At 39.0% G+C, this 144,179-nt stretch overlaps 3 protein-coding genes across 5 annotated transcripts in view; all 3 read left to right on the plus strand.

The window, feature by feature from the left end:
- Positions 1-1,911, plus strand: part of LOC306801404 (hyaluronidase-1-like) — a gene marked incomplete at both ends in the record, with an annotated part of 7,069 nt that extends 5,158 nt beyond the window's left edge. The window contains 2 exons of the mRNA XM_079304472.1: positions 269-358; positions 1,483-1,911. Coding sequence (XP_079160598.1) covers positions 269-358; positions 1,483-1,911 — 519 coding nt within the window. The remainder of the gene's footprint in view (positions 1-268; positions 359-1,482) is intronic.
- A 27,681-nt stretch (positions 1,912-29,592) lies between these two features.
- LOC306800901 (hyaluronidase PH-20-like) lies at positions 29,593-65,717 on the plus strand. 3 transcript variants are annotated; one of them, XM_079303371.1, is made up of 6 exons: positions 29,593-29,701; positions 41,980-42,117; positions 57,080-58,261; positions 59,735-59,824; positions 61,488-61,926; positions 63,581-65,717. In XM_079303371.1, exons 3-6 carry the CDS (start codon positions 57,293-57,295, stop codon positions 63,592-63,594), a joined length of 1,512 nt encoding a protein of 503 aa, XP_079159497.1. In that variant the 5' UTR covers positions 29,593-29,701; positions 41,980-42,117; positions 57,080-57,292; the 3' UTR covers positions 63,595-65,717. The 3 variants fall into 3 exon arrangements, with proteins under 3 accessions (XP_079159497.1, XP_079159495.1, XP_079159496.1); XM_079303369.1 differs by lacking the exon at positions 63,581-65,717 and having other exon boundaries at positions 61,488-62,693; XM_079303370.1 differs by lacking the exons at positions 41,980-42,117; positions 63,581-65,717 and having other exon boundaries at positions 29,608-29,701; positions 61,488-62,693.
- Positions 65,718-68,654: 2,937 nt separating this feature from the next.
- LOC306801001 (ADP-ribosylation factor-like protein 8B) lies at positions 68,655-87,511 on the plus strand. Its single transcript, XM_079303589.1, has 7 exons — positions 68,655-69,015; positions 72,668-72,748; positions 80,702-80,775; positions 81,148-81,241; positions 83,224-83,291; positions 84,356-84,426; positions 87,114-87,511. Exons 1-7 carry the CDS (start codon positions 68,827-68,829, stop codon positions 87,161-87,163), a joined length of 627 nt encoding a protein of 208 aa, XP_079159715.1. The 5' UTR covers positions 68,655-68,826; the 3' UTR covers positions 87,164-87,511.
- Positions 87,512-144,179: the final 56,668 nt, after the last annotated feature.

The raw sequence follows: 144,179 nt of genomic DNA on the forward strand, positions 1-144,179 counted from the left end.
TGCTACCACCATACTGAGATAATTTGGCTTGTATTTTTGATTGTTCTCTAGCTAAAGAGTTGCAAAGACTGTATGAAAGTATCTTTCAAAAGGTATTTTCTCTTCGTCATATTGAGAAATATTCTAATATCTGTCATTACAAATACTGACTAGGAATTACTTTTCAATCAATTATTGTAGACAGAAATGGTTTTAGATGTAATTGATTATGTACTTTCAACTATGAATATTTGTTTTTCTCATGTGTGGATTTGGCATTCTTTTTCAGAGGGATTTGGTCAACACCATTGGGGAAAGTGCAGCTTTGGGAGCAGCTGGAGTTGTTCTCTGGGGCAGTATGCAATATGCCAGCTCAAAGGTTGGTCACATCAGTTTATCAGTTCTGAGGAATCACCTCAGTGCCTCTTGTCTGACACCACACCCTGCTCAGCACCTTCCTACCTCTATCAGTGTCATCAGCCAACAACTGGGGATGATGGCTCACTGCTTCTTCCAGGTCCCATTAATTTTGTTAGGCTGAGAATCTCATTGCTCCAGAGCAATGCTTTGGCAGGTCATTTGTAGCTCAGTGGAATCATGAGTCCAGGTGAGGAGAAAGGCATGTTTCAAAAAGGTGCCATACAAATATAAGCACAGCTTGTTTTACAGTGGCTGTGGCAGTTGTCCAGATCAACTGGGAAGGAATGGAGTCTGGAGGTGAAGTATTTTCTTCAGTTGCTAATGTTGACATGTTACATGGAAAAGAGTGTCACAAGACAAGCCCTAGTTTCCTCTCCCAGGTTCTTCAGACTTTCATAAATAAATCTTCTTGAGGAGATGGGAGGCAGCTGTGGAGTTTCCCTGGAGGCAAGGCAGGATAGCCCTCATTCCTAAACCTGGGCTTTGGTGCCCACTCTGCTCTTCATGCAGTCTGCTCTCCTACTGCTGAAGTCTCTGGCAAAGTACCAGTGCCTGGGTCAGAGGACCCAGGAAATCTGAACTGGCACTTTGTAGTTGCAATTGCAGCAACTTCTGTGCAGTAACTTCTGTGCCTAACATAACTATGAAAATTATGTGGCTCCTGGTAAACTGAAGGTGTTGGAGTGATCAGGGCCAGAATGTTGACTTAATTTACGCTTTAAAACCCATGCATGTCCCATGCAGTTCTCCTAGTCAGCAGTTACCAGAAATATTACTTAAGGAACCAGTTAGTCTCAGATATGAGCTATATGAATTCTCTCTCTGCTTCCTGGGACTCCTCCCTTGTCTCACACTAAATGCACTCAAATAGAAACTATAGTAAAGATCAACACTTTTCTAATCTCACATGGAAATAAACTCCTTTAAACCAAATAGATCCTCCAGTATGTAAGTCAAACAAGATTTATCTCAGTGGAATACGTTAGGCAAGAACATTTTGGTACTAGCATCTTTTCAGACATGATAAACTTGGACACAATGCTAGAAACTGAGAAATGTGTCATGGTGTTTTATTATTCACAGGAGAGCTGCTTAACGGTGAAGCAGTACATTGATGGACCTTTGGGACACTATGTCATTAATGTGACCTCAGCAGCCAAACTCTGCAGCAAAGTCCTGTGCAAGAAGAATGGAAGGTGTATCCGCAAACACAGCGACTCTTCTGCTTACCTGCATTTGTCACCCACGGATTTTAAGATCCACCACCTTCACTCAGAGAGGGGCCCCAGGTTCCAGGTGACTGGTAAACCCAGCCTGGAGACTATTGAAGCCATGAAGCAGAGATTTATTTGTCAGTGTTACCAGGGCTGGACAGGAATATTTTGTGAATTGCCTGACCAAAGGCTATGGGAACACTGGGTTCATGTAGTGTTAAGTAAATCAAGAAAACAAAGCCTTTTTATCTTCCTCTTAGGAGCCATGCAGATTCTTCTGCTTTCTTCTACACATTAGGGTTTTCTAAGGCAGTGCAAGGAAATAAAAAATGGTGTTTCTAAGAGTTGTGTTTCTTTAAAAAAAATTATTATAAAGAGAAAATGCATTTTTGATTAAATAATTATATCCCCTTTTAGTAATTTCCCAGGAACTTTTTTAGACAATAAAAATTATTAAAGCATTTTTTTACCGGCTTCTTTATTTCTACCATGTGTTTCACTTGTGTTTGGCAGAAGAAGATTCTGTTGTTGAAGCGGAAGTTTTACCTGAGGAGAAAAGTTGAATGAACTTGTGCAAAGTTAAAAAGAACACAGAACCTCTTTGTTTTGGGGCTGGGTGATTTAACATGGTGATGAGGAGAGTCTTGTGGACCAGGGTTGGTGCAGGGACTCTGCAGCTCCTGCTGAAATAAAGTGGCACATTGTGTGAGCAGCTGCACTGTGCCCAGAGCCACACCCACTGATCCTATTGCTTCTTCATAGCAATGTGAAGAGTATAGAGTCATACATCAGCACACTTTAAAAATTTATATTTCAGTATTCCGAGGCCTAATTTGATCCATGTTACTTCTAGAGGTATTGGTGCTTCCAGTGCTAGTGCTCTTCCATCAGTTTCAGAGTCACTGTCTGACTGAAATCTCTGCAATCACTTTTCAGTGAGGGGAATGTGGGCTGGGAGAGCAGTGCTGGCAGCTGGCACCCTGCAGTGCTTCTGCCTGGGCAGGAAACAGGGAAGAGCTTCTTGCTCACCCCAACCCCTTGGGAAGGAAGCATCCCTGCTGCCTTTGGAGCTGCTGCAGGCCTTTGCTTTCTGCTGGCTGGCCAGTGAGTGGGAAATGAGAACAGGCTGACAGATCCTACTGTCAGTGTGTGCTTCCCTCAGCAGGTCAGGAGAAAATGAAGAACTCTATTCATTGAAATATTTTGGCTTGCAGCCTTTGGCTTCAGATGGGCACCTCTCTGAAGGTGGTATAGCTTAATGAACTACTGATTACTGGTTAATTTAGTGTCCATAACACGCTGTTCTGTCAGGCTGTGCCATGTCCATTTGCAGTTATTCATTGATTCACATTCATGTGTGAACAAATGTATTCCATCAAAGACCTATCTGTCTTCCACATAGCCTTTCAACGCAACAAACAATGGATGCCCTCATTGAATTGAAGACAAGCTCAAGAAATTCCCTACATCACTCTGACTTACTAAAACAATTTTATTTGAGGTTTTTATATGATGTGTTGGACTGAGTGTTGTTCCAGATCATGAACTCAGATGTTAATAAGAAACCCACATGTGGGTCTTAGACATTTTTTTGTCCTTACTAGTATCTGTATTTATCATCTGTGGCCTGACTAGATTGCTCACATTACACAGTACCCTATTCCTGTAGCAGTTTGATTAAGATCAGCAAGGCTATATGAAGAAAATACTCAACTTTGTAAGGATGTCTGAATCTGGTACTTATCCAGGTCCCCTTCTTGAGACTGTCCTAAATTACTTTAAACACTAACATGTCTCTATGAATTATAATCCGCAGTATTCTCTGTAATCTCCTTATCTCTGAACATTTCTTCATGGTAACCCCACATAACAAAAACTATCTTTGCTTTGCCCAGACCAGCTGGTTTGAAAGATGATGTTCAGATTCACTTGAACCAAAGATCCAGCTCATTACAGACCTGCAGTTCATGTTAATGCCACCATTAAACCTTCAGGCACTGAAATTGAACACACTTCAGTTAAGTAGAAACTCAGTGACCTGGGGCCTACAGTGAGTCATTGTAATGTCATGTGCTGAGAAGCTCCATGAGAGCTTTGCCAGTGACCTTTTGCTTTGTAATGTATAAAAGCAATGGATGACAGCAAAAGTAAAGGTAAAAAACTTCCTTATTTTGGTGGGGGAAAGGAAGGATTGAAATTGAAATTTAGAAAAACTGACAGCTATTAAGAGCTAAGCCTTTAAATTGAAGTTATTGTGTTTACCTTATAAAAAATTTATATCTATAGATATATTTTGCTTTAGCTTCTTTATTCAGTTCAGATTTTGTCAAACTTCAAGGAACTTACACCTACTGTAGTATCTTGAGACCATAGAAGCTATTAGCCCAGTTTTGCTAAATACCTGTCACTAGTGTAGGTCTGTATGTAGACTGGATGCTCCTGATTTGCATAATGCTGTCTATAGAGCTGAAATGAAAATGTTGTAATGCTTATGCACTGTGCCAGTGAAATGTGTTTATAAAATGTTCTGTGTCACTTCATAATATGCTTTCATTATTTCTGTATGCTTATAAGAATAAATGATGTTGAGACTTAAATAGACGATTTATTTGGGTAACATAAATTCAAATAAATTCAATTGAACTGATATAAGGTCTTCATCAGCTAAAGTTCTGGTAATATGTAGGAAAATTATGCAAACTAAGCAAATGCTGTGGGTGAAATATCCATGTTCATGATTCAGTCTGTGGTGTACATCCTGTATGAGGAAATGCTGGTAGAGACCTGTACAAGTACATAAGGCTCTCTCAGTTTATGTCAAATCTGAATTTGTCCAGAGGTTCTTCCTTAGCCTAGGTTACAATTTCACACAGAGGAGTGTGTGAGAGTCTGTGGTAGTACATCTATTTGGACACAAAGGCTTTTGAATTTGGGTCATGTATTTCTGTGAAGAGCTGTGAGCCCAGTTCTGCATCTGCATCACTAGGTTGTCTTAGGTAGAAGAGCAAAATCAGAATTTAGTCTAGGCTTCTTAATTATTATTAGAGGAAACAAATATCTAAGTGAATGTAATTTTACAATTTCTTTTCTATTTCACCAATTTAGAGCACTTTCTTTTGTGAAGAAAACAAGATTTACCATATAACAATGTCCCTGGAAGATGCAGAGGTGCTGCATTAGTGCCCTTTACCACAAAGAATCCAGGGGGGATCATGCCAGGTTGGCTGGAAACTTGATGGGCAGGACCACAGAGCATGCACCACATGAGAAACATGAAATACAGTCAAAACATTGGTAAAAAGCAATTTTTTTCCTTCAGCTACCCTTAAATTAATACTACTCTTAAAATTAAACTACAAATTAATTGGTTCACTTAATACAGGTTGTACATTTCACTCTTTGGAGAGACACAATCCAGATCTGAATTTTATCTGAACCACTTCTGCTTTAAGATGATCATGGACACAGATCCCAGTTATTCCCAAATGCTGAGCTGTAGACTCCTCTGATTAACTGAGGATAAGCAACACATTGGCAGGCTTTCAGCTTTTATCAAGTCTTCTGATTTAGCACTCAAAAATTCTGAAATTTGAAGAAATATTATGCTTATTTTCTATTTCTCTCTCACCACAGCCGGGTGTTGTACTTAGTAAAATTTATTAATAAAATTTATTTATAAAATATAGAAACCCTGGGGCTCAATTTTGTTCCACTTCAGTCTGACTGGTAAATGTGTGGGATTGTGGTTCCAACTTGACCAGCTTTAGGTGCCACTGGCATCTTATTTCCACTCCCAACCTTTCCTCTCATTCCCATCCATCCATCCATCCATCCATCCATCCATCCATCCATCCATCCATCCATCCATCCATCCATCCATCATGGTGTGCTGTTCCCCGCTTGTGCTGGCACAGCTGCTCAGGGGCCCTTGACCTGATGTAGATTGGGAAATCCTCCAGGTCAAATATTCCCTTGTTAAAATACAGGTGCCTTCCCACAATGTGCTTTTTTTTTCCTGAAAGTCACATTAATTCCTCTATCTGACTCACATTGTTCTGCCCACAAGGTCGAGCCAGGGCTAAGGAAGTGGACAAAACCCACAAGGAAGTGGTGACAAAGCCATAAGCTGAGTATTGTCACCCAAGACAATGGCTTGTGAGTAAGCAGCCTTGGTATGCAGTTGGCAGCATCAGTCCTGGCTCACCCAGCCCTGCCTGGGTCTGAGGCAGGGGAAGGGCAGTGCCTGGCAGCCTCTGCCCTCCTCCCATGGGCAACAGCTGGCAGCACATCTGCACAAGGATGGGGGGACTGCCATGTCAGGCACCCCCAAACTGACAGCTCCTTGCAGTGATCAGCCCAGACCTTGGTGCTCCACAAAGTGCCAGAGTCAGGATAAATAAAATCCTGGTGTGGCCCAGCTCAGGAACATGGATATTTAATGTGCTTTCTGAAGTACCCTTTTGCCACCGAGTCTTAAGGTTGAATAAAGATGAGAAAGGCTTCCTGGCTAAACATGATAATGTGTCCTTTTTGTGTTTCATCAGCTTTTCCCAAATGCAGTGTTCTCAGCTAGGTCAATGGCTTTGTAAAAATGAGAATGAGAGGATTATTTAGAAAGGAGCTGACAGCTCTCACCAATGAAACAAACAGAATGAAATCTCAGATCAGTTTGGATTTGTAATGCTGCATGTAAATACATTTTTGTATACAAATCCTCTTTTAAAACTCCTTGTTAAGATTAAAAAATAGGCTCTGAAATGAAAAATTATATCAGTTTTGCACTGAAACCATTTGTTGTAGATAATGAATTAAAGTTGCACATCATGCACAACAAGGATGCATATGAAAGTTTTTTGCCAAAGAAACTTTCCTATGCTTAAGACAGTGTGGCAGCCACAACTTCTCTTTTTCTTACCTTTCAGAAAAACTAATTTCCTGACAATCTGTGCCAGACTCGGAGGGTGGGAATGTTTGCAAACACAGGTTACTCTAAAAAAAAGTTGGAAATTTTGGTTCTGTGCACTTCAAAGAACCATACTGCTTGGGAACTGTGCAGCTTCTCAGATACAAAAGTTCTATCCTTCTAAAAGCCTGAAGAAAAACAATGCTGTTGCATATTGCTCAATGAATTTAAAGCCCCTGAGTTGTTCTCACTCAGCCAAGGCACCGTGTGCTTTCCACATACCACAGCACCAGGCAGTAAAGAGCAGCTACAAGTCCCATTAGGAAAGAGGGGAGAATTCCTTCAGTGGCTTCCCAAATTAAGTTTGATTTAACTATGAGAGTTAACTTCACTGCTTTTAACAGTTACATCATATCAGATTATCCCTTGTTCAATGTCAGCAGAGTAATTCCACAGCGGCATTTTTCTGATTCAAGGAACACCTTGTTTAAGCTGTAGTAAGAAAAAAAGGGCATATGTTAATGTGTGTTGATACCCATACATATATATATATGCACATGTAAATGAGAGTATGCATGTTCATACTGGAATGCATGTGTCTGAAAGCTTGGCTCAGAAGCAACAGAACAGTTCTGAGGGGTGTGAGACTTTGTTTTCTGCCTGGCAGGAGCAAGCTTGGAGCAGTTGCATAACCTTACAGCCTGGCATGTATGGCCTGTGCTGCTGCACGGATTATGTCTATTATGTAACCCCTTTTATACAGGAAGCTAACAGCATCTAACTAAGCTAAAGATAAGCAGACTTCTATAATTTCAAATAACAGTATTTTACATTTCACTTATGTGGCTGCTCCTATTTCAACATTAAATTTGGCCTCTTAAAAATTTTTATTGATTTTTTGACTAGGGTGATATTTTAACACACTGGCAGCCTGTTTTCTCAGAGAAAGTCAGAGCTCCTTTGTCATTTTCCCATTACAGCAAGAACTTTCCTAGCTTTTATTTAAGGTGCTCTCCAATGTCTATGATAACAAAGCAGCCTAGAGCATCAGTCCTGCTTTTTTTCCTCAGACAGTCAAGAAATCTGATGTTTGTGGGCAATTTTTAGAAAAAAATGATGTCTGTTTTTGTGGTAGTAATAACCTTCTCAGTCAATTAGACAGCAGATTATTAAGAGCATTTCTTGTACTGCTCTTTCCAATGCTGAGTTTGCCTGGTAGAACTAAAGGCATTTATTTTTTCCCTCTGCTGAAGGTGCTGCTTACCTTGGCTTTGTGTCCACTTGCCCTGTGTGCTATGGAAACCCTGCAGGGCTGGTGCCTCTCTCCTGGACATCAGTAGGGTCAGTGACTCTTGTAGAGAGGACAGCTGGGTTTTTAGCTGACACTTGCATTCACCTTGTTGTTACCCTTGTCCTCCACGTGTAGCTGCTGTGCCTGTCCCCATCATGAGGAGAAGGAGCATTTTAATGCTCAGGGAATCTGCCTCTCCACTTCTGCACATGGCTCCAAAGGGAGTGTTAAAAGAGGCTCATGCCAGGTGTTGCCTCTCCCTTGCTGGGCTGTCTCAGCTCTGTGGGTACAGGGAATGCCCAGAACACTGGCAGGGCAGTTTGATACAGGATTTCCCTACAGGGGAAACCAAGAAGCTCTGCTGATGATTCTGATCTTCCTTCAGTGGAACCCAGGGATGGGGCAACATTGCTCTCAGGCAAGATGCAAGCTGGCCTGGGTGGGGACAGGACAGAGGCAGGGCCACTCACTGCTCTCACACTCACACTCAAAGGTGCCTCCTCAAGCTTCAAAAAATTGGGTCAGGCTCAAAGATCCCACAGAGTACCTACAGTGATGCTCTTGATGGGATTAGTTAATGCAAGCACTCACTGAAGTCCTTTGGAAGCTTTGGACCACTTCTTGGACAAATATTCTTTTCTTAAGTGGCAGCATCAAGCTTCATGGTGTGGAATTTGGGCGTTTTTTCTAAATCAAGAAGCATGGAGGAACAAGACAAACTCTCCCTGGGCCTCCACAGGAATTTAGGCACCAATACACCTTGATTTAGAAGGAGTAATGATCTGTAAGCACCACTGTTGTATTCATATCTCAGCAGCAGTTCTCAGGTCAGAGCATACTTGGACTAAAACCCAATAATAAGCCAACTTGATTTCACTGAAGATGCTAATTTGAGTGGTAGAGCTACCTCACTTTTCACATTAACCCCACCAGAAAGCAATCTCCTCTTTTAATTTTGTTTTGATTTCCCCACTCTTAAAGGGGCATAATCTCATCTGCTGTAAAATAGTTCATCATCAAAGACTTGGAGTAGCTGGAAAGCAGGCATGAAATATTCACGTTTGCTTTGTTCCCCCTTGGGATTTTCCTTTTAGACTGGCATTAGTCCATTTGTTCTCAGCACCCACCAGCTGCTATAAGGACTATAGCAGTTCCTCAAAATATCCCCTCTGTGCTCCTTGCAGTGAGGCAGCAGGTCCTGTGACAGCTGAGGAGAGCTAGATGAAAAGGCACTGCAGGGGCATGGCCACTGAAAGAGGCTCATTAGGTTTGTTCAAAGTCTCCATACACGAGGCTTACCAAGGTTTACATGACCCCCAGCTTAAAATAATTGCAATAATCCCTTAGACTGACAACACTGAATTGTTGTGTTTTCTGCAACACTAACATTTAGCTTTAATCTAATGCTCAGCTGGTGGGGATGAAAAAAAATCAAACTTTTTGTTGTTGATGTGTAACAGCTATTCTGTAGGAGTAGGAAGAGAGGAATGTCACCCATATCTGCTGGTGCTGGGTGCAAGATATAATTACTCCACTGCATGTGTGGGTGCTTGTTCTGCTCAGTTTGGGGGCTGATCTTACCCTAGTTCAAATACACAAATACTCTGCTGGACCCCAGGAACGGTGGTGGGAGGAGAGTCAGCTCCTTTGAGAAGAACATGCTCTGAACATTAAGCATCACTGGTTTAGTTTTCAGTTATGATTTGCCTTACAATTCCATCAGGAAAGCGGGCAGAGAGGAAATCTGCTTCTCTAAAGAACCAATTCAGCACAATTTAAAATGCTGTGAGTAGTAAGAGAGGCAGAGGGAGAACCCAAGCAGTTCTGATGCTTTTATATGGGCTCCTATATTTTTTTCTATATTTTTCCTATATTTTTTCTAAAGCAGCCTGAAGTCAGGTGCTGGCTATGCTGGATCATGGTCCCCTGAGCACATGTCCCATCTCCTGCCCTTTGCAGTGTGGGACTACAGGTAAATTTGAACTGGACTACAGGTATTTTGAACTGCAGGTAAATGAGCAGTGTGCATCCTGGCAGCCAGCTGAAGCCAACTCCTGAGCACAGTCTTTATGTCTTGAGGCTGATGTACCCTCAAAATATGTGAAACTTCTTGCTTGCACATGCTGTAGTCCATATAATTTTTAATATGCTGTACCCCTGAAGACAATTGAGTAGCAATGCAGCCCACCCAGGCTGTTTTAGAACTCAGGCCACTGTGCTGACTGCAGTGTAAGCATGCAAAATACAGTGTAAAATCCTAGTGTAAAGCTACCATCTTTGGACAAGGCAGGCTCTGGAAAACCTTTGGGCTTAAAACAGGTGGAAAACTGTGGTATTGACCACTGAGAACCTTGTAAGGCTGTGCATGGGCCCAAGAGGCTTTGTGATTAATTCAGGGTGTGCTAGAAAATGACCCAGTGACTGGCATCAAGAGCATGAGGGAAGGACAAGCTAAGATAAGGACTGCTTCTGTGGATGTTTCAGTGGCCATTAAATAAATCCATCAAACCATCTGCCTTTTGCTAGGACTGGGCATGAGTCTAATCTCCCAGGCTGGACCACTGTCAGGTGGAATTGTCTACAGATTAGAGACATTTGTGCACCAAGAAATGGGGGACATTTTTAGATTCAGAAGTCCAGGTGCCTAATAGGCCACCAGAGTGCATGTATTCTCATCTACATAATAAGAAAAATTCACTATACTAGCAAAAGGAGCTGAGATGACAGAGGCCAAATGATTCTCCTGAAGAGCACAACACACAGTTATAGCTCGTCTGCTAAAACGTGATCTCCTGTATCCAGAAGTCATAATAAGTTACATTTTACTACAAAATTGCCTTCCAATAATTCAACATTTTAACTTTTGATTTGTTATTCAACTTATTCCTTACAATGCTAGTGAAATAGCTCTATTATATCAGATTCATACTTTAATTTGTAGCATTTTGAGGAGTAAATCTGTCCCAATTTTGAAATGCCCCTCAGCAGTTAATGCTGTTCAGGTTTTCTAGCACCCCTGCATTTTCTAACATAGCAGAGATACTCAGCAGAATCTCAGTGAGGCAGATCTCCAAAGGTTGCCTTGATGTAATAAGCCCCCTCCATATGAGGAAAGGTAGAGACAGCAGCAATGCATCCTGCCATGCCCCCCTCCCTGAGGCTGCTGCAAGCTCTGTGCCTCTGGGGGTCGTTTCCTCTGTCACCAGCCCCCAAGCACATTGCCACCAAATCTGGCTCCAGCACAGAAAGCAAAATTCACAGCTGACAGCATGACTTCCATTGGAAAAAAAAAAAAAACCTCATTCCATCATCAGGCTTCTGAGTGTATCAACTTCAGCTTTGCTGATAAGAAGTCAAGAAAAGGATTATTTTGTAAAAATCCAGGGGTTTTATTGGATCTCTGCGGGTGTGAAAATTCTTCTTTCAAAAAACATTCCTGTCTCTGATAAGAGTATTTGGCAACTGGCTTGCCTGTTGAGACAGCCTGGTTTAAGCCCATCAAGGCTGTGCAGTGTCAATGCCATGCTCATGTAGAAAGGAGAAAACACCATTGTCTTTATTCATAATTTGTAATTTCTCTAATCTCTTGATATGAATAGTGTAACATTGCTGGAGTAGGTTTTCTGTTACAAAATAGATGACAAAGCTTGAAAATGCATTCCTGTGTTCTAGAGTAATTTTGGGAGAGAAATACTGGGTTCATATCAACTGATGAATGCTTAGTCATTTTCTTATAATTTTGCCAGCTATTTTTTTTTTCAGCAGTATCTTTTGTTTGGTTTCAAGTGCTTCTCTCTTCATTTCAGAACTGCCTTTTAAAGCTGATTTTGCTTAGTCTTAGCTAGAGCTGTTTGCTGCCTAGTAAAGACACACAGCCTCTGCTTTCTCTGTATTGGAAATTGCTGCCCATTTTGCATTTCCACTGTCAGCTGGACACCAAGATGGGCTGCCTCTGTGTTCTCCTTGCCAAAGGAAAATCTAGTTAGCAGAAATGGTATTCTGGGTTTTCTCAACTACAATAGATAAAAGTGAAAAAAATACCAAGCAAAAAGAAGAGGATAAATTTTTAGCAATCCTGCACAACTGGAAGCAAATTTGAAAAGTCTAGTCAAAGGGAAAAATCTTGAGCAGATCTTGGGAACATCTGCCTGTTGCAAACAAGTGACTTCAGAGACTGCTCTCAGACAGAGCATGTATGTGTGTTGTGGCTAAATGCATCAAATGGAATAAAAAAACATGTCAGAAGTCAATGATTTGCCATCACACTAAATAAAAAAGAGCAGCTGTTTCCCCTTAACCGTAGAGCTTATGCAAATATTTTTCTGTGCTAAGTTTCCCAGGAAAGGTTTCTCTCAGGGGCAAGGTCTGCCACTCCCTTGCAGTCTCCAGTAGCCCATAATGATATTATTGTGGTTGTTATTGTTGCTGCTGCTGTTGACTTTTATTATTACTATTATTATTTTCTTCATCTTGCTGGTACTTTGCCATGTGCCAGCTCAGAGGACTTTGGAGCAGCAACTCAGCATATTCAGCATGAAGTAAACCCAGGGCTGATTGCAGCCCAGCCCTGCCTGAGGGGAGATGCTTGGACCCACAGTGTGGGAGAGCTGAGCCTCCCCACTTCCCACTGCTCCCAGGAGCAGCCTCTGGTGAGCCCCTGGGTTTGGTGTGATGCTGTGAGGTGGCCTAGGGCATGGGTGCCTGCTGTGCACACCACTGCATGCTTGTGCCAGGTGCCAGAGGTCCTGCGTGGGCAGTGCTCCCTGGAACTGGAGTGAATCACCTGAGGATGTGCTCAGCACAGGCAGTGACACCTCCCTGGCCAGCCTCTGCAAGCCTGGGAGCAGAGGGGCAGCATGGCAGAGCAGCTCTCTTGGGGACAACTCAGCTTGCTGCAGCTTAGAATCACAGTGTGAAAAACAAACAATTGTAGGGATTTGCTGCCCTCTGGCAGGATTTTGTTACAGCTCAGATTTTCTGTGAACTGCTATTGCTCAGCAATAGCACCCCAGCACAGCACGGTCTGCATTTTCCTTCTGTTTTTTGCCAAAGCTGCTGGTCAGCAGTGCTGTAGCCTTCATGGAACCCTTCTGGAGAGCCAGAAGTACCTGCTGATCCCAGGCATGGGCTGGTGTAAGGAGCAGGGCTGCTGGGCTGGCAGGAGGTCCCTGTCCCTTTTCTCCATCTCTCTGCAGCTATGGGCAGCCTGACTCTCTAAAGGTGGTCCTTTGGTTGATTGTCTCCTCAAAACAGCAAGTTCATCATCTTCCAGCTTTGGCTGTGCAGCCTTTTGGTGGGAAATCCAGTTGGCCTCCCTCTAATGCTGGCAAGCCCTGAGTGGCTTTCCCAAGTTTGATTTCTAGTATATGTTTCCTGAGAGATGATCAGGCAAATCAGGCTAATTTTCTTTAACACCTAAAAGGCTCAGTAATGCTGGCATGGCACTTGTGGGTATGTGGGAACTGAGTTTGACAACCTGGGTGTGCTGTGTACTGTGAGTCTCATGGGCAAGGTTCTCTGACAAAACACTGAGTTCTGCCCTGCACTGGTCCTGTGTATGGCCTGCCTGGTCAGCAGGAGGAACAGGCACACCTTGTAAAACAATCTGGTGCCTCAGACTATCAGAAGAATAGATCCTAAAAGCATCAAAGGCTTATTAAAAATACTTACACTACCTTGGATGTTGATGGTTTTGATGAAACTAGGTTATGCTAGGCCTACCCTAAAATAACAGAAAAATGTGTGACTGGGGATGCCCATGAACAGACATCAGGTGTGCAGATATTCTTCACTGTTTCTCTGGTTTGAGAGAAAGGAAGGATAGCATAGCTACACTTTTCCCTGGAGTATATATATGTAACAGCCTGGCTGCCCATATGACACCTGTGATCCTCACCTCCAGTAGGTCACAAGCCCTAAATAAAAAAGAATAAATTACCTGATAAAAAAGTAGGCTAGGACTGAGAAGAAGAGCAACAATAAAACTCAAATACAAATCCATGATGGTTTATACATGGATTGTATCAGTGTATAAGATTTTTCCCAGTGTTTTAAATGCAGGGGATATCTTGCAGTTGGAAAATGATACTACTCTCTCTCTTACATATAAGTATGTAGGTTTTGCTGTAGGGGCCTTATGATTAATGATGCTGATTGTAGTGATTGTAGTACTGGCACAGGTCTTAGCTGCAAAGTCCACATTGCACACTGCAGTGCTGTGCAGAGATATCAGACATGGTCTGGAAGGCACTAGCTGCATATTGTAATGTAGCCAGGCTAATAAATATCTCAGAACAAGTGTTCATGTATCTGCTTTATTGCTATCAAGGGTTTGAACTTGGATCCCTTTATGGTACTGCACAATGACAATGAAATATGTGTGCTTGTTTAGAGCTATTTGGAGTATCTCTGGCTGGCATTGCATAGACAGGTCAGGGATGCTCATGAAATGTGAAGATGGTGATAAAAGCCAAGGTTTGATTTCAGAGTTACTCTGGGTGTTATTGAGAAAGCTTTAATGATAAGGAAACCATGTTTTCATCAGGCTTCCCATTGCACCAGCCACAGCCACTAAGATACCCTGGGATCCACTGAAGTGAGGGCAACACCCTTGGTGAATTGATCAGAAAAGTAACTGTGGTATGCTGGCTTCCAGACTTACACCAATTTACTTTGACCAGGAATTTCCCCCCTTTGAGTTAGATAGTTTGGGTTAGATTGTGCTAAGCTTGTTTCTTCAGTGTTAGCATGGTAGATGCCTTAGAACTGACTGATACCAATTAATATATTTATATTTGGAATAAATACTAATAGCTCTTCTGTTTTGTTCTACAGACAAACTGGGAGATCTGCCCGATGTCATCTCTGAAGTTATGGAAGTACTTCCTGGAAATGGAACACAGTTATGCATTGTTCACCTTTCAGCCCCTGGCATGGCTGCACACACCACTCATCTGGACTTCTCTTGCTTTGAAATCAGCCTGGCCACCAGTTTAGGAGAGTAAGCCTTTCAAGATTCCTGGGATGCCTGACAGAACTGTGCTTCCTGAGGTATGATGCACTGAACCTGAAAATGTTCTGTATGGTTTGAAGGCCCCTAGCTAAAGCAAGAGGGCAGACACATCATAGAAAATCCTTGTTAATGGTGGCATACCCTAAAACTTCAGTTTTCAAACTCATCCAGAAAAAAAAGGCATGGCATTAACTGTTGTATCCCAGCTGAGGTCTTCACTGGGGTAGGTGTCACATACTGGGCACACTGGAGACCTCAGTGAGGCTGCAACTGTGATGCAAAAGATGTCTACAGAGGAAAGTCCAGAGGAAGTTAAGAGGAAATTCATAACTGAAATGAAAAGGAATAGTTCAGCAAATGATGTTGAATGCTATAAATTTTCTTTGAAGAAAGTGCAGAAACTTTTATGAAGGAAACAATTGCTTTAGGAATGGAAAGCAAACCAAGGAGCCTGTGGGAATGCTACTTGTACCCTGACTGTCATGATTACAGTTTCCATGATTAGAGCTACACTGGATCCTTCCCAAAGAGTGAAGTTTTGAGGAACAATGACTTTTCCTGTCTCTGGAATAGCTTTGCAGCCCTGTACCTTTCCATTGATGCTTAGAAACCCCTTGGAAACAGTCAAAAACATTTTGTACTGTTCTCAGTTTAGATTGAACGAATCCATAGGGATTTCCTCCATGGCATCACCAGATTAGGCTTTGCCTGTATTTGTGTGTACCTGACTGGGCTATAGAGAGGAGTCTTTATTAGTTCTCTCTATTGGAAGTTTTTGCTGGAACAATGTAGGCTGCATTTATCCTTTAACCATTCTTGCAGATGGTGCACCAGGACGGAAAACCTCCTACTTGGGCCAGCTCTGCTGGTTCATGCTAATTATCCACATGCTTTAAAGAGCGCAATGTTCTGAACAAAAAACACAGCCTTGAATATATTTTTTTTTCTTTTTTTTTTTTTTTCTTTGATTCCTAACTAGGCTGTACTCAAGTGAGCATTTGAATGGATTAAAAGGATTTCAGAAATTTGATGTAGTACATAGGAGGCTGTTAATACATTAATCCTCCCTCATGTACTTTCTTCTGCTCAGGTATGCAATCACTAATCCCCAGACACCTGTCTGGTTTTTAGAAGGAAAACTGAGGCAGAAATGTTAGCAACCTGTTCTGTGTACATAAGAATGGAAAATTGGAGCCAGCAGTCTTTCTGCATGCCTCCACTCCAGACTATTTAATTTAGGCCCATAATACCTACGTGTGTCAGGCCAGTGGTGCCCCAGAAGAGAGGAGTACTGCTCACATCAGCTGAACACATACAAACACATATGTAACAGTATTTTTGAGATGAGTCCATTACCCTAGGCCTTTTTTAATGGGATTCTGGACATCCTCCCAGAACCTGGATGAGGGCAGTAGAGTTCCTGTGAAAAAGCAGCATGATTTGTCTGTCACTGGTTCTGTTCTCACCTGGTGACAGTGACTGCAGTACCAGCAGAGCCCAGTTTCTCTGTTTCAGGATGTAGCAAGTGATCCATATTTGCTTTTCAAGGCCATATTTGAATTTTCATCCCAGGTACTGAATACTGAGTCTGAGAAGGAACACTAGCTCCCTCTTCTATTGGGTCTCAGTACTCCCTTATCACTGTCATTACTCACCCCCTACACTTCCTAGCAATGGGTTTCACTACTCTTGGTCTTGAAGACATTAAAGGAGATGGAGACACCTGCCTTGGTGGTTTAACCCAGCTTGCTCTTCCTTACCTTTACAAGGAGAGGATAGACAGACATCAATAACTGCTGCATCCTCTTTGACATTTTATGTCCAATTCTTGCCTATTTTCCCCTTCAGGCACCATGTCTCTGTGAAGTTTTTTTTTTCACATCAAGTCATTTATTGATGTACTGCATCCCTCAAACTCCCCTAAACCAGTGATGTTGTCTAGGGACCCACTTGCTTATCAATGGCCTTTCAAATTCTGTGCTTATGGCATAGAAATTCACTTGTTGCTGATCCTTAGGCATGGATCAAATTAAGGATAAATATCCAAGCATCAAATACCTTCTCTTTACAGCCTGCTCTATGAGCAGGACAATGAAAGATGCCTCTCTGGAACAAAACTAGAAAGAATGTAACCTTGAAAAAATATTGTAACTGAAATTCTTAAAATTTGGCAAGTGTTGCATTTTCTCTTTCATTTAAGGTAGCACAAGGCTGGTATTTCCCTTCTATACCGTGAGCCCGTTTATGGCTCCTTTTTCTAGGTTTCTATAAGAATTTGAGTGAGTTCCTAGGGAAAGCAGCAAGAACAATGCATACCTTTAGAATCACAGCTTTCAAATTGAAAAGGGACTGGAAAACAACTGACTGACAGCAAAATGTCTCTCTCCTTCCTCTTATCAACAAAAAGAGAGCAGAGGTAATATTTTAGGAATTTCTTGTGTAAAAAAAAATCCATTTTAATGAAAGGATTTAAGTTGCTTCTAGTAATTGATGAGTTATCAAATAACTGTAATTAAATTTTTGCATTAAAGTGTATTGAAATGCTTTCCCCCCTCAGTTTATTCACTTCCTAATTACCAGCATCTCAGGCAGTACAGTTTAATACTAATTGTAATCTAGACAGCCAGAATAAAATAATGTTCATAGTGACCAGAATGAAGCCCTAGTCTGAGACACAGCTACATAACATATCCCTGGATTACTTTAGAAAGGCTGTGAGAGGCTGAATTAACCTGACAGTGATATCTTTACTCTTTTCACTGCAGCAAGATCTTTTTGACACTATTGGAGAGAATGCCCTGGGAGCTGCAGGCATTGTTATTTGGTGAGATATGAATTGAACTTCTTTAGAGGTGAACCTTAGCCTGACTTAAATGCATTGTGTGAGATCCTCATTTTATCCTGCTAGCAGAGAGCATCTGACTCTGTCCTGAGTGCTGGGCACCAGCAGAGCTGACAGCTTCACCAGCCTTGGCTGGCCTGCACTCAGGAGAACATGGAATGTGGCCAGTGCTTCCTGGCCTAACAAGCCTCTTGTGAGGCTCATAGGCAACCAGTTGTAGCAAGCCAATGGCTGATACAGGCTTTTTGGAGGACTGTTCCTCAGTAGTTATCATCCTGGTCAAATTCCTTTCCAGCTGGGTAAAACACAAGGAAATTACCTAGAGCATGATTAGCTCCCCAGAGAAGGTCTAGTGGTGGTGCTCAGCAGTTTGTCAGGTTACAGGAACTGTCCTTGTGTGTGGGCAGGAAGAATAAAGCAGGCTGTTAAGATCAGATGGAGAGGTTTTGTATCACATATCAGACCCAGCCACATTAAAATCAAAGATTGATTTTTGAGACTTGGCCACGTCCTGGAGTTTTCAGAAAGCCACATACCAAGCTTTGTCATAAGAAAAATTTTTTTTCTTAAAGCTGTGTGAAATGGGTGTTCTGGGAAGTTTTTCTCCTGGCAGATAGTATAGAAAACCCAGCCAACATGAGAATGAATGGCTGAAAATAAGTGTTCGGTTGTCCTCAGCAAATTCAATTACTTCAGCCAATTTTAAAAATATTTGGATGTGGTCTCTGTCAGAATCAATATGAATAGGAGGGTGAACTTCCTTCCACCCCATTCAAGTGACAAAGGCAAGCTTCAGGAGCTTCTCCATCAGCTCCAGGCATCACAGTCTTGCCACACAGCCACGCTGACATCACCTGCTTTTCCAGCATATATCATGGCTTCTTGAAAGATCTACACACTGGTGTTTCCTGGAATGCAAGCTGCTGAAGTCATTTGCACCTCAGTAGGATTATATTTTCTGTATAAAAATTCATATTAATCCTTTAAATTAGTGAAATTTGTGTTATCCTGGATGAATTAATTAATGCAGTTTCCTTCCATACTGCATATTTTTTAGAATGTAAAAGGAAAAAAAGTAAAGTGGGTAGTCTCATGTTAGCTAAAATTTCTACCATTCCCAGAGCAACTGCAGAGAAGTGCAAAAAGTCACTGATTCTGAATTTGAGCCCTACATTATCAAAGCCACAGCAGCAGCTGAAGTGTGAAGGAGGCATCTTTGTCAGGACAGTGTGTGCAAAAAGCCTGGAGACCCTCAACATATCTACACTTAAACTTTAAGACAGAAGACTGCTATTTCTAAATAAAACAGCATGACCTCACTTTTCTCCTTTGTAAAGAAAAGAAGAGTCTACCCATATCATCCTGGATGTTATAGTAGATAGACTGTCCTCCCAGAAAATGAATGCTGAAGGGAGACTCCTAGTTTCTTTTGCATTTGAGTGAATTTAAGTTCATGTTTTCCTCTTTCATGGTCAATGTGATAAAGGGGTCCATGCTTTGAGCCCTCCACAGAGGAGTGAAACAGTCAGCAGCTGAGGAAGAAAAAGTATTAGTATATTAGTACATATACTAAGAGAAGGATGCATATATTCTGGTCCAAAACAAATTGTCTCTCTGTGTTTTTTAAAATCCATGACTATTTAAAATAAAATTAATAAGTAGTGCTTGAGGCAGGAGTATTATATATGTCCTTGTATTAGAATATGTGCAGCTGGATAAAAAAATATACAGATAACTATAGGAATAATAGGGATCAGTGAGACCTGTGCTGAGTTCTCTGCTTTTTCTTCTATTTGATCCAGGAAAACATTTGCAACGTAGCATCTAACTCCCACCTGCTCCTATTAGCTCTTTTTGTTTTAGAACCTTAAAGATCCCATCAGGCTTTGACCTTTGTGAATTTGCACCTCTTAGCAGCTTTTCTTTCTTTAAACGTGTTATTATCCTCATATATCCTCAGTGAGTTATTGCCATAATAACTATGTTAGAAAAGCAATTGTGCATTGAACAAACATTATGTTAATAGAGCTCTTGAAGGCAAGTGAGAAGAACTTTCATTTTTTTTAGCAGAATTCCATTATAGAAAGAAATAGTTTAGATTCCATTTAGGTTAGGAGAGACTGTGACTAAACCACAGCAAATCAATAAGAAATTAATCAAATTTATAATGATCCTTCTTTAAAAGAAAAAAAAAAAACCAAAACAAATCTAAATTCAGGCTTTATTAAAATAGATGAAGGATATATACCAACTTTTTTTTTCTGAAGCATATTTTTACAGTGAAGAAAAACTAGAGATATTTTGCTTTTTTTTTTTTTTTTAATAGAACGACTTCCTCAAAAAATGCAGTTTTTGAAAATCAGAGTGTGATTGTGGTGGATTTTTCAAGGGAAGGATGTAAAAATGATTCATTTGACATTTTGCTGTAGGACTGAAGTACATGTTAGCAGGAAACAAAATGTTTCAATGTTTTCTGAGCAGCACTGAATTAGACCTTAGTTTGACTCTTCTTGCTGTCTCCATTAAGGTCACATCTTACAGAAAGTTAGTCTCACTCATAGTAACTGAAGAATGGTGTAGTGAAACAGTATTTTATAAAAGCTTCTGTAAATATATAAATTTGCAACTGTCTGTAATACATTAGTGCATCATGTAGAAATGTCCATCTGGGTATCCAGGCCCAGATTTTTCCCACTGAAAATATCCACTGAAGTGGGGCAACTAAACTAGAAATGCACCTGTGAGGTGGGAGGGCACCTCCAGTGGGCTTCAGCTGGTTTCTGTCTCACCAGCCTTGGCAGGCCAGGTGACTCTGTGAGGGTCAGGCAGCTGGGATCTGCAGTGCCAGAGGATGTGCAGGATGGCACAGAGAGGAGATGCTTCCCAAACCCCACAGACAGGGTCTGTTCCATGGGGAAAGCTCACCCAGGAGCTCCTTCTGACTCCCCTACCAGCATCCCTCTCCCTTTGAGGCTGGACACAGGCTATGGGGTATAATATTTACACACATTTTTATCAGCTGCACTGCTAACATCAAATCCTCTCTCTACTCCTGTGAAGATCACTTCTTATTTCTAATTCTAATAACTTTTTTAACTGCTGTTTTTTTCTCTTTGTGTTTCCTGTTGGCTAAATTTTGCTATCTTTAGCTGATGTGCTGGCAGTTGCACATTTCTTTTCTGGGATCTAACCATCAGGGCAGCCTGTGAAGAATCAGATGCCTTAAACTTTACATCATGGGTTTCCCTCAGTGCCTATATCCTTAAGATTTAGACATACCAAACATGACCATTACAGCGACTAAATCATTTTATAGTATGAGTTAGATACCTAAACAGGTCTGAAAGTCTGTCCCTGGGCTCTCAGCAGTTGTATGGTTAAAGCTGTTGCAATGTGGGATGTGGAGCATAATGCAATGTGTCATAATGAAATTGACAGTGGAAAAAAAATATTCTAGCTGTACAGTTTTTCCCTACAGTGGATTGAAGTTCAATTTGTATTATTATACCTACTGAGTGGTAATGATAAAATTAAGTAATCTTTGTACATCCATGAAAATGGATGATTTTAAATATAATAAACATACTTTCTCCTATTATAGTACAAATTGTGATTCTTTCTTTCATGTTTGTGAGACTTAACATTTCTTAGCAATATCAAGTGGAAATCATACATGAAACTAAGAGTCAGGCACAGATGACAAGCACAGGAAAAGCTTAGTGCCTTTGATGGTCTGATCCAAAGCCATGTGGAGTCAATGGTAACTCCCTTGGTTTCAGTGGGCTCAGCATCAAGCTGCAGTGCCTCCCTGGGAGTTACTCCACAAGGGTCTTATGATCTTGATAAGTCTCTCTTCCATGTTTGAATATTCCTAAAATAAATCAGATGGCATTGCAAGCAAAAACATGTTTTAGAAAAGCATGTATAGACACCTAAACACAGAAATACCTAAAAGTGCTTCTTATCCAAATTGGTAAAGATTTTGATTAGCTACTGAGCACTTAGATAACAAATAAACATCCTATGTGATTTGGATTTTAACAATACTTTTTGGTATAAGGTATGAAAATAACCTTATATGTTCTTTTGCCTAACCAAAAAATTAAGATACAAATCTGCTAGTATCTCACTAACAATTGAACCCACATACAGTTTTCAGCACATCTAATCTTTTAGCAGAGGCAACAAAGGTTATTGAAATTGTTTTGAGGATGGGAAGGAGAAAAGACCAGAAGGAAAGCTGCTCTGACATAGTTACCTGCTGATCACCCTTCCAGGCTTTTCTATGAGTCACTTTGAAGTGGGAAATCTGGTACTAATTCTGAATTTCAGGTTATTTGGAGCATTCATTTTTAGCAATTCTGTGGCATTGTGTACTGCATTTCCCACCAGTTTATGTTAACAAAGATATCTTCTTGTTTCTCTTCAGTTTCCTCTCATCCCAGAAAAGGACAGATGTTTGACACTGGCACCTGGTTGCTCTTATGCCATGAAGTGCCTGTAAAATTCATGGCCTTGTTGCTTCATCTAGATCCAATCAGGCAAACCCCATCTATCTGTATGTTCAGCCAGTTAGGAGGTGCAGATCCATGTGACAGCAGGGTTCAGTTAGTGTTATAAATTAAATCAGCAATTCTGATCCAGTGTAGGCAGCTCTCATCCCAATATTCCTGCCTTATTCAGTGTTAAATTATTTTTCTCCCCTTAGCCTCGAGGCAGCTGAAGGGTAATGCTGCACCTTCTTGCCCATTTCTGCTGTTTGATATTACAGTCAGGAATTTTTTTTATCACTCAACCAGTTCCAGATGTCTTGGTGTAGATCTTAATCCCAGGCTGGGGCTTTGCTGCAAATCAGTTTGACAGTCAAGTGCAAAGTAGATTTGCCTTGGCATAATTCAGGTGCTTAACTCTCTGAAATGATGCTTAAACTCAGCAATAACACTATTAAATGCAGCACCTTAAACACTGTACAGATTGCATTTCACATTCATTTTTAATTGTGTTCTATATTGAAATTGATGGGAATAAGGCTCCTAAGTACATCTAATGAGTCAGATTAATAGTTAAGAGTTTGTTTCTATTATTCCCATTTTTATGTAAAGTGGATTAAAAAGTAACTACTGAACTGAGTCCTCCTGCCCTAAACCATGACAGATTATTTTATGATTATATTGAATAATTTAATCACCAGTGTCATTGTACTGAGAATAGTGGAACAAATTATGTATCTTTTGTATCTTTTTATACGTACTTCCACCTTGTTCTCCACTGGTGGAAGACTGAGGAATTCCACATTCTGATAATTATAGAATTACATCTAAATCTTAATATATCTTGAACCCTAACCTGCTGAATTTGTACCTGAATTTTCTACTAGGCTCCAAATTTAATGCAGGATTTTCTAGCTTAGCCAATGAAACTGCTTACTCAGATCAGTTTTCAGTCTCCCTACAAAACTACAAACTCCCTACAGATAAGTGAAGTCTCAACTAAATGTGACTTTCTCAGTATTTAGAAGTGTGGGAAATGCGGCTCTTTTTTAACCCTCACTGGATGTGGCTGGTGAAGGCTTGAGCATTTATTCCCTGAAGATTTGCTTAGAGCTGGAACAGCTCTGCAGTTTTCTGCTGCATATGGAATTTGCAAAGTAATTTGCCCAGCCTTTTTCCAAATCTTCAGGTACAGGTCATTGAAATGGCCTCAGTAATGAAAGGAGAAGCTTTCCCAGCTTTTTCTGTATCTGTCAGAGCCATCTATGTTAAACAAATGGAAAGAAGTAGTGTTCCTATAGGTGGTAAAATCCTTTTCTCCACTTCCTGAGTATAGTGTTTTTATTTTAATAATACACCTTTTCTTATATTTCTTTATATTCTGCATTGTGATTTATTATATAATAAATATTAAAAATTATTATATAAAATGCTTATTTTATTCTTATTCTATTAGAGTCAGAAATTGTTTTAGTTATATTTTAAATAAATAGAGGATTGAAGAAAATATATAATGTACAGTCTGGTCTTGCATTTATCTAAATGATTATTAGAGTTTCTGGCCTGTGTAATGAAATACCACCACTCAATATCACAGATATCATCATCTTATTTTGATACAATAGACTTCACCAGCAGTGCTTGCCCAACACTATGAAGCAGAGAGAGAAAACAGTAAGGCCTAACTTATGTCCAGAAATTAGATGCATACACTGAAGAGCAGCAACACCAAACCTGTTCTGTTCTGTCAGGCAGCTGAAGGAAACATAGGAAGAAGTGCCCTCAGAAGTATCAAGTTTACAAAAGTTTTCTGATACATATGGATGTTAGAGACAGATCTGCTATTAGCCTTCCTGGAAGATATGAACCAAGTTCAGGCAATGTTTGTTTATCTCCAAAGACAAAGTTTTACAGGTGAAAAGGCAGATTGTGGAGCTTTCCTCCTCTTTCTTTGCCACTCTAATCCTCCCAAGGCTGTTCAGCTCCCAGGCATTTAGTTTCATTAGAACAATTGTCTGGAACAGCAATGAGTTGACTATTTTGAGAAGCAGAACTGAAAAGAGAAAGGAAACCAAAAGCAACAACTGTGTTGTGCACACAGGCAATATGCACACCTGCTGGGGAATTGGGCTTCACAAGGGATGCAGTCCACCCCCACCAGCAGCTAGAAAAACCCTTCCAGTCACTTTGACAGGAGTGTCAAACTTCACTCAAGAGACAGAAGAACTGTTAAAACTTAGTTTTGATTCATTATGATAATGAACATGTCTGTAAATTTGATTCCACATTTTGACTCATTCCTAAAACTTACATTTTTAAGATCCATGCTTTCTTGGGTTTTGTTCTTTTTTAAACTCCTGAATTCTCACTTCAGCTCTTGTATTGATTGTATCTGGCCCATAAGGAATACTTGATGTCACAGAGCATTACAGAAAATGCCCTATCTTTCTGAATTTTAGCCAGCTGTTGGATGGATAACATTGGCAGTTTAAAGCTCCTACTGAATTTTTTACCATTTGGAAAATGAATCAGAGACTTCAGTGGGATTTCTTTGATTTATACCAGTTTTGAGTCTAACCCTGAGTCTTTCAGAACTGGCTAATTGCTAATCAATTAGAAAACCTTTCATTAGTATGTGAAAAATAGATTTGAACTGCTAGTTCAGTCCTTGGCTTTTCTGGTGGAATTTTGTGGCTGCCCAAGCAGCAATTACAGGCTGTCCTCAAAGTAGCTGCTATGGCCTCTTGTGCTTTTAGAGCAGTAGAGGGAGGAGCCAGGAAATATATTAATGGACAAGAAAGGGGGATAAAGCCATATGGGACTTGTGTGCTGGGATAATTTCTCTTATCAGATGGGTAGGAAAAGGCAAAGGATTGGCTGTCAATGTGGATCCAAAGGAAGAGACTGGGTGACTGTGTTAAAATGATATCCCACAAAAATCATCCTGGGAGCTGCTGTGAGTCCAGAGGACCTACTTAGCATAACTGTGCCTAAAATTAGCACCAGCTTTTGGATACTAACCAGATTGCTAAATACACACAGGGAGAAGGACAGAGCCAGTAAAAGATGATCCATGTAGGATGTCAAGGTATTGATGCTCAGTGTGTCAATCAAGGGTATAACAAATAGCAAAAGTCAAATACCCAACCTGAACAAGTGCTCTGCACAAGTCTGGCCAACATCTGCTCCCACTGAGGCTCTGCAGCATCACCCAAGCTCTGACTCCTACCAGAGGTGCTGACTACCATCTTTTGGGTAGCAGCTTCAAAACATTTATAGCTATTGCAATCATTTACAGCACTAGCCCAGATCTCAACAGCAAGCTGTAAAATTAACTTCCTTCTTGCTTCTGCTGTCTATATGCCTAGTATTTTTTTTTTTTTTTGCCAACTTCATACATTAATCTAGGGCTGCAAGGTATTTTGAGTAAAGCAGATTATTCAAGGCCAAACAGAAGACCTAAAATAGTCTCAGGCCTGTTTTTTTTCCCCCAATGTCTGCATATCTGAGGCTGCTGATAAAGCTGCTTTCATCAGACCCCCCTGATTTTGTAGCCCAGTAATACAGTTTATTTAATAATTTTTTACTATTATTTTTTTAGTCATATGGAGGTTGGAAGGAAAAGAGTGTTTGAAAGATGTCACACTGGCATCCCCCCACCTTGGATTCCTACCTCTTGTCAGCTTGGCTTGCACAGCAGGTCTGCTGCTCTTGGCTGAGTCTGGAGCAGCAGGCACACAAATGGCCCAGGTGGAATTATCTATTTTTAAACTGATTTCTGCATCAGCAGGAATTGGAAGTTATTCTATAAATCCAAAAAGAGCTTTAAATCTCTCTCATATCCACTCCCACACCAAACTCACATACTATTTCCCTGAAGTTAAAGCTTTACTCAGAGAAATCTGCTTCAGGTGGATCAATTTCCTAGAATACATTCATTAGTTACTGCTGGCATAGCACAGTGAAGGTGGAGTGTTACACAAACAAGTAATAATGCTACTAATATGTGCTATTATTAAGGCTATTAAAATAGCAGCTGGCGTTGCAAAAAATATTGCTGTCATTAAACATATATTAGGGCTTTATAATGAACAATCAGCATGACTGGCCCTGTGCAATCTTGGCAAACAGAGCTGGAGAGGAACAGTTTCTCTTGGCAGCTGTGCAGTGCAGGGCTGTGCTGTGTGGTGGCAGGGAAGGCAGGGCAGGGAGGGCACAGGAGCCAGCCTGGGCACAGCACTGGTGCAGCCCAGGCTGACACTCTGCCCTCTCCCTGCCACTGAGCCCTGTCCTGCCCCTGACCCGAGAGTGCCAGGCTGGGAAGAATGGGCAAGGGGAGTGGGAGCTGTCACCTGGGGGATGTGACTGTCTGCTCTGCAGTCACTGCAGGGTGAGGTGCTGGGATGCTTGCTGGTGCTCCTTGCCTGGTGCATTTGCTAACTCCTACATACTCACTGTTACTTCTCAATACCTGGAGGATTTCCTCCAGTGCAGTATGACAAAATATAGAGTGCAGAAGAAATAATAATTTTCACTTATGAAGGAACACATTTGGCCGGGGTTAGCTTGTAGATGCATTCCCAACCATTACTTTTTTTTTTTTCTGATTGAAAATTTAGTCTGGCATTTTTTCATGTTCATGTCTACCGGTGAGATCAGATAAGTGACATCTGAGCATTGAATATGACCTTTTCAAAAAATTGCATGTCTGTTCTGAGCATGCTGCAGGTCCAATGTATCTCAGACACAGTAGATTTTCTCTGTAGTTCAGCTATAAAACTTCTGCCCCAGATGCCAACACTTGCCAAAGGTGCTGGACCACTGATCAAGGCATACTGTTTGCCCTATGTGGTGTGAAGAAATGACTGAAAAGTCATAAAGCCAAACATCAAAAAGAGCTTTATGCCTATTTGTAATAGTTGGTGTCTTTTAAGTCACTCACATAACGGTCCCAGTAAATACCTGCTCTTTTATAGCCCATGAATCTTGAAATGCTTTACCAAGCCCTAAACAACCACTTTACAGATGGTCAAACTGAAGTCCAAAGGGACAATTTTGCTGATGGCTGAGCCATGAACATGAGCCATTAACAGGGTAAGAGCCCTCAGACCCCAGATGAACAGGCTATCCCCAAATCCAGGGAATGAACAGGGTTTCTCCTCACTGCCAACTACTGCAACCATTCATTCTGCAGAAGCAGACTCCACTAGGAATAGCACAGGGAGGGTGCAAAGAACAAATCCTTTCTTCACCTCAGAAGTCTGCTGTTTTCCCTGGGGTCTTTTCCCATTTGTTTCAGTGCCTGTGCACTGGCAGAGGTCTTGTAAGAGCAGTTATGGCACTGTTGCACTCCTGATTCTACCTGTTCTCAGCAAAAGCAGCTAAATGGGAGCAGTGACAGCAGAAATGACATATGGTCCATCTCCACTGTGCACTTTCATTTATTCATTAAAAATAAAGAAATCACAGACCTGCATTAAAAGATTGGATTGTATGGATTGCAATTTGCAGGGGTTTCCAGAGTTTTCCAAGTGAGGCTATAAGCAGTTTATCTGTCTTGACTGGTTTTCTAAACTACATCATATCCTTCCTTGAATGCTTTCTAGGTATTAAAAGTAGATTTGATTCACCCTTTCTCCCTATACTCTTACAATGACTTAAAGCAACTCAAGTAAAGGATCTTTACTTTTCAATAAAAAAGGCACACAAGGGTTTGGAAATACTCAGTCCCACTTCAAACTCACACCTAGTTTAGCTATTTCACAGCACCATTCCCAGCTCTCCCATCAGCCTGCTCCCAGTTTCAGCTGCTGAATATATAAGCCCTAAGATCACAGTGTTAATTCCTGACCTGTAAACATATAAGCACTCTGAGAACTGTCTTGTCTACTTGTTTAAGACATTATTGCAGATACATAATTCAACATAATGGAACTACAGTAACTGAAAAGGTATTTCTTTATGTTGTCACCAAACCCATGAAATAAAAATTTGCTTTAGTTGTAGCAGACTACCTGTACTTACATGGTTTGCCTATTTATCAAATAAAATGGAGTACCTGAATTTTACATTAAAATCTTTAAATATTTTATGTTCTGTCATTTTTAGGGATAGGTTACTTACCCACAAATTTATTGTGTTTTCTGAGGCACTCCATCTTTCTGACCAAGTCAATCAAATTCTTTCAATCAGTCTTCAAGGCAAATGTTAATGGAGAAAGATGTAAAATGTATGTTTTTCGAATTTTTTTTCTCCTTTCAAATAAAATTTTCTGTTTCCTCAAGAGGCTTGCTGAAGAAAACTTACTCATTAAAAAACTTACTCATTAAAATATTAATTGGAAACAGACAGAAAAGTGTTATGAATAGTCTCCCATCTACTGAAATCTACCTAGAGGAATGTGATTACCTAGTTTCTCAAATAGACTTTGTATCACTGATCAACTCATTGTATTGAAAAACATGATAGTCTTTTAAATCTCATTTCTCAGTGGAAGATTTGATGGTGTAGAAATGAACAAATATGACTTATCCATAGTATCTGAAATTTCCTGGGAATGGACCACTTCCAAAGCAAGGTGAATTGATCTGCTGATTGAAATATAAGAGTGACATCGCATTTTCTTATTCCAAACTTCTTTATTGAGTACACATTTTTACACAGTGCAGTCCAAACCTTTATCCAGGAAAAAATGCAGTGTTTTGTGACTCAGTTTGCCTTGGTAACTGTGTGTCCCACGCTGGCTTCCAAGGCTCAGCTTTCTGAACAGTTCTGCGTCCCTCCTGTGCCATGGTGCTCCAGACAGCAGCTGGTGAAGCAGCTCAGCAACAGGGTCAACAAACCAAACTCCTCTGTGTGCTTAGCTGTGCCACACAGGGAGGGGGAATCAGAAATGCAGCCTGTGTACCCTGGCAGGGGTGGGCACCCCCTTGCTTTGCTGCTCCTCAAGAGGAGCACAGTTTGTGCAGCTCCTTGGCAGCTCTGCCCTTCAGCCTTCCTGGGTCTGTCATTTGGCAGAGGTTTCATGATGTGCTGGGCTGCCTGAGCCCCCCAGGGCACTGCTGTGCCTGTCAGGGGCTGTGTCCAGCCCCACTGAGGAGCCTGGTGCCCCAGGTTGAGAGGAGACAGCCAACAGCACAAACACACCTCAAGCCTCCCCCTGTCCATCACAGTTCTGATGTGTGCCATTGCAGGAGCTAGCAGATTTTCCAATGGCTGGTTTTCATTCTCTCCATATCTATGATCAGGGACTTCAGTTTTCACAAAGCACCAAATGCTTCCGTCTGCATTCCAAGGGCCCTCACCCCTCCTGATCTCAAAAATGGGAGGAGGTTGGGGTTGCTTTGTTTACTGTGCCAAAGAGTACATGCTGTAACAAGTGACTGTGGGCATAAGTGGTGTGCCACAAACTTCACTCTGTGCCACTTAGGGAAGGACTGGAAGAACTGAATGTCTGCCAGCCAGTATAAAGGTAAGGGAGCCTGGGAACAGACAGTTCTGGTAGCTCTCTCCTGCAAAGCCTTGTAAGCAGCAGATCTCATCAGAACCAGGTAAAAAACCTCTGTATGCATTTACTTATCTTGGTTTAAGCCTGCTACTGTCTGAGCTGGGTCATTGCTAAGTGAAGGGTGGGATTCAGGTGTACCTCACCTGGCCTTCAGCTACTGTCCCAGATGGATATGGAGCTCCTGTGTACCCTGTGTCCTACCTGCCAACCCTATGGAGATACCTGGGACAGAACACAATACTTATACTGTATATAGACAAGTAAATCATCACCAAGTGTTCTCAAAACCACTTGCACTGGGGTTTTGTGGTTTTAGTCTACATAAATTTGTGTTTATAAAAGAAATGTCTATGTCCTAATATGGGAACACTCACAAAGACAGTTTTATTTTGCTGTGCTTGCTAATAAATGCAGAATGGCAGTGATCACAATGATCCAAGACTCTTACACCTAGCCTGTAGATGTTACCAAACCACTAAAATCTTCTGCTCAGGTACTTCCTAGCACTCTAGATTTCTACATTTCTTCAACAGCATGTTTTCCTAGCAATGTCTCATTACCACTTGACCCCTCTTGCCATCTGGCTACCTGGACACCTCTTTCCCATTTATGATTTGGTGCCAGTCTCTGGAATTCTCAACTATATTACAAGCAGAGAGTTATTTGCTAAGTGTCCTTAGAACACATCTGCTGAATCTCTGAGGGAGAACCAGATGATGCTAAACCCCAATCCTATCCTATTTTATTCAACAACCTAGCACTGTAGCTTTGTAGTATTGGTACAAATGTAGTATTGGTTTGGAAACCAATCTGGTCTAAAAAAGTTGGGAAGGTATTTGGTCTGAATTCAGGATCCTGTCTGGAATACCATGCTGAATAGGTAGGAATGACTTTTGTTGTACCTTTGATTTCCCTGAGGCAGCCAGGCTGTTATATAGTAGAATTTTTACTGGATGTTGTTCTCCTGACCCCCTGAAGCCTGGCTGGGGGGGGGATAAGGGTGCTAGTCTGGGATGTGTGTATTTGTTCAGCTGGCAGTGTGGGTCCAAGGCATACACACAGAGACAGGGCTGGAGACTCTCCAGCATCTCTGCAACATCTCTGGGGCAGGGAGCAGCAGCCCCAGGCTGGATGGCACTGGGGCCTGGGACATGGGCTGGGGGAGGGACAGAGAGGCCATCAGTGCCCTCAGGGCCACTCAGGGAAGTGTTTGATCCTCTTTTGTCAGTCACCAAGAACACTCTGCAGATGTGACCTCCAGGCATGAGAGGAGCCACATCCATGAGAAACCCTGGAGGCTGTGACATAGGTACCTCTCCTAACACCTGGCTGCAGCAGGAAGAAGTCTCAAGTTCCCTAAACCATCAGCAAGGTGCCCTACCTCGGTGTTTATCCTGCCAAAGCTAGGGCAAAAGAGTTTGCTGAAGCCTACAACTAAAGCACTTAAAACCAGATGATCCCTCCCTGTCAGGTGAGAACTCTGCAGGCTGTGGGCAAAGTGCTGAGACAAGACCTGTCAGACCTGCCCTGCATTCTGTCCTTAGCATATTTTGTGACCATATGAAGGTCTGTGATTGTTTTTCACCTTCAAAAAGCTTCTTAATTTATCATTTTCATGGGATCTGATGTGGAAACACCCAGCATTAATTGCTCCTAATACAATTTTTTTTTTCCTGACTGGAATTTACATATTTTTTAAAGCATTGACTGTCTCATTTAACCTTAGAATTGAATAGAGACAGGTCAGTAATGCAGAGAACTAGAAATACAAGGAAAATTAAGACAGACATGGAGGAACCTCCTTTAGTAACAAGCAAAGAGTAACAAAAGAATAGCCCTACCACACAGATTCTCTGAGGACAAGTTTGAAAACCCCTCCAAATCACCTCATATCTTAAGTGCACAATCCCCTCATTTTGAGTACAAAGCTGTTAATATCCTAATGAGCAAGAAAAAAACCCATTAAGAACTATACACACAGAAATAGCAAGTGACTTAAAATATGCATCGCTTCCTTTGAAAAAAAAATAGCTGAACTCTGTGAGTAGTACCTACTAAAATCTGTTTTTTGAGGACACTGAGCATCATTTCATTAATATATTGAACAATCTGTCAAATTTATTTGCATATACACAGACAGACCTGTTATAAACATTACAGCATTGGTTGCTGCTCTTAACAGTTTTAGTGTTGACTACAAGACTGCATTTGATTTTCAGTGTGTACATTAATTCCCACCAGTCTGGCGCTGTAAAAAGTAAAATATCTCCTAACAAGCAGAAACTGGAGCTACAATATCAAAAATAACTGAGAATAGACACATACTCAAGATGCCTTCCTACTAGTTTAATGGCAAGAGTAATGGTAGTGAGATTTCAAAAATCACCTTCTTCTCTTAGAGACACCCACTTAGTGAGAAAAAGTGATACTAGCAGGTGGAAAAAACTCCACAAAATGGTAGAACTTGTAAATCTTTGCCAGCTCATTGTGTTTGCACATAGTAATGGCAATAAAGAAAGACCTGTCACTTGGAATTATTTCTGTCAAGGCCCTAAAAATAGCTTTCAGGCAGATGAGCAGTATACTAAATAGAATAATTTTTGGACTGTTATTCCACCACCTTTTAAAAGTTCCTACATTTTTTATGTAAGAGAACACCCTGTAGCCTGGGCAGGGCCTGCTGTATCCCAGTTTATCTCCACATTGAGGGGTCGTACTTTATGAAAAAATCTGTTTTTACCATTAGTTCACCTACTAAGGAGCATAAAACAACCTGTAAGACAAATCAATGCAGGAAGATTTTAGAAGTGAGAATGGAAAAAGTTTCTTTTTATTGAAGTTTCACCTGTCAAAATAGACCTCCTCCTTTTCTTTCTCCTAAAGAGCAGCAAAAAGCCAAAAGTGAAACAGGTAGAACAGGAATGAAGGCAATGGTTTAGGAACTTTGTTGCTTTTTCCCTGGATTAATGTTCCAGAGGAAAGGCTCCAGCCCCAGCAGGACCCAGGCTCAGGGCACCCAGCAGCTGGGCAGGAGCAGCCCAGGGATGGAGATGGTCCAGGGCAATGAAAGAGACCTGCAGGCAAAAGGCAAGGTTTGGGATAAAAAAACTAACAAACCAACAACTTGGAACAACTGTCAGTGATTTTTATTTTCAACTCCATTTTCCAGCACTTACGTCCTTTTATTTCCAAGGAATACAGATAATGCATTCCAGATGCTTCTCTGGCTGTCACTTTAAAGACTTTTTTTTTTTTTTTTCAGTCAGGAAATGACAAAATCCTTTTGTAGCTGTTTCATTTCAACAAATGATTTTGCCTTCAGCTTTTTAACTTCTAACTAAATACCAAATGAAAATGAAAAGTTATTTCAACTAACAAATGAGCTCTTCTTCCCAGAACATTTTGATCTTCTTGCAACTTTCTCTCCCCTTTTCACTGAGGTTTTATGTTAGAGAAAAAAGAAACCATTTCATTTATATCAGAAATATGTTTAATTAAAAGTAGTGCCCCCTTTTAATGTGAAACTGCTTTTCCAGCAACTTTACCTCCTGTGCTTTAAATACTGAAGTCAAAATACTCTTTAAAACATTTGTTTCTGCACCCCTGCAGAAAGTGTTTAACATTTTAAAGCCTGAGATATTTGGAATGTAAATAAACAGGTGATAGGGATATATTTTTTCTAACATTACAGTGCAGGCTCTATGTTCTGTGTTCAAGAATGTATTTTACCAACCAGCTCCAACTGATTTAAATAGAATTCAGGCTTTGAAAAGCTTTAAATACTTAAGTGGCTCTGTGAGCCTAAACCTTCCTCCCTCTGGTCTAATGTATAGTGATAATGGTAATTCAGGGATTACAGCACTGAAAGTAGAAATAAGAAATACCACTCAAATCCAAATAAAAACTGAGGCTAGTGAAGAAAGTTCAGTAACAGTCACCTGTGTCTTTCAGCAATCCTTGCCCAAAGCCCAAGGCAAACTAAGTTTGAACTCCTAGGGAAAAAACAGTAGATGGTTTCCTTTCAGCCTGTCACTGTCTATGTTTCTTGCATTTTTTTTTTTTAATTGAAAATACAAAATGCACAAAAACACCACATATGTCCTATTCTGGTGGTCTTACCAAAATCAAGAACTGATAAATTACTGGAAATTGCATTTGAAAATCTCACCTAGGAAATTTGTCTGGTTCAGGAAACTTAGATGAGTTTCAGTTACAGCTGGAGAGCTTTTTGCAAGCTGAACAAAGCTTCTGAATATTCAGCTCTCTGAATTTCCTCTTATTGATGAAAACATTAGTTTCAATGTTTATGCTTCTGCATATAAAATCAGATTTTTATACTTTAACCAGCACTTTAGGCAAAACAGAAAGTTTATCATGTAAAAAGGTCACAAAACCAGACACTGAATTTACTGGCTTTGGGGAGAATTGAAGGTTCTTCCCTTTGGGGTATGAATGTCATCAGTTTTCCACACTGCAAAGAGCAAATACCTCAAAAAACTTCTCTAAGGGTCACAAGCCAGCTGTTCCATTCTACCCCATATAAACTGCAAAACTCAAAAGCATACTGCTTTCCCCCACTGTTATTGCACTTTCTATTGCTTCAGCAAAACTGTTCTTCCCTCTCAATCTTCTGCTTCCTTTCTGCAAGAATTCTCTATCTCCCCTATCAAAAGCCAAGTCCAGTGACAGACATTCACCCATCAGCAAACAAAGCTGCTCTGAAATTCTGCTTGGCTGAAATATATCCCTGTGAGGGGAGTGAGATAATAAGGTTTTCATTCCTGTAGTGAACCCTTTGTGTGGGGCTGCTGCACACTGTTCTGCAGAATTAAGCTAGTCAAGAATACCAAAGGCAGCCACAATAGCTAATGGGCTTGTAAGATGATTTGCATAATGAAAAATCTATATTAATGCTAACTAATTAACATGGGAAAATGACTTTTGAAAGAAAATATATTCTTCCCTTTGAAAAATAGTAAAATATGTAGAAAGTTCATGTTTTTTTTTTCCCCCAAAAGACTGAGTATCAGGCATTGGGTAGGGGAAAAATTAGTGTGTTAGAAAATATAGTGATCTAAAGCAAAAATGTAGGTCAAAATGGAAAATTTTACATAGGATTGTGAATTCTTTGAGCAGGAATGTTTAAACTGTATTTTCCATGCAGACACATCAGAGACTTTGTTATCAGCTCTGCAGGGAATTCAGTTTACCCAAGCTCACGGGCTGGCACAGCCAGATTTCAAAGATGGGGATAGCAGAGAGTGAGCATGGGGACAGGACAACTAGATTAATCCCTTGCACCAGGACACATGCCAGCCACTCAGAACCAGTATTTGGGGGATTTTATACACCAATCCCTCCCCCCAGCTGTAAATCACACACTGGATTATTAATCCATACCTCTGGATTAACAGTTGATGTGATTCTTGCAATTGTCCACAAGGAACCAGAAAGGAGGAGTTCAAGGTTTGGGATGACTCCCTCCAAAATGTTTGGACCTGTTTGGACCCTAGAAGAGCAGGAAAACAGAGGTTTTTGTCTTCAGCCATTTTGTATGAGGTGTGGGTTCCACGCTCTGCCTGCCAGCTCCTCTGGAGGGGTGTGGAGGAGTGAAATTGCAGGCTGGGTCACACTGCACACCTGCCTACCTGACCCCAGCATCTGGGCTTTAAAACCTGGCCCCAAAAGAGACAGGAAGGGGCTCTGTGCCTTCTGCCTGCATTAGCTGTCTGAAATTGGTATTTTTGGGTCCTGGGTAGCCTCATCACTGTGGTAAGGAAACTTCAGGAAGCATCCTGTCTGCCCACCCAGGGCCAGCTGGCCAGAAAAATGCTTGAGTGTTTGTGGCTTTAAACTTTTTGCTGCCTGACACATCTCGTCTTTTACTGACCTAAACTCACGTTTTTTGCAATCACTTCAGGTCATTCACAGGAGGCCAGCTCCACTTTGAAGATGGAAATGTTGTAAATGCCAAACAACCTTGTGGCTATTTACATGCAAATTTACATTGTATCAGTCATTTGCATTATAGCAATCTAAACGATAAAGTCAGAATTAAGCAAAAGGTCAAAAGTCAACATTTTCTGCCTGAAACTAATGTGTTATTGAAAAATGTACAACTAGGCTGAGTTCAGGTAGCAAAATTGATATTTATCACACTTTCCTCAGATACTGGACGTGTAGCCTTCAAAACCACAATGAAGTTGTTACACACTGCCTTCCTGTGGCTCCTGGAAATATTTTCAGTCCAAGTTTCAATATAAAAATCCACAGCAGCAAAGCAGTAGCTCCTGTGTTCCACTTACAAAATAATCCTCTCCCTCAGCTCTTGGGAACATTCCACTAATTTCTTCACATTCTAAATCTTTGGATATCTCTACAGGCTGTACTATTCATAGTACAATCAGCAAAAACAAAAGTGCTTTGATTTTGATGGCACAAGGTCAGATCCTAAGGCAAGGCATTTTGTAAGCAATTTTTAAACACCGGTGATAAATGCAATAAATTTTTTTTTACTTGTGCCCTCAGCCCCAACAATATACATTTATTCTCTTTTATTTGTTCCTTTGTATTAACAACCTGTAATATTTTAGAAACTGGTTAACTTTTTTATCTCCCTGTCCTATTTCTGAATTGCTCCTTGGTGCAAGGCCAAGTTCTTCTTTCTCCCTGTTTATTAAAAAAAAAAAAAAAAAAGTGTTACAAGAGGGTCCTGTTTATTTTCAACCTGTATTTCCATTCTGCAGTATTTTAGTTTTAACTTGTGTGAGTAAATTCAGAGTTATTCACAAGAAAAGATCTGTGTCTGCTTGATTTTCCCTCAGACACAAGAAGAGCCAGTGAAAAAGTGAATTGTATTCACTGGGAATCAGAGTACATTTGCTGAGTTGGTGAAAGCTCTCAAGGAATTAGTTGTAGTAAATTGTTCAAGTTTCACAGGTCAGTGAGCATGGAATAAACTTAGTGTTAACAATCAAAGAAGGGAAGATTTTTGTCCCTCAAGGAAAGGGAGATAGAGAAAAATAATATAAACCATTTGCTCAGTGACAGTGTTGCATCCAGGAAAAGAAATGCTGAAAGAGCATAACAAATATCAGTGGCTAACAAACAAGAAACTTCATCAAACTGCAAAAAAAATACAAACAATTGAATTTGGTGTAGCAGTGGGACATCATAAGACAGTATCCCTGCACTTTCAATATTGCATATTATCTCAAAAATATATTAAAAATATATATTAAAAATTAAAATATAATAAAATATATATTAAAATAATATATATTAAAATATTAAAATATATTTTAAAAATCCTACTTCAAAAATATCTTAAACATTATAAGCAACTTAGAGGAAAAGAAAATGAATAGGAATTAAAGAGCCCACTATATACATTTTATATATGTATATAAAATGACTTATTATACAATGATTCCTGGTAAATCATAGATAAAAATCATAGGCTATAATAAAAATTGCTGTACCAGAAAAGGGAGGATCTGTCTTGTATGATGTCAAAGATTATAAATGGTCTGATGAATATTAGAGTAAAATAAAAGTTGTAAGATTATTTTATTCTGTGGGAAGTATTTGAAAAGCATATATGAATTTTGGGGATATACACAGATTTTCAAAGAAGGGACCAAGTGACCTATTAAAATTTATCTCACTTGGAAGATTCTGACAAATATATGCAAGGAATTAAATGCCATTAACTTAAGAGTCATCAATATTTTTAATAAAAGAAGTTAATCTGACACCTTCTTCTGGTACTTTAAAAATGAATAATTAGTTTATACATTATCATTTGCTTATATATAATTGCTTATATAATTGCATCTTTGAGTGCTAACTTGGTACAGGCAATGCTTTGATTAATTTCCTAACACAGTATGCTCTTTGGAAAAGTTATCAATATACATGTTATCAATATACATTTAACTTTTTGTCCTTTTTTCATTTTTAAGTAGGTGATTATTAGAATTTATATATGTTTATTCACTATTAAACTAAACAACAAGTATTCATCTATGCAGTTTCTAGGAGAAGAAATAGATGAGCCACTACACCAGACAGCTGCTGCCCCAGTGGGTCCCCAGCACATCTTCAGACTGTGCACTGCCTCTCAAATTGAGCAATTTTGTGTGATGGTATTCACATTGTCCTTTATCACACCCTGAATGCAATGTAGTGCAGAAGGCACTTCCATCTCCTAGGGAGAGAAATTACTTTTCATTTTCTGTGTGAATAACTGACTGTTTAGGTCTTGAATTCATCTACCTTATCTTTTGTGTGCTGATTAGAGCCCTGCTCTCGTTAGGTACCATCTGCAGGAACTCAGGGAGACAGGCACTTCTGCAGGGTGATTCCTCCCCCCTCACACTGTTAAGGATTTGAGAAGGACTTGAGAGGTTTCTGCAGGGATAGTCTATGACAACTGCATTCCTAAGACAAGCATCTCAGCTAAATGCCTGAAATTACCTGGAAAGGGCTCTGTGGCATCCAGTTCACACAACTTCAACCATTTATGTCTGTGGACCCACTTATGTGTCCATGATTTACTGAGTCATTATCAGAGGGAGAAGGTGTCTCCTGGCAAGGCAAAATCTACTAGATAGGTGCTGTACAAAAATGGGATTGGTCCTGCTTTAGGGGTTTCTGTCTTTTTGTGTCAGTGATAGACTGTCTGAAGTAACTACCTCAGAGCAGGGACATAACTTTTAGATGGGTGAGAGAAATCCAATCCTAAATGATAAAGGAAAGTATCAATTTGTCAGCTTAACAGTCATCTCTCTGCCCAGAAGGATAAAATAGGCAGTAGGATGAAAACTTCACTGTAATGTTATGTGAGTGTCATTTGAAGTTATTAGGCTCCAATTTGCCTGAAGAGTGGGAAAATAGCTCAGTCTTCATCGCCATTAACTCAATTACTTCCAGCTGTACCACAGATTTTATGCCAGAGCACTGAACATTCACTATACAAATTTTATGTGATGAAACAGGTAGATTAGATACTAACTGGATAGATTGGAATTGAAATTTCAGCTTAATTGGGATGCCATGGTAAAGGAAAAATATATTTAACTGTAGATACTCGAACCCATTAAGAGAGGAGATGGGGAAAGGACTAGTATTGTTTAAGTATGGGATAAAGACAACAGGTTAAGGAAGATTTTAATGTCCTCAAACCTTGATCATCTGCAAGGGTCTGCAGATCAGCTGACTATCCCTTGCTTTTTTAGTCCTTGTCTAAACTTTGGTGGACAGGGAGAATGTAAATATTCATTTATCCCTTTTAATATTTTTCTATTTCATAACAATAAAAATTATTACCATGTTTTCCTAATAATCTTCTTAAAGTGTCCTTACTTTCTTCCTGAAACCTTTCCATCCTTCCTTCCTGGAATCCTTCCTTCCTTCCCCATCATATCATGCTGTTTCTCCTAGATTTCTATTGATTTACATTTTGTGCTGTGTCTTTGTTGTGCTACTTATCTGATTACTTCAACCTCAGTATAAATTTTTTGCATTTGTCCCTACTCAGTTCAATCCAACTTTTTTCTGGTCATTCCATACATGTGAGAATTATTTTTTTTTTTTTTTTTGCATCCTGGGCCAGAGCTGTGGCAGACCTGTAGGCCATAAAAGATGGTCTGCTAAATATGATTGTAAAACAGTTGTGTATCCTGTGGTAATTGGAAGATATTTACTTATTTGAAAGTGAATTATTACTTGCATAAACTTTTCTTAAAGAATTAGTATGCAAAAAATTCACTTCATGAAATAGAAAACTATAACTATTGTCTAATCCATTATTAAATTCTTCTTTTATCTGGTAGCAGGTGGATTCAGAAGTAATACAACAACAGAGAAAAAGGTGCTTCTTAACATTTTTTCTTTGCTGATAATATTTAGAATGGGATTCCACATTTGCATGATTTCACCAGTTGCAAGATCTTATCCTCAGTAAAATGATAATTTCCTTTATATTCAGAGAAACCTGTCCTAGATGATTTACTCTATGTTTGCTCAAGACAAGCAAGAAATAGCAAAAACCTACCACTCAAAACAATCCTACTAAAGCTTTTGCATTTTTAATCTCTATCTCATGCTCATGTTCTGTTTGTTTCATAATGATCTGATTGTAGGTGTTTTTGTTACCAAGTTTGAATATCTGTATGGTTTGAAAAGTGAAATTGGAGATAAGTAATCCATTCTTTTATAGAGGCATTCTAGAAGATGGTATATCATCTTTATATGGACAGTTTCCAAGTAAAGTCAAGCTTAGAAGAAACTGTAATGGTTCTCAAATGACTAGTTGAAGTCTATAAAAAATACCCTCCAGAAATTCTTCTTCTATATTGCAAGGAATTAAGCTATTGGAAATCAAATGTAGTCTAGACATGAAATTCTCATGGAAATTGCCATTTCCTAAAGCTATTCCTTTAAGGTCTAAAGATATTGGACCCTGCTGTCTTGAAGTGGAGTGCAATTTTCATAGCACACAACAACATTTTAAGACTATGCAAGATAAATAACTCATGTCACTGCTGCCTAAAATCACCATTTCACTTACCATGGGTCTTCCTGAGTGTATTTTGGCACTAGCCTTTATGACTGCAAGTAGTTCTTTTCATGCCTTTAACATGTAGATTACTAGCCTGGGAAAACACTTACCTTTTCTACACTGCTTTGCAATCCAAATGAACTGCTGCTTCTGTAGCTTTCAGAAGTCATTTAAATTAGTTCCCCAAGCAGGTGAAGCAGTTGCAAGCCAGTTTATAATGCAGATTTTCTTAAAGGTTGCATTCTAGGTGTGTTAGATGTGGAAACTTACTGGTATGGGAGCTAGCAGGTAAGCAACTTCTTACCCCAGTCCCTCTGAAAAGTCTTGATTTTTAAAATTTTAATTCTAATTCAGCCATTTTCACACTGAACATCTATGGCCTACTTGAAAGGGTATTTTCCTCAGCAGGCTTAGTAAAGTGAACACTTAGTTTTTAAAGGTAACAGACAATAGGGTCTGTTGCTTCAAGCATTCCTTTAAACTGAGATTCTTATTTATTTAAATAATGCATAAAGTACATAAAGGCTTTGTCAGACTGGACTTAAAATTACTTGCATTATTGTTCTCAATATGGAAATCACAAGCAAATATGGTTCTGGTGCCTCACACCAGTAGAAATGAGCAAGAAGTATTTTCTAGTAGTTTTTGAATGAGGGACAAACCACTTCTAGACAGATCTAATTAGAAATGTGTACTGATCTATTCCTGATTTCTTCAGAAGTGATATGTAAGCCACTAACAGGGAAAAAAAAAGAAACAAAAACCCTGGAACCCTTGAATTTTTTGCAATGCAGGGCAAATATTGGTCATAACCTTTTAGTATCTACACTTCAAAAATTTCTTCCTGTGTAATAAAAGTTGTAGCAAAGCCATAATTAGTTTTAACTATCCTTGGCTTTACAAGCAGATTTTTTTGGGAAAGGAGACTTGTCAGACAAGTTTTGAATGCTCATGAGAAAAGAGATTTTACTCCAAGAAAGTCTTGGGATAAAATCCTTGAAATCAATCTGAATCAAGTTGCTACATGCAAAGCGGATGAGGACAAAACCCCTGTCAATCAACTACACTGCAGAGGACTCATGGATGGGAACAGTTTGATCAAAATGTTTTTTAAGAGAAAATGCCAATCTGTTCTAAACAATAAAAATATCTATCAGAAACTAGTAGTGAATATACAGTCTTAAAGAAAGTAATGTAGTCCACATTGACCAGTCACATCCTGTTTCTCAGAGCTGGAAATAGAAGAGACACTGATCTCCCTGTTCCTGCTTGCTGTGCTCCAGTAAAAGACAGCTGAAGGAGATTTTGGCTGCCCACATCTGTGCTACCTGTCTCTGCTGCACATGTAGAGATCTTCCAGCTGAGACATGGGACGGGACTGCAACTCCTTCAGTCACCCCAGACACAGATGGCAGAGCTTATTTCCAAATACTCTCCTTCCTCCTTCCTTGTTCCTGATCTGCCTCCTCTGTCACAACATGTTGTGAAGGAATAACCAGGAACCAAAGCCTCCTCCCCCATCTTTGCTTGGGGCAGTGATATGTTTGTTTCTGTGTTTGGGGTGAAAGCCAAGACTCTTAACCAAAGATAGTTTTTGGTAGTCAGTATCATCTGTCATATTCTCTATCCTGATAAATATATTCTCTATCCTAATAAAAACATTAGTATTTTAGGAAACAGTGGGTGGAGAACATTAACATGGATTTTGCATGTGTAGTACATGAATAACACCCAGGTGCATTATATTTCCTTAACAGAAAAGAAATGTTCTGGCCTGTAAGACACATTCTGGTACAACAAAGTAAAGTCTGTCATCTGAGAACAAGAAACCAGATTTTCTGAGATCCAGTGATCCTGGTATCGTAAATGACAATTAAGGAGTCTAGGGAATGCTGGTGAGTGCCTCTTGTCCTATTCAGTATTTACAGTGGGGAATTTGGTTGAGTTCCTGCTCTCTGCTGCTGTGATGAGAATGTGTGCTTCTCTCTCTTCTTCCCAAGTGAGCTTTGAACCTGTCCACGTGGAAAGGATCCTTTTCCTGATGGCCACATGAATAGGCCTGCTAGCTTACTATTGCTAAAGGCATGATTCCAAATACCCACTGTATTAAGAAATGTGGGTTCATTGGTATAAATCTGCAGACATTCACCAGTTAATTACCTGTATTGTTTGGGTTTTCACTGGTGGCATATTGGGATGAGATGAACTTCAGAAGTATCCTGTGCTATTGCTGTTGATTTAAACTGGAGTTTATGTTCCCAAACCTTTTCTCACTTGGGCTCTTTGAGGAAGGGTCTCTCTCTCTGCTCATTTGTTAAAGCTGCTATTTTCAACATGTGATAAACAGGAATGTATCTTTCTTGATGTAAACCTATTTCACCCAGATTGAATTTAGCTTTCAGATTTGAAGATATAACTTTAAAGTGCATTGGCATAGAATGACATAAAAGACAATGAAACGTGAATGGCAGTCAGGTAATTAGGAAAATTCTTATTTACTGATTTTTTTCAATGCCTATTGTTATCGTAGTTTGGGAAGGGATTAAAAAGATTTAAATATAAATTAGATCTGTCATTCTCAAAATGAAAACAAGTTAGTTACTCAAAACTGTAAGGGGAAAAAAAAGAAAAGGCAAAAGAGCCTTCTGTGTTGCCTTTAAAAGCTTAGATCTGAGCCCTGGAAAGCAGTGAGTGAAAGCCACATTGTAGGAGACCTCCCAGGGGAGAGTTATGCTGCTCCTCTTAGTATTTTCTTAGCTTGCACAGAGAAGCACAAGTCAGAGGTAGCCTTGCATATGCAAATATGCCAGAAGAAGAAAAAATTGTAACTGCAGGAATGTGATGCTGTGTCTGAACTAAAGGGTCTGCAGAGACAGCAACAGCAGAGCTGCCCTGCAAATGAGGCGTGGGACTGAAACCTGCCAGTTTGGCCAATGGCAGCTTTGGGGCTTAGAAGGTGCAGTGCAGAACTGTTCCACACTGAGACCATCTCTGGTCCCAAAAATAGGCCAGGCAAACAAAATACTCTGCAATTTTTCATGCTTTGCCCTTTAAAAATCCAGGCTGGTGTCTCTGTATTTCATTGTACTCTGCAGGTGAACTGCTTTATTTAGAAGGAAGGTAAACACTTATTTGGTCACCATTGCATAATACAGACTTGGCCACAGAGCATCAGATGCCCCAGTGGACAGTAGGAGCTGTCAGTGGCTTGAACTGCAGTAATACAGAAGAGGATTCTGGTGCACTCAGGGCATTCTTCCATCTGGAAAGTTCATGCACACATGGGAAGGAAAATACTCTCTCAGGTTAAACAATAGTATGCTCCCAAACTCCCTGGTTTTCCTGTATGCTGATGTGCATCCTGGGGGGGAGCTCACTGATCTCCATGTCTCTTCCCCAGTGCCCTTCCATAGTACAAAAACCTGGTGACAAAGGCCAGAAGGAGAACATGTATTCAGGTCAGTTCCCTGACACAGATGCTCAGACAAAAAGATTTGAGGATGTCTATAGTATGTGCTTGTTGGTCAGATCTCTTGCAGAGTCCAGTCCTAGAAAAAGATTTACAACCTCATTAGCACCTAAAGTGACTCTCTCAAACAAAAGAGAGTGACACAAGTGATAGTTGCTTATAATGTGCCACCTCTATAGGTAGCTGAATTCCAAATGGGGGGGGGGGGGGGGGGCTGGGTGGAGTTTAGTCATAGTTCTCCAAAAAACAGTTTGAATTCTTTAGGCTGGAGCTGCAAAGAAATGTGGAAAATATTTAGAAAATCTTGACTCAAGAGAAATAAATGGTAAATCAAGACAAAGGCAATTGACAGTCATTCCTAAATGAGGAAAGCAAATCTTAGATGTGCACAGGGCATGCCAAATGCACATGGTGCTAACCAGAACTACCAGTGCAACCTGAGCTTTCATAATTTACCTGCAAAGACACAACACTGCTGGGTCTGGCTGCATGGGAGGGCAATGCTCAGCAAGCAAGAATCCTGGGAGCAAGTTAGGGAAGTCAGCCCCATCTTGTGAAGGGCTGAAGGAAAAGAGTGCCCAGAGTGATAAGAATTGGAGGATGGGTTCTGCCCCGTGGCCATGGTGTGTGACCATGATACAGAGAAAATCCTTCTGCCTGGGGCTAGGATGGCACTTTGGAGAAAGGAGGGTTGGAGGTGGGGATGTGCTGGAATAAAGAAAGAAAAGAGGACCTGAGTGAAGGGTGGGCTAAGGAAAAGGGGGTATGGTGTGTGCAGGGTAGGATCTGATGTGTGACTGAGGCTCAGGGGACAGCTGCTGAGAAACAGGATACAGGTGCCTTAGTGATTGCTCTGCTGAGAGTTGAAGTGGCTGCTGCCAAGGAGGTGGGATTCATCTCAGTGTAATCAGACTGCCAGGAGAGCAGGTGAGCTGTGTTGAGAAGGGAAGGGAGACCCCACATCCTCAGATAAGTTTCTGCCTCCCATCACTCCATTCCATGCATCTTTAGCCTTGCAATCCATTTTGCCAAAATCACAATGTTGGTTTTTGCCACTCATTAGTGATGGGATTAGTTCTTCCATGTTTCATTCTGGAATCAGCTAAGTTCATTCTTTACTTACACTGCTTGGAAGATTTCCACCAGCTCTGCCTTTGCACATTATGCAGCCTACTTTTTATTTATAATGTATTGTGGTATTTGCAGTGGTATTACCAGCTTTTCTTAGCTGCCAGCTGTGGCTGTTCTATTATTTCATCTTTTCCTGCTGCCTCACAGCCAGCAGGAACACCTAGTGTGTGTTATATCAAAGTGAAATCAGGAGCCACCCAACAGCCATACACTTCTGATTTGAAGGAGCACAGAAATGTTCAGCACCAGGTTATTGGGTTGAATCCAGCTCACTCAGCAGCAACTGGGAGTTGTTAATGCCTGCTGACAGTGTTGGGGGCAGTGATACTGGGTGTGATACTCTGCTGGGGGTGTGATACTGGTGGCTCTTCTCCAGTTGCTAATGGCCAGATGTCCACCTGATAAAACCCCAAACAAAAACTAACGCTGTTGCTGGGAGTCTCAGCAGGGAGACTGTTCTCACTGTCAGGCAGTGAGGCTGTTCTCACACTGAGCAGTATCCACAAAGAGTACTGGAGGGAACAATTTGCAGGCCACCCCTCTGTGGGGCTTGTTGTGGGGATGGGAACCTTCTCTACCAGCAACTCTAAGTCTTGTTTGGAAAGAAATACTTTGATGATAGAAGCCAGAAGGATGTTGCTGGACATAGGAGACAAACTGGTAGGTTTTAATGAGGTGTGAAGAGTGGATTGACTGTTGTTCTCTGCACCTCCTTTCTTTTTGTTCGCTCTGCAGATCCATTTTTGTAACTCCTCAGGCTCCTTGGCTTTATTCTATTCTGCACCATCACTTCCACCAAGTACAGTAATGATTCAATAGTTCATTCAAAAGTTGAGAATTTTTTCCCTTTATTATTGAATATTGCACCCAGCAAGATATGGCTTATTTTGAGAGGAAATTCCTATTTGACTAGGGAGGTGAATGCTAGGCCAGAGGATGAGTGGCAAAGATGCTGGATGGGATTGCTGGCTGTCAGAATGCTGTGGAATGGATCCTGCATCACAAAGATGCAACATTAAGGGAGAGAAAACCACTACTACTTGTGAAGTGGTAAAGCCAAGTCCACAGCTTGGGCTGAGACAGCAACAGCTACCATGAGTCTCTCTGCAGTAATTTGACCTACATATTTTAATTACTGTTTATCTTATTTTCTATGTTTGTCTGACACATAAAGCTGGCTGCCTATTTTCCATGAAAAAATAGCAGGTGGAAGAATTCAACACAGAAGAATTCAAATTTGGAATTTGAAAATTCCAAAACTTTATTTTCTTTTTTTTTTTCTTAACTTTTACCAAACAATATTGATTTAAATGTAAAAATAAGAGTAATGTAAAATAAGAGTAATGGATATACTTGCATGTTAGTGAAGAATGATAGTGTGAAAATGTATAATTTGAAAAGTTCTATCATATCTTCTTTTTCCATCGTGCCATACTGCTTTAGAATAAAATTTTATCATAATTTTAGAATAGCTTTATAAACTAATTTTTTAAACAATTGTTTTCCAAAACAATTATTTAAAATTGTTGTTCTACAGTTGACCCTTAGAAAAAGTATTTGAATATTTCAATTTTCTTCTAATTTGGAGGATTTATCATAATATATATTTAAGGAGGACATCTCACAAAGTACCAAAAACCTAGTAAAAAATATTACACAAGGAAAACAATTTATGACATCTAATATGACAAGAACCTTTCAATATAGAAATGACTGTGTTGAAACTGAAATTGATTTCAAAGGAAAAAAATTGTTTTTATGCCAGGGAAGATGAAAAATGGCTTTTAAATTGCAATATTGAAAGTAAATTGCAATACTGAAAGTACAACAGAGGGTCCACAGCTCAAAATGACTCTAACATGGGGCACTGCCTGGCATCCCTTTGGTGCAGGATCCCTCAACCAACTCCAAATGCTGTGTGAGCACAACCAGAGCTGGAGTTTAATGACACAGAGTGGCTGTTTGTTTAATTATAAAGCTCCAAGGGTTCTGCCCAAATCCCTGTGACAGCAATCAGAGGGACCAAGGCAGCACCCAGCAGTGATCTCCTAGCATGGCAATCTGTTCTCCAGCAAGGATCTCTTCTGTGACCTTGTTTCACACTCTGTGTGAATGCATCACCTGAGGGTACTCCAGATTCTGGCAAAGGAGAACATGGCTTTGCTCTCCACACCCCATTTTTTTTTACCTCCATTAGACAAATCCCTGCTACACTGAAAAGCAAAATTAAGTCAAACTATTTTTTCTCTTTTTTTTTGGTGGAAAAAAGGAACAATTTCAAAGAATTTGTTCAGTACGCTACAGAACATGGTGCAAGACCTCTGACAAGTAATGTGTTTTTGTACTACTTAACTGCAATCAGCTGTGTCAGGAGACACCTTTCATCAACTACCCTGTAATTATGCTAAGCCTTTCACCAAAAGACAAATCCCAATTGGCTGGGCCAGAGCCCTGCCTTTCTAGACAAGGGTGATAATTTTTGTCCACTCACCTGTTCATTCATTTCAGCGAGTCCTGGCCTGTGGAATCATTGAGGTGAGTATTTACTGATTACTTTTATGCTGTTTAAATTCTTACTATTTTTAAATTCAAATCTCACAGAGGGGAGGTAAAATTTGATAGGACTTTCCAGAAAGATTGTCAGGAGTCATGGGGTGGAACAACCATGTACCTGTGTTACACCCACTGAACTGTATGTGACACTACCAGCTGTTCCTTTCTCAGTGTATTTTAACTTCCTTTTTTTCAATGCTAGTGATTAATTGAATTATTACACACAGGAAAAATTTAGTAACTCCACATATATAGCTGTCAGAGATACTGAGTAAAATCTGTGTCTCCAGACAAAGAAAATTGCTAAAACAATAAATAAGTAATGTTTCAAGCTTTTTAGGTTAAATCCTCAGATTAGGCAATTTTCTTAGGGGGTGGGAATAGGTCTCCTTTACAGGTGTGAGTATGCTACTAGGGATTTCTGTTTCTTTAGGAAACTAAGGTTTATTAGTATAAACTTATGCCTGGGAAAATTTAACACGAAGTTACTTCTCCCTAGTGAACGTTCCTACTCAGGGGTGAAACAAAAGACACCTGCATGTTCTCAGCCTTTCAACTCAGGTAAATGACATGTTTCAGTGTAATAGTTATTTTTTACATGAAGCCACAGGCAGGCAAGACAATCCACAAAATATCTGAGGCAAGAGGGTTGAGTCAGAGTTGCATGTAAACACTGCAGCACGTGCTGGGCAATCTCACACAGGTGAGGCTGGCACAGGTACCCACTAAAACTTCCCAGGAGGGAAAATCTGAGAGGGAGTGAGGATGAGGGCAGTGAGAGCCAGACCTGACTGCTACACCCTGTCCAAATCCCAGTTCCCATGGCAAGAGGTCCGAGCTCACTCTTTCAATATGTTAGATGTTAACATCTCTTAAAACCAATATACATCACTGTGCTTCTCAGCTTTTCTGTTTGTGAGGGTCTGCAGTTGTCTCAGTGGGAATAAGATGAGATCTTGGGGTCAGGTCCCAGCTGTATGGTCTGTAGAGAAAGCACCAACAGTGCCACCCTAACCAGTGGCAGACCCAAACAAAAAGAGCTCATTTCCTCAGCTCAGAGCCACAAGCCCTTGCTTTCAGCTCCTGCCTGTAAATCCTTTTCCTTAGGCTTTCTTCAAGGGTTATGCTAATGTTCTCACTCAGGCAGGCCCAACTGGGCTCCTTTCTTCTTTTCAGTTGAACTGTTAATTCTCTGCATACCCGTTTCCCAAAGCAATGCTCGATAATGCTAACGCCTCCTTAATAAATCACCGCTTTGCTGCATAGCTTTGTATTCGCTTTTGTTTTGAGACTTCGACATCTGTTTACCCATCTCTCCTGCTTATCTCTAGGGATGGGTGGCAATTAGACTGGCTCCTCGGTATTACTAGGCTTATCAAAATAACAAAAGGCTATGTGAGGGCTGTCGAGGAACAGCAGGTGAGAAAGAACACAGTACGAAAGAGAAATTACTCTTGAGGCGAGGTTTATTTCTTTTCTGTAGTTTCATATTTTTGTCAGATTGTATTTATTTATATACAATCGTGGGAGAAAGGAATATGGAATGAATTACAGTCCCAGGAGAAGATTAAAAAGAGGGAGCACTCAGGTACTGCAGAAGAGAACTTGAAATTGCATACTGTGAAGACATATGTTAACGTACAAACTGGTGTGAGGTTAATAATAGATATTTATTTCCACGAATAATTTGCTTTTGAGGACCTCTTCCCTTCCTCCTGTTGCTCTAGCAACACACTCTATGGAGTGTGGCTACTGAATATCCAGGAACCATTTCATCCATGCAGGTTTCATTCACCCCAGGGCTGCTTCTGCTCCCTTGTGTTTGAAGGGAATGCCACTATCATCTCACTTGAAGATTCTATTTTTTTTTTCTAAAAAGGACAGCACAATTTTGTGACTCAAAATTTCACATACAGAATTGACTGCTGTGTTAATTTTAATACTGCAATCCTTCCCCGGATTATGCAAAATCTGTCCTTGTCACCTCTCCAGATCAATCTCACCTTTTCCAAAGGCACAGTTACTTTTGTACAGTGTAGATTTTTTTCTGTCATAAATCCTAGATTAGGGTAATAGTTTTTTGAAGGGGAAATATATTTTTAACACAGATGTGAAATTATACCTGCTTTGTATAGAAATGCACTGCAGTTATTTCTGTGCTGCATATTGGCTTAGAAGGCAAGAATGTGTATTTTTATGTTCGGTTCAGACTTCTGATTTTCAAAATAGTATTCAAAAGAGAGATGGTGATCATTAAGTGTTTACTAATAGCAGATTATAATCCTCTGTATTATGGGCCAATTTTGATACCATCTCTATACTTGTAGGTGTAACATTGTCTTGTTTAGAAGAGCTCCCTGAAAAGATGTAGTAAAGTGCTTAGGAAGCCTGTACTGCAATGTGCACAGTGATCTACATAGAGCCCTTTGTAAATATTGCTGTCCAAAAGTATTTAAAATTATGCTGGAATACATGATGCTGCAGAAAATATGACACTGGACATCTTAAGCAGTATCTCTAGTGGGTGTTGGACCAGGTGACCTTTAAAGATCCCTCCTAACTCAAATAATTCTCTGACTATGAAAATTTGACCTCCTACTTTGAGAAGTCAGAACAAAAAAGACGGTGAATATACAAACCCAGAGAAAATTGGGTTTGGGCCTTTTGTTTGTGTTTACTTTTTTGAAGGCTTCTAATTGGAACTATTCAAGAGGTTTTAGTGTAATATAGTGAAAAATATATTTGGCTGAAGACAAACCAAAGAAAACCACTAGATGCTTTTAAAAACTGGATTGTAGTTTGCCCAGTATTCTAGGTTAGGATAGCAGTGGTGTGGTACAGTGATCCAAATATACTTCCAGGTTGTTCTTGCCTTTAATTAGCTATATATAATAATCTATACAATATATATAATCTATATTAATGGTAAATATACAATTACATTTTTAATTACATTTTAATTATTTTTTAATTTACAATTATATTTTTTAATTCTATATTGACTCCTAATGCATTCTTCTTGCTATAGAGAATATGTTTGATCTTGTTTTGCCACAAAGTACTAGAGATTCAGAAGACAGTGAATGTTTTGCAGGGTAATCTTAGTGAGTTAGAATACTTTACAAAGTCACACATGATGTACTATTTTGTCCCTGATTCCTCTGCAATGGAAGCTGTCATTACAAAATCTGAGTTCTGCCAAGTCTAGCTATACATAGTACAGCAAAGAAAATTTTTCCAAGTACTCTTAGGAATGTGTTCAGATAGTTAATTTGGCTAAGTTACTAAAAACAAATCAAAACATCAATTAACAGGCTAGTATGATATTAAGAATATTTATAAAACTGAGAGTTAGAACTTCCAAGAAAAAAGAAAAAAGAGAATGAAAAGCGTAGAGATTATACTAAATACGTGAAAGTAATCCTGGAACACTGCAGCAGCCATCATAAGACCATGAAAATACTTGGGTAAGTTTAATAAAAATTTATAGTTTAACTAATTTAAATAAAATCAGTTAAAACCATATATTTAACTCATTTAAATAATTAAAAAGTTGTTTGACTACTTTTGCATAGGTATTTTAAGGAGGGCTGTCTACAATGTGGATGCTCAGTTCCTGACCTTTACATCATGGGCATATTTTGATTTTTTTTTTTCCACAGGCAACAGTCAGGAATGATGACAGAAATTTTTTTGGAAGGTTATTCCAGGTCCTCATGTATTCATTGCCCTGTGCTCAGAAATGGAACTCAGGAATGGGAGTAACCAATGATGAAAGAGATGATTTGGCAGTTCTTGATGATAAGGACAGCCATAGCATTGGGGTGTAGTTTGACAAGCATCTCTTAAATCAGACATGCTGACTAAACTAGCCAGTTTTGCTGGTTCATGTACCTAATTATAAAATCTCCTTCCTCTTCTCTATATCAGCTGATGCATTTTCAACCTCAACAATTCATTACGTGGCCTCATTAACAGTTGACTTAGCCCAGCTGAGAAGAATCTACAGAAATGAGGGTGGAGTTTTAAAATCACTGTCAGGATCAGTGCTTACAAAATTCTGACTTTACAGAGATGTGTAGCTTAATGTGCTTGTAACAGTGAGGCCACATCCTCTATGCAAAGATCACCCTTCACAGGTTAAACTGCCATCAGCTCTGGAGCACAGATGGTTCATACTTCCAGAGGTGGACCTTTCTGTGGAGCTTTTTGTTCCTCACAAATATTAATGTTATCATCACAACACCCATGTGTGTTTGTGTTATCTGAATGCCATTGCCTCTTCTTTCAGAAAAGCCTAAATGACCCAATTGGGCAATAAGATGCAACTATAACGTTATTCTTCCCTTTCTTCTGTGACTGTTTTATCACTCTGACCTGTTTGTAATGAACAAACAGCCTCTAGCCAGAACATGCATCTCTAAAAAGAGCAGGGGGGGTTTAAATTTTGAAGTTGCAACAATGATACTGTCCCCTTCATCCAGAAGAAAGACCCCTCCAGAACAGAATGAAAGGGAACTGGGCCATTTCTCACAGGAGCACCACTGGGGCACCCAAGGGCAGAGCAGGACTGATGTCAGACACATTGACTGTTTTCCACTGATCTATTAAAAAAAGTGTGTTGCTGTCATACAGCCCTTTCCCAGCTGATTTGATCCTACGTAGAGAAATTGTGTACAGCTGTTATCAGTAGTATTGGTAATTTAAAAAAATGCTTTGGATTTTCCTTCAGGTTTCTTCCAGGTTTAAATATGTTAACATTTATTTTAATATATACTTAGTCTGCTCCTCAGAAGTCTACTCCTCTAATGTTTAGTGGCAGGTTTTGAACATAAGCCAAACAGTATAACCAATGCTTTTTCATGCAATACACCATCCACTTTTGGGGCAACAAACATTGATTTGTGTGAAGTTCAAGGGTGTATATAATACTTCTTTCCCTTTTGTTTTCAAACTTTCTTTGGTCAAGTGGAACCTTTTCAGAGTCCACCATGGACATGTGGCATGGCTCAAATCTATGACTGTAGTTACACTAGAGCACACTTGCACTTTCAACCATGTGTGTTTCTGCAGTCCAGTTTATGCTGTGAAAAATGATTAAATAATTAAGCCAAGAAAATTAATAAGATTTCCCTTAATACTTAACCTTTACAAATGCCAGTTTTGGGAAAATCTTTTAAAGAAGATTTTTCCCTAGACAAAAGGCACTTAGCTCCATCAATATGTACTTCCAGTCAGGTATCCCACAAATAATTAGTTATATATTAATTAGTTAATATATTATAAAGTAATTGACTTTTTGACAAGAAGGGCAGCTTTGATTCAGCTTGCTTAGACCAACATCTAGGAGACTGAAGAGAGCAACATTTCTCAGAGCTGTCATTGTTAGGCTGGGATGAAGGCAATCCTTTTAACTGGAAACTATCACATAAAATAATCTAACTCATACCCAGTAGAGTACATCACAGCAAGATTTGGAGGAAAACCATTTCCCAACAATCAGTTGAATTTAACTTTGCAAGATTAGCCAATAATAAATGAATTCTAGCTAAACCAATAAATCTAATAATCAAAATAATGTTTTCCTCATTTAATTTACATCCATTCATCTTATTACTAAAATCCACTCATTAAAAAACCTTACAAGAACAAATAATAAAATTTGTGTTCTGTAGTTGTCTGACTTCAGTGGAGACAAGAAATCTCTTATAACCCAAACCAGAAGAACATCAAAAGCCAAAGTACTCCTACAGCTTTTTTTTGAGGCCTTCCCACTTTCTTATGACCAAACCAATCACATAAAATATCACTGTCCAGGCAAATGCTGCTGTATATCAGCTGGTTATGTGTGATAATTTATTTCATTTGGATAAGCTGTATTTGCATAAATGGAAAAAGTATTTCTCTGGAATTTTCAGTACAGAATTCTTTAAGTTTGTCCTGGAAGTCTCCATCTGTATTCTCTCAGGCAGTGTCACATAGGATACAGGAGCCAGGAAGACAGATGCTGTGATGTACCTCATAGTTACAAACAAGAAAAATAAAGGCTGGGTCTTGGCTGTAGTGATTATGAGATGGTAGAGTACAGGATCTTGAAAAGAGGCAACTGTCCCCGTCTGGGGTTCCTCCTCTGCCCCGAGATCACCCCAGAGGGACACGAAGGTGGTTCAAAACCTGGTTTTCCCCGAAGCCACCGAAGAGAGACTGCCGGAGACGGTTTTCTCTTTTTCCAAGGACAGTTTATTGTTTCTTATTTCTGGGACACTTTGCCTGGCCAGCAGCAGTCTGCTCAGCCTGGCATCCATGGTGGAATTTGCCTGGTCAAGGCAGGGCTTATCTTATATAGCTAGTACTACGTATTACATGTTTACAAAATTTTACCAATACAATACAATTTTATTAAATGGTCCAGCCCTGACCCCAACCAATCCAAGAGTGCCAACGTGTCACCCAACATGGATGACATGGAGAAGAAGGAGGAAAAGGTGTCCACCCCCCAAATTCTCCATCTTGGCCACGTGTCCCTTATCATAAGCATTCAAGAAAACCTATTTATCTATGTTCTAACATTCTAATTTACACTCTACTCATCATTATTTTCTGTGTCTCTTCTCTCAATGTGGGCAGATTTTCCCAAGAAGCCAAATCCAGCCCCTGCAGCTCCTGGGCAGCACTCAGGGGTCTCTGAGGGGTCTGCCAGGGGGGTTTTTGCACCCCCAAAGGAGCCAGGGAAAAAACCCTGGACTCCCACAGGCAACAAAGGAAATGCAAGATCATAACCACTGCCTTCAGGAAAGCATATTTTGGCATCTAGAGGCATCAGCTTGGAAGAATTCCTTGGGAGACAGCCCTGGAGGGAAGGGTCCAGGAGCTGACTGATTTTTGAGAATCACCTTCCCAAGCTCAAAAATCTTCATATACAGGAAATAAAGAAATGGCAGGATGAGCTCCTGGCAAAGCTCAGACATAAAAAGAAAGCTCCCATGAGGTACTAGCAGGGAAAGTGAACAAGAAACACTATCTGAGCTGTTGGGGTGTGGTTAAGAAAGCCAGAGCCCACCTGGAGTTGAATCTGGCAAGATGTATGAAGGGCAATGTGAAGGGCTTCTAGAGCTATAGCAGCAGCAGAAAACAAGGGAAAATGTGGGCCTAGTGCTGAGTGGGACCAGCAGGAGATCCAGTAGCAAAAGAAAGCAGGGTCAGGAACATTTATGCAGACTGGATGTATACAAGTTTATGGGATATAATGGTATATGCCTTCAAGGAGTGGTATGTGCTGAAGAAGCTGTTGACATCATTGTAAGGTAATCTTGATAATCTTTGAATAGTCACAGTGACTAGGGTAGGTTCCAAGGACTAGAAGAAAGCAAATGTAACTCCTTTCCTAAAAAGGTTAAAAAAAGGAGATCCAAGGAACTATATGCTGATGAAACCAGCCTCACCCCAAACTCTGGGAGGCTGAGAGAGCAAATAATTCTGGAAAACATTTATACTAAGAACAAGAATGTGACTGCAAGTAGTCAGCATGGATTAACAAAGAGGAAATTAGGCTTGCCCAACATGGTAGCCTTTTACAAAGAGATGACTGGCTTGGTGGACATGGGGAGAGCATTGGAGACTGTTGATCTTGATTTTAGAAAGGCTTTCAACATAGTCTCCTGTAATGTTTTTACTGACTTAGTACAAGCTAGATAACTGAAAAGTGGCTGAACTGTCAGGCTTAATGGGTTGTGATCAGTCCAGGATGTACAGCTCGAGCCCCATCAAAGTCCAGCTGGAAGCCTGTTTCTAGTAATGTACACTAGGGCTTCATACTAGGTCCAATACTAGATAACATGCTGATTAGTTATCTGAACAATGGGGAAGAGTGTTCCCATGGCAAGTTTATAAATAATCCAGACTTGGAAGTGGTTGATATGCCATAGGATCATGCTGCCATTTAGAGGGACCTCCACAGACTGGAGAAAGAGGCTGACAGGAACCTCATGAAGTCCAACATAAGAAAACATCAAGCCCTACATCTGGAGAGGAATAACCCCATGCACCAGTACAGGCTTTTGAGCTGAATGGCTGAAAAAAGTTGCAGAATAGGCTCTACAAAGTTAACTGAATTGAATAATACATTTTTGCAACAGTGAAGACCACCAGCCTTTTGGGTGACATTAACAAGACTATACAATGTGTTTATTCCTTCTATTTAGCACTGATGTTGCCACATCTGGAGTTTGTGTCCACATCTGAGCTCTCCAGCACAATAAAGCAATGGGCATACTAGAGAAAACCTAGTAAATTCCTACAAAGATGAATAAGGGATTATAGCATTTGTCATACGAGGAGAGGTTGAGAGAGCCAACATTGTTTAGCTTGGAGGAGAGATGGCTTTTTCCTGCTGTCACCTCTGGGCAGCTGGGGAAAATGCACGTAGACCGCTTTTCTACAAGTTCCATCAAGCAGATGCCATGCAAATGAGGTACTGCTCTTGAAGCAATTTAAATGAACAGAGCCACATCTTCTTTCCTGGTGATCAGATCTATGATCTAAGTCTAGTTTATGAAACTGATTCTTGGCAGAGTTTCTTTAGTTATCACATCAGTAGCTGTGGAATGATGAAATATCTGCATGAGTGTTTAGATTTCAGTCCATCCACTGATTCTATACAAAGACTTCTAGATTCAACTCCTGGTTGAATTTGATAAATACAAACTAAAATCTTCTTTGCAATTTTTTTTTTTTGGAAACTGTCCTTAGAGATTTTACATTGTCAGCCATTCTGTGGCCCACTTCATGGTGACCCCTACATTTTTCAATACACTGTTATATAATCCTTACATACTCTATTACCTCATCACAAGGCCTCTACAAAAAGTGATGGATTCAGGTTTGAACCATTTCAAAATCAGAAGGAATGCATATATTGGAGTTACTGCACAGAGAATGTTTAGCTAATGGTAAAAGCTGGTGCCTGTACTGAGGCTATCACCACTAAGTGTGACTGCTCACTGTGGGTGTATGGACAGCCTCAGCTTTCCTAATGAACTGCACCCCTGGGCAGGCTTTGACTTGGGGTCACTTAATCTGTACATCTCAAATGGCCTGAAGTGACATGTAGCCAGCCATACACCAAAGTGATACACAGGGGTTTGAGGCTGTTTAAAAGAGGCCTGGACAGAAGACAGAGTGTCTACAATATTTCAGATACCTCACTGAGCTAAATTAGTATCTATCAACTGGTTTTTTGCAAGTGTAAAATGCTCCAGGTTTGTTTTGTATTGTCTTGGATCTTCCGTAAGGGCTCTATAAAATGAACAAATAAAGGATTAGAACTTTATTTTGATGTAGATGAGAAATAATATATATACATTGCTGTTGATTAAGAGAAGTCACTGTGAAGCTGCTCATTTTTACAGACATCAGTAACTGACACAATAAGGACTACTGAGCACACTCACTCTGATCTATGAGCCACTCAATACTGTTCCACTGTCTGTTTTAAATCTAGGTTTTTTGGATCTAAGTTTTAGGCATTAAACTGCCAGTGGAATAGTACGGTTTATTTCTCTATGGTTGCACATTGTTCTTTTCTTCAAAGGGGAATTGTTTTCAAACATTACAATGTATTCAAAATCAGAAATTGTATTTGTTTCAAGTTAGAAATTAAATATTTATAATTTTTTACTTTACATTTGCTTCTTTTTCTGCATTAGGTCTGACAAGTTTCCTGCAGCCTGAAATGACAGAGAGCTTTGTAAAAAGGACACCCCTATTTTACACCTAAGGAATATTGCTTAATAGGTATTAATTTGAAGAAATATATATTTTATAGTAAAGTTTTTGACAGAGTATCAACCTTCTGAAAACCCAGAGAGCATTTAATTTTTGTATGATCAGAAGCACCTAATGTCACTGCACATGCTACAATGGAAACTGCAAGACAAAGGCAAAGTTTTGGCATCTGTGTTACCTGTACGTATCCTGTAGCATCTGGTGTGGTGTTTGCCACTCTTCTAGTTTCTTGCTGCTCATCTCTGAACATAAGAGCTCGTCCACTTGTTTCTAATTCACCTTTCCTTTCTATCTGGAATGCTCCTACAGAACTTTGCACTGAAAGGACTGGAGTGCAGCTGGACATGAATTTTTTTCCTCTAATTGGGAGCACGCTAAAGACATCCATTGGGCAAAACATCACTCTCTTCTATCCAGACAGGCTTGGCTACTACCCTTACAAAAATGAAATCACAGGAGAGGCATTCAATGGAGGACTCCCTCAACTATCGCTGCTGGAGAATCATTTAAAAAAAGCCAAGGAGGACATCCAATTCTACATTCCTTCAGATGAACAGCTTGGATTGGCTGTCATTGACTGGGAAAACTGGAGACCTGTGTGGATAAGGAACTGGGGATCAAAAGATATTTATAGACAGGAATCCACTGAGCTAGTTCAGCAGAGAGATCTCAGTCTATCAGAAGCCGAAGCCAGAAATATAGCTAAAATAGAATTTGAATTTGCAGCAAAATCATTTATGTTGGAAACTTTGAAGCTGGGCATAGAAATGAAACCAAATCGTCTGTGGGGATATTACCTTTATCCAGACTGTTATAACTATGATTACAAACAAAACCCACACAATTATACAGGAACCTGTTTAGATATTGAAATAGAAAGAAATAATGAGCTTAACTGGTTGTGGGAGAAAAGCACAGCACTTTATCCATCTATCTATCTAGAGACAGCCTTAAAATCTTCCAGAAATGCTCAACTCTTTGTTCGTAACAGAGTTCAAGAAGCCATTAGAACTTCCTATGTCTCTAACTCTAGTCATCCCCTCCCAGTTTTTGTATATACACGTCCAGTATTCACAGATGTCTATGAGGAATATCTCTCTGAGGTGAGTGAAGCTAGACCTTAAATAGTTCAAATTTATATGGCAAGAAATTACCAGGTGACACTTATTTAGCAAATATACTAACTTGCATCAGAAAGAAGTGTGCAATTTTGTCTAAAAGTTTAAATTAATCCGTCAAAGAAATTTGACCAAAGGGAACAAGAAGAGGTCTATTTTCAAACCTTTTTCATTATGTTTATCAAACAGTATTTTATTCTCTGAGTTGTCCTCACATGTAACAAAATACTACAAAACTAGAAAACATATTTAGCACAATTAGTCAGAGGAAAGAAATACGGGTAAAGTCTTGCAAAGAGAATTGGTAATACTGCTCTCACCTACTCCCTGCTTTTCAGGTTATAAGAAAAAAAAAAAAAAGAAGTAAAAAGAAGTCCTTATTTCCTTAAAAAACATTTAAAGCTAGTGAGAAAATTCTGCCCTTATCTGTACTCAAGCAGCTTTTAAAATGGTATTTCAGTATGCCATGGGTTAGTTATGGTTAGGCTCTGATTAAAATCCAATCATCTTATTGCAGTTCTGGCTATACTTTTCCCTTCACATTTTTACAGACACCCACCCAGAGATACCACCACTCTGGGGAATCTCTTGGTGTTCTAGCACATGAGGAAGGGGAAGTTAGAGTCCTGGTGATGGCATTCTATCTGGTGTCCTTCAGCATTCTGGACAGAGAATTAGCAAGTGTTGTCCCCAGCTCTGTGGATACTTTGAGGAAGCAAGTGTGCAGCCAGGGGCCTTGCTGAGATCCCGATTAGTAACTGAAATCCTATAATCTTTACATCAATTCTTTTATTAAAATTTTTGTTGTACCCTACAGTAACTTGCTTTTTTATTGTCTTTTTCATTATCACGAAATCTCTCCCATACCATATAGGCCTTAACATTTTGCTAGGACTGGGCTAATAGCTGACCCTAAAAGGAGAACTGAACAGAAAAAAATTTCCCAAATCAATCTGTAAAAGATCAGAGGCATTCTCTGGAAAGGAGAGATTCCTACTGTTGACAGCTCTTTCTCTTGCTACTTTTCTGGTAACAGAAACTAAGACCAAAAAAAAAAAAAAGTCCTGTGCTTTCCAGTATCTTTATCCCACAGCATTACTGAAACCAGTTGCTACCAACTCTGAGTGGCCAGGAGGCAATGCATCAAAATAAGCCTTTACATGGTTGGGGGAGTATATGTCATATGCCTAAGCAGTAGCTCAGTTTTACAGCCTTGTTTTTCTAACCAGATGACATATATAAATTGGATATTGTGGGCAACATTTTCTGGTATCACCTGTGCAATCCAATTCCAGGATAAAATTGTGCAGTTGAGGGCAGGATGTGCATTGTGTATCATTACTTGCTGTCTTCAAAGTAGTTATTTTGGATATATCATTTACTATATGCTATTTTTTCATTTGCCCTTATGTTACAGGTTACTTACACTTGTATGATTCTTTGCATATTTTCCTTCAGGATGACCTGGTAAATACCATTGGAGAATCTGCTGCACTGGGTGCTTCTGGAATTGTGATCTGGGGTGATATGAATTTAACACAAAATAAGGTATGCTATATCAATTATTTCATGAAATTTTTAAGAAGAAATGAAGTGAAAAGGATGTAAAGCATTACTTCATATCTTCTACTTTTAAAATGATAATTTCATATTTCCAGTGGTTTTTTGTAATCAAAACCCAAGCACATCTGAGGCTTGTTAAGGTCATCATAGACTACACAAAACAAGAGTTCAATCTTTCAGTGTGTTAGTACTGTTGACTCTGAGTAGCTGGACAAGTTACTATGATAACTGTAGGCAAGGTAGCCAGTTGTTTAATTAGTATAAGAAACAATTCCTATATCTTAATTTCATTTTAATTATGAGGTAAAGAAAAAATTACCTGGGCTTGCCCAGAACAATTTTTGAAAGACCCTTCTACTTTATGGAGTGGTGAACATGGCAACAATATTTCAAGCATTAGGAGAAATCAGTCTGCAAAAGTTCAGCCCTAGCCCGTTCCAGTGTTGTAAATACTACTTTGATTCATTTCATTGTATGAAACATCTGAGCCAGAAGAAAAAAATTCTAGTTTGTTTTACAAAGGGGAAATACATAGTTTGATAAACTGCTACAAGGAAGTTCTTATAATTCTTTCCAGGTAGTTAATTCATAACCAGACAAGTTAGATTTAACAAAATATTTTATGGGAAGACTCTTGTGAAGTCTTCTGAGAGCAAAGAGCCAAAATGCCTCATCCCTGCCAGACCTCCTGTCACAAAAAGCACAGCCAAAAACGCCTCCACAGCTCTGCAAGGTTGTTATTCCTCAAAGCAACCCACTTTGACTTTTTTTTTGTATGTGCCTGCCTTTGATAAAGGATATCAGTTGCACCTGGAACTTTCCTGCCTGTTATCTCAATATCAGAACATAGATGAGCAGCAACTTTTATTGCCTGAATTTTGAGATTCCGATGAGAAAAAAGCACTCTCCACAGCCCAATCAGACTATGTATTTGTGCACTAATTGAACCTGATTTTTATAGCTCTCACAGTCACAAGTGTTTCAGCCATGAAATATTACTGTAAGCCTCACTTTGCATTAACCAAAATTTCTTGGAAGTATTTTTATGTATACTGAAAAGAAAACCAAAAAAACCTACATACATCTTAGATTCACCAAAGTGATCTCCATGGGTATAAATATTAGGTGCATCTACATGTGGTATAGGGCAAGTGCCTATAACGTCAGAAACAAGGAAAGAGTTCCCAAACCTTTTGGTTATTTAACTGTGCCAAGAATGCACAGAACATATGCTAATTTCATGATCAGTTAGAATGATCAATTATCTTATCATAACTTCAATTTGATCATCCAACCACATTTTCATTTAAAAATGCCATGAAAGCTCCCTACCACGCAGCCAAGCTTTTGATGTCAGGGAAAAGCTAAAAAGTCTCACAGAGATTACTTGATAGAAAAAGTATTTGTTAAGGCTGAAGAAGTAAAGTTTTTTTTACCAGATCCATTCAAACTATTTAAGACGTATAAAGGGACTTCAATTCTTCATGAAACTTCTTTACCTGCATCTGATTCAAAAAGCAACATGAAATATAGAGATAAAATGGAAGCATAAGGACAATTGCTTTCTGATCTAGCTGCTTACTATTAGAATGATAGCATTTTAATTGTTTCCATACTAAACTGTGGAGGTATAATGCTCTTTTCACAGAACACCTGTAGAACTCTGGACAACTACCTTAGGAGGACTTTGACCCCATACCTCATCAACGTCACAATGGCAGCCAGGATATGTAGCCAAGTGCTATGCCAAGACTCTGGTGCTTGTGCACGGAAAAAATGGAATTCCAGTGACTATCTTCACTTGAACCCTGAGAATATTGCAATTCAAATGACAAAGGATGGAAAATACACTTTACAAGGGCAACCATCATATAAGGATCTGCAAACATTCATAGAAAAATTTGATTGCCATTGTTATGCAGGGCAGAGCTGTGAACCTACAGCTGATATAAATGACATCCATTATGTCCATGCTTGCATTTCAGAAGATATTTGCATTCAGATATCCTCAAATTCACTTTCTAACATAGAAGCCTCTGAAGAAAAGATCCTGTCTAACAGAACTGCATTTTCATTTACCTCTGAGAGTAAGGTGACATTATCTACACATTCTGAAATAGAAGATTTCCAATCTACCTTTGGAAATAATACACTTAATACAACAACTGCAGAATACAACACTGTTTCAGCTGCCAGTATCTATGATTTAGAAGAAAATGATACTCGTACTTTCAGTAGTTCTTCATCCTATAAGATAAGGATGTTTAATCTGTTTCACTTAATTCTACTTTTGAGAACCTTAATACAAATGACCCACGAAAGTGAGAATATAATTTTCCCTGACTATATTTGAAATTCTAAAGGTTTTATTTACAAAACAAACAAAATGATTCCTGAAAGGCTTATGGTCTTATCAGTATCAGGTAACCTTTTCTAATCCATAGGTGCCACTTCAGCTTGAATGTGTTTCTTCAGTTTAGTTCTATAAACTATATTTGTGCCAAAGATATATTGGTCTATATATACTGACTATACCGTATGAGAGGGTAATCCAGAATAAGAAACATTTTTTACAGTTTACATTTTTAACTGTTATATTTGGAGAAAAGTAATTGTTGACAATGCTCTTTTGTGTATTTCAAGTTAAAACAGTAAAATATATAATATATTAAGTAAGTTATCAGGTTTGATGCTTTATGCAAGAATTAATATAATTCCATATGAATGGAATTAGCTCTTAAAAATACTTGGCTAAACTTTAGATCTGTGGAACTTTGCAGCATAAAATTTATCTGATTAATGTAATGTTCCTCCACTTTTCACAAAACCTTCAGAAATACTGTAGTTATTTTTTTTATTAAATATATTTGTAACTCTTTGAAAGATTTTAATTTCAGTGTGTTAACTTTGAATATTACAGCTTCATTATTTAAAATTTGAACTGTAGAGTTTATCCTTTCTTCTCAGAAGCCTTTCCCCTTATTTCAGATGTCCCTTTCTTGGTTTGCAGTTGTTTTGTCTTGCCAATACTCACAATTCATCTGCTCTGCCTGTGCATTCCATGCTAGCACAGGTTGCCAGTCCTAGTTGATCCACTCAGCCATCCCTAGGAACTGGATAGGGCTGTGTGTGCCATTTGGACAAAAGTCTGTCTATGCCTCTTTATTTCCTGAAGAGTCTCTGGAAAAACCAGTTTGCTCCTTTAGGAAAACCCAGCAGTGGTGGCAGAAAAATAAGTGTCACTGGGGACCTGGGACAATCTCAGGACCACCTTTCTGATTCAGTTTGCTGACAGAACTGGAAGTACTTGCTTAATGCCATTAAGTACTTGCTTAATTCCATTGCCAAAAGCAGCGTGAAAGTAGCAGAGATACGTCAGAAGAAAACTACTCCCAGTACCTATCAGGAGTCTAGTTATGATTAACATATAGTCAGTTTAAGCATTTAGAAGCAATTAACTGAGTTTATTTGATAAAATAACCTTTTCAAATTATTATGTCAGGTGCTTAATAGACAGTTAGCCTTGTGATGGCTGAAGAGTGGCTGCTGGCATTGATACATTAAAAACCTCCCTAGAGCCAGACATGATCTGCATAAATTATTCACCACCTTCCACAGATATAGCTTGCTGCACTAATGAAAATAACTAGGACCTCAATATAGTGGCCATTTACTTATAAAAAGTTACTTCATTAATCTAGCAGAAAACATGTATTATATCCATTTTCTTTGAATTTTCAGGTTGTTGGTCATAAGAGAGATGCAGAAAAATAGATGAAGCCTTTAGACTTAACATGGAGAAATAATGTTTTATGGCTTTTGAACAGCAAGTTATCAAGAGGAAGTGACAATTTTTTCATCCCAGTTACAGTGATAAGTCCACGAGTCAAAGCTGTTTCTGCTGTTAATATTCCAAATGGAATCATCAATAAAAAAAAATATATGCAGCAGATTGTTTAGAACAAAAGAATCTATGTGGTATTGATCACCTGTGTAAAAACATGCTTTTTTCCACTGCAGCTTTGATGTTGGCTATTTCATCTTGGGTAAAGAAAAAACATGGTATCATAACTCCTGTGCCTGAACCTTCACACTGCATTTGTGGTAACTATCAAATGGTTTCTAAAAACTGGAAACATTACTGGTAATCCCTCAGCAAAACTTGTATGACTTATGAAATTCTATTTTTTTTCACAACGCTTTGACATGGCTAAACTGAAAGATATTGGATCTGTAGCACTTGGTGGTCAGACAGCTTGCAGGTTCACAAAATCTGCAAGTCTTGCCATGAATACTTTTGATTATCAGCCAGGTGATAGCAAGCAGAACATTTGTGATGATTTAAGCAAGAAATCGCCAAAAAAGGAGGAATGAGAAGATTAAATCATAGAAGAATTGAAACAGAGCAGCGAGGATCTCCCAATGGATGCAGAGGAGTGAACTGCACAAGTGAAAGGGTGAAGCAGTGGGGAATGTGGACAGACCAGTCTTCTCCTTCAGCATTTTTATCTGCCTGTTACTTAATATTGACAACCTGTCCCCAAGGCTCACTGTAAAGATAAAGGAACACACCAACTGATATGTTAGACCTATTCATCCAATCTCATCTCTTTTTTCTATTCTTGAGAAAATCCAGGACCAGAAAAGTAAAAGGAAGATTAGAGGAAAGCAGTCTATTGTAATAAACTGTGCCTTCTTAAGATGCATTTTAAGTAGCTATCTACTTTGTGCTCTGATGTACAATACTTTGCCAACCACCTTTCAAATGTTCATTCAGGATTATTTATGTTACCTATGTGTATCTGCAATTCATGCTTTAAATCCTACAGACTTCTGTATTTAGTTCTGCTATGTGTTAAATTACAGTATTTTCCAAATACAGTATCTTTCTCTGTGTTATATTTGTCTTGCCTATATTCTATGATAAAGAGTCACCATGGAGTCAATGAGCTTCCATGGAGTAAAAGGAAAAAGGAAGGAAAGGGATGCTATGCCTTGCATTGCTGGTGACTATCATATGTTCAAAGCCAAATTTATTTTGTCCTAAAGCAAACCCCTTTCCAAAGATATTTTCTTCTATTCAATGTATGGCCTATAATCATTAGTTAGTCTTACAGTTTTCATTTCTTGCATTCTTGTAATTTTGAAAAGATTAAATATTAGAGGAACAGTTCACTTTGATTGCCATTCATTATTTTGTATTTCTCCTTTCCAGAGAGCCCTCAGGCTGGCAATACTTAGGGACAGGGAAATGCTAAAGTGGGTTTGATGAAAAGGTCTGCTTAAGTGAAAGCTGTTAAATACCCTCCTTCAATGTTTTGACATGATACAAAAATTTTAATAGAAATTCTCCTTCTCTATCGGAATAATCTGGATCTAATTTATTGTGTTGCTTATTCTGGGACATACAGAGATATTCTACTTCAAAGGAAGATGGAAATTGGCACTTAAAGAATATGAACGGAATAAAAACACAGTCTAGTCCTCACCTTACAGGGTTTTTTTTTGGTAAAAATAACAACATGGAGAGATATTTTGAAAGGCTAGTAAAATCACTTTGTAGACAGCCTAGGATGTGACTAGAATCCCGAAGAATTCAGCAAAATTTGCTTTATTCCCTGCATTACACTAGGATACCCTGCTGTAAATATATATATCAGCAAAGAATGAAAGATTTGAGACCTGAGCAATATGTTCTAGACAATTTCCAGGCAGATTAGATTTCTACATGTACCTATCCATCACTTTTCAGTACAAACAAGACAGCAGAGACAGTTACATAATTTTAAAACACATTCTGTTATGGAGCACTGATGACCTTTTTAAGATGACAACTAAATTCCATCCTTTAAGCATACACACCTAAAACTTGAAAGATTTTTTCACACTGTGCTTGTGCTAGCAGGCAGCCAGCAAAGTTAGGGCCTGAGACTTCAAGTTGGAGTAATGAGTTTAATTTCAAAAAATAATATTGATACCAAAAAAATGTTTATTGTGTGTCTTAAAAAAATGATTTAATTTAATCTTAAAAAAAATATTTAATGATTTCATCTTTCCTAAGGACCTTTTTTTTCGTTTGTTCTTGTAATTTTTTTCTCCTGTGCTACTGAAAACTATTGTATAGAAGGCTAGAAACAGATTCAAAAAGCTTACTAGTCTAACTTCATCCCCTACCACTTCTAAATGATTCCCAATCCCATTATGTGGCAATCCCAGACCTCCCTGCCTGATTTTCTGGAAATACTTCATTGAATATTAACATTGCTTCACAATATTTTTCATTATGATGATGATGATGTAAACCTGCTGTATTCAAGATAATTTCTAAGCTTTTGTGTATACCAGTCAAGGATCAGGGTCTTTACAGAATAGTTCTTTCACATAGCAGTTCCATAACTCTTGCATCTACTCTCTCTTCACTGCCACTGCCACTCAGGACTGCAAAAGCTTCCCACATTTTTTGTGCCCTTGTTACATGTAAGAAAGTAAAGAGCAAAAAGGTAAGGGGCACTTACCAACATTGACATCCTTAAGGCAATAACTTTGGATTTAATTATGTTCACTAATGTGTTACCACCATCATAGTGTATTGATTATAAGCGCTCCTTGGTCAGTAGTAATTAGATGACATTTTTCAGTTTATGCTTGTGTAAGTCTTAGTTTATAACTGATAAGCTATTTTATTGATGAGTAATCAGACACAGACAGCATGAAAATTAGTGTGGATCATTACTTTAAATATTCAACAGACATTTTGGCTCTGTGCACACAATTCCAGAAGGTGGTGTTCAGCACCACATATATGTGGGCTCTATGCAGTCACCTGTCTCTGCCTTTGTTTTCATATAAAGAAATATATTTATCCAACAGAACTCTTCAAGATCCTTCAGAATAAAGATACCATATGTTGGCAGTCTCATGGACCACACTGCTCCCTCAGGCTACCAGCAGGTTGAGACAAGACAACAGCTTGTCTGTGTCAAGTGATGATTTCCTGAGGCAGAGACAAAACAAGGCTAAGGGAACCCTGCAGTCCCACAATGATAACATGGTTAATGTCACAACAGAGCACAAAGTACCTTATTGCTGGGGTAGCCAGTAATTAAGGGCAGGGAACTAATAACAGCCTTAGGCTGCCTGTAAATCCTATGCACTATTTCAGCATGAACTGCATATACCAAGTTTAGGTATCCAAATCACAGAATTTTTGAGTTAAAAACTTTAATCTGCCACTTTAATAGTCCTTACAGAAATCCTTCTTCACCTTTCCCTCACCAGAGCATGACAGGAATTTAGGGCACATACTAGAGCCTCTGGGGCTGCAGCCAGCAGAGGGCACAGATGACACATGCAGACGCTGCTGGGTACCTCACTGAAAATTTCAGCATGCTCTTTCTGTTCCATTCAGTCACGCAGCTGCTTGACTCTGGCCTACAAACAAGATGACTAGTCACTCCCTGATGTAGTGCCTCAATAGCAGAAATGACTGATTCTACAGGTTTTTTCCCCCGAATATCTGGTATATCAGGACAAACCAAATATACCAGCGAGACATTACCTCTTCTCATTCCCTCTTCCCTGGAGACTTCATTCAGCTGAAAGCTTCTTCTTCTTGAGATCTGCCCAGGGAGGTGGTTGAATCACCATCCCTGGAAGCGTTCAAGGAACAACTAAATGTGGCACTTAGGTCTAGTTTACAAGGTGGTGATCACTCAAAGCTTGGACTTGATGGTCTTGGATGTCTTTTCCAATCATAACGATTCTATGATTTTCAGCTGTCACTAAATGCATGCTTAAAATACAGATAATGTGATCAAATCTCTTTGGTAGTGCTCCAAACTACAAATTTGAGCCTCAAATACCTTGTTTCTTCCCAAATGTGAAAGATCTGAATATGCAGTGTCAGTTCAACTTATTTTGCTGACCATGTGTTTATTGCATCCCCACCACTGTCACCTGAAATATTAGACACTCTTTCATAAATTTCTATGAATGTCTCTCATCAACAGCACTGTAACCTTTCTAGAGCATCAAATTCCAATTGCAAGTTCTGGGACTGGCAGATGGATTACCTTTGTGTTTATGTGTAAAACAAGCCTTTCTCTAATGCTCTGTGGCAAGACTGTATGCTGGATGCTGCTGATTCAGCGAAGGAAAAAGATTCCTGGTGAAGATCATCGCTGATCATCATCATCGATCACAACACAAAACCAGCATCACAGCATCTCTTGAGACAAGGAGTCATACTACGGGTGGTTTTACAAAAAATATCGCGGGAGAAACAAAAACATGGTAAGCCCTAGATCTGGAAGCCTGTCACTACACAATGAAGAATTCAAGCAGAGGTTCCTCGGAACAGTGGAGGTCCCAGCCTAGGGGTGTGAGAACTGCCATCACTAGACGTGACGAACCCACAAAACCGCAGCAGTCAAGCAGCCCAAGCACCACACCGACTCTGGTGAGGCAGCGCTGGCTGCGGGATGCTGCACAGCCCGCCCACGGCAGCAGCTCTGTGCCGCCCATCCTGCCACAGCCCGGCACCAGCTGCCCCCGCACAGCATCCCCGCCGCGTCCCGGCCCGGGCTGCACTCCCGCCGGCCGCTCAGGGCCGCCCTTCCCCGGCCAGCGCCTCGCAGGGTGCCGCCGCCGCTCCCCGTCCGCCGGGCCCAGCCCAGCCCGGCCCAGCCCATCCCAGCCCATCCCGGCCCATCGCGGTTCATCGCGGTCCATCCCAGCCCATCGCGGTCCATCCCGGCCCATCGCGGTTCATCCCGGCCTAGCCCGGCCCGGCCCGGCCCCCTCCCCTCCCTTCTGCAGCGAGTGGCGGCGGGAGAAGGGCGGCGGCGCCGTCACGTGAGGCGCTGCCTGGGCTCGGCTCCGCGCAGCTCCGCCGCCGCCAGCCCGGCCCGAGCCCCGCCGCCGCCTCGCCTGCCTCGCCTCGGCTCAGCTCGGCTCAGCTCAGCTCGCCTCGGCTCCCCGGCGCTCCCATGCCCAGCAGCGAAGCGGTGCCGCTGGGGCTGGGCGCCTGCCGCAGGTCGGGGGCGCTGGGCGGGATGCTGTCGCTGGTGGCGCGGCTGCTGGAGTGGCTGCGCTCGCTGTTCTGGAAGGAGGAGATGGAGCTGACGCTGGTGGGGCTGCAGTACTCGGGCAAGACCACGCTGCTGACCGTGCTGGCGGTACGCGGCCCGGCCCGGGGCGGGCGGTGCGGGGCCGGGCCGCGGGGTGCGGTGGCGGGGCTGGAGGGGCCGCCGCCCTTGGGCAACAAGTGCGGGCTGTGCTGCGGCCGAGCCTGCGCTGCCGTGAGGCGGAGCGGGGGATGCGGGGATGCGGGAGAGGGAGGATGGCGGGGCGGGCGGGAGAGCATGAGGCATCGTTTGCAACCTCGAGAATTTCACAGCAGAAGGCTAAGGTGTGTGTGAAAGTGTTTTCTGAGGGAGGAAGAAGATGTCTCCTGTCTCCTGGCTGCACAGTGTGCCCATCTTGGAGCAGGTTCAAGAGCTCTTGCCGTGGTTCAGGTTGGCTTTCCATGTTCATTGTATCGCAGAACGATATATTGTGCATCCCTCAAGGCCACAAATTGCCCGTTACTGAATTCTCTCCTCCCATCAGTTGCAGCAATACTAATGCCTCCCACAAACCCTCCCCAGCATTCAGATCCGATTCCAGCATTTCATTCCTCCTCTGGTGATGGCCTTGCAGCCCCTCCAAGGCTGACACCTACCATGACATTTTCTCTTCTGTCACCATGCAGAAATACATCCCTCATTTTTGTTTGCCATGCTCTCCAAACTGCATTTGGGTCCATCCCAAAGATTTGCTTTCCGTCCGAGGACGGAAATAAATATGTCACATTTGCTTACTACTGATCATGAAGCTTAGTGAAGCTTTTTTGCAAGGTGGTATCTCTTGTGAGATGTATTGCAGCTTCAGCTGCTATGAGATGAAAATTTCTATATATTCTTCAATCTTTATTGTAAAAAACTAGTACATTATAAATAAAAACCAGACTGGAGGTGTGTGGGTTAAAGTCAGAGAGATTGAGGCAATGAAGACCTGAGTATATGATACTTTTTACTTGCTTTTGTATATGATTGTGAATTAAGGGAAAAAAATAAGAGATTAGGCCTTAGTGTGCATGAAGAAGTGGAGAAACAGATAAGGAGAAAAAGGAATGGCAGGTATCCAGTGAAAGTATGTTTTTTTTTTTTATACCAGCAATCAGTGGAATATACCTCTCGCTGGTATTTTAGTTGGTTTGTCAGGCACTCAGGTAATCTTGCTAAGATAGGCCTTGATGCTTCCTATGCCCATTGGAAGTGTTCATTTCCCAAGGACAGGCCTTGCCGAGGAATGGAGAAAAGGCATGACAAATTACCTTAATTCTTGGATTGTTTTCATGAACAGAGCAAAGAAGAGCACAGCAGTTCAGAGACCTCAGTAGTGTGTGATGCCAGACTTTGTGTAACTGTTTGTCCATTCCCATTTGCTACTCCACCAATGGAATGGCATTGTAGGTGTTAGTCTTGATGTTATCTTCAACACCAGAGCACTCCTGTTAGTGCAGGTCTGATTTTCCCTGCGTATGTTATTTCTTAAGAGTATTCTACAAGGCATTCATGTTTTTTGGCTGAGGGAGGGTGACACTTTGCAGGTTTTGTAAATTTTGGATCTTGCAGTCTGGAGATGACATGGTGTGATAATCACTGAAAAAATGTGGTTGGAGGATTTTGAAGAAGGATTAGGATAAGGCAGTGAATAATAGTTTACTCTTGAATACTGTTGATGTGGAAAGGGCAAACAGATTGGATACTCTGTGTATGTTTGTGAATATGTGGCTAGAGTGTGACGATGAAAATAGCTGTTGCAGAATGGTGGCTACTTAAAATGCAAGCTGCAGTGGATCAAGAAAACACATTGGAAATTACAATTTTTTTTTCACTTTGCAAGAGCACTCAGATCCTATCATGCTAAGACTGAATAAACACCCTTTGAGACAGTCTCTGCTCTCAAGAGTTTGATCCATATTTAGTCGTTAGTTACCAATGGAAACCTTGGACAGTCACTGCCTTCAACTGTAGATGGGCATTGATGTAATGGAGTAGAATCTGGTCCATGGTTGTTGATATAGTAGGGGGTAATTAAAGTGTGCATTATCAGTTCAATATTTGGAAACTTTTAGAGAACATTACAGACTTCTTCGCATCAGTTTTTTTCATTTGTGTCAGGAGGTAATTGTTTTTTTGCTGAAATACGACAATAAATTTTTTTGCACTTCTTAAATATTCATAAACATAGGCAATTTGTCATGTAAACCTTCCTTAGCAAGCACAGTAGTACAGACTATTTTCTTTATGGTGGTGAGGTGGTTACAACACTTAAAACACAGTAAACAGAGTTCTTGGACTAATGTAGGCAAATGATTGAACCTATTCCTTTCTTCACTGTGTAAGAAAATAAAAAACTATGGACATAATACTTCCTTTGTATCTGGTTCCATTCAACCAGAATTTTTAGAGGAAAAGATTAAAGAGTGAAGATTAAGTGAAGAGGATGCTAATTTTTTATGTTCTATCCCCAATATTAGAGGAGTTATGGTGGTTTGGTTTATTTATTTATTTAATTTTTGTTTTCCAGTTTATTGTATTACATATGATGTATAATTTGCTCGTTCCACCACAGACAAGAAAAAGTTTCAGAAATTGTACAGATCCTGGGAATAGCTCTGGAGGGGTGGACTGAGAGAAGCATTGCTGTTCCAGTGCACCCTGAAGCTCTGATCCTCCATTTCTCAGATGAGAGGGAACTGATGGAATGTGACTGCATCCTACCTTGTCCATATACCCATATTTTCTTCCCAAAAAAAAAAGCTAACCCAGGGCACATGAGGTAAATATGGGCAGATAGATGTGGAAGGGCAGTGGCAGGCCCAGAAGGTGCTGCTTTCCTTGCTGGATGACTGGAAAACCAGGATTGCTGTGTCTGTTGCAGAGAGCACCTGGACCTCTGTGTGGACATAACTTAAGTAACAAACTGCCTATCTTATTATACCATGTCCCAGGGACAAAATAGCTTGTTAATGATGCATTTCCAAAAGGAAGAGTGAATGATGAGTTACCTGCTCAGATCTGAGTATTTTCTTTATCCTCAAAAGGTGTCTTCTGTAGTGGGTAGAAGTCTGTAAGATTCCAGTTGGTGTGATGAGATGTCTGTTATGAAAATATTTCTCTGAACCTGGAGGAGAAGGAGGCAGCATTTTGGTGCTGGGCATTTATGTTTGTGGTTTATGGTACACTGAGTTAGTCCCTTGTACTTTTCTATCTTGATGACTTTCTCTTAGCTCTGCAGCTCTTCTGCTGTCACCTACATTGCATGGGTAGTCCACTGTTTTTATATTTGGAGTTAAGATAGTGGTAACAGTAGTTAGAAACAACAGGAAAAAATCATGGTGTAGTCAGTTTTATAATACTTTATCATATTGGGGGTATAGGGCTAAGTGACTTTTGAAGGTTTCTTTTAACTCAAATTACCCTACAGTTCTATATTTTGGCTGTGCTGCCAAAGGATCAGATGAAGAATTATCTGAAGTCTCGTGGTTTCTGGGGTGATCTTTGTTGCTGGAAAGAATAAAAGATCATTTAAAGGGACTGAAATGAACAGTCTTCCTTGATATGACAATGCAGTAATTGAAGTGCTGGCCAGTGTTCTTGCTGAAAATTAATGTGATATTTTACAGCATTGTAAAATAACATTTTTTATATTGAAAATGAGAACCTTTATTATATGCATCAACTGTTTTATAATAAATATAATTTTGGTTTTGCATTCTAGTCGGGGCAGTTCACAGAAGATATGATTCCTACAGTAGGCTTCAATATGAGAAAAATAACAAAAGGAAATGTTACCATAAAGGTAGGTGTGCATGTTTGAATTAATACAGAGGGAATAAATAATAGATAAAAAATTAATAATTTCAACTGGAGATGTGAAAGACAGGAAATCTCTTTTAAGATTATAGGGTCGCTTATCTAGCTCCAGAGTAACTTTTTTAACACAATAGTTATACATTTCTCTGTTACATTAATCTGTTTGATTTCATTGTATTCCATGCCAGGCAGAAGCTTTGTTACACTTTTCTTAGGAAGGTCATAAAATGTGGAGATGCTGAGGTAGCTGAGTTGACTCCTGGGGGTGTATCTATCTTCTCTCTTCCCCTTCTCCTCTCCCCCCAACTCTAAGTGAAATCTGGAGTGACTTGACTTCTAACTTAGGTATCTCAGTGGAGAGTGTAGTTTATCTCACATGTTAGCTATGCAGAAGTAGAACATCTATCTTAAGTCACTTATCAGGGAGCCATCTCTTAGAGCTCTAGAGACACATAGGCATCAAAGTAGAGATAAATCACTCTGGTAGCATTAGGCACTGTCTTTTGTTTGATTATGAAGGGAGACTGGTTGATTAGTCTAGATGAAATTTACAACTTCTTGCTAAAATAGGTCAAGGGAATATAGATTTTTGTCTTTACCTTGAATTTTCACTCCTTTTCCATATATGGAAGTCCTTTTTTTTCCTGAGTCCTACAGATACCCTTCCTCTGATTTGGTATGACTCCTAAACCACTGATCAAATTCAAGAGATGCCACAGTCAATAAAAAAGTTACCACATTCAACCATAGTTCATAAATAAGCCACAGGAATAGGAATTTCCTTTGTTTTTTTTCTTTTGCACAGAAGCAATGTGGCCATAATTGATAGAGAGAAAACATAGGCATAGCTGGAAGGCTGATATCAGTGCTGCTGCAGAATTGTCAGATGTAGAAGACAACAGAAAAGTTGTTGATGATTCATTAAACTAGGCAAAAGTCTTTTACTAGTTAGCAGTCATCAAAATAAAGTAATTTTTGAGCCAGGATAGTTCAAGAAGAAACTTACTAATAGTTTATAGCAGAGTTGTCTGAGCAAATGATGTTGCAAGATTAAGTTGTGCAGACAGGGTGTGGGTGAGTTTTTGTGGAACTCTTGTTTTACTCTTTGATCTCAAAAGTAATTTTATTTATAGTTGCTATAATAGAATTTTTAAGAATAAGGAGATAATGCTAACATATTAATATGTTTATTAGTTTCAATGACGATTCTTGGTTTGGAAGCCAGTCTGCACAGGAAGATATCTTGACTCATTCTCACAGTCTCTGCTACAGTAGCATTCAGTGAAAGTAAGGGGTGTATGGGAATATGACTTCTGCACATAGATGCTTATTTCCTTAAAAGTCTGTGAGAATAAACTACTTCTATGTCACTATTTCTGTATCTAGGGTAAAATCTTAGAGGTTATTGCTAGATAAGGTTTCCAAAATTATTTTGCTTTAAGAAAAATTAAATCATTTGTTGATAAGTTGATAACTCAAGAATGATGAGGAAGTGCCTCTTGCTAGAATCCTTTTATGAGTGATTTGCAGTCCAGTAGCAAGAGTTCAGAAAAAAATTTTCTTTAACCTTTTTATCCCAACAAAACAGGTAACCCTTATCAGAAAAACTATAATATTCAACTGTCAGCTATTAAAACTCGGATAGATTGTGAAGTTCTTTAAACATGATCTGAATGCTCTTTGTGCTAAGCAAAGACTTGACATTGTGTCAAACCTTTTTGAAAGGTTTCAGGGAACACTACAAAACAGAATCAATTAAACTTACTATAAAATTGAGGCTGAGAAATCATCTGAGTCAAAATGTCATCTTGTGAAAAATTTGCATTCTATGTATAAGATATATCACTTTTGGAAAAGTAAGTTACAATAAGGTAATACTAATCTTTTATTAGTTTTTGTTGTATTTTGGGGTAGTCCACTAAAAAGGAAGTACTATGCTGGTGCAGTATCACTGCCTGGTTTCTTTACTTCAGTTCCATGTGCAAATTCTGTACAATTCCAAAAGATGGAAAGAACTGAAACACTGCGATTTTTTCCTTTCTTCTGATTTTGGCACTCATTTCCATAAGCTAAAGATTTATTCTCATTTTTACTCTGGAATCTTAATATGTAAAAGCATGGTCACTGGCATGCATGTGTGTATGAGTATTTATCTGAACCACACTAAAAGAAAAACACTGATTTACACAAATGGAAATGTTTCGTAGGAAGATGCCAGTTTCAGATGTCCTTAAATTGAAGCTAAACCTGTTTAGAATGTCAGCTTTAACCATGATTGTCAAATTTTGACTTATCAATATGTTTAATAACCTGTCATCTGTTATTTCTGAGAAGAGAAGGTAATAAAGGAAGGATTTTACCACACAGTATTTGAAATTTAAGTGGGCAGCTTTATAATTTGAGGTTGTGGTTGAGGTGTTGAAGTACAGGATGATTTCTAGGGATCTGCTAGAACTATTCTATTGAAGTTCATTACACAACTGATGGCTTTTTTTTTTTCCACTGACAAAAGTATCTGACTGAATGACTGAATGACTGAATGAGATTTTAATTCCAAACAAGTTTTGCTGTTTACTGAGTGATTTGGTTTTGATGGTTTTTCTGTTTTTTGGATTTGCTTAGTATTAGCAGTCCATTTGCTGTGGTGAGATTTACTATTCAACAAACTAGACAGCAATTAATAAGATTTACTTCAACAAGCCAAGTTTCAAGAACCTCAGAAGACTTGAATCATGAACTGCTGTTTAAAGTGATTGGGAATATCCAGCTAAGTAACCTTTGGTTCTTGCAGTGCTGGTCTTAGAGCAGTCTCAGTTAAAGGAAACAGAGTACCACAGACCTTTGGTGCCCACCGATAATGCAACAGATTCATTGCTCTTCTCTTGCATTTATTTTTGTTAGTGTGGCCCTTGTGGTCTGAAGGGAGTGGAGAGCAGGGGACTGGAGCCGGTGGGATGGGCTGTGGTCACCCCAGCTGTCACCACTAGGTGCCGGTGTCCCTCCACCACACCCTGCACAGCCTGGCTGCAGGAGAGCAGAGCTGTGCTTCTTGCTGCCTGCACGTGGCTCTGATGTGGCAGAAAGGCAGCAGGAGGGTACCAGCTCTGTGCATTTCTCTGCCAGCTTCCTTTGTTGCAGCACTCCTGCTCTGGACAGTAGTGTTTTCAGGCCTCTGCACTTCTCATAGAAGCAGAATCCTCCTGGTTTGTAATTCTTCCTCTTACTGTTCAGGTTATCTTACCTGTCATATTGTCATTTCAAATGTCATGCAGTAATACAGGCCTATGTGTGTACTCCAAGTGTAGCTTCAGAAGTGTTTTAGCACATACTGGCTGTTCTGTATGACGTGGGTCACTCTGAAGAAGCTGTGCCGTGTCTGGCCTGATTTCAAGTCAGTGGTTATTTTGATAAAAAATGGTTTTTTTGCTGGATATCCCAGTGTTTTATTATAGTTACCTGTAAGGAAGAGCTGTACTGGTGAATTCAGAAGGGCTTCCACAGCAGGAAGCTTAGTTATTAGTGCTAAATCCCAGGGATTGTTTAGTGTGTTCATTAGTGACCTGGGTGGTGGGACAAGGGTGCACCTTCAACAAGTTTGCTGGTAGTACAAAACTGGGAAGAGTGGCTGGTACAGCAAAGAGTCTGCTGCCATCCAGAAGGACCCTGACAGGCTAGAGAAATGGACTGGCAGAACCTGTAGGAAGTTAAGGACAGGGACGTTGCTTTTGTGTTCTGTTTAAAACCCACCTGTTGATCCTTCTAGTGTTGTATTTTGTGTCTCTGATAAAATGACAAATAGATCACTTAGAAATGCTCTCTCCCATTAAAATGCTTCTGTGCTTGTTGGAGTTGAAGATATTTTGTAAGCATTCTGTGTTGCAAGTCTATTTCCAGTTCTTCAGTGAAAATAATATTAAATTATGAACATTGAAATGCACATAAAGCTTTTTTTTTTTTTGAGCTTAGCCAGGTGGCAAGTAACCCAGTCTGAGCCAGTTGTCTGAACTTGCTGGGAGTAGTGGGTGCTTTGCTAGAATGGTTCATCAGGTGGGTAAACCTGGTTGGTTCAAGGTGGGTGAAACAAACAGAATAATTTCCTGCTGTTGGTGCCCTTTGAGCACTTCAGTAGCCAAAGATAAATTTTGGTCACCTGGATTAAATGCCTGAATTTTAGGTGATTGAAGTTGTCCTATGCTTTCCAGTTGCCTCCTATCATTACACACTGAGTTGGCTATTAATGCAATGACTTATTGCTGTGTGTGAGCTCACTGGTCACATCTTAGGCTTGTCTGTGTGCATTGTGGTGGACAGTGTGGTGGATGTTACTGGTGCTGCTTTGTTCTGCCCAAATAGTCCTCTCTGCTTAGCAAATTCCTCACCTGTTTGTTTAGGTTAGGTTTTATGGCTGATACTTTCTGCATACTTCACACGAAGTACATTTCTGAGTTCAAATATTTGTGGTGTTGGATTCATCTTGCAGGTTGAGATGTCTGCATGTAAATAGCTATATGTCTGCACTGAGGCTTAAGTTCTTTTAAAAGAAGTCAGGGGAGCTGCAGTCTGTACTGTCAAGCCTAGAGCATAATTCTGTCATCCTAAACAAGGTGTTACATCTGATTAGCTGAAAGGCTGTCTAGACTTTGCTGACTACTGTGAGACTGAAAAAAGCTGTGTAACATGGCATCTAGAAAACACTTTTCCTGCAACTTTCTGATGAACCATAAAACCATCCCACAATATGAGCTAATTTTAAGAAACACAGCTAGAGTGTTAAAGAACCTTCCTGTAACTGAAAGCTTTCAATGGTCTTGAACCTATTCATGTGCACTTTTTGCTCAGCTGTCATGATACAGCTCTGTGCAAAAAGTGAAGAGATCAGCTCCTTAAACACAGCTAATAGCTATGGTCTTAAGATGGAGTCTTAGGATCCTCCTGAAGAAATCGAAAGAGATGAATCCAGAGTTTCCCTTTAGAAGAATTTGATATATCTCGGGTAAATATATGATAAACAGTGGTTCCATCATGGTGATCTAGTTTACAGATTAAAATATTACACTAATTAATGACAGTGTAGACCTGCAAGCGTAAAAAGAATTGCTACACTATAGGAGTAGATAGGAGTGAATAAACCAGTGATGTTAAAGTGCAGTACCAACAAGCTACATGCCTTTGAGATTGAGCCTGAACAAAAAATCCTTGAGAATTTAATCTCCTGTGAGACCATAGTACAATGTATCAAAAAACCTTTTTCTCAGTTTGGTCATTCCGTAAGCTTTTGCTGATTCTTAAAATCAACTGGTGTTCTAGGGATAAAATTACCGTTTAAATATTATGAAACTTTTAATTCTGAGGGGCTGTAAAAGCCATGGGAGAAATTTGAAGACCAGTGTCTTTTTAAAAACAACCAGACAAATTAAACTTCTTTATATAGCTAGCTATATATTCAGCTGTTAAGTTTTAGTCTCCTGCCTGTCCCCATTCATACCCAGAACATACTTTTTTAACTTTGTATTAAATACTGGAAAGCAAGAATAGTTGATGTACAATACATGCAAGGCTCATGCAAGAAAACTTTAACATTAAGACTTTTCCCCTTTTCTTCCTGGGTACCTCTTGTATTCTCACAGTTCTGTCTGTTCACTTGTGTACTGTGAAAATGGTTTGGTGCAGCAATTTGTGTTTTGAATTAAGCAGTTGAATCTTTCATTGGCTATTCAATATAATAAAGAGCATTAGAAAATTGCTATTAAAATAATTTTGATCTCAGAGGCAAAGAGGTGAAGCTGCTTTTTTATTTCATGCATTTATTTATTTTCCATATTTCAGATCATTATTACTGTATTGATGCAAACTTGATTCCAAAGCACCTAGTCTGTATTGTGTCCTTCATGTTGTACTTTATTGAATAGCTGTAAGCCTGATTAGGGAAACTGACTGGAAATGACTTATCTTTCCATTGTTTCAAGGTGACTTTTTCTCCTAATGAGAGTAATCTTGTTCTGCAGTGTAATTTAATACCACAAGATATAATATATCATCAAGCAAGGACAAAATCAGAATTTTTTTATTTGTGATTTATTTGTAATTTTGTGATTAGTCCAGGCTACATCATCTTGTAGATTTTCATGGCTAGCAGCATTCCAAAAATCTGATCTAACTACTAGCTTACCCTATCATCTTTCCCTTTTTTTCCTCTGGTCTACCAAGAAAATAATTTTGTTTCTCTTTTGAGACACACAGAAGAGCACCAGATGGCTTTGGATAGTTTCAAGGTCTTGATGAGTTATTGGAGTAATTAGTGTTGGTGTATGTTTTGTCACCTAACCATACTGCTCAACTGTGCTCATCACGTTTGAGCTTTTAAAGTATAAAGGTTTATTTTACTAAGACCTTTGGTACAGTGCTTCAAATGTCAGTACAGATAATAATTGATACCCACTTCATGGTCAGAAGCTCTTTCATGTGCAAAATTTTTGATCTTATTCGGGGGATCAAAAGGCACTCTACATTTAGGTGATGCAATAATTTTATGTCTGAAGGAGCGGTAAGATATCAATCAGGGAATTATTTTAACGGTGAATTGGGAAATATTTATTTCTAAAATATAAATACAAGATATTGAAAATTATGCAGAAATTGATGCATAAATATGATTCACAGGCTGTGAAATTAAGAAAATAGTGGACAGTAACTGGAAAAGGCCTTACCCATGGGTCTGTGAAGTCTTGGTATTTTGTGCAAAGCTTTGTTGCCACAGCAGGCTTCAGTTGGATTTGTAGTGTAAATGTGAGGACAACTCTTAAAAAACTTTGTTTCTGTATATATTACTACCAAATTTGGTTTCTTCTGTAATATATATGCCTCCTAGATCTGGTATACTGTATATATTGTTTTGATAGCTAAATATGCTTAAAATAAGAAATAATTACTTCTCATTGTCCTTGGCAGAGGAACAAATCCATTACTTTTATTTTACAGTGTTCAACACTGTCTTAATCTGTGTGTCACTTGTAACACAATGGTCTGTGGATGTAGCTGTGAGAGATACATAATCACAAAACCCTAGCCTACATGATGTAGATATGTTGCCTGGTATTTTGGTCAGAGAACAGTTTTGAACAGTTCTGAAACAAGATACTGTTATCCACCAAAAAATACCATTCTTTTTGTAAGTAAAACAGAATACGTAACACCTGTACAGAAAAATAGAGTGTTAATGTTTTAATAAATAGGAGTTTCATAGGATTGCTGGACATTAATAACATGTGTAAGTATTTATGGGATTGGAGCTTTTATAACATCACAAGCAGAATTTAAGCTTTCTTTCTTCAAGAAACACTGATTAACCACTTCAGACCTACCTATACTACTGTTTCTTTTCTGGTTCTGATTAATTAATCCACATGTCTTTTAAAGCACATTTGTTGAACCAGTGGGAGAGCTGTGGAGGTGTTAGAGCTCCTTAGAGTGGGGAGTATCATCCCTTATGTGGATTCAGTCTGCTCTCTGACTTGCTCTTTGTTTATTTGCTCTCTGTTTTTATCCTGTTGATATATTTTGATAAGTTAGCTCAGGTCTCCATAGCCACATTAAAAATTAACCTGTGTGACTGTTTCATACAATGATGATATTCTTTTTTGCTTTGAGACACTGCATTTGCCATAATTCATTTCAGTATGTGAGTAAGATTTTTCTTTCAGTGGGTGGGAAAGGGTAACATTCTTCAAAGGAACATTTGGAGCTTTTGGTGTCACAGGCCTGACTTATTCTGTGAATGTGCCTGTCCCCCTCCACTAGCTGGAAGGGGCCAAGAAGATTTTTAATAAAATTTTAGAATTGCCGATAACTTGCATCTGCATGTAAGAGTTAATTTATCCTGTTGTGTTAGGACTGTGTCATCAAAAACTATTTTGGGGCTGGAGTGTTTTTACCTTTCCAGGTGTGGGACATTGGAGGACAGCCAAGGTTTCGAAGCATGTGGGAGCGTTATTGCAGAGGAGTCAATGCAGTTGTGTAAGTTTTCTTTTGTACATCCATAGAAAAATACTATGCAATATATATTAAATAAAATTAGATATTACATTTTATTGTATATAACTAAAATAGATTTTTTTTTCTATCGACCTCCATCACCCAGTGCATTAAAAGTAGTATGTTTTCCACATGCAGCAACCCAGACATATAAGTAATTCCATATTCCAGGCCAATTTTTCCCCACAGGCTATATTTAATTCTATCTTCCTATATCAACAAATACAGGGTTATACAGCTTTGGATTTTTGTAATGCTGTTGTCAATATCAACACATTTATCACATTTTGTATGTTTTAATGCAAATTTCTGCAGGTAGTGATCAATACCATAAATAACTATTCTTTCTTGCAGTTACATGGTGGATGCAGCAGACTTAGAAAAAGTAGAAGCTTCAAAGAATGAGCTACACAGTTTGATAGATAAGCCACAATTGCATGGAATTCCAGTAAGTATTTTCATTATTATTCTTACCTGAATGTTGAAAGTGTGGCCTAAATCCTCATGAGTTTGTTCATCTGGTCTCTTGAAAATACTAGGTTATATATGATGCACCCTTGATACATTGAGCACTTTTAGAAAAATTGCTGTGATTTTTTTTCATAGCACTCAGCAACTTATGAGTGCATTGTGTTTGCACATTTTCTTGTCTAACGGTCAGAATAGATTTTTAAAAATTGTGTTTTCACGTGTGGCATTATCAGACTTTCAGTCAGTCCCTTGTTGGCTGGGTTTCAGCCAGTGACCCAGGTATGTTTCTGGCAGTATCTTACAGCATGTGAGATCAATCTTTCTGCAGGTTGGCAGACAGTAACATTAAGTAGTGTCCTCTGCCTCCAGAGAATGAGTAGGAGCTTGGCTTTTTATGTGTCCTGGCTTTTTCTTGACTTAGTATTTCAAACTAAATTGTGTAGAAAAAACATAAATATGCATCTGTTCTCCAATTGGAAGTGTCAAAGAATAGTGTATTCTGCCAAAATTCTAATGAGGCATATGAAGGTGGAGACTAATGTTATTCATTTAAATGTGATCTTGATGTTGCACCATGGCAAACTGTGGGAAAGGAAGTGTTTGTACACTTGCCATCAGTTATAGGAATGGCATCTACACCCCATGAATGCCTGGGACTTGGTCTCTATAAAATGGTACCTCCAGGATACACTCAGTCTCCCTCTTTCTCCCTCCTCTCCTCCCACTATTTTCAAGGAAGAGTTTTTCAAGTGATTCTCCATCTTCTTTATAAGGTTTGCTCTTGTTGTGATTTTGTATGTTAATTATCTATTGAACAAATCCTACAGAAATCTACAGTTATGCTGTTAATAGGGAGTGTAATTTCCTGTCCTTTGCACTCTCTTCATGTGCTTTTCACATTTCTTTACTGAAGTGATTGGTCTGACATGTCTTCAGTAGTATTTAATTAAGTTTCTTGCCTTTTATATATTATATCATATTCCAAATGCCTAGTCTGAACTGCATGGTAATTTCCAAGGTATGGTGATGTACTTTTTGCTTTTCTTTCTTATGCAGTAATTAGTATTGAACTTCCTTCAATTTATTGTGCTCTGGATTTGGCACTATAGGTTTTATAGCAATTTTATTAATCTGGACTGCAAGTATTGAGTTTAATACGTTCCAGATTCATGGAATATAATGGTACAGTCTTTATTTGGAGTTGTAGCACATCTAGAAGGCAATAATGCAATGATAACTAGAAAAACCTGCCATTGCTTACTTTATCTTAGAATGTGCTTAATCCATTTATCTGTCCTTCATTTATACTTGAAGCCTTAAATAGGATCTCTGAAGTTCCAGCCTCTGGTAAATTTTCTGCATTTCTTGGACTTAATTCCTAATGGCTGCCTTTCAGTTTCTACCATGGATGCTCAAATTGGAGAGAGAGGTAGCTGGTGCTTAGGTGATACTTAGTTCAGAGGCTGAGCTGTTTAGTGCATCAGTATTAAGGAAGGGAGCAAAAAAACGTAGAGAAAATTTTGTCTGGGTCTTTAGGACCAGCCTCTGCTGCTGGGGCCCTACTTTTGATTAACATCAGTCTGGTCCTCTGAACTGAATATCCTTTGGTGGCTTGAGTACACCTGATGTGTGCTCTCTTCCACATTTCTTTGCATTTATATTTCTTTGCATATATATTTATATTTATAATGCCATCTAGAATGGAGAGAGTCACTTCTAGAGGAAACTTCTTGTATTAATACACCCAGGAATAATTTGATCCAGTTTTCAGAGAGTGTACATCCAGCATCTGGTCCTGACTAGGAGCAGGATTTCCACGATGTCCCCACAGTCATTGGTTGTTTTGAATATGTCCTCTGTTAGATTCTAGATAGCAGAATAATGCCAACAAAAACTTACAGACAAAAATAAACTTTCATTGCTCCTGGATTTAATATGTATATGCATTATTTCTTTCAGGTGTTAGTTCTTGGAAATAAACGAGACCTCCCAGGTGCACTGGATGAGAAGCAGTTAATTGAGAAATTGTAAGTAGCTGCTTTTGTAAAAATCTGATATACTGTAAAGTTTGATATGTAAGTCAAAATTATTGGTAGTCTATGGCAATAATTGGCTATAAAATATATTATTTTACATTATCAGATATTCCACTTCAGTCTCTGCTGGTGCCTGATGTAGTGATCTAGGCTGATAACTGACTGCAGTAGATTTGAATCTCTCTTGATTGTTGTTTGGTTGTGTAAAGTTATTTCAGATAATCCTGTTTTCCCGTCATTGAGGATGGGGTTTTGCCAAGAGCTTATTAGTTCATCCACTTAATGCCTTTTGGCTTTTTTTCCAGGCTTGTTAGGATAGGTTATTCTAAAGCTTGGAGATGAACTTTGAATATTAAGCAGCTTTCTTAAGCTCTTCTTTGCTGCAGGGCCTAACTTCATGAGACTTTTCCAAGCAGATCCCTGAAGAGGCCAGGTCTGCTCTCCTGAAGTCCAGGGAGGTCCATGTTTATACTAGAGTCCTTTGTTTGGTGTCAGTGTCTTCACTTTGCAACTGTTTCAGGAAAATGTTTTGTCCATGTCTTTGTCACTTGTGTGAGGATAAATGAATGAAAAAATAGCAAAGTGTTCAAAAGTTCTGAGGGGGATTGGAGAATTCTCAGAAATAAGTTGATTAAGAATCAGTTTCTCCCTAATGTAGAGGCATCCTTTCAGTAGGAGTCAGATCTGATATATTAAATATGATGAAGTAAACATCCTGAAGATATATGGTGTGATCAGTTGAGTAGATATTATGATTTACTGGAGAAAAGGGTGAAAGATAAGACATGAGTAATACTTGGTTGCAACCACAAAACATTATTTTTAGCTTATGGATTTTTCTGGTTTTATTTCTCACTATTACATTGACCTAATAAAAAATTAAAATTTTTGTGATATGTCTTTATACCTTTTCATCTTTATAGTTTAAGAAACATGTTGTTTTCTGTGTGCAGTGGCATATTTTAAGAATTTAACATCTGAGAATAAAATTGAACCTACTGAGTAAAAAGCAGAAAACATATAATTTAATGGAAATTTCATTTTTGTTTCTGTAGAAACCTTTCAGCTATTCAAGACAGAGAAATCTGTTGCTATTCTATTTCCTGTAAAGAGAAGGATAACATAGGTAAGGTTCTTTGTGTCATCAGTGTATGCTTTGTACTTTGGATCAGATCAGGCTTCAACATCTACCTCCACTGTATTATTGAAGATCTCAATTTACATTGAAAGATATTTTGCAAATATTATATATGGCTGTATTTGTTTCAACATAGAGTTATGTGTAATTTTAAAAAAAGTCTTGTAGAAATATTTATTTCTGTGAGAGGTTAATTTGATAGGGACCTTGGAAAAGCATATTTAAATCCTGGAATAATAGAATCCTTTACAAGAAACCTGTGCTACTTTTGAAAAAAACAGTAGCTGCATATGAAGACCTTGTAGTTATTAGATGGTCCTAATAAAACCTTGGTGGTTTACTCCATACATGGTATTATTTGGTAATAAAATAAAAAGCAGGTTTTATGTGAATGTGGCTGTTCTTGAACTGAGGGATGGGCCCTTTGTTCCAAGTGGAAATGCAATGAGTGTATCCTGTAGTCAGTGATGGTCTATCCCCATGAACTTGTCTTCCATCTGCCTTTGCTTTTTGCCTTTTCCACTCTCCTATCTTCCACTTTCCTGTAACTTTTCTCTGTCATGTTCTCCCATTCCCTTCACTCCACAGGGCAGGAGGAAAGGATGAAGCACAGGTTGGAGCTAGCAGCAGTAGCAATTGTCTGGGGGCATGCTACCTCTGTGCCACCCTTCTCTGCATGCTGCTGACACAAGTGGTGCTGGATGGGATGGGATCTAGCCTGGCTTAGGTATTCATAGCTGCTGTGCAAGGAAGCCTGACTTGATAGAAGAGCTGGGCAGCTCTGTAGGGCTCAACTGAGTGAGAAACTGTGAGTGGGAATGGGAAGAAAGCCACTTTCTGTCAGCAGCAGAGGAAATTTCCATCCTACACAGTAAACCAGCTAGTGGAAATGGTGAGATGGCACCTGGACTTCAGTGAGCTGGGGGAGATTTCAGCTGTGTGCAGAGATGTGTTAGGCAGTAAGGTCATCTTCTGGAAGTGGTGTACATGAGTTGTTAGTTTGGAGGAGACCAGACCCATGTTTGCTACAGCTTGGGGTGCAGCTGTTATGAGTGAGGGAGATGCACAGAAGGTGCTGCTGCACTGGGATAGATAAGGACTGCAGAAGACAACACAGAATAATCTCAGGAGTTGAAGGGCAGTGAATGTGATCAAGGTTTTAGAAACGCTGTGCTTGGGCCTCATCAAATTAGCAAGGCTACAGTGGAGAATCTTAGAAGTGGGATTGTGACTGGAAGCTAGCTTAAAAACAGCTTAATTTCTGAAAGAATCATGGAGAAAATATATTTTGGTCCCAGTCCATTTATCTGGATGCCCTGGAAGAGAAAAGCATGCAACAAAAAGTCTGCTAAAATTTGCATGAAAGAATGATCATTAATGCAGAACAGTGTGGATTACTTACTTGTGGAAGTTCTGGGGCTAGTGATGGAAAAGACTCAAATCTTAACTGAGACTTGGTCAGGTATCTTCCTATAATATTGTGCCTAGAAAGACCAGCCAGGTTCTTGAGTATTTGCCAAAACAAAATAAAAAATGGGAGCACACTGTATATACCACTTGGGACTGTGTGGGCATTGTTGAAGCACCATGTGCTATATTTGGAGGAAGACCTTGAGAAAAAAGGTTGGGCAAGAAGCTAGGGAGACCAAAATATAAATGGAAAGTACCATTTATAATGAAAGACTGTTGTGCTGGCTTATTAAATTGATGAAACTACTCGTCTGTTAAGGAGGAGAGTGGGAGCTGTCTTCTTCCTCTGTGTTTTTACTGATGTCAATGTAGCTGAATGAGGTGATACTGGTTTTTCAGTGCAAACTGCAGCCTAGCTAACTGGTCTCATCAGGAGGTGTAGGTGTAATGCTGTCAGTTACTGGGTCCTGAGAGACTGTGGAAGATAATTATATAATTACTAGCTTTGGTATAAGTGCAGTGGGTTGCTTTTATCTGCAGTCTCAGTGCTTAAGCTGGTCTGCAAGGATATTCATGGAGTGCTGTCTTGAACTCAAGACAAATATGGCAACAAATTTCAATTTGAGGGCTAGAGCTGCTGCTGCCCCCTGACATCTTTTCTGCCTTCCTGACAGATGTTACTGCCTTGAGGCAAAACCATCTAATCTGCTCATGAATCAGTTTGTGAACTGCTGCAGTTTTCAGCTCAGTGCATTGGATTGCATCAGGAAGGGTGCCAATTTCAGCTATCAAATCTTAGTCCAGTGTTGCATGTCTTTCAGAGACCTTGGACTCCTACAACCTACCTAAATAGCTTCTTAATATATTGTCAGATGTTTGCCTTTCTCATTCTTTCTGTTTGTGTATTTCCCTTTATTCTCACACAGCATTTAATTCTAGTGTGGATTTTACAGTTTGTTTTATGGTCATCTTAAATCTTTGCTTTTTCAGCAGTTCCCTATCTATGACTTAGAGAACCTGATGTCAGTCATCATATTTCAAAAATACAAAATCCACATGATTTAAAAACATACAAAAAATGACTAGAAAAAAGCCACCTGGAGGTTGAAGTTCTGAACTTTATTTATGTAGGAATGGGAACTGGGCTTTCTGGGTTTTGTTCAGTTGGTGTTTTTGTATTTGTATTAACCTGCTGGGGATGCTGTGCTTCTACAATCTACAAACAGGCTGTTGAGTTTCTAATTTTGTTTCATCTATCCTGGCAGACATAACATTACAATGGCTTATTCAGCACTCCAAATCAAGAAACTGTTGAAGAAACTTTTGCTGAAGATAACTCTTCCCCAATCACTTCCCCTATCAGCTATACACACTGAAAAGATAAGGAATGCAACTGTCTATACTACCAGGACTCACTGTGGTCATATTTGTTAACAGAAGTAAATCTGACTTGTAACTTGTCTGTCTATTTTGATGATTTTTTTTTTTTTTTTAATCCAGATATTTGTCTGCCTAGGTGGAATTCCTGAACGCCTTAATACAGGACTGGAAGAAATCAGTAATTTTTTGAGCTGAAATGTTTTGAGTTTATGCATGCAAATTGACAAATAAATAGTAATTTTTTTCTAATTTGAAACTGAATAAATTGTGCAGTGGAAACAAATGACTGGGTTTTTTTAATGTAGCATGTAATTATTCACACAGAATATATTCCCTCTGAACACATGTAGTTAAGTAGTAATAATCAAAACTATAATTAAGAGCTGCTTATTTGAACAAAATGCTGACATTCAGAACACTTCCACATACTCTGGAGAAAAGTTATTTACAAAGTTATGTATCTCTAGTTACTTAGTTTTTCCAGTCATTAATGTGAATTATTCATATGAATATTCTTTTGGAATTGAAAAATAAAACATTCTAGACAATTGTGTCCTTCTTTACTGGAAAAGGAAAGAGTCTGGAATTGTAGTGGATATTTTTCTTTCTTAAACAGAGAGTGAATAGAGAGCAGGTGAATTCATGTGCATCTTCTCTGACATTATTAACCCCCAAATTCATGGATTTCCTAAGCATTATTGCTGTAGATGAAATGGTGTTTGTGGACTACTCTGTCCATTTCTGAACGTTTAGAATTTTCAAGTATACAATATAAAAAAGCTGGGATCTGAAGTAGGATTAGTCCTTTGGAAACAGATAAAAGAAGCAATTAACTTTTTAAATTTTGATGCTTTGCTAACATCTTACAGATACCTTCTTCCAAGTACTCTTTCACTTAAAAGAGCACTCTGATGGTAACTTTTCTGTGGTTATGGAAATTCTATTACATATGGAAAGCTCATGTCAAGAAACAGTAGGCAGGCACTCAGTGGCCAAGTGTTTCAAGGACATTTGCAGATCTAAGAGGGAGGAGTTCAGGCATGGTGTTCTAAAGATGCTGTAAATCAATTGATTGCTATAGTAGTGAAAGGACTAGAAGTCATTTATGCAGTTCTTGCACTTAAGTACATGAACTATAGAAATAACATTTTTTTGTTACTTCTATTTGAGGATGCTCTTATGCTGGTCGCTCTGATAAGCTGCTAAGAACATATGGCAAAGACTTCATAAAATCTTTCTTGAGTGTTACAGGAATGCTACTACGAATTGTTGATTATGTTTGCAGTCTCACCTGCAGAGGTGTAGCCATAGGGGCTCATTATATTCTGTGGTAACATGAAAATAATTTGACTGAGTGCTGAGTGCTCAGTACATAAAATAAGTACAGATGCTTCTGTAAGGGGATGTTGCAAATGACCTTCCAAAATCTGACAGTCCATCTAGTGACAGTTTGTATGGTGAAAAAACAGCACTTGGTGGCAAAGGTGATGAATTTCAAATGCTCTTGTTGCTTGTGGATTTTTGAAGGAGTAAAGCCATTGTATAATATACTGGAATTACACTCACTTGTGGGAAATAGAAAAGGTAGAAAACCCTCAGGAGCTGTGTGAAAGTAAAACTCAGAATAGAAAAATGCAAGAATACAGATATACAAGAAACAATAAGGCTGTGTTTTTAAGCTGTGTAGAGATAGGCCTTAGAAAATATAGAGCAAGATAATAGAAAGATGTAAGTTTAATAATAAAGCTTTATCCATTGTTTTTAAGCTAACAAAAAGCAACTCTTGTTAAAAGCAAGGTGTACACGTAACTTTAGTAATCAGCTTAAGCAAACGCCTGTAAGCTTTGAACAGTATTCTGTTGGCTAGAAATACTTTAAAAATACTTTGTAACAAAGATAATTTCTGCTGTTGTTATGGTGAGAGCTTTTGCCATCTCCTGTGTCTAACCCTGTAATGAGGCTGGTGCCCTGAAATAAAAGCTCTTAAGACTGCTGTGCCTGCAGCCCTGTACATTATTGTTACTATATAAAAGATCCATCAGAAATGGTGCCCTGTTTTGTTTTAAGAAACAAAATTTATTAGCTGTCAACTGTTGGATCCCAGAAACCTGCATTTTTTGAGCTTCCTGTGTTTTCTGTCACTGACCCACTGGAGAGCACTGCTCTTGATGTGAGGTCTTGGAGAAGGCTTCCAAATTTGAGTGATGGAGTTAAAATCGTGAGTGTGTAGTTAAATAGAAATGTGTGCTTTCACACGGTTTTAAATTTGAGGTTTTTATAATATAGTGATAGGTATGGGACAAGATGGAGAATTTTGGGTAGTGTCTCTTTGTGCTCATCTTCTTTCATGAGTTTCAGGTAGTAGTTTCTGGTTGGACAGTTAGTGCCACCCTGAGGGTCATGGGAATTTAGTTATTGGGTTAAAAGTATAAATAATATAGGTGCTATTTCTCAATTGGACTGTTTAGCTTTAAGAGACCTTGTAGCTAGCTGGATCTGCCTCCATTTTGCTCACTTCTAGCTGTTGGCTAGAAGTGTTGCTGAATGTTCTGTACTTTTTGATAAGATTTAATAAACAACCAAGCCTGAACATGAGAAAATCCATTTTCTTCATGTATTTTTTAGTCCTGGCTCTGTGTGAAGGCAGAAGAGATTCCACACAAACCACTAATTAAGTGGTGCAAAAACACGTAGCACTGTTACAGTCAACCTGTTGGAAATCCCCTGATAGATACATAAAAAGTTTCATTGCAAGAAGCAGATGATACTTGCCTCTATCTGAGCCTGTAGGACATGCTGGGATGGAGTTCACAAAGACACCCTGCTGAAAGAGCAAGGTGAGCTCTGGAGTGAATTAAGGATGAGACAGGAATTTTTCTGCTGGGAAATGGGATGTTTATCACCAGCTAAAGACAATTATCAAAACTAAACCTCATATTGGTCTGAAATCAGACATAATTTCAGGCAAGATACAGATTTTGACTCATTAAATGGACAGCTCCTTGCTATGCCTGTGAGATACAGGATAAATAATTGCAATCTTCAGAATGATTTTAGCACATCAGGACATCAAAGGACTCAGACAAGCTATAAAGGTAGTGGGCTGACTTATTTTGACAATGTGGTAAATATTTTTAATTCTTATGATTTCACTCCCACACATTGTCGTAATGTGGCTTCTATGATTTTAAGCGATTCTCAATATATTTTGTGGGACTTAGAGTGGAGAAAACTCAACAGATTAACAGAAAACTATGCTGGTAGTCCCAATGCTCAGTTTAATATTGCTCGATCATCTGGAGATATATACCTTTTAACAAACCAAAGGATCAGGCAGCATTACTGCCCAGGAGTGTTCTAGGAGATATTAAGAATGCTACAAGAATGGTTTGTGTACTGTGGAGCCAGCAGGCAGTCACGGGAGTGCTTACTCCAAAATAATGCGAGACTGAGCCTTCTGGTACTTTTTTAGATCGATTGACACAGGCTGTTGAAAGGCAGTGCCCAGATGAGCACGTTCACCCCTATGCTATTAAAGGTCTTGCCTTTTCTAATGTTAACGAGGAGTGCAAGAGAGTTAGCTTTGCCTAACCAGTCATTGACTGTTCCCCAAATGCTTTCCACTTGAAAAATCTTAGCATTCCACACCATATTGCTAAAGTCCAAGCTAATACTTTAGGAGAGCAGCTTACAAAGTCCCAAGTTTCCTTGGGAGATAAACTCAAGCACTCAAACATGAACAAAAGCCCTGAGACAGGACAATTTGAAGGTCCTTTTCGACTATAACCTGGTTCTAAAGGTATGCTTGTGTTTCCACAGGTGTAGGACTTTAATGGGTTCCAGCAAACAACTTCAAACCATATCCCACAGAAGAACACACTGACAATTCCAAGAGCAGAGAAAGAAGCATGTAGATGTGAGCCAAACAGAAAAACTATGGGTCACGCCTGGCATTCCTTGTTCACCTCTAGAACCTGTCAATCCTGATTTTTATGTCACTGGAAAAAGTGTGTTGTTGGTTTCATAGAGCTCTTTTGGCAAAAGCTTGGTACTCTCCCACTGAATTTATAAAGGTAAAATTATCCCCTTTTTCTACAATTGGCTAGTCCCTGAACAAATTTGGGAGTTGAAATACATGAAGAAGTCATTTGCCAAAAAGTAGCTCACAAAAGGTATGGAGCAAAAAGTTCGACACTAGTACTTGCAAGTCTTGCTTGCTTCATGCAAGCAGATGTGCAGATTTGCCTGTGGGACAACCAAAAACAAATGTTTGGGTTGCCTTAGCCAAGGCAACAGGCTCAGACACTATATGACTCTAATTTGAACCCAGAGAAGCCTTTTTCTACCTGTCCAGTGAGAGATTGGCCAATACCTGTATATTATGATCCTTCAACCAAAAGGCAACTTAATAGTAAGCCAGGTGAAGTTGCCAGTGGAAGCAATCCTGTAAGTGGTTGGGACATTTGGACAAAGAATTTCCCAAAGCAGTATCTGAACTCCAAGAATTAGAGATCCTTGGTTCTTTAACAATGGATTTCTGCCTTACGTTTTCACCTAGTGACTGGCAAAAAAGTGATTCTCCAAAATGCAGTGTTACTTCCCATTGCCTTGCATGCAGAAACTCGAGTTTTTGGTGTAGTTATTCAGATAGTTGGGATGGACTTTCCAGGGTTGACCAATATCCACGATACTTGCCAAGAGGATATTGGTTTGTTTGTGGAGATAGGGCTTGGCAAGACATTCCATCACACTGTGAAGGGATTCATGCAGTATTGGAAGGCTCACTGTGATAGCATCTAGTGCTAAAGCAGTTGTTAAAAAGAAACATAGGGAAAAAAAAGATTTGCCCATCAATCAATATGAAGAAAATTGTAAGAGTGATTTTATGTCCTGGAAATCTGCAAAAAGGGTTTCAGCAGGTTTGTTTTTACCCCAACTTGCTTCAGCTATGGCCTTGAAACAAAGATTGAGTCGGATGTTGGCTGAGTAAACAAACCAATGCCACATCCATTGCAATCAGTGATATGGTGACAGATGTTAGCAGTGTTAGACACGCCACCCTACAAAACAGAGCAGCATTTGATTGTCTTTTACTGGCACAGGGACATGGTTGTGAAGAATTTGAAGGATTGTATTGTATCAACCTGTCTGACCACTCTGAATCCATCCACAAAAGCATACAAAAGCTGAAAGATTCAATATTTCAAATCAAAAGAGATGATGGATCATGGTTAGATGATTTGTTTGAAGGATGGAGCTTTGCACCCTCATTAAAGGAGCTTTGCAAGATAGGTTTATATGTATTAATTGTTGTGGTGGTGCTATCAGTAATAGTGCTTTGTGCACTTCAGTGTGTGCGACAGATGGTGGACAAAACCATCAAGGAAGCTTTTGTTGTTCAAGAAAAAGATGTAGGGAAGGGAAATACAAAGAGTTCACAGGACAGCTCTTATGCAGTTGTCTGCTGATGTCAAGTTACTGTATGATAGTGTAAAGAATGACAAAGGCTTTGATTTAAGGCCTTGGGTCAGAGACTTAAGACAGCAAGAGACAGCACTTGCTACTGGATTTGAATTATGCCCTTGGAATCGACCGGATATTTTGAAACCTTAGAACTATTATAGTTTAAAGCAAGCAAAAAAGGTGCCTTAGATAAACAAAAAGCAATATATTAAGTAAAGTTTATTAATAAAGCCTTATTTAGAAAGCTGATAATACTGTTTTGCTAGATAAGGAAAAATGCACTGTAGTAGAGCTATGTAACTCAAGGTAATTACTATACAACAAAGTCCTTAAAAGGATTTCTTTAGGATTGAACTGAGTGGGGGAGTTGTGGGAAACAGAAAACATATAAAACTCTCAGAAAGTTTTGTAAAAGCAAATCTCAGAATGGATAAATGTAAGAATGCTGAAGATGCAAGGACAAGGAACAAAAAGGCTATGAGCTGTGTAAAGATAGGCCTTAGGAAAATATGTCAAGCAAGATAGTAGAAATATGTAAGTTTAATAATGAAGCTTTATCCATTGGTTAAGCTATTACAAGCAAGCATTGTTCAAAGAAAAATGTACGTGCAGTTTTATTAATTGGCCTAAGCAATTGGCCTTGTCAGCTCTTAATGTCATGGATTGGCTAGAAAGTTGTTAAAAGACTTTGTAACAAAGAGAACTTGGTCTGCTGTTGTAAGCAGCTGAAGCTGTTTCCAGCTCATGCTTGGCTCTGTAAATTTAGACTGGTGATTGTGATGGAATAAAACTTTGAGTCAGCTGCTCCAGCAGTCCCATTCCATTGTTTATGTACATATATATGTAAATATAGTATAAGAGAAAAAAATATTCCAGAAACCGACAATTATGCACCATATGCTGGTTTTTTTCCTCATTTCTCCTACTATGTGACTTTGTATACAAACCTTAGGCAAATCAGCACAGGCACTGGTCTCACTGTTACCATTTGCAACAGCCTGTCTGTTTTTCAACAATTTGCCTTCAAGTAATTTTTCAGAATGGGCTTAGCTGAAGGTAGGTATTTACTGTCACATCCAATAGCTTTGTGGGTAAGATGAATTGTAGATGGCTGACAGCTGTGACATCTTATTTCTGAGACTATATTGCTAGGAAGGGATCTAGACCACTGGAGACATCGTTGCAGCAAAATCGTTTGGCGAGGTCACAAACATGTTTGCCAGGGAGCCTCTGTGCAGGGAGTGTCCCCTTGCTCAGGCAGCAATACATAATGCAGTGCCTTGCATGGATGCACTTGGTGTTTCAGAAGCAGGGAGGGCGTGCAGAGGCAAGGAGTGACCACACTGCTTTGTGCTTCTCAGCACTCTGAGGAGGTGAGTGCAAGACAGAGCAGCACAGATGCTCTGTGCTCTGGCTGTGCTTGGGAGGTGGTGAGTACCTGACTGTGCTCAAAGGTCCTGATGCCCACCCAGCATTTGTGGTGCTGATAATCTGATCTACATGCACAACATCCTCCAGGCTCTGGGAAAAGAGCAGTGTTGGGGATGTGGGCTGCTGAGGAGCTGCCTGACCTTCAGTTTAGGCACAGCTAGAAATCCCACACCCTACAATGTCAAGACCCCTAAAGCAGCACCAGTGTACAGTGATACAGACAAGTTTCACTTCCCCTTTTTCCTCCTCCAAGTCTAGGAACAGTTCTGTCACCCAGGGCTATAAGGGATCACCAGGTGCCAACCATCTGTTTTACTTCCAGCACATTTTATTTATGAATCTTTTTTTCCTGCTAGCTATGCAATTCCCCCATATTTCTTTTCCTTGCATTGTGTATTGTAGGAAGCAATCATGAACATAAAATTTTAGTTAAATGGTATTTAAAAAACCCTCCAAGTCAAGTTTTTTTAAAAATGCATTATAAAACTTCTACATTTATTGCAGAGAGCAGTGACACATACATAATTTGTTCCTGAATAACCTGTTTTGTAAGATGCTGTTTTTTCAGTCACCTGAGCAGCATATTAAATTGAATGCCTCAGTTCTGTGCTTTAGGACAGGGTGTACGTTCCAGCTGTCACAAGACTTTCAAGCAGGTGATGGAATATATACAAGAATTATGTATAGTGACCCCAAAGTTTTAAAGTTTGTGAAACAGAAGAGACTGTACTTTTGGCTCATGCCTCCACCAAGGCTCTTCTGCCTCTGGCTGTGCCCTAGCCTGATCAGTGTCATGGACACTGTGATCCTGCAAGGGCCAGCATAGCAAACTCTGCCTAACTCAGGTCACCATATCATTGCTTGGAAGCCTGTAAGGGGGTGGGGACTGGGAGAAGGGCTGGCTCTGGCTATTTTCTGCACTGTGGTGTACGGGCTAGTTCATGCCTTGGAGTTAATAAGTATCCATCTATACAGTACATCTGTGCAGCATTTGTTCCTATAGATTTGTCTTACTTAAATGCCTTCAAAGAGCAGTACACATTTGTACACTTCCCTTCAAAAATCCCAGGGTACACTGACCACAGCCTTAGTCTCCATTATATGTTTATACTTGGGACCTCAGAAACAGACATACTCTTTTGAGAAGTGCTTGTAAATCCAGTCTAGAGATAAAGGTCAACAGCACAGAGTGATTGGACAAGATATTGAAAGCAAGTAAGTATGAGATGTCCTTAAATCCTCTTTACTTCTGGAGAGGGATGTTTTCAAGATCTGTAGGGCAATGAATAAGAGCAAGCATCATGTGGCATCAAATAAGATATGATGAAATTTTATCCCTGGCAAGAGATGATGCTGCACTATGCAAATGAAATGATTAATGATTCATCATAGACTACCCATCACTAGTAAACTAAAAGAAAACATTATTCCAGGCTCTCAGAAGATATGGTCATCTGAAAGCCTCAGGGCATGGGACAGAGTAGAGCTACTTTATTTTCCTCCACTGCAGAAGAAATGGGACATCTGTGAAGAGTCATGCTCTGTTCCCTCAGCAGATACAAGGACAGGCTGCAGACTGGCTGCAGTTGTGTTTTCAGCTTTCAGTAGAAGCCTTTCCAGATTACTTGTAACATACTGGCAATGGTGCTACTCTCAAGAGCAATGAGCTCTGCCTTTCTCAGTTGGCTCCCTGTCACGACAGGCATTTTCTCCTGCAACTCAGGCAAGTGACCTGACAGTTGTCCATACCAGATTTAACCCTTTTCAGGAGCTGCTATTTATTTCCATTCTCTCTACAATTTGCATCCTGGAAACATGGGCATAATCCAAAGAGTCTTCTCAGTGTAAAAGTCATCTTGAAAGAAATCATATCCACTTTCTTGAAAACATTGTTTTCCTTGCAGCATCAGATACAAAAAGAGAAGGGAATCTGGAATTGGGCTAACATGAAAAGGCATTTCTGGAGAGGAAATGCAATCCCAGTTGTATGGGCAATGTGAGAAAACATGAGTTAGTGGTGTGCTACCATCGGGGATCCTCCCTTCACCAGCACCAGTTCTGCAGAGAGCTGGGGCAGAGCCAAGCTGCCCTTGAGTGCTGCATGCAGTGTCCAAGCCCCTCACTTATCCTAGCTGTTTCTCTACCTGTGTGATTGTATTTTTCTGGCCCCAGAAATACTGCCTCTCTTGCCTTTTCAGGTGTGGCTGCTGAGCAGGTCTTCACCAGCTCCTGGGGAAGGGAAGAAAGCTGATGCTGCTGTATTCATGTGGCAGCTGAGCGGGTTGACCAGCTCCAACTGCTGAGCCTTGCAAGCCTGATGGCTTGGAAATTAAAAAGGACAGGAGATGTGCAGCATATGGCAGCTATCTGTGAGTCTCTGACCTCCACCTGGAAAGAAGGGAGCAGGATAAGGAAGGCTACTGTCCTGTACAGTTTCCCCATGGTCAGTTGGGTGCCAGACTCTTTGTGATATGATTAGGTAATCCTCCTTGAAGGCACCTGAAAGTGCACTCATTCTGATGAAGGATGGGGCTGGGATCATTTCTTGTGTTTGAGAAATTTTGAAAAAGCACAGCTTTTAATAGAGTGGACAGGTAGTCCTGTGACATCCCTTGAAACAGACTTTGTCCAGCTGCTGCTGGGATGGCCTTGGTCCCTCTGGAGGTGACTGTCAGCCAGCAGAAACATTTGGATTTGCACTGAAATAAAACATTGAGAAGGGTTAGCCACCTCTGCATAGATTTCCCAAAATCTCTGCAAGGCAATGATAGTGTGAACAAGGTGTGTGGCCTTTTAATGTTTTGGTTTGAGTAGACAGGATCAGTCTACTTTTCATGGGTTTTTAATGTTTCCAGCACATCCTGTGATAGAGTCAAAGCTCCACTGAGTTGAAGAAATAGGCAAGTGATTTCTCTAATCTTTGAACACCTAATCCTTGCTAATAGAGGCAATTTGTCCCTGGGACTCAAAGGTAATAATTTAGAAAATGCTTTTGTTTTTTGTCTGAGTTGGACCAGATTGCACGTACTGCATATAATTTTGCAAAATGGTCCCCAAGGAGGGTAGCTTGTCTACCTTTGAGTTTCAAAAATTGATGCACTATGATGGATCTACATAGGCAGGATACTTTGTCAGGGTAAGTTATTTACAGATAAGTGCACTTGAAGTAAGTGGGTTTGTTAAGCAGCATTGCCTGACTCTTTGCTCATTGTTATCTATAGATTTCAGGGAAAGTATTTTCACTCTAGTGGAAAGCAAGTCAATATATTTCCCTAATACATCCTTCAGTGTAAAAACAGGCACATGTACTGCTGGGATTTAAAGTTATTGAAGGTAAAAAAATTAAAGTTAAATGTAATTAAAGGTAAAAAATATCCAAGTTTGCAGCATGTCACTTGATTTGGAGGTAACATGGTGCAGCCATACTGGACCAAGAACTGTGTTGCAAAGATCCAAGAATAAAAGATCTCCCAAGATTTTGAACAGCCTGTTCCTTGAGGAACATGATAATACTATAATGTTGATGGCATTATCTAAACAAGGTTATTCTCCTTATGTGCTATGGAGAAATTGTCCTCTAGTCTGAAAAAGAGACTGAACTAGAACCTAAGGCAGTCAAGACCATTTATGCAGCATCTTGTAACTTCCTTCATAGTTTTTTCCTTCCCAAAATTTATAGCAGTAGGACTTGAATTGAGTGTTTTAAAATACTCAAACAGCTGTATTTTTTCCCTTATTTTTGGCAGATGCAGTGAAGTCTAGTGGTGAGATACAGGGTGTCAGCTTCCCCTTTCTGCTCACATATGGGCACAGAAACTCTAGGGATGAGTAGATCTCCAAGAGTATACTGCTGCTTCTGTGTACAGAAATGCAACTTTCTGGCTAAGAAAGAGGTGATCTGATGCCTCTATAGTCCAGAGCACAGCATAGAAATGTGTATATACATATATATGTATATATATATGTGTGTATATATATATATATGTAGGAATTACTGCATGAAGTGACTGAATGTATATCAGACATAGACAAGGAGGATTTCTTGACATCTGTTGGACAGTATGTAAGTGTATTCTTCCAAAAATAGCTAAAATGAGACTTTTATGAAAACTCTTTTTAGTCCCTAGAGAGCAAGAATCTGTGTTTTGAAGGCTTACCTTTATTTTTAAATCTTTAATTCAAATCCACACCCTAGGTCTTGATCCATTCACAACCCCAAACACTCATGCAGGAACATTGATGAGACATAAAAGAGCATGTCCATGTACTTTATGTGTAGTTGTACATGCAGATGTGTAGTTGGCTACCTGCCTACTTGATTAAGGTCAAAATTAACCACATATTTGGAAGGAGATGTCTTCAGTCACAAGGAAAAAAGAGCCCCACCTGTCTTCTGTAGAAATTAATATGGATTATCTATAAGCATTTTTGGTGTACTTATGGTGCATGGAGGTCTGTAAGCGCTCCAGAAAGAATCTATGAAGATAGCCCATGGTAATTCTGATATTTATTATACACTGTTCCACTTAATTCAGCTTCCAGATCAGATGAATTAGGAGCCTGTAACACCAGGCAGCCTTCAGCACATGCCCACTTGGATCATTCCTCAGCACCCCAGAGTTCAGCTCCCAAACTACCACTGCCCATTTTCTTGGTATGCAGCAGATGGAAAATGCCCTGGGTGCTCTAGGTCTGACTGTTAATCTGATGACTACCACATTAAGACATCTTGCATGTTTCTACAACCTCAGCTTCTATGCTGAGTGAAGGAAACAATTTTTTCCATGTACCTATTTATCAGCTGGTTTATCCTCTTGTGCTATGCAGAAAAATCCACAGATTTTCTGGAGGACCTCCTGTGGAGCAGAAGAATGGGTTGGTCAAAAAGTAAGTTTCATTTGCCTTGAAAAATTGCTTCATCTCTGAGAAAGATGAATTACTGTCACTGTAAAGCAAGTCTCCCATGAAATGAAATGGAAGAGAATGTGCTCTTAATATAAGGTTCTCAGAAGGCTGTCTTCTCTTTCCAGGACCTGAATTTGATTTTGTTAGTTTTGCTTGTGAGGAAGCCAGATATTCCAGGCAGTGAGCCTTCTAACTTTTTTATCACCTCAGACCCAGTTTCTTGGGCTCTGCACAGTCTTCTCTACACTCTGAGATTTTTTCAGTGTTTATGACCCAACCTGTATTGAAATTTTGAAATTATATGAATTGAGTTTCAACCTTTAAGGTTTAGCAGCTCTCTCTTTTGTAAATGCACTGAGTGACAAAAAATGGATAAAACATAAAATATCTCTGTTTGGGGATACTATTTTAGTTAATATAGTGATGATTTAGTAAGTGCCTAACACCCAGAAGTGCTTTGTTTTGCCCATGACCATCAGCAAATGTGCATGAGTTATTCTACATATTATTCATATCTCTGCTAATCTCCTTGGTGTGTCTGCTGCATGGTTTAGGAAGTAAAGGTATTTTATCTCTGAGAAGTTAAGGTTGGCATATCATACAGAATGGCTCAGGTTGGAAGGGACCCCAGTGGTTATCTGGTCCACCCTCCCTGCTCATCAGGGTCATCCCAGAGCACATGGCATGAGATTGTCTGGACACTTCTTGAATATCTCCAGTGAGGGACACTCCACAGCCTCTCTGGGTAACCTGTTCTGGGGATTGGTCACCCACACAGTACAGAAGTTCTTCCACATATTCAAGTGGAACTTTCTGTGCATCAGTTTCTGCCCATTGCTTCATGTCCTATTGCTCAGCACTACTGAGAGGAGCCTGGCTCCATTCTCTTGGCACCCTCCCTTCAGATATTTATAGGCATTTGATGAGGCCACCTCTCAGCTGTTTCTTCTAGAGGCTGAATAGGCTCAGCTCTCAGCCTTTCCCCTTAGTAGACATGCTCCAGCCCCTCAATTATCTCTGTTCTCTGCTGGACCCACTCCAGGGGCTACATTTCCCTTGTCCTGAGAAGCCCAGGCTTGAACAGAGTGTTCCAGGTGTGGCCTCAGCAGGGCAGAGCAGAGAGGCAGGATCTCTCCCTTGATGTGTGTCTGTGCTCTCTCTAATGCTGCCTGGGAGTCCATTGGCCATTTTGGCTACAAGGACACACTGCTGTGGCATGGACAGGGTGCTGGACAGCAGAACCTCCAGATCTCTCTCTGCACAGCTGCTTTCCAGTACTGGTAACCTGGATTTATTCTTCCCCAGGTGCAGGACCCATTCAGGAGGCAGAAGAGGAGTTGGAAGGCATTTTTATCAATAGAAGAATAAAATCACCTAACGTGCTTTTAACCTTCCTTCTTGAATTCTCTTCACTCATTTCTCTAATAATTAGGAAGTCCTAAAGCTGTTTTTCATGCATTGGACAAAACACTATTACATGCTTCATTTGCAAAAATTACACAAAAATCAGAGCTGAATGGTCTGTAAGTGAGGGTAGAATGATACCTTTAGTGCTTCAAGAAAGCAATATTTAGTAAATACTACTCAGAAAGATCTATCATGCTACCACCAACCATTCTCACTGAAAATACAGGAATGCAGAAAGAATAAAATATACTTATGACTTATCTTTTAAAGATATTGCTAAAGAGATTAGCAATTAATCCCATACATATTTGCAATTTCATTGATTGGAATATTTCTTTGAGATTACATTATAGTAAGGTCGCTGAAGCCCTTTATTCCTTTATGTTTATGTGATCATCTGGAAGTATTTTATGAGTGAGTTTATAGATTTCTATAAACAAAAACCAATAAATTAAAATAACTGAGAAACAAGGCAGGCTTTATTGAAGGGAGTGATTTATCAATAATAAGAACTTTGTTTTTCTACTAATTTTCTGACTGGGTGTATTAATTGGTTTTCATTGAAAAGGAAGTCAAGCTGTCACACTATCTCACATGTACCAAAGTTCAAAGTTGTAGTTCAGTCTATGTAGAACCAATATACTTGGTTCAAGAAGGAAACAAACCAAATAATGCTGCAGAAGTCAAACTGTTGGGAAACTGATTGCTAATTAAATCTGGCATAACTGTCAAAATAATTGTGCAATACATTTGAGAAAAGAGCCTCCAAAGTCACATGTAAGAAATCTGAGCATCAGAATTTCTCAATTTAGTTGAGCTGTAAACTAATAAATCAATGTCTTTAAAAAGAGATGAAAGATGAAGGAACAGCAAGAGATATTTTCACACTGCAGAACAAAAGGTAATAATTTTAGTGGGTACTTTTAATGACATTTAATTGCTGTAGTTTGAGTCTTAAACAGAAGATTCTAATGGGCACTGTAAAATTTTTGCCATTAGTTTTCAGTGCAATAAAATTAAATGCCTGATGCTGAGCTGGTATAAATCAGTGAAGTCAGTGGAGTCACAGATACACTGAGGCTCAAGTCCCTTATTTTACATCAAGTGAAGTAAATCTGCACCATCAAACATTGCAAAGAGGAAAACATGCTGTATGAAACCTGGAGTGGGAATGGAATCTTTTGGGGAGGAGAATTGGAGGTCATCACTGCTGACTGAGGTTTGCTTGTCCAGGGGCTAATGAAAACTGACAGATTACTCCTCAGGAAAAAAAAATCTCCTCACAAAAATAACAACCATGCAAATTAATATGATACACGAAGGGGGTGAAGATTTATGTGGCTGTTTCCCGCACACCTTTCATCTGGCTTCCTTTTCTTGTGCTGCTCCCTAATGATGCTCATTTATCTGCTTCACTCACTGCTGCCTCCCCTTCCTCCCCTGCCACTCTGTGCCTGCTGGGGCACATGGGGCTGCATCTTCCTGGCCTCCCTCCCTCCCACTGAGCTGCTTTGATGGCAGTCGAGCTGCTGTAGCTGAGGAAGCTCCTTAGCCCATCTCTTCACACCTTCTCTGCCAGAGATGATCTGCTCACAGCACTGGGATGGGCTGCAGCCCTGCCCTGCAGCTGCAGCAGGTCACAGCCCTGGTGTGTGTTAGTTAGCAATCTGAGAGGTGCTGAGGTGGAGTGAGCTGTTTTACTGCCTCCTTGGTTAACCTCAGCCTGACAAAAGCAGAAACAGTGAGGCAGAGCTGCTCAGCAGCTGCCTCTGCAGACCAAGTCAATGCAGATCAGCAGGAAGATTCCTACTGTTGTTAATGAAAATAGGACCCTGGCTTAAGATTACACACAAGACTCAGTTGTGCTGTGACTTTTACAAACAGTTTGGAGATCCACTTGAGCAAAATATGAGTAAAGATCTCATTTCTGTCCTACCATATTGCACCTAAACTCAGCTGAGAAATAATGCAGTTACCCCTCTCTACTTCCATCTTCCTTCATATAGTCACTCCCTATTGTCTCTGCTCTGCTGCATCTGAAATTAAATTCTGGCTTTTTAGAGCAAAGTCCCTGGCTTTCTATTTAAAGTGCAAGATGTTAGACTTTTTGGAATGTTGTGATATGATAAATGTCTAATGGAAAATCTGCATTCTGCACTTAGCTGGAGAGTAATTAATCCTAGGTCTTTTTCCTTCCTTCTGGGAATGGAACTATCAGCTACTTCCTGAGGATGAGAGGCAGTTGGCAAGAGGTAGCTTTCTAATGGAGTCAGATGCATGGTGAATTTCTCTGAAGATATTGATATTGAGCAGGGTCTGTATTTGAACAGAATGAAGCAAAATGGAGGTGGGGGGGAAAGGGAGGAGAACTGAGGAAAACCACTTTGCTCCCTCCTTGTCCCTCAAAACCAGGAGCAGCTCACCCTGAAGGTTGCTGTAAGGTAGTTGGTTCACTGTTGTATCTGCTCTCAGTCTAAAGTAGCAGAATATATGTACCAGATACATGTATAAGTACACATACATGTGCACACGTGTCTATATAGTATGATAACTGATGCACTTCTCATTTAAATATATAATGTATTGAGCTTTGTCTGAAGTTTGAGATTTGACAGCACAATGTGAAGGGCTGTTATAGTAAAAAACCATCAGCATTAGATAATTTGCTGAATTCCTTACTCAACTCTGGGAGAACTATTACAGATAAATGCTCATTTACTTTAATTTCTGCACATTTGTGGCTTTATATTTTGCAGATGTGTTTTCTGCCTTGTGTTTAGCAAATAAGCATGTTTTTTTTTTCACATTAAGAGATATGAGATCATATTATGAAATCAAGTTATTTCAAAATATTTCATCTTATGATACAAAGCTACTTTTCAACTCACTTTCAAATGTCAAGGCATCCCTTTCCTGCATGCATTATCATCTTTTGAATCAGGACATTGGGAAACCCAACAGCTCCTTGAGTCCCTAGAGCATTGCTCTTGGTTGGGAATGGTTTAAGAGTGATGGACTGTTTTTTATATTAGCTGCACAGGTTGCTAATGTTGATTCAATCTCTTTTGAAACAAGTGACTATCCTTTTAACATACATAAAACTTGGAGTTGATATAGCCAAGAAGTCCTTTCTGTTTCTGAAAGAAATTTCTTTTCTTTGCCACCTGGAGACATTTGTGTCCTGCTGTGTTTATTAAACTGCTGGCCTAGAAATTGCTGAAACAAGTAGCTTTGAGGTGACAGGGGGATATGTATGTACCAAAAATATTCTTTACCACTCTTTTGCTCTAGGTTACATGTAGAGACAGTGAATGAAAGGAAACTCAGTGTATATTCTTTTTCAGTTACAGAGAAATAAAGCATTGCCAGTTTTATTGCTTTTCTTTTCTAATATCTTTTACAAACTGAATATTTAAGAATTATAATGTAAAACTTGATCTGAAGAAATTGTTCTCAGAAATGCACTATACCAAAACCAGTAAGCAATGCAATGTGCTCCCCATTCTCCTTTCAGGAGAGGAAAAATAAACTAAGGTACTTTGAGGTATAGACATGTCAGAATACAGTAGTTGCTCAAAGCAAACTTCTTCCTGCTTTTGATAATGGAGTAAGAATTCAGGATACTACAGCTATATTTTTGCAAGATAGGAGGGTTAAGTGGCAGAAAGATAAATTGGTTATCCAGAATCGTTCACATGTTCTGTTTGCCACAATCTGATGTACCTTCATCATTCTCCCCTGAGAGTAATAGGGATATTGTCAATTGTATTTGTGTGTGTGACAGCTGAATTCAAGGGATTGCAACAAGATAAATCTATTTAAACCAAATAAATCACTGATAAGATTTGAGGCTGCTTTCTGACTTTTTCTTTTCCTGTAGGCTTTCCTGGAACTTTCTTGGCTATGCATTAGAGTGAATGCTATGTTCATTATTGGTCAGAGCAGTAAGTTTGCTGAAGTGCTTCCTCTTCACTGAAAAGAACAGCAACCATACTCCATGGTTTGGGAGCTACTGAGAAATAGTTGAATGCTGTTCCTCCATGGAAAGTCTGTTCCTGTCTTAACTGAATTGGATAAATGCAGGGAAAGAAGGAAGTTTCTTAGTTCTTCACTGTTCCTTGAAAATACTAGATTTTTTTTTTTTTTTTTTTAAATACATGATCTTAGAATGGTGACTTTTAGCTAATACCTTTATATAAAATGAAGTTATCCCTTGCAACATGAACTCAGACCATGCAGTACCCAGAGAAAGAGAGCAGCTTTCAATAGACTGACTTTGTCTGCAGTGTGACAGAGACACCAGCTTTCTGTAGGATGTTGCTGACTGCAAGACAGACTCATAGAGTGTACCAGGCAGATCCTGCTGGCACTTTGGGTGCAATGGGATGAAAGACCCCCCAGTTCTGTCTCTGCTCATGCTATTTCAAACAAAGATGGCAATTTAGAATATCTCTAGCACATGTTGGATAAATGCAAATAAAAGTGTTGGGTGTTTTCTTTATTGCTATTTTTCAGACTACAGACACAGAAGTATTCAAGCTACAGCCTTCCCTCTGCCTATTGTATCATGATAAAACTACATAAGAAGTTGGACAAAGATTCTGTTAAATGCCATTGCTTTTTAAAAAATCAGCTTTCTACCCCAGAGAACCACAAATTCTCTGAATAGACTACATTCAGGATCTTGGAGGACATGGGAGCAATACTTCTGGAGAGGTCTCCATTATCCCAGAGAGGTACTATATGTGCACAGGCTGGTTATCTGACATGCACAGTAAAATCCAGCCAGAGTCTTTGAACATATGGCACAGCAACAACTGTCTGCCTGCACAGATGGAGTGAATGGGGTGATTTATCTGTTCCTGTGCAGCAGCAACTTCTGAGACACACCACAGTCACTATGGCCATGGAACATAGAAGATGCTAGCTGGGATGAACAACCCTTCCAGTACTGATTAATGTGTCCTGTGACCAGTCCAAACTGGCTTTCGTCCTTGTTCTGAAAGATGACATGAGCACTCTGTTATCTGCCTGTATCATGTTGAGCATAATAGGTACCCCAAGCCAGGTTCACAGGTGTTAGCAGGTAAGAGGGAAATACTAACTTGTATTCAGTCTTGAAATTACTTGATCGTGGGAGCCTGGTCTCAGTGTCTCAGCCAACTTTGTCCTGGGGATCTTGCTGGAGATATTCAGTTTCATTAAGAGACTGAAGAATCACAGAAGCAGAATATGCTTAGTTGAAAGGGCCCCACAAGAATCATCCAGTTCAGCTCCTGCCCTGCACAGGAGCATCCCAAATAGTCACACCCTGTGTCTGAGAGCATTGTCCAAACCCTTCTGGAGCTCTGTCAGGCTGTGCTGTGACCACTGCCCTGGGGAGCCTGTTCAGTGCCCAGCCACTCTCTAGGAGAAGAGCCTTCTCATAATATCCCCTACAGGCTAAGAGCTTTTCTATCTCCTTATGCTTTTATCAGAGTAGAAGTAAAAAATATATTTTTAGGAATAATAATGGGAGCCATACCATAATAATAGCATTATACTGTGATCAAATAACACTTGAAAATGTTCTTTGTAATCCACAACCCACAAACTTAGAATCTTCCAACCTTTTCATATTTAACTGAAATTATTATGTTTTAACTAACTCTTTAATTTTTCAGTGATTTCCTTAAGTTCAGCAAAGCCTCATAAAGTCAAGTTACACAAACTAATGGTGTGTTGTGTGAGGGTCCTTAAAAACCTGTACATCTCTCTCCTGTCATGGGAGGCTTAATCTCAAAAGCTACTGGATGGTTCAAAAACCTGTACTGTTGGGTAGGGCAGCACATTTATCTCTAGTGGGAGAAATGAACAACTTTAGTTTTCAGCTGGGAAGCTCCAGGCATTACAGACAGCCAGGTAATATCCTGACTCTGCTTAAATCACTGGCAAAATGTCTGCTGACTTCAATAAAGCCAGGATTTAATCCATGACATCTTTAATAATCTGTGTCAAAATGAGATCAGCTCTTTGCTGTGAGTGGGAAGACATGAAATTGTTCTAAAATGGAAAATGGACAAATTGCCAGTAACTGAGAGACATCAGGGAATTTGAGAAGCTTCCATCTGGGGAACATCTTCAGTTACTCTTCCATGTATATAAAAATATGTTTCCTGTCTTCCACAGCTAATTAACTAGGAAGAAAAACAATTCTTCTGGTGGGTATATCCAGTACTCAGACTATGATATAAAATCAGCTAGTCATTGTCAGAAATACTGCTGGAATTTTGACTTTTATTGACGTATCAGCATGCTCCTTTAATCTGTACATCAGTCTGTAGGTGCTGAAACAAAATTGCTCTTTACAATTAATTAATATAATAAAATATTTTATAGAATAATTAAGGTTAGAAGATAGGACTTGAGTCTTCTAGGTTTCCAAAAACTTGAGCTCTAATACAGAAAATGAAGTATATACCACTGTTAATTTTGGCTGAGATTAACTGGCAATGCCAGTAATAACAGACAAATATTTTAATGCCCTGTGAGTAAGTAACTTTTCTGCCTTCTTTGAGGAGTCAGTAGCACTAAGTCAATATTACAAGAAAGGAAAAATCTGATTTAAAAAATCTATACACCAAAGTCCACAGATTTGCCATTATTTACATAAACTAATAGCATTAAAGAACTACAAGGATAAATGAAGTTCTCCAGTCTTATTATAATAATAAAGTAATTATTAAAGTTAGAAATGCATTTTTATATAATTAGATAAATCAGTCAGGTTCTCTGGTTTTCACCATTCTGTAGACTTCTGAACATCTATTGTTTGATCAATTGATAGATAGATATAGTCCTCCCAAATTAAAATACACTGTGAAATGCAACCAAATTCCTTTTAACCTGATGCTGAAGATTTGCCCAGAAAATTTTATTTTGGATCTTTACTTTTTAAGCAATGGCTGGTTATCCATCTGTGTTCCTCTGTGATAATCATAGCTGGACTTTTTTCCCTCTTTAACAGCACTAATCATAAGAAAGTAACTGTTGGCTTAATCAAAGTGACTTTCTTTTCAATTCCACCTTCAATGGAGCTTCTAAAAAGCCAAGTCAAATGCTCTATTGCATTTAGCAAATAGTTCCAGAGAAACGTTATAGCTAGAAATGAAACAGAGAGCATCTTCTGCTAAAATGTGACATTTTTCTGTGGCAATACAGTGTGTAAAAGAGAAAACAAAGCCAATGTAGCCTCTGAAGGAACTGAATTGCTTTCTACTCTGTGGTAAAGGGAAGAACACAATGCTTTGGAAGTCTGGGAAAAAGGAACAAAGTGTTGGTTTCCTTTTTGGTGCCCATTTATTGGGATAATTGCTTCAGTAGTAGAAGCACGATTTTTGGAATAGCAAAAGTGTGTCTCCACTCACGAGTTTTGTGATAGCTGCTGATATAGTAAAATGCAGTCCTGAAAAAGAGGGCCTTTACCTTATCTACTGTTGACTGTGAAGCCAAGTTTATTGTCCTCAGATTTCTTTGTCCTTGTTGGTCTTGCTGTACCACAGCAGAGACAAAGAAAGAACTTACTTAGACACAGAGTCAGTCCCAGATACTGCAGATGTACACATAATGTAGTCATGTTGCATGCTGAGGAATATTATCAAACCATCAGGCAGAAACAAGTGAATATGAAAGGGTTCTTGATGCATATGATTACCAGTCAGTCTTGCTCACCCACAGGATTGTTTATTGCATCTGATGTCTGTATGAAAATAGTAGAAATAACCCAAAAATATTGCATGACTTTGCCATCTTCTCATTAGAGCATATTTCTCTGGGTAAAAATCAGGTTTTCTCAAGCCACAATTCTCCCAGTATAAATCTCATGTTGCCCAGCTTTATAGTGGTCTGGACTGAGCAGGGAGGTGGAGGAGTGTTCTCACATGAATCCTGCCTCTCCTGCTGCATGGCTCCCCTCCCTGGAGCAGAGAGCTTGGGAGCAGCGACCCTTGCAGGCTGTGGACAGCCCAGGCTGAGGCTCAGCCCTGCTTGGCAGGGTCCCTGCAGAGCAGGCTGCTGTGCAGGAGGGCAGGCAGCAGCCCTGCTGTGTTCCAGCTGGAAGAGCAGGCTGGGAGCCTGTGCTGAGTGCTGGCTATTGATCAGCTCGAGCTGGCTGCCTGCTCAGCTGTGCAGGGACAAGGGGCCCTTTCAGTCTCTGCACACACTGAGAAGTTGAGAGATGCAAACTCCCAATCTAGGCTCTCTAAATTGCTCTCTGGAGGTGTTCAGAGCTGTCTTGTCCTGCCTGTTGTGCATTTAAAGCAGTTGGGCATGTTTCCTGCACAGCTTGCACTACATATAAAAGGACATTTGTCTGATTTAAGATGAGTTTTGTTTGGACATATGCTCATGGTAGGGTGGAACCCAGCTAAGGTTCACTGTGAGGGTGTTCTCCATCTCTGAAATGGAAATGACAACTCTCTGCATGGAAGTTGTGTAGTTTTGTGTACATTAAGAAACTGATGTGCCTCTGATTATGCTGATGGGACTGAACAGGACTGAACCCCTTCAAGCCCCCCAGCTTGTCTGTGCTGTACCCTTCTGTTAATGCCCAAAGCAAGTTTTGTTCCACTACACCTTTTTTGTGCCTTTAATGAAGGACAACAGAAATATACGATTGCAAATCTGTGGCTTCTGGCACAATGTAAAATTTGTGGAAAGGAACCACTCTGTTCAGGCTATATTTGCTGCAATCTTTTCTGTGAGAAACATCACATATGCCACTTAACAATTGTTAATAGGAACCAGAAGCTTAATTAGCAGCTCACCAGATGAACAAAGGATATAAAAAAAAAATTCCCCAAGGATATGCCTAGATATCTAGGAATAAGGATGCATTCTGTAGCTGAATTTCTGTAAATACTGAATTTGTAGCTGAGTTCAGCATTTTCATGTGGTCAGTAGCTCTGCAATGCAGGGCCTAAGCAGTGATGCATATCAAAGTTACAGCACATACCCTTGCATTTTACTCCAGCATTAAGTTGCACTGTGCCAGACTTCAAGGATGGAGACCACATAACCACACATAACCACTCTCATATGTTGCTAGTGTTCTCAGTGTTCCACTGCTTTGCTTTTTTCTGCTTCTTTTTAAGAATATATTCTGAGACAGAGTAGCTGAAATTATTTAAGAAACAAGGTAATATTACAAGTAATTATCATTCCAGGTGCATAACTAAAGACTAATAAAGGGCTAGGAGTCAAGCACTACAAGTGTCAAGAATTGCTCTTCATTAAAATACATCACAGTCTCAGGGATTATGTGTCATCTCTCCTGACTCTGACAACAGAATGGATCTCCCATCCCTTTTCCATGTATTTGACTTTTATTAGTCTGTGTATGCTTTCAAAAACGTGACAGTTTTTTTAAGATCTGGAGGTATGGTCTATTTGAGTTTCCAAAAATTGATTTTTGTTATTGCTTTGTTTTGTTGAGAAAGAAATTCCAAAAAGCTGGGCAGCTGATTAAAATCTGAAGGGGTTTAGGAGAGACCAACTGTTTTTAAGAACAGGTGAGCACTGATAATAAGTAAACTCACTGTCTTAGAAGAAAGGAGTTGCTGAAAAGTAGTCAGATTTCAAAAAGGGCCTTGTTTTTCCTTAGGAGTGCAATGCTGAGTCTGGACAACTTCCTCTCAGATTTAGTATAATGTGAAACAGTTGGTGTGCCTGGATGTCTCCTGGAAAATATATACTTATTACTTGTGAGACCTTGTGCTAATTAAGTACACCTACCAAAAGCTACAGTTATTTTATTCCTAAAGTAAGGTCTGAAATCTTTATGTCACTAGTGGTTTCTTACTATCTGTGAAAAAACTCTGCCAGATTCCAGCTGGATCCATGTCTATGCTTTTCTTGCCTTCTCCCATACTCATGCATGTGTGGTGTGCTATTATTGCAGGGCAGCAGGGTTCAGAGACCTCTGTTTGCAAGCCTTGTTGTGATAATGTGACTTTTGATCACACCAGGCACCAAGGTGAGTGCCTACAGCCACTGATATGTGAACTGACTTTGTCTCAGGTATGTAAACTGAGGAAAAATCTCACTGAAGTACTTGTGCTTCAGAATTAATGACTCTCAGTGTTTTTTTGGAGATAATTTAAAGCAGTCAATAAAAGGAAATGATTGCATGAAAGAATATTAAGAGAATAATATTGAAAAGAAGTTGCTTTTGGCACAGCTTAAAACAACCCCATCAAGCATGGCAGGTGGCTGTGTGTGCACAGCATGGCAGTCAGAGATGGTACTGGCACACAGCCCATCCTTTTGTGCCACCCTTTCATTTGTTCAAATTTATTATTCAAAATTATCCTACACTTTAACAGGTGCCCAAGATATTAAAATGCAAGTAGGCCCACAACAGATGCCCAAATTGTTTTTTTTGTTGGCATAGATTTGCACCTTTTATTTGCCATGAAGATATTTCTAGTAGGCAATGAAAGAAGAATAGATTCCTACCTCTGCTGTTGGATGCTTATGGATGAACTGTCTCTTGGAGCAGTTTTTGGCTTGGGGTGAGTATCATAAATTTGTTACTGGAAACAGTTAGGGTGGCTCTATGATCAGAGATCAATCCTGCATTGTAACTCTGAGAAATAAGGGTCCACAAGGATCATCTTCAGAGAACAGAGGTGGGCTCATCTTCCTTTATCTGCTTTAGCTGACAGAGCAACATCTCTTCCAGATGCTGTTTGCTGACAGACTGTATTTGCAACAAAATGTGTCATCTCAGTGTTCTATTTATGAATACACTTAATTAAAATCCATTCATGCAGATATAAAAACATTTACCATTTAAGGATACTATGAAAAGGACATAGAGAGGACTTCTATTCCTGTAACCTTTTTGCCCTGTACTTTGGGCTTTTCAGTGCCTATCTGAATTTTCCAAGATATTCTTAGATTACCTGCTTGACTAATGTGGCTTTCAAATATAGATGCTCCAAATGGAAATGCTTACAGAGAAACCATTCAATAATCAAAGTCCTTCACTTCCCATCTCTCAGCTATCTGCAGGTTTTCAAATGCAGCCTCATGACTCTGACAAGGGCTCCATGCTCAATTGCCAAGATTGAAAATGGCGCACCTGCTACGAATATACAAACCACCACTTCCCAAAAAAATCTAAAGATTTCAAATAACCATGGCATCTCATAATAAAAACACCTCAAGAGTCTTATCTACATTAGATCTAGTCATACAAGATAGAGAAATACTCTGAGAGTGTTAAGCTACAAAACTAAGCACTCCAAAGTGGCTAATGTCAAGAGTACCCATACCCGCCCGGTTGCTCATGGTTCAGTCTTTGAATTATGGATGATATCCTATTTTTAGAGGATCTTTATATATGCTGCACTGGGACTCTGTGTAATATCTGCAAATGCACAGCAGATTTGTGATGTATAGGAAGGATCCCCAAATATGCATCAGAATTTAAGCAAATTGGGAAGAAGTCTAGAATGGCAAAACATTTTAATGCACCATTACCATGCCAACTAGCTTCTCTCTTTGGTGTAAGGTGGTTTCTCTGGATCACTATAAAATGAATATTTTTAAAATGAGAAATACAGATAAAGATTGAGGTCTGATCTCTTAGTAAATAGACATTTGACAAAAAGCCAATCTACTTATATCATTCTGACTCATTTGAAAATGCTCAGATGAACCAAGCAAGCCTTTAGATTGTTATATATATGACAACCTGTCTCTGAATACCTGCTAGTGAGTGTGCATAGGCAGGCACAGGGGAAAAAGGTGTAGCCATTTAAACTGCAAGGTAGAGATAGCATCTGACTTTCCTGATGCCACAGTTGCAAAAACTGGAAAAAAAGTCAAAAGAAGGTCAAAGAAGTTTTCAGAAACAAAATAAAATAATTAGGGATTCTGGAAGCAAAAGAAATAATGGCATTAAAGGAATGCAAAGTTGTCCAGAATAATAGCAATTTGCTATCACTGCTGTTGAGTAAACACAACAGATTCTTCTGCCCGTGACAGTTCTGCCATTAGCACAAGAGAATCATTCATACCACAGCACTGAAGAAAACAAACAGAGATCTGTAGTTAATTTGCAGTGAAATCCTGAGACAGCAGCCTCAAGAAGATGAGGACAAAGGACCTTGACAATACCCTCCACAAGCTGCACCTATAATATGAGTGAAAACATTGTGTGTGTGATCAGAAAACCAATGAAACAGCCTGCAGGTCTGTAGACACAAACTGAGGAGATGCCAACGAGAGGCAGAGGAGGTGGAGAATGTGTGTGCTGGGTGGGCTTACAGCACACCCAGGGCAAAGCAGGTGATGCACTCCTAGAACTGAGGAAAAGTTAAAATACACAGGGCATGGAGGTAGAATAATCTGAAGAATCATCAGAGAAAATTAGATTGAGGGTGAACTAGAGAGGTCTCACTAATTTCACCCACTAGCCCAAGGCACACCAAACATTCCCCCCATCATCACCCAGAAACAGCAACAAAGTCCTTGTTGTGGTGGGGCTGAGCTTGCTGCAATGCCCAGGAAGTCCCAGCTCCAACTCTGAACCAAGTATGATCATTTTGCATTGCTGTGGTGAAGACTAGTTGGTATTTTAAAATGTCAAACAGCCACTGCAGTCCCTCTCTTCATTAAGACCTTTCACTTTGTGAATTATCAATTTACCACCAGCCCTGAGGTCAGACAAAAATAACTACTCATCAGACAAATGTCCATTCTTAATGCAGGCAAGCCCATGCAGTAATGCTGGATGGAGACTAATTGTATTTTAATAAGTCAGGTTTTGATCACATTTTTGCAACTATGAGTGAATAATGGAATTCAATAAATTAACCATTTCAGTCTAAACAAAATCTAGGAATTACAATGAAAATTCAATTGCAGGAAAATTCCTTTGGCAGTAAATAAAATTTTATAGCACATGTAAATAACAGTTCAAGTGACTCAATTTAGCAGCGACAAAAGCTGTTTTCAATGCAGAGTAATTGTTCAAATTGCCCCCTTATACAAAAAAAAAGCAGTTAAAATGAGCCAATTTATGTAAGCATTGAAAAGAATTGTTTTCAACTGTAGGCATTCTGTTAAAGCTGTTTAAAATTAAGTAGAATGCTGCCAAATTGATGCAATTACTTAGATATCATAAAAAGGATTTTAAAACTATAAATGCATCTGCTAACAGTATTAAATTGAGGCAATTATCCAACAGTAGTTTTAACTTTCATCCAGCCACCAGGAATCTATTTGGACATGAGAAGTACCTCCATATATCTCACCGTACTTTATGTTGATAATTAAGGAGGAGAATTGCCTGGAGAGACATCACCAACATGAGATTTCAGAGGTGTGCCTATCTTCAGCAAGCATTAATCCATGTGTTGTGGATGCTGTGTTAAATTAATTAGTGCTGTGTGAACTGTACTGATATTATTCACCTTTATGTTTCATGTATGCACCTTTTGTTATTTAGTCAATTAATCTTATACTCGAAAACATCTGGAAGCAAACCAACCCCATTAACAGAGAGCAATTTTATGAAATGAAATTCTCATTCTCTGCATCTCTGTGGACAACTTGGTGCACAGAGCCCAGTGCCCTGCCTGTTTCAGTCCTGACATGGCAGTGCTGAGTGTGTCACTGCTCTACAGTCTGCCCAGAGGAACTGTCTGGGGTAGCAGACATCACCCAGGGTGGGCTGGGCTAGTCTTACAACACTCACTTCAATCCATTCTGGCTCCTCTGTGTAGCATTGGGCCAGTCACTTACATCAGAAACACCAAGTCCCATCAGTGCCACTGACACTTACACAAGGCTCTTTTATCCTCAGTATTAGTCCAGGAGTGTGAGCCATTTTTAGGTAAGCCCTCTGAAGTTTAGATTTCAGTTGCTAGGTTTCTCAAGCCACTGCAGTCCAGTCCTGCTCCAGCAGGCACTCATCCCAGACTGTTGTTTGCCACTCATTCCAACCACTGAGGTCCCTTTGTTGAGGAGGACATAAAATCCATGTCTCCCTTGTCTTATCTGCAAGATTGTCTCTTGAAGCTCCATATGCAAAATGGTTTTCTGACATAGATAATTAATTTTGGAGGGACTTTGTGTCCTTACCATGAGCCTGGAGAAAGACAGTTGGAGTTGATCTAAACCTCTCTTTTTAGCATTTCCTAATAGCTATCTTAGGTAGCTCCTAAGATACACTGTTCAGTATGATGAATTATTGTCAGTCCTGTTTGGAGATGCTTTACTTCCCCACACAATGTTCAGGCATTTCTGGGCAGCAAATTCCTGTCTGAGATCCAGGCACCTTGCATGAGCATTGGAACTTTCAGCATTGCAACACCTAAGCCCCTTCCAGGTATTTACCTCAGTTCCCATCTGTTAGTGGGAACAACAGTACTTATCTTGGAGGAAGAGCAGTGTCAGATGGATAAAGAGGGCTATCTGCTTGCCAGAAGCTGTTGCAAAAGAAGCCATATGAAGGAAAGGAAAGAACAGGTGGGTAGAACTTTCAATAGATTAATCTCATTCCTGATCAATTTTGTTCATCCATACTCTCTCCTAGGGGGAACAAAAACCTCACAGAAGAATAGTGCACCCTCAAAAAACTACATCTGTCTGAGTTGCATTTCCCTCCTTTCTCAGCATAAAGTTTTGAGGTTCAAAGTTCTGATGTTCTAAGTGGAGTCTTACATTGGGGAGGAGAAGGGTACTTAGCACTCTCTCTTTGGAACCTGTGGAAAGTACTGTTTGCTGGGCTGAAAGTTCTCTACTGACACTGAAAGATTTTCACTCATGCTTTTTTATGTCAACCATTTTTGGGTCCATTCATTTTTCATCTTTCACTTTGTCAAACTGTATCAAGGCAAAGAGATTCCCATATGAGTTAAGGTTTGTGGCCATGTAGAAATCACTCTCTACAAAACATTATGTTCCTACTGCATAAACTCATTGCAGTCTTTCAAATTACCAGTCAGAGCTGCAGTCTGGGGTACAGGGGACAGGTGTGACAGAGAGAACAATAACAGAGAGCTACTGGCAAATTTGCACCCACTAAAGAAAAGGCCAATAGTTAAAAATATCTGGTTATCATACATACCATGTACAAATGCACAAAAACTAAGGTTACTTAATGGCATTTCAAACATTGCATTTCAATGTGCTATTTATTAACTGTAATGCAAATAATATACTTTAGAGAGGTAAAATGAGAATTACAGAACACTGTAAGTAAAATCTTGTGCTCCTTGTTAAAACTTTCTTCCCATGTCTTTAAAATTCTGGATATCTTCCTCAATGCATTTGCTTAATAATTCTTCCTATAATGGTCAGACTCTGACAATTTGTCTAAAATAAAATTATTGAGGTCATCAGAGAACAGCTATCAAAACTGTCAGACTGGCAGTTTCACACTGAGTAGCGATCCAAGCTCTGTTGAAGTTTTGTCTAGAGTCCATTCAATATTTTAATTAAAGTCCTGGAAGTGGGAATTGGAGTTTTCTATTAAATCTGCAGATAAATTCAGGCCAGGAAGGTCCTTTACTTTAGAGTAGTGTTCTAGAATTTCACATTATATCAATAAATTCAGAATAAAAAGTTCTTAAAAAGTAGGAAGCTGCTGAACAGGGAGAAGTGAAAAATATTATTTGTGCATAGGAGTAACCAATTGCACAAAATCAAGACAGGAAAAGAATCACAGACCTCTCAGGAAAAAAAAAAAAAGATTTTTAGCAAGGCACATAAATAAGAAGCAGGGTAGCTCCTATTTAACATTTCTTTCATTATAGCCAGTAGTAAATAGCACCTCAAATGAAATATCATGTCCATGTGGGGTATGGCATGTCAAGACAAACATGGACAAGGTAGACCAAATTTTAGAGCTAAACGTCAGAAAAACCAGGAAAACAGAACTTGTGTGCCAAGAATGAAGGAGATAGATTTGTTTAATATGGAGCAGTGGCTAACTCAGGAGACATAGCTGCAATCTCAAATTTTTAAAATTATTGTTTCAAAAGGGAAGTAAATAAACAGTTCTCATATATACTGCAAATGCAAAAAAGTCTGAGAAACTTGAACTGGAGCAGAGAAGATTTGGGATAGATACTCAGTGAAATCTTCTAACAGACAGGAGAGTTAAGAACTCAATAGATTGTATAAGGAGGTTGTAAAATCAGTTTGTTGAGGGTTTTAAAGAACAGATGAAACCAATCTCTCCAAGGAACAAGATACTGTGAAATGTGCCATTGAGCAAGACAGAGGGAAAATTAAACGACCACCCAAGGTCCCTTCCAGTGTTGCTCTTTTTGTAATTCTTCACTCAAGAGCATCCTCAGCAAAGTATTCAGAAAAAACTCTTTCAGCCTCATATGGCAATGCCCAAATTCCAGATTGTTCAGACTCTGCTCATATCGACTGCTTCTTCCTTTTTCAGGAGAAACTCAAATTTACAAACAACCTAATTACTTTGCTGCATTTATTCTATTGATCAGTTATTACTATCTGATTCAGCATAAGATGTGCACAATTTTGCTGGAAAACAACATATGGAATTAATAGACTTTCATTTTACCAGAGTGTGTTCTCATCAATGAACAGCAAGCAAGGAAACTCTTTTCTATTGGCCTCTGCTTTTTAATCTTTTTGCACTTTCACATCTTACAGTATCAGAGTTCAATGGATTTTTTAGGAAGGTTATTCTATCTTTTAGTCTTCAGAGTCTGTCCTCCATTTCTCAGGCAAGCAAGCTGAGCCTTTGTGATTTCACAACAAAATGTTTGTGTATGCTTTCTCTTCTGGAAAGAAACAATTTGCTCCCTTCCTGCCTCCCTCTTATATTCATTTATTTCATTGTACTCTTGCAGTCTGAGGAGGTCACTACATGAGGCATGGGATGTTGCCCTGTGGGTAATTCACAAAGGAGTTTCTCGTGTCTTGACAGTACAAAATATTATACGTGTAAATTTAAACAAATCAACTTACCTAAGATATTCTCTAGACTTTTTTTTTTTTTTTTTCATGTTGACTGTTCATAGCTGGACACTCAGTTTTCTGTGGCTCCATTATGTCCAGTAACAGAGTCCACACTGGTCAGAGTTTTTCTTCTGAGACCTTAGGTGTACCCTTCTGCATTTCTTTTTTTTTTGAAAAGACAACATTGTGGCCTGTAGTATGGTTTATTTGTGATTTTTTTGATTTTATTTCTTTATTTGTTCGGGTTTTAAAATAAAATTTTAGTCATTGAAGTTTTAGTTTCTTAATATGGGAATTTCAGAGTATTGAAGTTTGTTTTTTTCTAATATAGAGTATCAAAAGCTGTTGCTGTAAAGTAGAAAACAGAACTCAGAACTTGATATCTCCATGATTTTATGCTGCCTGAGCTGCTAAGAGTTGTTGTTATTTCATTTTGCTAATCCTGACTCTATCATACTTTGTAAAGCGTTTTTTACAATTACATTCCTTTCTATATTGTAAACTCTACAGAGAAACAATTGTCTTCTGTTTCTGTGCTATGCCTTGCTCCCTGGCATCAAACTCCTATTCCAAGTATTGAGAAATTACTGCACTGCAGATAACGAATGAGAACAGATGCATGATTCTCTAGTTGCATGACCCAGGTGCAATGTAACAAAAACCCATTAAAATGACAATAACTTTTCCTTGAGGATTTAGTTTTCTTGAGCTGTGGAGGAAAACCTCTTTTAAATGAGAGATTTGAAGGAAGAAGAATGATATTCTACTACTCATATTTTCATTCATACTAGTCACTGGTCTGAAAAGATCCAAGAGGTAGCAGTGGCCAAGAAGACTAACACTCCCTAAATATGTCAAGAAACATTTTTCCAAAGAAGTAGCTGAGACTGCAGTTTTCCAGTAATATGTGGTGCTGCCCTAAGTTTGTGGCTTTTTATGGGGTCCATGTGCTCCCTTATGCATAAATATTGCTGTGACTAGAGTCTATTGTGTGCAAATGGCTGAGAATCCTTCAAATATTTCAGTGTTATTTTTCTGCTAGTGATTAAAATCTTGGCCTTGTGCCTGTCATTCATTATTCATTATTCAACATGAAAAAAATTTGGTCACAGGCAGAAAACAAGAACAATACCAACAAGCTTGGTTAGCATAATGTATAATTAAAATGAATAATTTCAGTCAACAAATTCAAAGTCTGGTCCCTTAGTAATGCTTCCAAATGAGGCATAGGTACTGAGAAGAATTGCATTGCACATTTTTTTGGGGGGGGAAGTGAAATCAAACTCATCATTCTTTAGTAAGCAAATTAACCATTTGGTTTCCCATTGTCCCCATCTTTTAAGTGTTAATGTTGCTGAAGATATTTCAGGCGTTTAGGAACACATTCATTGACTGGGAACATTATATTTCCTTTTCAAACAGCCATATGAGTTTACATTAGTAAATATGAAACTACTCATTAACTGCCCAACAATTTTGCTTCTGACTGTTCACAAAGATATTTAAACTTGCCTTTTTCTACTCTTGGATGTTGTAGACAAGACATGACTCAGTACAATGCCAATGTGCAACAACTTTGCTTAAGAGGAAAGAAGGAACAACACAAGTCAGTGATTGCTAACTTTAAACTTTTAGGAAAGCTATTACCTACAACTTAAATCTCCATGGACAGATTTCAATGAAACTTACCACTGAATGCTAAAGGATCATTTATTAATTTCATATCTTTACCTGAAAATTCAATATTAGAATTTAAAATGCAAGTAGACTGGGATGCTCTACTGCTTTAAGACATAAAACTGTCACTGAGAGGATGTCTTTGTGTATTGACCTACTTTTATACCCTGTTACACAGATGCATCCCTTACTTTTGGCATACTAATGTCTTAGGCAAAATACAGCTGCAGACATGATCTGAACAAGTTTGATAAAAACAGACTGACAGCTAGCTTCTCTGAACCTCTCCTGAATGCAATTAAAAAAAAGAATAAAAACCCCAGCTTTTCTGAGATGCATCAAATGTATTTTGGAGTTCTGATGACCTCAATTATGTGCAGCAGTTCACAAATTTAACATTCAGAGTACATCACATGAAAGTCAGGCAGTTACAGTGAAGGCCAAAACTTTTATCGTTAACTGGAAAATAAGATCTGAATAATAATTATATTAACAGGGCAACACTCTCTGCTCCTCAGTTTGGATGAACAGAGAAGAAAATTTTGCTGTAAACTTTCCCACTCGTGTCACAAGAAGAGTATTTTGAAGATATTTTTCTATATTTGTTTCCATGCTTGCTTCTATTCAAACTAATTTTAAAATTATTATAAACTGATTGTTTATCCCTTCTCCCAAAACCCACGTGTAAAAAGTTAACCAGATGGTAACCCTAGATATCAAAAACACCTTGTTGAATTTATCATTTAATTATTTATTTGTTTATTCAGGATTTATCAGGTGTGTTGTGACTTAAGTCCCCAGCTGGACTGATCAGTTGTACAATTCACAAACTCACTGGTGCATCTCAAGGAAGAGATGCTGCCTTTCTGAGTAGTCTCTGCCCTGGCTCAGACAGCCAATGTCATTTCTCAGCTAATGAAGCTGAGAATGAAAGCCATCTAACAGTTAGACTTGTATATCTAAATTTTTAACCCTTAAATATTTTTACATTCAGTATAGAGAAATATTAACCTACAGAAAGTAATTTTATCCAACTCTCATAAGGAGAACAGGAACAGGAATAATCTCCTGAAGCTCTTTCACTCTATTGACCACACAGAGCAAAGGTGGGGAGCAAGGCTTCGTTAAAGGACTTTGGATAGTATGCATAAATCCCAACAAATTGTTTTTGATTAATTACTAAACTTAAAATCAGAGACTTCAAGTCTGCAGGAGATTTACCTATGGCAGTTTTCTTGGCAGGCTGTTAATGTGTATGTGCAGTGGGTCAGTAAGTTCTGCTTTGTGTAATGTTGCTGAGTGTTTTATTCTGAGTTATACCTCTTTGAAGATAGTTACTCAAGAAATAAAATGCCACACAATTTGTGTAAGGAGAGAAACTTATGGTATGAAAGTAGCATTTTTAGACATCATTTGTAAAAGTGGCTTAGAAGGGACCTTCATCATGCTCCTTCAGTTCCTATATTAGTCAACTAGTTCCTTTCCAGTTTCATATATAATTATGCATATGAAACTATAAATGTCTCTTATGAGTTTTTCTGACTCCTTTCTCTGACACCTTTCTCTAAACAGCATCCTTCAATTGCAGTATTCAAGAGAAATTTTTATTTTTTAATTCACACAAACAAAACTCCAGACTGCCTTTTTGGAGATACCAGAAGAAATCTAGAGCACCACATGAAAGGAAGAAAGTGAGAAACAGGAGGAGTTGTGTAGTTACATCTCTGGATTGTATTTTGGCTCAGAGATTAAAGGAAGAAATCTGGAAAAGTGACAGGGAGATAACAAGGTTTCAACTTTTCGCTTTGTTTTTTTTTAAATAATCAAACTGTGACACGTTAGTGTCAAGATGTTTAACTCAGGAATTCTTAAAAAGGAATATTTCAACTCCCTTCCCTCAATTTAATAAACAAAATTATTTGCTTACTACAATCCTAGCATAGTCAGTTTCCCTGAATCAATTTTTCTGCAAAAAAATTAGCAGTCCAGGGACGGTTGGTCAGTCTTTCTTCAGAACATCCATATTGACTTGTTGCCTATTTCAGGTTTTCAAGAGCTAAAATGATCTGAAACTGGTGCCTGGTCCTGTGTGTTTCATTGCCCAGTTGGAATTGTGAACCAAATAAATGGTATATATGTGACTTACCAAAATGTTAAAGCTGAGCAAGCACATCCAAGCAGGGAGAATTACAGGGTCACAGCTTTATTTATTAAATGAATCCCAGAAGACATTTTCAGTGACTGTGTTAGTCACCTGTTGTGCTCAGGTTCCTGAATATAACATATTCCCTGTGAATAGGGAAGCTAAATCTCTTGTGCTTTTGGTCTCCTTTGGATGTTTGCCCTCTATGAGGTAATTGGAGCAAGCACTAGCTAATCAGAACAGTAACAGTTTACATTCATTTGCATCAGCACCTTTGTCTGCAGGGATGAAAAATGATGGGGATCCAAATATGAGCTGAAAAGATTATCTAGGAAGAAGCAAGAGAACCCTGGAAAATTCCTGCTGATGTTACCTTGGCAGGTTTCAGGAGCCTTCATATTGCTTATAAAGGCACCCATGGACAGTTTTTAAAGGGTTTATCTAGACTTTTTTTTTCTTTTTTTTATTAACACATAAAAAAGATAGGACAAGCTGCATCAGGGTAGTGTTTAGAGTAGCTAAGGTGATACCCTTCTTAATATTAGTTAATTGAAATATGATTCCCAAGTATAAATGGCTTCAGGAAGACCGACCAAAATATATCCACTTGTTCAGGCATAAAGACTTTTTAAAAAATACATATTGTGAAAATTTTGTCCTTGTTGAATGAATTTTTTAACCCACTAGAAGATTTTTCTGCTTTCAGATGGATTCTCCTTTAGCTTAACAGCTATATTCACAATATTCAAATTTCTCTAAATGTGCAGTCTGGTTAACAAAGATTTTTTTTCTTCTTGTTTATAATTTAGCATGTCTATCCTATAGTATTTCAAATTTTAAGCCAATATATGGCTTAATAAACTCAGTGACTTCTTTGACCATGGCTAGGATAAGAGACTTTCAGAGCATGCCCTCTGAATTTGCTTGACACTGTGATTATGCTGAAGGGCATTACTTGTCACTATGTCCTTTCACACACCCAGACCAAAACATATTCTACTTTGTAATACTTCTAATATCAGCAGTACTGTCTTAGGTAATGATTGAAAGTCAGGTCCATTATTAACACACAGCTGTAGAGCACAAATACCTGACAGAATTTAATGAATATGTTATGGCTCTGAATCTTTTACTGTGACTTTGTGATTCTTCTCATGACTTGCAGTATTCCTTGAAGGACAGAAAATGATAGGAATTTTTTTCCTGGCAATACTTAAGGTGCTATTTATTTTGATGTTATTTTACTGCAGAGCGGATTTGATGTTCACAGTGTCACAATCAAAGGCAAGCTAATAGCTCCTGGGATCATGTTGAGTTTCTGCCTTTTAACACTAGAGGGAAGTGCACGTAAAGGCACTAAGAATCATGCAGCCTGCGCTTTGGTAATTTATTAGATGAACAGCATTTTTTAAAAAAGGTTGAAGATTTGGGAGCATAAATGTTGAAAGGCAAAACAGTATAATGTATGGGGCAGTGACTGAGACAACCTGAATCCTGTGACCAGCCCTCTGGTGGTTTCTGGCCAGGCACTTTACCTCCCTTTAATCTCTTTGGACTGTCCATTCTCTCAGGGCAGCAAGTCAGGCCAATTTTGGGGTTGACAGAGAGCATCATGAACTCCCAGCAGCAAGAGCATACAGCTGTCTTGGGAATAAGGAACAATTTGAAAAGAAGAAAGAATAGGAATATTTATGGCTTATGGGATGCCATTCTTATAGCTGTCAGTCTTCAGCTTCTTTTATGCACACAGTCAGTCCCAGAGCCTTCCCAGTACCATTAAGCACTTTGGGTATTTTCCACCTCCACTTTGCTATAGGGGCCTACAATAAACCTTAGCAAGAGCAAAGGGGGAAAAGACTATAAACTGAGTGTTGTAAGGATGTTTGCTCCATGTTATTTATGGTGGATTAGATGTGCCCTCTCCATTAAAAATAAAGTCTCAGCAGATTCACAGATTCAACGAATATTTTGAGATGGAAGGGACCCACAAGAATCAACAAGTTCAGCTCTTAAATAAATGGCTCATACAGGGCCTTGGTGTTATTAACACCATGTTCTATAGAAGTATTAATCTTCTTTGCAGGGAAACTTTACCCCATAAGTGCTATTCTTCATTTCTCTTGGCAGATCATGAGGAGAAGTCTCCATGTAAAAAGAATCCCTTGGTGATGTTATGCTGACCTGTGTGACTCCTGGGCCAATACCCACTTCAGCTAGAGGAGAGTCCCATGGCTTCACTGAGCCCTAAAATTGCTCATTGTTATACATAATCATACTGCTTGAGTGTCAGGTAAAGCTGGGGATTGGAAGGAAATCAGAAAAGACTTAGATAGAGGAATTGCATTCAGGGTAAGTTTAACTGAGAATTATTTTCTAACTCTGGCCATCTGTGTGATCATCTATCTCACACCAGTATCTCAGCAGAGAAATTGTTCTTTCTGAAAATTTCACATGGGAGTACTATGAGTCAATAGACAGGTACAGCTTTTGGGGTACCCAATTAAAGAGTGGTTCTGCAGAAGAAATTCTTACAATTTGTGATAAATAATAAAATTAATTAGTTATACAGAATGTGCTTTTAAAAAATAAAGAACTTGCCTTTTGTGTTGTCTTAGCAGAAAGCAATAAAAAATGTGAGGAAAGTAGCTATTTCTCATAGCTAAAGTGTAACAAAGTTATGTTGTATCTTCACACACATTGAAAATATTGAAAGGGGTGGCCAGGTTATTCTAACAAAACACAAATTAATGTCTGTCATAAAACCATCAGCCCATTGAAAACACTTATGTCTTTGTCTTGGTTTTCCTTACATCTGTACAGCTTTTGGTAACTGCTGCTTCTTCAGATCTTGTGCTATTTCTGTCCTTTCTCAGACTGTTTACAAAATGCTCAGGAATTTATACAATCCCACAACACCTCACTTCAGTCTTATGCTACACATGGCTTCTTCACATCCTCACTTCTTCAAATCCTCACAGACTATGTTCCTTCCCCCAGATGTGATTGTACTGGACTTCACTCCACTGATGCCTGAGCAGTGTTTTTTATCCCTCAGTAATTTTTTAAAAAGATCCTATTTTTTTTAAGCTATAATCCCATTGAATAATACCTTCTATGTGATATTTTTTTTTTTTTTTTTGCATTTAATGGAGAAGACAAAGTGAATAATTCAACTATAATTGAATGGAAAAAAAGAATTTTTTTTCATTGCAAAAAACCTAAGAATCCAATAATTTACTAATTAATGCTGAATTAAATGCTCTGTTCAGTTAGCTCTTCTCATCAATGTTTTGTGTCCAAGCACTTCTCACATTGGCAATAGGGACAAAGCTGGATTTATCATTACTGAGGGAGCATAATCATTTTATTCAGCTACTGTCAAACTGATTTTGCTATTGATTTAGTCAGCTACTGATTGGAATACTTGTTTCCAATGAATGAGCTGAAATTCAGCTCTTTACTTGAAGGAAATGAAAAGTTCATCTTCTAGAACCCAATAGGTGCAAGTTGCTTGATACCTCAAATGTCTCATCTGCTCATATTACTCAGTGAGGAAAACTCACCCAAATTTCATAAGAATACTTACTGCATAATATTAATAAAACAGCATTATTGAAAAGCCTGTGAGTTTATTAAGACATTTTCTGATTAGCAGATAAAAGAATGAAGCACGTGTTAAAGTCACAGAATCACTGGGTTTGGGTTATGTCAGTAAAACTGTAATCTAAGTGGCAGAAGAAACCTTTATCATCATATTAAAGAAGCAAGAAAAGGTGATGGCATTCTGCTGGATTTGGTTTGCCAGGAGAGGAATGACCAATATTTCCACCATTTGTAGACAAAAGAAAAAGCAGATCTCATAACCTTCTCAGAAAAAAACACATCATCTAAGGGACACGTTTTTTTCACAACATCCAAGAGCTGAATGGGACTGAAGAGTTTGGGGAAGTCTGGATGAGCATTTCAAACCTGGAAATTTTTGAAATGTCCTTGTCCCTTGATTTTTTTATTAATTTAACCTGAAACATGTGCCTTTGCTGTCTTCAGACCAGAATTTAAACATATTCAGTGCAATTTTAATTCATTGATTTCTCTTTATTATTTACCTATTATGTGGGCTTCATGATTTCCATAGGAAAAAAATGGACATCACTCCATAAGACCACTGTCATTTGTTTTCATATCCCTAATGTTTTCATCTGCCAACCTACCTGTATAATTCTGTCCTCTCCCCCCTCCACCTCCCAAATACCCACCCTCTGAGGAGAAAGCAAATGATAGGGGAAGAAACCTGCAGTAAGGAGCATTTTAGGCCTATAGACTATGCATTAAAATCATTAAGGCACAAGTAACTGAAGGAATTTTTAACCTTACTGGCATAAGACTACCTCATCCTCTTACCTGACAGCAGAGCCAAGGGCTACAATCCAAGGGCAGCTGAAATTTACAGTTCCCAATTGTCTTGTCATGCTGAATGAAAGCAGCTCAAAAGCTTCTTCTCTCATAAATACCTTTTAGATCTATTGAAAGCCATTTGGACTCTTTTCTTCTTTTCCCACAAAGAAAGGGGTTTTTTCAGTTTTCATGGGCCTGCAGGTCTCCCTTGACATTGCAATGGTGAATAGCTGTGGTGAACACCTGAATTTTTATTTATTTGAACAGAAAATCTAAGTGGCTGATAGTTTCAGCTAACAAAGGAGACAGAAAACTGAGTATCACGTTAATGGAGAGAATTTTCACTTCTGTAGTGTGTACACTTGATTTGATTTTTGCACTTATTTAAAGGATTATTACTTTTTCATTCCTTGTAGTTTAGTCAGAGAGTGTGAAGTGCTGCCATTTCCTGCTCTGTAAGTTCTAAAAGATTTTAGGTGCCAGAAGATATTTTGCTTCCAGGAATTATGACAACCATAAACATATTTGCTTCAAATAACTAGTCAAGAGACCTAGAATGGAAAATTCAAAGGAATACAAACATAGCCATCCATTTATAGCCAAACATGCATGCAGCTGCATGCTCAAAGTGGAAAGATGGGTAACCTGCTGAAAAAGAGGCATCTCTTCAGCTCTGTTTTGGCCAGAGGTGTCAGCAGCAGTGTGAAGCAAACCAATAGCAACTTATTTTCTCTTCTTCTAACCCAGAGGTACCACAGGTACTCTTCTCCTTTCCTAAAGTTTGTATCAAGATTGTTTCTGCCAGGCAGATTTTATGGGCTGAAGTTTCTTTCTCCTACACTTTATATATTTCTCTCATAATTTAATGTACACTGAAAAACATGGCAATGTCAGGGCAAAGGGAGGCCAGCTAAGAGGTAAAACGAGGCTGGCTTAAGAATCACCTTGAGATGGATGGGGAGGTTGAAATGAGGACTTTCCTTCCTTTTAAAGATTATTCTTGCTTTTTAAAAAACGGTGGGTTTTTAAATAAAAACCTCCCAAAATATGAAGGTTTTTCTAACCATATACACTTTTCCCTAGGACTGATTTTGACTCCCCTCTCTCTCTGTAATTTTGCTGTGATAGTAGGTGAATCTCCCTGCCTGGTGGTGCCTCTTGAGGGATACAGGGAATGATTGCTGTCACCCTGAGTTTCCCCTGCCTCCCAGGTGAGGTCATGTGGAGCTGGAGACACATGGACACAATTTTCCAATTTTCCTCAGACTGACCAAAACCATTCTTTCCTTGGGGGAGACTTAAAAGTGATGTGTCTTTCAAGTACTGCCATTGTCCTGTCTGCTCTTTTCCAGTTATCTTTGTAAGAGAGCTCTTCAAATGGGATGCTGGGCAGATGAAGGTCTGGAATTTCCATTTGAATTACTTGTACTCTTAGTGTGAGTGGTAGTTTGCAAATCTAAGCAAAAGGACTTGTTCTCTTCTGTTGTGTAACTCATTGGAGAAGAGAGATCCTTTCTGTAATCACAGAATCCTTTAGGCTGGAAATGATCTTTAAGATAATGCAATCCAACCATAAACCTAAGAATCTTATCTCCACCACAAAACCATGCCCCTAAGCACCACATCAACAAGGTAGATTGGACTTTCATTAACTAGACAAGAATTTGATCAATTACTCTGCTTCTCCTCATCCAGACTAACATGAAGCCACATTGAAAGTCAAGGCTTGAGCTCCTCAAATAGAACCCTATCCCTAATTTTTGTCCCTGACTTAAAGATCTGAAACACAAATGACATTGCAGAGAATAGGGCATCCTCTGCTGGCTCCCACCCTGTCAGAGGATGATGCCAGCTAGTGCTGAGTTCAGTGCACCCACTTGGTACATAAGTATGAAGAGAGATGGATGTGCTGTGTGAACTGTACCATGACTTCATGGAATAGAATATCATCCTGAAACAGAAGGAAAGTACTACATTATGGAATCAGTCCAGTTGTTTGTTGTTCTAGTGTCAAGGAAAGCTTTCTAATATAGGGAGATCTTAGAAATTTATTTAGTCTGGACTTCTAGTTAAAAAAAAAAAAAAAAAAAAAAAATCAATTCCAAAACCAAACCCAAACCAACAAAAAAGGAAAAAGCAATTCCTGTTTTCTACTTAGTATTCAGTTGCAGTGTTATTCAGCACAGCTGGTAGCATTTTCTTCCAGCCAGAATGAGGTGACAGCCGATTGCTGAGCACTCAGGTTTCAGAGCAGAGCTTCGATACAGCCGTGTTTAAATAATGAGATGGCTCCTGGGAAACACACAGATTTGGTATCAGAGAGAACATCTGTAGATAATCCCTTCAAGTAAGAACTTGGGGTTAGCTACTTTAGCAAGCAAATAAATGATATGAACTGTGTAACAGCCTTCCAGATGTGATGAATTGTGATGCAGCTGATTCGTCTGTAGGACATAACCAGCACTTGCTACAATTCAGATTTTTCAAGAAGAAAATCTCTCAGAGACAAAACAAAAATTGATTGTGAAGCACGTAATACCAACAGAAGTTTATTTTTATCATAACTTCTGTCCTTTAGGTGTGTTGTTCCACTCTTTTTTCCCTAGCCCCCTGTAGTGATTGGTAGCAATACTGAATTCTAGTAAGTGCTTATGTCTAGCTACAGGTTGAATCATTTTAAGAGATTAATTCCTATCTTACTAATTATAGATGCAAGTAGATGAAATTTTTGGATCATCCACATTTTTCACTGTACAGTAGTATGCTTGATAAGAAATTGTTTTAGGGTACAACAGCTGATGGAGGACAGACTGGTATATTGCTGAGTTTCATGCTTTAAATGTTGAAATAACTTAAGAAAATTAAAACTAATAAATTTAAAAAGTAAATCCTTCAGATGGTATTTCTCCACTCTGCTGTTTGGAATGCAATAATCAGCTGAGATTCCTATATGTCCAAGCTCTGATATAACATTCTAATATAAATCATATGACCAACCAAAATTTAAAATTTGCATTAGGAAATACTACATCAGTCAAGATATTCTATGTTCTTTTACTGTGATTGGGGCAGGTTGGAACTTTGTCATTGTTTTTTCAGACAAAAACTGATTTGGGTTTTATCTGTAGAGCAGATCTGCAAATCACTTACATTTGATGGGAATCTTTCTTTGCCTATAATCTTCCTACTTTGCCAAAATAGAATTAATAAGATAAAAGCCGGAGAAATTAGATTTAACTAGCCCCCAAGTCCCTGTTCAGCTTTGTGTTTAGTCTTGAGTGTATTTTGGTTGATGAGAGTACATTTACACAGAAGAGGATGAGACTTTCAGGGTCAACTTTCTGCAGAAATGGTGTTTGGGAAAGGAGTGTGGGGTTTGGGCATAAGCAGGGAAATCATCACCTGAGGCAGAGCTGAGCAGAGAGCCACTGATGATGGTGAGTGGTGAACTCAATCCACCTCCCTCTCTCAGGTGGATGGTGTTGAAGAACAAATTTACCAGGATAGCCTGTGGGTAATGGAAAAGGGAAAGGGGAAGAGTATAAGAACAAGGCAAAATTTTGGAAAAATGGAGCAAAAGGGTAAAAGACTAGGAGGTAAAATAAAATCAAGAGTAAATGAGATTGCTAGTTTTAAGACCACAGGCAATAGGAGCCTTGATGAGTAGAAGATGAGAGGAAGGCCAGAAATATTAATCATGGTGACAGCTTGGATTATATTTTCAGATTATGTTCCTGCACTTTCTCACAGGCTGATTTCTTTCTACACTGTCTTTTCTCTTTCCTTTTCTCTTACTCTCAAATAAGCTCATCTGCAAGAGCTGGAAATGAAAATCAGTCAGATGAAACTGGAAAAATTGTGACATTACAGCCAGTAAAAGTACAAATGAAAAACTGTATGCTAGTGCAGCATATAAAGTATCTTCTAAAAAGTTGCCCATTAACACAGGAACATCAGCATCTGCAGAACTGTTTTTTGCAAATTTATCTTGATTCATCATAACTTATTTTTCTTTTGCTGCTCACAATAGAGGAATATGAGTAACTGCATTTTTTACTATGGAGGGGTTTTAAGCAGTCATTCCTTGAAAAGGCAAATAGTACCAACAATGAATGAATCTTAGTAGTTCCAAGACTAACTTTTGTAACACTCAAAACTTCACAAAACTCTTAATAGAATTTTGCATTGTCCTGCTTGTCAAAGTATTCTCTATGATAAAATGAAGCCAGAAAGGTATTAGTGAGACTCCTAAGCCAAAGTGCCCTTTGTTCTATTTCTGCATTTCAACAGATTTTATGTTCTGATTTGTTAAAAATAAAGGTGCAAGACATATAAAGTTGGCAATAGAGATGTCCAGTATGGAAAAATTAAACATTCTTGTGTTCATTCTTTTATTTATTCATTCATTACTGCACAAGTAACTCCCTGGAGAGAAAGAAAAAGTTATGGCCTTTGGAATTGTTTAAATTATAGTTATCCATAAAATCAAATGTTTTGTGCTGCATATAATTTTAAATGCAGCCATGTCAGGTATTAGTGAAATCTTTTTCATGAGTACATAGGAATATAAAAATGACCAGATCATGAAGCCTGAAGAACAGCAAAATTTCTAAATCGTAATTCTGATTAGAAATTGGCTTCATTAGTTCAAATGCCATATGGAATTCAGCTCAACTAGAATTAGTTATTTAAAGGTCTAAGCAAATCAGCTAGATCCTCTTTATGATCATAACCCAGAGAAAGTGTCCAAGTGGAAATACTTTTTCACTGCTACTCTCCCTCATTAACTGCAGTGGGAACAGTGAGACTTGCTCTGATTAAATGAATTGGTTGCTAGGTCTAAATGCTACATGATCTTACACAAAATGAACATGTCAAATAACTACCAGGAATCAGCTTAGACAGAAGATTTGGATATGTTATTTCAAGGCAGTGAGGTAGTACTGCAAAGGGAGTTAGTTGTATGATCTTTTGGTACTGGTTTAGCTGAGGATTAATAAAGAAGGGAATGTAGGCAAGAGTTGTCACACTGAATTCAGTCAGGTACTTATAAAACTGGTTGCAGAATAGGGGGATGAAAGAATAAGTGGCAGCCAGGGTGTGATATAGGGAAAGAGTTGGGTTATCTTGGGCTCTGATTTCATTTGCAGCAGAGTGACTTGAAGTAGAACTGAAAAAAATCAAAGATTGTTTCCAGTTTAGATTTGCTTTGCAGTCATACAGTGCATATCACTTTGTCAGAGAGATTTATGATGACTTCCAGCCTTCCCATCCTTTTCCTGTTGACATCCTCAGTTGTAGATGACTAATTGGTGAAGAGGACAAGCTTTTCAGAATCTACAACTGAAAAAGCATTTGTCTCCATACCTCTCCCTGCCCAGTCAGGTCACAGTGAGCAACTTCCTTTTGGTGTTAGACTACCTGGTTGCAAAAATCAACTATGCAAGAGGCCACCCAGCCAGTGAACCTTGCTCAAAACAAAGCTTTGAACAAGTAAATACAGAGCTATTGCCAAATGTTATTCTTTAAATCGATACTGGGTAATGCACTGCACTTAGGGACTCCTCTTGCTTATGTAAGGAAAATTATAGTAAACCCCAAAATGAAATATAAGTATTTTTACCAGCAGAGGAAAAAGTCATGCTAGTCAATTTTCCTTTACCCAAAAAGAAAATGAGGGAAATAGGCACTAAATAGAAATTTGCAAAGTTATAGCTGCAGGGAACATAGATTGATTGCCCTCTCAGTAATTAAAATCACATAATAAGTTTTCAGTCACCACCAAAGCAATTATTCAGACTTCAGAAAGTGCACATTAAAGGCTTGATAAAGTTTTTAGGTGACAATTGAATCCAGTGCTTAGGTTCTTACACCCTAAAATGGATCCAATTAAAGATCACTGAACATTTATTTTCTCTTCACCAGCTGAATAAAGTAATCAATGAAAATTCATTTAAAAAGTTCAAACAAATCTTCTTTTTAGGTTTGTTTTGTCTTTGCCAAATTAGAAAACAAGTGAGAAATAGTCATGTGTTTACTGAAGCATTACATTGGACATAACAGAATATTTGATTTTCAGACACTTAAAGGACAAATAATAAAATGGGAAGATAGAATTAATGATATTTTAATCATTGATTTATTTTATCCAATTTCTAAGGGTTAGCAAAATCCTTAGCAGGACCAAAGGCTCGTGTTCATTTCTCTGTTATAATTGAGCAGATTTAAATCACTATATCTAGGAAGTTTCCCTAAATGCATACCATGCTAGTATAAATAGCATCATTCTACACTGAGGTGTCCTTCCTCTGTCTTCTTGGTCATATGTTGTTTCATATTAATATTGAAAGGCTCACTGGAGCAGGGACTGGAATGAAAATATCCAACATCCTGTTGGACCCAGCAGATCAAGCTAGGTAGTGAAATAACTCACTCCTTCACATGATGGTTCAATGAATTTTAAATAGTTTACACCGAGCACAGCAGAGCTAACAGACTGCTAGTACTTCATTGGTGTGTGCCAGATGTGAGTTCAGATCCCTTCAGGCAGAAAGGTTTGATCCCTGGTCTCTCAAGCAGTGAACAAGTGCCTGAGCAAGTGGATGAAAAGGAATGGTAATAACACCATTCCCTCAAATATTTACAAATATTTGGAGAAACTGGACCAAGTTCCTGAAGAATTTCTATTGAAAGAAGCAATTTTTCAATGCAAAATTAGTTACATAAAAATTAAAGGCAAACACTAAACTGTTGCATACAGGATCTCAAATATATTTTCTGTGTTAAAAATGTTTAGTTTTGGAAATCTATCTTGCAAAATAATTCACATCACTACATATCTTCATCATCAAAGATCACTTCCCCAGTGCTGTGCAGCATCAGTATTCTGTATCAGCAATTATTTCCTGTATGACTCCAGACTAGCAATGAAAATATTGAACGATGCAGGACCAATTACTGTCTTGTGCAGAACTGAAATATATTCTTCTCTGGCAAAAAGCCCTGTGAACTTCTTACCACAGCATCCTGTAGATTCCTGTGCTATTTATCCTAAGTGCTGCTTGAAAATCTTTTGGTGGTCTGAAAACTGCCTTCTAAGCACACGTTTTGGTGTAAGACAACCCTTTCTCACCAGGACCTGATCAGCAGGGATTTTGAGGCATCTAAACATAGAGGAAAAAGATGGAATAGACTCAACTATGTTGGAAAAGTGGTTGCTGCATTTCACCTCTGAACTGTGTGGATGAAGCAGTAGGGGAGAAGCTGTGCTCTTGTAAACCATGGCATGACAGTTTTCCTCTTCCATCTCCATTATTGTCACTTGGGCTTCACTTATCATAAAATTATGTGGAGAATGAGGGAAATGAAGATCTAAAGCTCCATCTACTTGTTATTTTAAGGAGTTATTTCTATTGTTATGGGTCTGCCAAAGTGCAGAAGTGAGACAGTAGAGACCATTTAAATTCTTTGCTCTGGTACACATGTAATTCCTCTCCAATATTACTCAAATTTCCCTAGAGGGACTTTGCTCGTGCTGGGCAGAGGGAGGCATATCCAAAGCTTGATGTGTCTGCACAGTGCCAGTGAAAATCCAAAAATCCTATACTAGAGATATTGCTGTACCTATCTAGCAGACACAGTGAAATTTCCGTTTCCTTTTTTGTTATTTTAATTTTTCTTTTCTTTTTAATTTTTTCTTCTATTTGCCTTCGAGCATGCAGTATAAAATCCCAGAAACTCACAAGATCTGTGAGAATGTATCCAAACTGACAGGAGATAAGGCTTTGCCCTCTAGGATTTCTAGCTTTTCACATGTTGCAATGTAAATGATGAGTAAACGAGAGAGCTTTTCAATTTTAAATTATGGTAGGCCCAGTGGGAACTCTCAGTGGGGCCTGAGGTGTGATTGAAAGCAAGTTACCTGGTTATTTTGGGAGTTTTACTATATGATGAAGGAGAGAAAAGCCATCTTCCAAGACAAAAATTACTCTGGGAAAGGGAAAAGCTCATTTCCACTGGCTTTTGAATAACAATGATGGAATGAGCAATATCTTGGGTGTCTGTCCAAAGTACAGTGGTACATGTTCCATATGCTTTTGCTACATGAGAACTTTTTATTTTTGATACTTTTAAAGAACTGTAGTTGCTAACAATGAAAGGGAAAAAAACCCAATAATGGCAGAGAGTTACTCCCATGGACAGGTCAATTTTTGCAATGCATTTCCTCAGACTGTAGAAAATGGAAATTATCATTGTTTAAGGAATAAGAGTCAATATAAGAAATGGAAAAGTAAAACGTGTTTCTGCTCATTTTAACCACCTCTGACATGTACACCTTCACTGATTATATCCTGGGGGATATATGTCCTTCCTTCACACTTCAGTCTCAGACTGGCATGTCCGAGATTCTGGATGTTAGTGGCTCTGTTTGTACCTGGATTTCATCCTGTTCCTAGTGCTCTGTGCATCCCCTGGACCCAAAGAACAGCAGAAAGGAATGCTGCCACCCTTCCCCTCATGGCTGCTTGCTGCAGATGCTGTCCATCTGTCTGTCCCACCAGCACAGCCCAGGGGAGGCTGCATCCCAAAGTGCCCTGAGCTGAGCAGGATGCTGCCCTCAGCAATAAAAATGTGCTGGGGTGGGCTTCAGCCCCCAGAACTGACCCCCAAAGGACATAGGTTTGTCTTTAGACAGCCTATGTGGTGCAAAAATAGATTAAATGGTTCAGGTGGATGTCACAAAGGAAAACAAGAGGAGGTAAGGGACATAAATGGATCAGCACTGCAGACCAGTGCAAGAGAGCCTCAAAATTTGCATGTGACAAAACCAAGAAAAAGCAGCTTCCTGCTCTGGAGGTATCACATATTACAAAAACCAGCCAGTCCATGGTGCTAATACTTGCTGCTAGTTTTAGAAGATAGGAACAGATAGTGCAATGCAATGCTTACAAACAACTATTCCTAGTGTAACACCTGAGAAGTATCCTGCTGGGGCACAGCTTCCTAACTATTCCCTAACAATAGTAGTGTTACAATATTAAAAAAAAAAAAAAAAAAGAAATAAAATCACAAAAATTGGACACTCACAGAATGGAACAAATTATTGTTTCATGTGAGGTAAATTCTCTCTGTTCTGAACAATAAAATCCCATTTTCAATTGAATTATCATATTTTACAAATGCCATAAATGTGAATATGCTGCAAGCAGAGAAGTTTAAAGTAATGTTGTATTCTTCAGTGATAAACAATTGTGGCCAACCTGCCAAGGTCCAGCAGTTCAGAGTAGTTAGATAACAGTGAGCAATGCCAAAGCAATAAAGCCAAATGCTCCATACTGATACTTCAAGCTTTATATGCATTTATGACAATACACACAGAGCAGCACCTCATCCATGGTAATGAATTTAGACAAAACAGCTGTTGGGGAGTCTACACTAGATGCAAGTGATGCTCTAAAAACAATCATAAAAGAGCTTAACCAAATCCTATCTGTCCAACAATTCAGAAAAGATGACAACTTTTATGGGTTTTAAATTAATAGACCATTCTGATTTTTTCTTGGTTGTTTCATTCTCATTTGCTTTTCTTCTCTCCCTTGCTATCATCAGAGTAGTCAGACCTGCAAGGCAAAGCATTCTTTACAAGGAACTAAGCTGGGCAGTGAAAACATTGTGTCAATCTGCATATTTGCTTCTTTCACAGGAACAGAGAATAGTTAGGTTTGGAAGGAACTTCTAGAAGTCATCTAGCCCAACAACTGATGAGGGTTAGTACTTCAGTTACCTTGAGAGAGCTTGTAATTTGTTTCAGAAAACTGGGGTTTCTTTCCTCTGATTACAGAGGAGAAAATAACTTGTTTGTTATAGGGAGTTTGGGGGGAATAATTTGAGGCTTAATTTCTGGGTTTTTGTAATAAATTTACTCTTCCTATGCCTCAGTGAGGTGGTCTCTAAAGCCATACCTTAATAGCAATACCAGGGCATAGCACAACATCATCTTCCACACAAAGCTGTCCAAGTCTCAGGCTGGTAATAGCCAGGGAAGAGATAGCAATGTTGCTTGAGCCAAATAGCTAAAAACATGCTGAGTTCAGCTGCCCAAAAGTGGGCAGGCTGTGCTCTTTGGCAGCCCACTAATGCAGTTGTGTCAGCCTTAACATACCATGATTCGAATGGACAGGTAAAAATTGGATGTCACACTTGCCTAGGTTTGATCAACCCTGCTGGTAATGCAGATGTTTGTTTTGCATGACAAAATAACAGGTTTGATGGATTAGCTGAAGGCAGACTTCAGGCAGTGTACCCTCTAAAGGATTTCAGGTTTCTGCCCACAAGCATTCCCAAACACTTTCCTCAACAAAGTCCATTTTGGAAGGTCCTGCAGGGATTGCTATGGAAGACAAATAATATGAGAAAGTTCAATTACAGCACAGGGAGAACCAATCACTGCCAGTGTTATTACAGCCTGACTGCTAATTATCTATTTTATGGAGTTGCTATGGGGCACAATAGGACACACAGATCATCTGGTCCTTAATCCACACCCACTCGGTCTCTTGCTCATCACACAGTCCCAGCTCAGTTTCTCTCATCTGTCAGATGGGGATAGTTGTATTTGCCCTCTTGCCTGGAGGGTATTATGAAGATTAACAGGAAGATTAACAGGTGTCTGTTAAGCCTGCCAGGAGTTATTGTTCTCCATTTTGAGTATCCTGTATACAGGATGCTGGTTTTAGGTAACAGGAAAGTTTTTATCTTTATTTGTCATGTTATTTTCTCCTTCCAGGTGTTCTGAAATTTCAATCATGCTGCAATAAGGAAAACCTTATGTGTTACTGTCTGTTCAATAAACCTGAAGATGTTTGTTTGGCAAAGCAATGCAAGGGTTTTTCATATTGTACCTAGAATTGTATTTATTTGTTTCCTAATGGGTTCAGGGACTCTTATTAAATTATTTTAAAAATTTTACGTGAAGAACCACATGATTAATGTCTTTTCTTCATTGTAATTCTAAGTCAAGGACATTTTAATGTATAAAATGAAACTAATAATTCCTATGGAGAAATACTGGAAAATGACTGCTCTTAGTATCATTTGTGGTCATCTTCCCTAAGAAAATACAGAAAAAGGAAAAGGCATTTACCATGGGCATCATGTCACACAGAGAAGTGTCTTTCAGAGAGACATGACCAGTCAGAACAGCTTCTAAAGAGGCTAATTTAGAAAAGCACAATGGAACAAAAAAACCAAAACATTAGCCTAAGAAGGTTTTCAATTCCATTTGTGTAGCCCTTAAGCTATTGCATTTTTAATAGTAATAGGTATGATTAGAAAAAATGAAAAAAAAAATACAAAACCCAAACCTTTTTGCCTTAAAAAGGGTTAAAATATATTAAACTGTTGGAGAACATCCAGACAAAGACTAAGAGGGTTCCCCTTGAGGGGAAGCTGTATGAGGATCAGCTGTGGTCATTTGGCTTGTTCAGCCTGGAGGAGACTGAGGGAAAGACTCATTGTGGTCTTCAACATCTTCACAAGAATCTCTTCTCTCTGGTAACTGGTGGCAGAACCTGAGGGAATGGTTTGAAGTTGTGTCAGGGAGGTTTAGGTTGGATATTAAAAAAAAATTCTTCAGTCAGAGGGTGTTTGGATGCTGGAACAGCTCCCCAGTCACAGCACCAGCCTGACAGAGCTCAAAAAGTGTTTGGATGATGCTTTCAGGCAGAGGGTGTGATTCTTGGCTTGTTCTGTGCAGTGCCAGGAGCTGTACTGAATTGTCCTGATGGGTCCCTTCCAGCTTAGTACATTCTATGAATCTACAAAGCTTTAGTACCTAGAGCACAAGAGATATTAAAGCAACTCCTAGAATTGCACAGTTGAGTTATCTGTTTGACAAGGAACACCCTTGGAAGAGTCCTTGCCATTGAATCCTCCTTTCTTCACCATCACAATCTCTGGATTATGTAATATTTAATTTAATCACTTACCTTGTAAAAGAGCTGTCTTGAAAACTTAGATCAAAGTTAGTACCACTAATTAAAAGATTCAGAAGTGTTGGCCTTTTGTTCTGTGTACCCCATCTCTTTTGGATCCTCTGTCTCCACAAGGCAGTAAAAATAGACATTCAGAAGCAAATATTAACAACAGAAGATTGTTGTTCTCTTCTATTTTGTATATTAATCTCCTCTTGTAGGATTTGGTGCTGTTTCTGCTGCATCAAACAACAGGATTGGCCCCCTAGAGATGTCATCTATTTTTCCTTCCTTGGTTATTTGCTTTTGTGATCCAAGTACAATTTTGGAGATGGATGTCCCATAGAAAACAATTATTAGATTTAAGATAAATTTATTCTCTATCCAGTACATGTAAATCTAAACTGTCGAGAATAAGTAAATTGTAAACAATCTATGTCCTTGCTAATGGACATAAAATGCTATTTATCAGTCTCTGTGGTGGCAAAATGAGGTGCAATGCCAAAAAGGGTGTAAATATTACCATTTGTAGTGTCATTAAAATGGAAATTAGGGAATCAATCATGATTTGTTTTACAATCCATAATTTAGGTGAAGCTTGTGGTACTGTTTGATCCTGCAGATTCAGATTTGACAGTCCCAAGATGATAACACACCATTTTTTTATTGAATACTGTTAGGCCATGATGCTGTATGTGGAATTTACAAGGCATATTTTAAAGTGCAATGAAATGTAGACGTGCTTGAGATAGTAACTAATCTCTTATTTCAGCATTAAATAGCAGTCCTGGCCATTTGGGATAACTTTTCTTATTGTTTCCCCTTCATAATATCTCAGGACTTTGTAGTAGTTGATTAAGCAACTTGACAACCATCTGTTTCACGTGGTAAATTCTCTTCCTCATCCTCTTCCTTCAGTGCATGCAGTAAAAGCACTGATTTTTCATAGCAGTTTTTTTTTCAAATATACTTCCAGCTGCCAGCCAAAACCCAGCTGAGGAATGTGTCTTGCCTTTGGAAGACATGACCATGGGGATATTCTGCTGATCAAGAACCTGAGAATGAAATAAGTGACAAACTGCAGCATTTTATAACTGCACTTGGTATTACATCTGACACCTAACAGACTTGGTCATGGATAGTGTTCTCATTAAAGCAAAAATATGTGGGAAAACAGATAAGAGAGGTATCAAAATTCAACTATATTTCTTTCTCAAATCGTTGTTTTCATTGCTATTATGGAGTCTTTTGTTTACCATTTTTCTTCAATATTGCTAATATTTTGGAAAATTATACTAAGCCAAGACACTTTTGCTTTCCTCAGACTTTCACGTATATATAATTTAGCATCTGCTGAATATTGCCTTGTTATGTCATACAGTAAGACAGGGAAGATGTTGAAACAATTTAAGAGAAGACAAGTTATATTTTTTGCTCTGTTAGAAACCTTCTGATTTCCTTAAATGTGTTAGTGGGAACACTCTGGGCATAACTCTCACTTCTGACTTGCACTTATCCTTTGCTGAATTTTTTTGTAATGCTCATCATTTACTTGGCTCATATATTTATAGAAAGGAATAAATTGCCCTTTCAGGCTTCGATTTGCCATGCTTGGCCTGATTCTTCTCACAAAGTGTAGAAGCTCAGCCCTATATTCTTCCTCCTTATCTCTTATATGAGGTTTAACCTCATATTTTCTTTGCAAGGTCAGGTTGGATGGGGCATTGAGACTCCTAGAGGGAGATGTTCCTGCCCATGACAGGGGGTTGAAACTAGATGATTTTTCAGGTCTTTGATTCTATAATTGTTTAACATAGAGGATCGGACAAGTTCTCTGTATTTGGCAAGTATTTAGTCATGCCTTGTACAATGAGAGAGGTATCAGCAATGTTACTGTTCTACTAGAAACTCTTTTAAAACATCATGGAGTCACTTTTACATTACTGTGGTTGCTTCACATGCATTACTGAGTTAACCTTAAGTTCAAAAGCAGATTATCTTTCTCTGCTGTTTCAACATGAATAAATCCTAATTTACTGTAGTTTTCTTGATGTGTTCAGAATGGATAATGCTAATTAACTTTAGATTATTGCATTAATTTATATTTTATACTCCTTTAATTATGTCTTTATGTATGATACTTCAACCTTCCCTGCCTTGATAATACTTTCAGTGCTGTGCCAGGGATATATTTCATGAACATGTAGTGTTTTATAGTCACAAATGTAAACAATGATTCCTGATGAACTGCACTGGTTACTTATTTTCTGCCAAAACACTCCTCCCTTCAGTCTATTTGCTTCCAAGAGAAGGAACAAGCCTCTGCTCTTACCAGGTGTTATACCTTGCTTACTCTGATGCCTTAGAGACTACCTGGAGCAGAGGCTAGACAGAGTTAAAGGACTGAAACAGGTATTTATTAAAAGGCCTTCAAAGGATATACCTTGGGCAGTACAAGAGCCTGGCCAAGGGTACACCCAAGATGGATGCAAGATGGACAACCAGTCATAAATCGTAACACTTGTGTAAGTTTTGGTCCATTTACATACTGGGGTTAATTGTCCAATTACAGTTTCAGGTTATGAAGTCCCATCCTCCCAGATTGCTCTCTTCAACTCACCATTGTTTATGCTTTTAGGGCCTGAGGTTGTCCTTGGTTCTTAAGCTGGAAAGGATTGTTTTGTCAAACTATCTTGTGAAGGGAACTTATTAACACTTAATATGAAGCTCAGAGTACCAAGTCAGCCCAGAATCTGAAAAATATGAAAGTTAAAACTTATGGTATCAACTCTTTTAACAGACTATACCATAAATGAAGAACAAGCAATTGAAACAAATCACATACATTGATACTTCCAATGTATTCCTTTTGGATCCTTTATTAATCCCTAAATTTTCCAGCTTAACTATTGTTTGCGCATTTCCAGAAGAGCATTAAACATTTACTAAAATCCAGATAAATGAGATCTACTTCACTTAGTTTGGCCAAAGACCATCAAAGAAGGCTTTCAAGGCAATCTTTTAAGAAGTCTCCTTAGCAAAATAAGTTGGATTTCATCTCGACTACCTCTAAGTTTCTAGTCATTCCTTCCTTCAGAGTCTGTTCTCCAGCTTGATAGGTTGGAGTCTAGACTGAAATTGCTCACATCACTTTCCTAAATATAGAAACCTCATTTGCTACCTTTAATTATGCCGAAGGATTTGCTAAAATACAGGCTGTGGGATTTACAAATTCAGTACTAACTCTGAGCAAATTATCTCACTACCTGCCCTATGTTCACTATGCTTTTGCTCCTTTATATTAGCAACAATTTCTAGTTTTAAATATGCATTCTCATTACCTAGTCTCATTTTGCATTAGTTTTCTACATCATCAGTCTTGGAAGCTAACCAAAGTATATTTAGCTTTGGACTACACAAATATTATATTGTGCTCTACCTTTTTAGCATTCTTGTGCCCCTGTTCTATAATAATTTATTTATATGGCTGGAAAAATTTTCTCCTTGCCCTCCTTCAAAAAGCTGAATTCAGCTTGATTATTTTTGGTTATTACCATAGCAAACTTCACCTGGCTTGGCCTCCAATATATAGATGTCTGTGCTCTTTTTTTGATTGGTTCTTTTTCTTTTTTTTTTTAGTATCCCTCTTATTATCAGATTTTTTTTCCTTAATATTGCAGTGGATCAGGAAGATCTTTGTTGAAGGTTTTCACTCATTGTGAAATACACACTCTGGACTGTGTTAGGTCCTTTCATATGAGGAAAGACCACTTTTCAGGGTTTTTCTGTGCCTTCAGCTGTTTGATTTTACTGAGGTTTCTTTGACATGTGAACACTGGTTATTCAAAAAAGTCTTATCTACAGACCTATATAGTTTTTTTTATAACGTTTTACTTCACAATCCAAGATTCTTTTCTACTAGCTTCTGAAATGTCTTTTTTTTTAATAAAATCAAGTCTAAACAGCATCCTTTTCTTATTTCAGTGACTATAATGAAGGCATCTTCTGTCACACCCAAGAAAATATTTTCTGAGCTGTCTCTACTAACCTTCTCTCTGGAACATTTCTGGGTAATAATTTTCTCTCTAATAACATTAAAGATTTCCTATCCATATCCAAAACACACAAAGAGATTCTCTGCCAGACTGCAGGCATCAATCCAGGGGAAGCTGTTTTATTGTCTTTGTTTTATCTCCTTGTAAAATATATGCCTTAGGAGATAAATGTAAAAGAATTTTATTCCCACTTAGGGAACTTTGCCTGAGTGGAATTTACCATTTGGTTTTGGGACACTAAACAGAGTTTTGAGTAACTCTGAGTTCTGCATCTCAGGGCAGAATGATTAATTTTATGTGCATCTTTGGTACTTCATGTCTGAAATAGACTGCTACAGGCAGAGCAGAGAATGCACACTGTATCTCATGAGCAGTGATGGTGAATCTCTCTTTTACCTCATGTTACTGGAGCAATAAACCAACTTGAGAGACAAAGCAGTGATAGTGTTGATGACATTGAGGGATACCCAATAATACTGAGTCAGGCAAATCCTAAAATAGGATTTTTTGTAAAGAATAAAGGGAGAAATTTCCTTTTCATTTTAATAAACCAAAACTAGTTCTGCAAGTGACTACTTAATGAATGTGAAGACCAGAACAGCTTTTGGAGTGAGGGGGAGAGAAAACAAATGTAAATAACATTGAACCTTTTATTGCTGATTGCCTGTTATTAAGCCCTAACAGCATGCGATGCAATATTTGTTTTTCATCTAATTAAAGATGAATCAAAGCAAAAACCATTTTCTTAGTCATCGAACCCCACCCATTTTAGACCCAATTAATCTCCTCTGGAGTGGAGTTCTGCATTTTTTTTTTCTTCATGGTCAAGTTTACCAGAAGTTTAAGTTGATCTAAGTTCACTCCATACCACAGGGCTGATTTCTGCCTATACCTGCAGAGTAAAACCCAACCATCCAGTGTCATCTCTTCCCTTATGGCCCCATTAGTGCCATGAATTCTGGGAGAGCCTTGCCCAACTGAAATATCATCCCCTCAGTAAGCTGTGATTAATTCTCAAGTCCCTGACTGAGTAAACACTTTCATACCAGAGCCACCAACTCCCAGCTGGCACCTGTGAAAGATTGGCTTGCAGAAAATAATTGCACCCGTGTTAGAGTCCTCTAGATATTAGGTCCAATTTAATATGCTATAAATGTGTAAATACAGTGCATGGTTAAGGTTACATTTGCTTAAATGTGATTATTTTGCTTTAAAGGGACATTCTTTATCACCCAAATTTATGAGCACATATAGTTTGCATACCATAACATCTAAGATGCATGAAGATATTTCTAGGTATTACTTAAAAAACACACACACACACAAAAAAAAAAAAAAAACAAAAAAACGCAAAACCCCCCAAAACAACAACAACAACAACAACAAAATCAACATCCACCAAAATAAAAAAATGAAACCCAAACTAAACAAAACCACCATCAATTGAAATATTTAGAAAAGACACACTGGGTTTTTCTGATCTTCATGCATCTTATGCCATGTTAGTGCATGTTCATAAGACAAGAACAATCTGAGGTGTATAACCATCACTTCCTGCTAAAATATATGTTTTGCAAGATGAATACCCTGTGCAACAGGAATGAAATCAAATAAAAAATATATAGACACTACTAGGTAAGATTTTCTTTGAACTTTTTTTGCCAAAGGAGACTACAGGCAAAAATTTGTTTTCTGGCTCTTTTAGAGAGTATGACAAATTTAGGATATGTTTCTGGTACTGCCATTGGCTGCTCCTTTCCTTGAAGTCTTCATGTCTTTTCATATCAGTTGTTTGTCTGTTAAATGCTGAGAAGCAGAAAGTCTCCAGAGACAGGGACAGTTTTCCTTCTTGACTATTTCGGTTTGGAAAAGTTTTCCTATGGCAAAGAAAAGAAGAGATTAAGTAGCCAGGCTTTTAGTTTGCTGCTTGCCATAGTTCTGCTGCCTTGAAGTGGAGCTATATTCTGCTGGGGGTGTTTGCTCTCTGTTTAAGTATATTTTGAAGGGAAAGCTCTTGCAACCTCTAAAGGAGGTCACATGCAGTGCTTAGAATAAATGAAGGCACCTATATGCAAGGACTTTCCTTCAATGCAAAGTTCTTTTGTGACTAGCAATTGGGCTTTAATGACTTCGTGCATATCCTTTAAGTGACCTGGTGAAGCATTTTCTCTCCTTAAGAATATTTATAAGTTCTCTGTCAAGCAAGTTACCATTGTCACAGCATGGAGAGCTGTGCTAAAAATGTGCAGGCAGTTGTTACCTGGATTTGTGCAGTAAAGGTGTGTGGCTACTATAACATGGTGCCCATGGCACTCAGTAGCTGTTGTTTCATAAACAGCCACCACAGTTAGAAAATGAACTTTTTCTTCTTGCTCTCTGCATTTCTTCAGATGAGTGTAGATGGCACAGATAATTTCTTTTTGACTGGAATTTTACATGGATATACCAGAGATATTTGATTTAGAGAAGCATACCAGTAAATGTCATTTTCATGAATGCCTTGGGACAGTGCAG

This window comes from Erithacus rubecula, assembly GCF_903797595.1.
Source record: "Erithacus rubecula genome assembly, chromosome: 4".
Taxonomy (NCBI): Eukaryota; Metazoa; Chordata; class Aves; order Passeriformes; family Muscicapidae; genus Erithacus; species Erithacus rubecula.

Excerpts from the sequence above, each read along its gene's own strand:
- LOC306801001 (XM_079303589.1), top strand. The coding sequence starts at position 68,827 with ATGCCCAGCAGCGAAGCGGTGCCGCTGGGGCTGGGCGCCTGCCGCAGG. Across the intron at positions 80,776-81,147 it reads AGAGGAGTCAATGCAGTTGT|TTACATGGTGGATGCAGCAG; the intron begins GTAAGTTTTCTT and ends TCTTTCTTGCAG. Across the intron at positions 84,427-87,113 it reads TAAAGAGAAGGATAACATAG|ACATAACATTACAATGGCTT; the intron begins GTAAGGTTCTTT and ends CTATCCTGGCAG.
- LOC306800901 (XM_079303369.1), top strand. The coding sequence starts at position 57,293 with ATGGAAACTGCAAGACAAAGGCAAAGTTTTGGCATCTGTGTTACCTGT. Across the intron at positions 58,262-59,734 it reads ATGAGGAATATCTCTCTGAG|GATGACCTGGTAAATACCAT; the intron begins GTGAGTGAAGCT and ends ATTTTCCTTCAG. Across the intron at positions 59,825-61,487 it reads TGAATTTAACACAAAATAAG|AACACCTGTAGAACTCTGGA; the intron begins GTATGCTATATC and ends CTCTTTTCACAG.